Source organism: Mytilus galloprovincialis, chromosome 3, assembly GCF_965363235.1.
Source record: "Mytilus galloprovincialis chromosome 3, xbMytGall1.hap1.1, whole genome shotgun sequence".
Taxonomy (NCBI): Eukaryota; Metazoa; Mollusca; class Bivalvia; order Mytilida; family Mytilidae; genus Mytilus; species Mytilus galloprovincialis.
Genome location: NC_134840.1, coordinates 38,676,560 through 38,820,738, shown reverse-complemented (window position 1 = coordinate 38,820,738; position 144,179 = coordinate 38,676,560). Strand labels below are relative to the sequence as shown.

The window sequence follows — 144,179 nt, the reverse complement described above, 5'->3', positions numbered from 1 at the left end:
TAATGAGTCAGTTTTACCATGTAAACATATATGTGCCTTACAGCCTTGGATATATCGACTAAAGCTGATGATCAGTCAGATTTGTTGGAAGTTTCGTCAGTTATTGGCCAACCTATTTCTGTCAAAACTGAGAACTCCTCTACAGCTATTTCTGTATCCAGAAGAAATCTAAGAGAGAAATCACAGTGCAGTTGCTGTGTTTGAGGCTAATCAAATTGTGGAAAAACTTTTCTGCAATTTGGAGGCAACAGTCGACAATATGGAGCATATTCCTGTTCATAGAGGTGGAACAAACAAACTATTAACAAAGACAAGAAATCGCCAATTGCCTCTCCGACGGGAAAAGATGTAAAATGTGACTACGCGGAATATTGTGTACTGTTCTTTTGTATTTTAATCGATTTTTGTTCTAACAATATTTCGCCATTCTATCTTCCACTTGTACGTTTGATTATTCTATTTGGTTACGCCCACTTCTTTTTAAAATTATTTCAAAGATACATTCAAAGATACAATAAACCAACAGAAATATCTCAAATATTTAACACCTTTCTGGGGAAAGAAGCAAAAGATATTGATCAGATTACTTCATATAAAAGATTAAATGACGAGTATACCAGCCAATATAACCAATATATTCCGAAATTTCTGCACAACCTTCCAAGAAGTGTAGTTACCCATTGCGTTAGGAACATATAGACGAAATTTCTACAGGAGTACTGCTTTTTAAGAGTGAAAATGAAATAAATTTGTAACACACGGTTGACTTGGGTTCCAATGATAGACTACTATCTGGCTCATGCGATGACGTTAGTGAGGCATTTTTACCATGCAAATATATATTTGTAGTGTTGCGTCACACGGCTTTGGGAACATCCACTGAAGCTGATGATCAGTGAGATTTAGTGGAAGTTTTTACCGTTATTGGCCAACCTATTTCTGTTATTACTGAGAACTGTATCCAGGAGAAAGCTAAGAGAGAACATCAAAATTTGAATGATCTGATCTATCACAAAGATCAGATGCAATGTCTGGGGCTAATCAAATTGTGGAAAAACTTATTAGCAATTTGAAGGCTGCAGTCGACAAGGTTAAGAATATTCCTGTTCATAGAGATGAAACAGCCAAACTATTAACTATTAACAAAGTCAAGATTCCGCCAATTGCCTCTTCGACGGAAAAGAGGTAAAATGTGATTTTAGTCGGATTGAAATACTGTTAAAAGATATCGTGCCGGAGCAGTTTACTTCATATAATATCCCAGTCACACTAGGCCACGATCGCACAATGGTCTCTGAAAAAAAAAATGCAATCTTTGACGATCGTAGTGCGGTCACAGTAATGTTATAGTACGGTAGTGGTAATGTCTTCATGTCTGTGATGGGAGTGGCCAACTTTGAAAATGTGCAAAACAATCGTGTTGCGGTCGTGGCAAAATCAGGTCGTAGTAGATGCATAGTGACAGCGCAGTAAGGTCGTGGTAAGATCGATGTACCATCGTAGCGAAAGCGCGATTCTAGTCAGAGACTGGGCTACGGTCCCACAGCGACCTTACAAAGACCATGACATTCTCACTGCAACCCCACCATGCTTTTCGTACGACCTAACTAAGTTAATACTACGACTGTTCATAGTTACATAAATACATAAAAGCTCTCTAGGTTTTGTGTGAAACATCAATTTCTAATGAACCCTGGAAACACAAGACCATGTACATGTAGTAATGCTTCTACAATCATTAACACAGTGGGGTTCGTGTTGTTTATTCTTTAGTTTTCTATGTTGTGTCGTGTGTGCTGTTGTTTGTTTGTCTTTTTCGTTTTTAGCCATGGCGTTGTCAGTTTGTTTTAGATTTATGAGTTTGACTGTCCCTCTTTTAGAGGTGAGCAGGCCTCCGAAAGAGAAAAAGCCGATTATGAAAAACCGGTGTCAATTCCTATATACATAAAACGCGCTTGAAGAGTAAATTTGAGGAGTCGAAGGAGAAAAGTGTAGGCGAGAGGTCGAGCAGACCACGCCAGCTTCAGTCGAGTGCACCTACAGTAAAGTCCACTGAAACTGCCGATAAGTGGTTAAAACCAGGGAGAAGGAAAGGTGTCAGGGACTCCAAAAGTTTAAACAGGAAGGGTGAGATTAATTTAGAAAAATTAAGAAAGAAAAAAGTTTTGACTAAATTAGGTGTAATCCACCATTTTCTACATTTGAAAATGCCTGTACCAAGTCAGGAATATGACAGTTTTTGTCCATTCGTTTTTGATGCGTTTTGGTATTTGATATTGCCATGTGATTATAGACTTTCCGCATTGATTTTCCTCTAAGTTCAGTATTTTTGTGATTTTACTTTTTAGTAGAAAAACAATTGTCGGATATTTGAAAAAAGAATAACTTGATAGATTTAGTCGATTCAAATGAAGTTGCGCAAAGTAGTTCTGATAGTGAGCTTGATTTATCTTGAAGTTCGCATTTACGCAAATTTTGAGGATTATATACCCTTGTGTTGATTCAATGCTAAAAAAATGGACATTTTATGTAAAATAAAATCATCATAGATACCAGGAATAAAATTTAATATTTACGCTAGACGCGCGTTTCGTCTACAAAAGACTCATCAGTGACGCTCGAATCAAAAATGTAATAAAAGGCCAAATAAAGTACGAAGTTGAAGAGATCCACAGCCTTTCCTTGTACTCTCATATTTACCAATGCAGTACTTGATAGATAGAAGATTATTGAATCACTGGGGTAAAGCTGATGACCGTAACTGCATTCACGGTCATCCCAAGATGTCGGATGAAAAATTAGGTCAGTTTCTGTATTGTCTGTTTAAGTGTTTCTATATCATTTTCTTTACAAATCATACATTGAAACGATGTAAATTTATAAAAGAATCACTCGAAAATCACTAATAACTTCCGAGAAATGTGCATGAAACGGGAAATTCGATTTGAAAAAATCGTTAAGATGACCGTAAATCATAATCAAAATATTTTCAAGATGACCGTAACATAAAACCAGGATGACCGTGATTGGTAAAGAGATGACCGTAACTTGTAAAGGATGACCGTAATTTGTAAAGACTGACTGTAATTTATATAGGAAGACCGTAACTTTTATAGGATGACCATCAATTCTAAGAAATATCCGTATTGTATTCAAAGCTTTTTTGTTGAGTTTGTCGATCTCAATAGGGGCACGGTTAGCGGATATAAATGTTTCATAAATTTCTTTTTTTAAACTATAATATAATTGGCCATATTTAGGATTTATAACAATGATAGTAAATTGCATATTTCTCGTAAACAATGAAATATTTATTGATATCGACGTTAAAATTTTAACACAAATTGACAACGATACGACGAAAATTTGAAGAAACATGAATGTGTCCCTAGTACACGGATGCCTCATCTACACTATCATTTTCTATGTTTAGTGGACTATGAAAAAGGGATAAAACTGTAATTTGGCTTTAGAATTAAAAAGATCATACTATAGGGAAAATGTGTACTTAGTTTCAATTTTATTTAACTTGAAGCTGGACAAACAAACAGACGAACGGACGAACGTACGCACAGACCAGAAAAACATAATGCCAATAAATGGAGCATTAAAAACATTAATAATACATTTGGTAATCGAGCCCATGTGTATGGTCCCAGAGGAAGCAGATTAAAATCTTAATTTGTCTTGGTATATGCAGACGGAAACACTTTTGAAATAGAACAAAAGAATCGAAGCTCTGTGTGTATCGAGAAAGCGATAAATGTTAACTGTAATGTTTGATATAGTAACAAAATTCTAAAAAGTTAATAGAAACAAATAAAACGACAATTTTCTTATTTTAAAAACACCATTTGCATAAGTTTTCAATGTATCTATTACATAGTAATGCAAAACAATAAGATATCAAGTCGACGACATGGTTCTTATCGGGGCCTTTTATAGCTGACTATGCGGAATGGGCTTTGCTCATTGTTGAAGGCCTTATGGTTACCTATAATTGTTAATGTTTGTGTCATTTTGGTCTTTTCTGGATAGTTGTCTCATTGGCAATAATACCACATCTTCTTTTTTATATATAGTATCTATATTAGTTGGATGTAGAAAATGCATAACCTCCGATTTTTTTTTATCACGGACGGAGAACATATCAATCTTATAGTTCAGAAATTTTCGTGTCTGCCCTTCCATTATGTGAATCAAGAAAAATTCCCCAAAACAGGTAACGATTGTATCGAAAAGAGAAAAATCGAGTGCACCTTTTTATGTTAGGGCATGTTTGGGTGTATATTTTGTCTTTAAAACGTACAAAGCAAGAGTATTTTATATAGCATCTCGCTTCAGATTCTATCATAATTATATATCAAAGCTACAGGTTGACTTTATAACGTAAAAAAAAAATGACTGACGAAAAGATGAAATATATGGGTCAAGTGAGATACCTATCTAATGAATCACAAAAACAGAGTAGGTGTGTTCGAATAGCTATTTTTTCTAAAAGTACTTGACGACAGTCTTTTAATTTGGATGATGAAAATGGATATCTTCTATAAAATATGATTTTCTTGTGTGTGATAACTAGGGTTTATAATCTTCAACCACTAAAAGTGTTTAGTCTGCCCTTCCACGAAATATTTAATTAGAATTTTTTTAAATGCTTAAGAATTTTCAAAAATTCCATCTGACATCCGAACAGACAATATTTTTAAGTTGAATCAATGCAGACAAGATCATTAACTAATGCTCATTAGCTAGTAGATACATTTGTCTTTTAAAATATAACTGACATATAACGATCGATCGTAATGGTGCTATGTGGATAAATTTATCAGTTTTCAAGAGCAAAATTGGCAGAGCGTCACCCCTACAATGGCTTCCATTTCTACGATTGTGAGCATGAACTGGCGTAATGGGGAGATAATTTTGAAGAAGTAGAATCCTGACTGTATGAATAACATTTCTGTATACATTGTATATACAAATTGACAACGTTCCGCCTTGTGATACGCTTTTCGTACAATACTATTTTAAGGATCTACTTTGCTGGAGCTCACCTTCACTAGTTTATTCGAATGATATCTTCAAAATATTTCTGTTATTTTATTTGCACGACAAAATGAAAGACGATATAATATCAATGGGTGTACATGCATTTTTTTTTTGACATTTTTAAAAATGTGTATTTATTATATGTCATTAAAAGGAATCCCAGAAACAAAAAAAAATCTTATGTCGAGCAGTTGAACTGTGCACCGCATTTTTTTTCATTATGCTTGTAAGGTGTCATTTTATCGCGCTTTTGTAGCATGTTTTCCCTTCCTGTTCATTTGCATGTTTTTTGGCAAATTCATTTTTAAAATTAAACAGTCTACTGTAAAAAAGATACATATGGTAATCTTTGCATTCGAAGCAAGTCTTATTTGCTTCTACCTATAGGATAAAACTCTCATATTAATATGTGTATACCAACACGATTAATCATTTGATACAAAAAGATAGTTATATAAATACGGATATTTCTTAGAATTGAGGGTCATCCTTTAAAAGTTACGGTCATCATTTACAAATTACGGTCATCTTAAAAGCAGTTACGGTCAGCCTTGTTATGAATCTCTGATTCTGTTACGGTCATCTCGATTGTGATTTACGGTCATCTTGGCGATTTTTTCAAATCGAATTTCCCGTTTCATGCACATTTCTCAGAAGTAATTAGTGATTTCCAAGTGATTCTTTTATAAATTTACATCGTTTCAATGTATGATTTGTAAAGAAAATGATATAGAAACACTTTAACAGACAATACAGAAACTGACCTAATTTTTCATCCGACATCTTGGGATGACCGTGAATGCAGTTACGGTCATCAGCTTTACCCCAGTGTGAATGGATGTGCTAGCAATGACTGAATTAAAGCAAGTTTCTTAATTTAGATATCGGTTAAAACAGATGGACCAATTCAAGTACACCTTCTAGGGTGCACCCAACTTTAGTAGCAGCACGAGGTTCATGTGAAAATAAAGGTTGTTTAGGCAGCAACCATTTGATTTTCTGGGGGGGGGGGGGGGGGGGGCTATGGTTTTTTTTTTTCTGTACAAACTTTTTTTTTCGCCTGCGGTGATAAACAATCTATTTTTTTCGCGACAAGTCGAAAACAATTTTTTTCTTTCAATTTTAGCATTACATATAGTGGCAGCTGAGAGTGAAACAAACAATTTTTTTTTCTCAGAATCAAAAACAAATTATTTTTTTCTCCAAAAAGTTGGAAACAAACTTTTTTTTTAAAAATATTGATATAGAGAATTCTGTTACAACAAAGCAGATTACATCATCTAAAATTTGCGTTACGAAATTGGAAACAAAAGTAACGCCAGTGTTCTTACACCTGCTACAGAAATACTTATAGTTCTCGGCATTTTCTTCTGATTATTCCTATTGGTCGATGTTCTTTATTATTTGAAAGCGAAAGTTACGAATTTGCCGGTGACGATTATCTATAAATCAGTTAGCATTATGCACTTCCGAAGCGAAAAGTAACGTGAGAAACGACACAAAAATAAGGTCGTATAATCTTTGAAATTTGTTAATTTCAATTTTTTTTCTAGGGAAGAGTAGCATACACTTGTATGTTGATAAAAATAAAGGCATCTTTTCTTACAGAAATACACATTTTTATATTTTTTCCCATAGCCCCCCCCCCCCCCCCCCCCCCCCCAGAAAATCAAATGGTTACTGCCTTAGGACTTTTTGTAAACAAAAGCTAGCACATCATAGAAAAACAAAATTATCTAAGTTTAAATTTTGACAACAAAAATCTCTGTCTTAAAGTCTGTGGATTTTTTACAAAAATCTTGGTTTTCTTTTCAGATCTTTTCACCAAATTCCCTGTTTCTATTAAATGCAATGAAACAATAAGTAATAATGATTTGCACGAAGTTTCCCCTTGGTATATGCACAAATTGGTCCACCTCTATTATTTGAAGATCTTTGCTGTTTTGATGCTATTGCAGTTTGAAAATTTTCGTAATTCACAGGCCAGAGAAGGGGTCATAAACCTTAAAAAGAAGAGTTCAAAATTCAATTACAAGATTCAAATATCGACTCGGACGACAGTGTTTATGTACAAAAGGTTAAATCGGTTAAGGCTGAAGTTTAAAAAGTCTGGTAGCTTTAGGTTTACAAACGGAAGTCACGATAGTTCTGATAGTTGAAAGTATGATTATTGAGTTAATTAAATGACATTTTTGACCAATATATGACACGATATTTTTAGAAGTCAACACAAAAACAGGACTTGAGAATATATCTGTAAAATTCTAAGAAGTACCAGTACATAGGCTTGCTTGAATTTATTATTTTTTAAATTAGAAATATTCATAAAGAATATATTGCAGAACCACTATTTTCCGACGTTTCATAATAGCTGAGGCAGATAAGTAATTGCAATGAAAGAGAATGACATACTTCATTTTAAAGATGCTTTGAGGGCAACATTTTCATATATGGGCACGAGTATAGAAATACCGATATGTGAAACTGTTTTAGCAAAATTATAATTTGAAGTTTGATGGAACCATGTGCGTTAGAAAATTCAAACACAGATGTGAACTGGGAAAACATTTTCGAACTACACATAAGTTAAGATAATGAAAGACATTTTTGCAAAAAACACTGCATCAGTGTTTCCATATTACAATAACGGGATGTATAAGTACCGAGCCACGTCAAATAGCAACTACTAAAATAGACTTGAATAGTTAAAGTAACAACGTTACATAATTCAAAAGCAATGTGAGAGAGAAAAAAAGTAAAGTGTTGTTAATGTTATATTTAAAAATGAAATGTATTTAATAATCACTGGTCCAGTGTATGTGAAATACTAGTATTCGGAATTCGTGTTGCATCATTTGTCAAACCCTCAAATAAACAACCGTAATACTAAGTAATAAGTAATCTATGCAAAAGAAAGTAAAGTAGAAGGTGATATCTTCAGCAGCATCATCAAGATTTCCTAAAGCTAAATTACACTACTCGTGCAAAAAAATGACAAAGACACAGGTACGTATACGAATTCAGAGAACCATAGAAGACTATTAACCGATATTGTAAGCCTCGAGTCGATATCAAAACAGACTAATCGTGAAATAAAGCTGCAAAATACCGTGCTGTTCCAAAATATGAAAAGATCAGTCAAAGTGCCGATAGATCAAACTATTTACAATGCCAACTGTGATTGTAGAACAAGTCATGCAACTGAAAAAGAAACCAGGCAGGCCGGTGAATAATATATTTGACCTTTTTTTTTTGAGATTTTTCGAAAATTTTGAAATTTACTTGGAACATTTATGTCTGACTGTCCCTATGTAATCTTTCGTCCCTCTTTTTAGTCAAATGTTTTAAATGAGAAAACTAAATGCATATTTTGATTGTTGTGTAAATTATTTGAAAAGAAATTCAATAATATTATTTATTTAATATCTTAAAAATTCATTTTAGTTTCTTGTGTATAATTCAGAGTTTAGTAGGACGTCCAGTATCACTGCACTAGTATACATATTTGTTTAGGGGCAAGTTAAAGAACGCCTCCGGGTGCGGGAGTTTCTCGCTGCATTGAAGAACCATTGGAGGCCTTCAGCTGTTGACTGCTCTATGGTCGGGTTGTTGTCTCTTTGACGCATTCCCCATTTCCATTCTCAATTTTATATCCTTTGTGTCTACTCAAATGCTTAGTTTTGACACTTTATTAGAATTTGAGCAATTTTTCAATCATACTTCCATAGCTCAAGTACCAGGAAGAACTTGGAATATCTTATTATATCGAATAGATAGCATTTACTAATTGTCTGACTAGGTAGCCATCGCCAGACTTCACCCTAAAGTCGTCTGTAAAAACACGATTAGTTGCAGTAATTTGGAAATAATATATATACAGTTACTACAGGGCGGCTGTATCAAGGATAATTTACATGTACTTAAACATCCAGTAATTGTGCTACTGTAAATACATATTTTTCTGAAAAAAATCTTTGTTTATTCAATAGTATACTTGACACACATAGACATACATATTAATATTATAGGACATATGATGAGGTAACAGCAAATAAAGACTTGTGATAGAGAAGCAAAGAATGCATTGATTTTGATGCTTACATTTTATCTGAGAGAATCCATTTTCTTGTTTATAATTCTGAGGAACATACACAACTTAACTATACCGATATTTGAGGTATTGTATTCAAATATGAAATTTGTAATCTTTCCTTTGTATAAAGTAATATCATTGTATTTTTCAACATTCACATAGAGTTCCTATGTGTAACAATACATATACACATAGAAAAAAGTATTGCAACACCTTGATGTTTTAAATTTTGGAAAAACAGCCTCCTTTTTTGGATAGAATATGATTAAATACTTGTATAATGATATTGAAACATTGTTCATGATAACATTGGAAGTACATTAATCAATTAAATCAAAATCAATCATATGCACTTTGTTTAACCTATTTTTAATTTGCTCATTTAGGGCGCCGTGATTGGCAAATAAAATATTTGCGTGTTTGTTTAGGTATTAAAATGAATTAAAAAAATTATGAACAACATGTTCTAGTTAATCCCAATTTTGATTAAAAAATGAAGTAAGTGTTGTTAAAAAAAAAGGCATTTTACAACTTTTACTGTAATCTAAATTTACTTAACCGCAACCATTCCTAATGAAGGGCATTGTTTATTTCATAAAGTGTTGGAACTGGGGGTGTCTTTTCGCGCACTTTACGCCAAATAGTGTCCCATATATGCTCGTATGGTTCAAATCTGGGCTACGATCAGGCAAGGAATATAAACCGACTTTCATTTGACCAATAGATCTTCCTCCAAGATGCTATTTTCTAACGTTGGTGACCTCTGCACCATTGAATACTGGCCATTTATGTCAGTTCGTAAGCAAAGGTCCCCGAAATGGTCTTCTCGCACGATAACTAGTAGTTATGAGTCGATGTAGTATTTTAGGTGCTTCAGGACAGGATCCTGTTATGAGCCCCCCATAGTCCCTCCCCCTTATTATCATAAATCTCAGATTTTTAAATATATATCACTTATTTGTACCATACTTATACTAATATACCATATTTTTATTCTAAATATGCATGTTTACTATCAACGTGAATCTCGACTATAGATCGTAGCGAAAGGTTGCCAACTTCGTTTCATGAAATTGGGGCAACGGTCAGGAAAAATTGTTTTAAAATGTAATAAAATTTCACTTACCGGTTAAATCAACGAGTCCATGCTCTTCTCAAATGATTTTCCTTATTGAATTTCGATATCCCGATGTAATATGATACCGTTTTAACACTTTTATTTCATTTTTTCCGCAAGTGATGTTGCATTTTGTTCTCCATTCAACTTCGATCAACGGAAGTTACAATACAACGACATCTGTGTGGTCTTCAGCTCAAGAAGGATAACTCCACACGTAACCGCGGGAAATTAGATAAGTTCCGGGGTCGAAAAAGTAAGAGATTTTCGAAAATGTATACATTCGAAATTCTCGTATGTTTACTTTCCCTGCATATACCCCGGAACTCATCTAATTTCCCGTTGGCAACCTTTCGCTTCGCTCTATAGTCGAGATTCACGTTGATAAAATTGAGAAAGGAAATGGTGAATATGTCAAAGCGACAACCACCCGACCATAGAGCAAACAACAGCCGAAGGCAACCAATGGGTCTTCAATGTAGCGAGAATTCCCGCACCCGTAGGTGTCCTTCAGCTGGCCCCTAAAATATGCATAATAGTACAGTGATAATGGACGTCATACTAAACTCCGAATTATACACAAGAAACTAAAATTTAAAATCATACAAGACTAACAAAGGCCAGAGGCTCCTGACTTGGGACAGGCGCAAAATTGCGGCGGGGTTAAACATGTTTATGAGATCTCAACCCTCCCCCTATACCTCTAGCCAATGTAGAAAAGTAAAAGAATAACAATACGCACATTAAAATTCAGTTCAAGAGAAGTCCGAGTCTGATGTCAAAAGATGTAACAAAAGAAAATAAATAAAATGACAATAATACATAAAGACTACTAGCATGGTAAACATGCATATTTAGAATAATAATATGGTATATTAGTATATATATGGTACAAATAAGTGATATATATTTAAAATCTGAGATTTATGATAATAAGGGGGAGAGAATATGGGGGCTCATAACAGGATCCTGTCCTCAAGCACCTATGTTTGCAAAGGGTTTCCTTCTTACCAACCGTCATAAGACTTGGTTTTCCCTAGCTGATGTAATAGGGGGTCTTTCTGATCTCGATAGGTCTTCAACACCATTTGTTGCCTGATTTTTATTTACAAAACGACTAAAAGTGGAATGGTGATGACCAACATAACGTGCAATTTGTCGCAGGGACAAAGCTGCTTCTCTAATGCTGATAAAAGAGGGACGAACGATCCGAGACAACTGACATTAAATTAATGTAATGTAAATCATTTGAAAGTATTCTAAACTTTTTTAACCGTTAAATGTATGGAACTGGTCTGAAACCTCAATGTATGAAACTGGGCTGAACATAAATGTATATAACTGGTCTGAAACTTAAATGTATGAAACAGGGCTGAAACCTAAATGTATGAAACAGGGCTGAACATAAGTGTCTGAAACCTAAATGTATGAAACAGGGCAGAAACCTAAAATGTATGAAACTGGTCTGAAAACTAAATGTATGAAACTGTTTCAAACCTAAATGTACATGAAACCGGCTGAAACCTATTGGAAAGAATGTTTCACGGAAATCTATTTAAACTGGTGTTAATTTTCGTATGAATCTTTATTAAATAAACATGTCTATAACTGTCGGAACAACATGGTAACACATGGTAGCACTTAGGCATGGTATGTCAACAAACACTCACTGCAATAGTGAGAGATGCAAATCATTAGCACCAGCCCTGTATGGACCATCTGCACCGAACCAACAGTCTCCGCCTTTCTGTATTTTGTCCGCATTTTCCACTTCACTTTACTTAAACTAAACCTTATGCCTGCTTCAAACTACTTCTCTTCCAACCCTTCCGATGTTCACTGTCTGCTGTCTTCGGTACAAATGACGACTTTAACAAATGGAAGCTTTAACTGAAAAGCTACCAAGTATTTATACTTCGAACGCGGACCTCGAAGAGAGCATCCTAGCAACAACTATACCGGTAAAGCGTCTGATAGCAACCAAAGATAAAGGGATGGTTTTAGATACAGTTTCAACGATAAAATGATTAAATGGGAAACTCATAGAGATATCGGGAAAATATATAACTGCAGAAATATTATAATATTCTTTAACAGTCAATTCGTAACACTATTTTTAATTTTTTTTTTACACTTAGAGATATGGCTCGGGTTGTGAAAAATGTTTAGATTTTTGCATTGATTAGCAAATATGCTGAACATGAACAATGTTTAATTTTGGTAATCACCTTGAATCAGCACCACAATTAAAAGTTAACAGGTGTAATAGATGTGCCTAGGTTGATTGCCCTTTATTTTGACAAAATAATTATTTAGTATTTAAATGTTTATTTTAAGTTAAATTTGTTTTAAACATAGAAAGATAGCAGTAAGGATATTTAATTGCAGTTCGCCAGAATTAGTCACCCCCTTCTTGATGCAATTTTTACTACTTTAAGTACATAACGCGAAGCAAATTTACTTACTTTTAAGACTAAATCTGGGAACACTTTATTTTTCATTTTACATTTAAAGTAACTATTTTTGAACTTTTATACTCCGGTTATATCCGACTTTGTTTAAGGCATTTATTGTACATTTGTGATTAAAATATAGTTTTCATTTGATTTATTGTCTGTTGTTCAGCCATAATCTGATATCAGGTATCACGATGGTCGAACAGGGGCGAAGAACTGGCCACTACACGTCCTGGGAAAAAGTTGGATAAATGGGAAGACACCCATGAGAGCTTGTAAGTGCTCATTTGAGAACAGCCAGAATTGTTTTTTATCCTTAGGTAGTTCTTTAAAATTAGGATAAATAGTGTTTATTTTATCAAATAATAATTGCCTCTGTTCATTATATGTAATATAATATGGGTCTCATCTTCAATAGAATTTGATCAAAGTGATAAACAAGCAGTGATGACATAGACGCTGAGTTCTCTTTATGAATTTTTTAAATTTATCTATCTTTCTCAATTCTAAGATCATGAGCACTTATTCTCATTTTACATATAAGCTTATCTAGGGAGGCCTAAAGATAGTCACAGTTTCGGCAAATAGTATCGCGTCATCAGCGTAAAGTATAGTATTTAGAATTAGATAAATATATAACTTTTGTTTCAATGTCTTTACTTATAGTTTATAGACCAATCACATCTTCTTATCTTCTAAAAAGGTGAAGATATATAGGAGGATAGAATTTCTCCCTGTCGAACACCAGTTTCGCCTTGGGGAAAAAAATCATGATTTAATATTTTGATGCATATTAAAAATAATGTTGTACATTTTGCCATTTATATAACTTAAAATGTATTTCTGTATTCAGTCTTAATTTTTGCTAATGTGCTTTGTCATTATGCCTTTTAATATTTCTTTGATACATATATGACGTGGCTCTGTACTTATACATCCCGTTATTGTACTATGGTAATTTGTGTATTCTTGTCCAACAATTTTGGTTAATATGCTTGGTCTTCTCTCAATTTTGTGCTTATGTGTAACATATTTGTTTGTATGTATCTACAAATTGAGATTATAACACAATATTGTCTAACCCTATTTTTGGCAGCTTTACCTATTACGTCTTTGTTTTGTAAACGCACCTTTGACAATATAATGTCATACAAATGAGAGGTTTAGCTAGCTATAAAACCAAGTTCAATTCACCATTTACTACATAAGAAAATGCCTGTACTTAGTCAGGAATATGACAGTTGATATCCATTCATTTGATGTGTTTGAGCTTTTGATTTTGCCTTTGATTAGGTCTTTCTGTTTTAAATTTTCCTCGAAGTTCAGTATTTTTGTGACTTAACTTTTTTTTCAGATAAGAGAGATCAAAAAATTAAAAGTCTGATCCATGTTTTACGGGTGTTCCAAATTCTTTTTTTTTCAAAATCTATCACTGCAACTTTTTCATGGGCGATCAGTATTATAATATAACAACTAAGCAAACTGTCGTACAATCTTTAACTTTACCAATTATGAGTTTCAATATAGACAAACTACTGTTGCCTCTTATTCTCAAACGAACATATGATACCATGTATAAAAAGATAACGATTTGCATAACATTACAGAGATGAATGCATGTCTTTTCCTGAAAATCATTCCCCAAATCACATAAGAGGTTATGCACGCAGTTCTTATCCTATAAATACAACTGATACGAATTACTTGGAAATGCGTTATTTATCTTATTTTTACAATATAATGGAAAAATACAATCCATTTCCATAAAAGTTCAGTTTATAATACAATAATCTGAAGCTAAATAAACCCTATCAATGAGCAGAAAATGAATTTATGTTTCTAAGTATTCCGTATGAACTATGCGTGTCGAACATATGGTACACCAACGTTATAATATCAACTCTAGAAAGCACTATACTTTGAAGTGGTTTTCGTACAATATTTTTCAATTACATTTTCCAGATTTACAGGAACATTAATTTAAAGTTAATACTTGAACATCAGACTATGTTTATTAATCTGAATATACTTCAATCCTACGTTTTACAGAAAATAGCAATTGTTATCTTATAATTGTTTCTGTTTGTGTTACATTGTCGTTTGTTTTGTTTTTGCAATGTAGTGTTTCTGTTGTTTCGTTGTTTTCCCCTTATATATGATGTGATTCCCTCAGTTTAAGTTTGTAATCCGGATTTTTTTTCCTCCATCGATTTATGACTTTTGAACAGCAGTATACTGCTGTTGCCTTTTTTTACAATTAAGTTGTCTTTATCGTTTTTATCACCACATTTTGTATCTGTTTTACAAAAATAAAAGTGTTGTGAGCGAAAAAGTCGACATTTTTTCTACTTATTTTGTTTGAGCATATATAGCTTTGATATTACCGTTGCAACCCTTTAGATTATAACAATTAAGCAACCTCAATTTCTAGTGTGAATAATGAACTATAAATCATGAAATAGGCCTGTCATTCAGAAAAAAATAAAAATTAGGTCTATTTCAATTGAAGACTTCGAACGCGATATTAAGAATGATTCTATGATATTGTTGTCTATTAAATAGTCGATCCATATATAGGCAATACAATGCTTATTTAACTCAAAATATTCTATGTATTCCTCACCTTAGCCGAACAATGTAAATTCTGCATATATATAAAGCGCTAACTGTATTCATGGTATGCTCATATAATAAACGGTTGTGTCGAATTTCAAAACAAATAAATGCCAGAACAATCTGAACAAATTATAGGAAATTGTATAACGGAAATAACAGATTTGATTGCTAATTTGAAAATAATTTAATAAAAAGAGAGATGATCTTAAGCTATGATCATATATAATGTTGAAAATACTTCTTGTAACTAGAAACCAAAGAAAATCGCTAAAAATACCAAAAATCACTCGATTCTTTGTACTTTTAATCAGATTTGAATGAAAATGTCTACGTAGACCATTAACTTGTACGTTTTTATCAGGAAAACAAATATAACTTTAAAATCACAATTGTACTTTAATTATTTTTTCTATTCATATACTACTAAAACTAGAAACACTTGATTTAAAAATACGATGACACTGAAAGTGCAGTTAACTTGTTAAAACGAGGTTAGGTCACAAGAAAAGTACTGCGTATTTTCCTGCTTTGTACTTTTTATGTACTTGCTAGAAAGGACAATGAAAATATGCGAATCAAATTAGATTTATGTTTCATGCTGGTTTCCAAGAAATATTATATTGGTTCATACTTCTACAAACGTCTATTCAAGATAAATGAAGATGGAAATATAATAATGATGAATAACAAAAAATCACTTGCCAATCCTATTTGTCCTTATTTTTCCAGAAAACTTTTACATTTAATTAATAACTACCTTCAACGGCAAATTACTTATAAAATTTGATGTTTTTTCCCCTAAAGTTTGTTATGTCTTATATATTGTTCCACTGTAACTGCTTCTTCATGTTTCACTGTAACTGCTTCTTCATGTTTCACTGTAACTGCTTCTTCATGCTCCGTTATTACTGTTTTTTGAAATTCTTTAAATTTCTTTGTTATCAGAGAGCTAGGATGACAGTTGATAATAACATACATTTGGTAGTGTGGAAAGTCGAAACCACTTTAACAATTACTCCTGGTTCTAGCATCAAAATTACATTTACGTTCTAGTGAAAAATTGGTAACGTCTTTCCATGAGAACGACAAACAAGTCTTCATTTAATAAAAAAGATTATATAATCTTATAAAGAATGCAGAAGAAGTTGCGTCAAATATGCATTTGAAAAATGAAAGAAATATATTCAATAATAGCAAAACTACGTTTTTGATGTTTTTGATAAGTTTTTAAACAATTAAATTTGTAAATCAGATTTTTATATTGAGTGAGATATCACCTTGACTTTATTGTCGGGTTTGGAAATCTCATTCCATTATGCAAATTTCTTCTCCTTGGCCGGTTGTTCCTTTGTTCCTTTTTAATCCCCACCTACAATAGTACAGGGGCATTATGTTTTCTGGTCTGAGCGTCCATTCGTCTGTTCGTCCCGCTTTAGGTTAAAGTTTTTAGTCAAGGTGTTTTTTGATGAAGTTGAAGTTCAATTCGACTTAAAACTTAGTACACATGTTCCCTATGATATGATCCTTCTAATTTAAATGCCAAATTAGATTTTTGACCCAAATTGCATGGTCTACTGAACATAGAAAATGTTAATGCAAGTTTCAGGTTTAAGTTTTGGGCAAGGTAGTTTTTGAAGAAGGTGAAGTCCAATCAACTTGAAACTTAGTACACACGTTCCCCATGATATGATCCTTCTAATTTAAACAGTTAAATGCCAAATTAGATTTTTATCCTAAAGGTCTACTGAACATAGAAAATGATAGTGCGAGTGGGACATCCGTGTACTTTGGACACATTTTTTTTTTCGCCAATATATATGTTTTATTTTAAATTAATCAAAGTTTTGGACACATTCTTGTTATTTTATCACTTATCTTGATATATATACATCGCACCAATGAAGTAATGTCGATGTTTGTCCGGCTAAACATTCAACACGATTTTGTTTTGACACCTTGAAAATGACAATATATTTTCAAAAGGTCCAAATTTTCATTTTTTCATTTCTCCATTTGATATACTAAACTTTCCTGTTCAAAATGATTGCGTTGACTCTGCAATGGGCCAGTACTGGCAATCAGACTTAAATAGCATTTCTTCTATTTCACCACTACTTAAAGCCAAAACATCGTGATTCTCGTTGTTAAACCTCAATTCTGCGGCAAAACACATTTGTAAGATGAATGTATTGTTATGTTTCTGCTTTAAATTCTTAGTGGGGACAGAATACAGCTCTGATATTTTTCATCAGTTTTAACTCATCTTTATGAATATTTTTATCAAATACGGTGCTTGGAAGGAGAACGTGAACAGACTTGTGTGGCTTTGGTTAATTGTTTTAATTTGATGTATCTTCGGAACGTATACTTATACTTTAGTCTTGTTCCTATATTATCATGAGGCTGACTTTATACAAAAACTTCTTCGGAAGAAAGAAAAGAAGTACATGTAAGCAACATCCTTTAATTTCACGTTCCTCTATAAAGATGATGTTCTCTCTCTAAGTAATTCAAAATTTGTTGACTATGTTGAAAGCATATATCACATCGAACTAGAGATAAAGGATACAACAGATAGAGTTAAGTCTTCTACATAACTTGCCTTATATCTAGAAATTATTTAAAAGAGAAGATGTCACTTGTTTGCATAAGTCAAAGTTCTTTGTATCCACAATAGAGTATTTGATTTTTAGGTCAAGTAAAAACCAAGGATGATCTAGAAGAAAAGTAACAATATTTTTAAGGTAAAATTAAAAAAATTGTAAATCCATTGTAATATAACACAATATCAAAATCGTTTCCTTTAATAACAGTGAGTTCCATTTTGCAGATGTTGCATCCCATAATATCACATCTCCTTGAACGATGTTATAATGAGACTCAGTACTTGTGATTCAGAGGTTTGAAGAATACTCTGTTGATATTTGGTATTTCCCTATCAAAATGGATTTCTTCTACTTCACTCAAACTTTTGATTGCTTCGTCTGCAATATGAACGAGCGAGAGTAGTTTATAAAAATAATTTTATAGTGAAATGACATATTTGTTTCTCTTAATGTAGATCATTCTATATGCTTAAAAACTATTAATCAAAATTCATTTATATTGAAGGTCTAACAAATATTGAATTCCTAATGTTAAACAATGTTTTCCGAGAAGCAAAATTCTTGGTCGTTTTATATAATTATGTATGATCTCTATTATTTTTTATGACGGACTGTTTTGTCAACCTTTTAAGCTGTTTGCCTAGTTTTTGGCGCGGCAGTTGTATCGCCTATTTATTTTTGCAAAATATTCATTTTCGTTGAGTTCTATTTATGCAACCTTGTAGCTACGTATCGCACAAGACACCCAAATGTAGATGTTTTTCGGGATTTAACAGTGCTGCATTTACCGCAGTTGATAAGTTTGAAAATTAATTTGAAAACGTAAAATGACTTAATAATAATAAGACATTTCAGATAATGTTAAGACCAGAATTGACCGTTGAAAACTAACATTTATTGACATTGTTTAATAATTTGATATTGTACTAGGTCATGCTTCTTGGACTGTTCAAATATCTCCACTTCTGAAGCTACTTATAAACCAGTTTATATGGTCCACCAAAAGCTGTAAGTGGTTGATAATTAAGGTATCTAGCAAAGATTTTTTTTTTTTGGGGGGGGGGGGGGGGAGGTCAGTCAACACACATGGCTGCCATGACTTCAAAGTGAAATGCAATAATTGTGTGATATCTTAAAAACTAGTAGATTAAATTTGAAAGAGGATAAGGATCATTATGTCCAGATTTCATCTTTATCAGAGTTTCCAGAACACTATTTTTACACATAAATAGCTATGTTTTTAAATTTGAAAAAATGGAAGTATTGCTTTCTGGTGTTCTATTGCGAAAGGCAGGGCACATGGATAGATTATAAAAGCTAAAATCCACATACCAAACAGACATAAAAATATCAAACGCATTTATGGTTGATCAGAGTACATTCAAGAATAACTTAAGATCGAAAGTAAAGCCGTAAGATAAACAACATGCGTAAGGAAAATCTATTTCTTTTCTTCCTATGGTTTCACGGTTACTTTCATACGAATACGTTTCGTAATAAAACCTACTTTTTCTCGGTGTCAATATCTCAATATTAGTTAAAAGTACACAGATGGGATTGTGAAAGGATCTATATTAAAGCTAAATCATCAGGAAATTGTGTTTTTAAATCCCGCATTAAGCTAAAAAAAATCTTTTCGAAGAAATTGCTAACACAGCTAAACACATTTTAAGTTTTTCATCTTTTTATATACAAGTTTTAATATAATTATCATTGATTCCGGGAATGAAAATTTTCAAAACATAACCCGTTTTTAAAGCCAAAAAACAGACGTTGTTTTTATTTTGTAATGTAAAAAATAAAGGCAAAAAATACCAAAGGAATAATCAAACTCGTAATTGTATAACAAATTGACAATGGCATTGCAAAAACGACAACAAAGACAAACACCAGTATAAAAGAACACAGTCAACATAAACAAAAATATTGCGCAACACGGAACCCATCAACCCGTACTGATACCAGGTGATCTGGACTAGTAAGCAGATTATGCCAAAAATGTGGCATCCGTCGTGATAATAATCTTATAATATATATCGGCAATAAGTCTAATTTGATAATTTCACATTCAAGGAAAGAGTAAAGATTTGTGGCTACAACAATTGGACAGATTCGTTTGTTGTTAGATAGAAAAGGAAACTTACAGTTTGGAAACTGAAATCATCCCTTGTCGTAAAGTTTTATTCTCGTCCAACCATCCATCATTATCGATTTCTAGATGAAAGTCAAAACATTAAGCAGATTGAACTGTATCTGTTGTATCTATTATGTCAAGATTGAGGGATAGAGGCTTTCATCATTGCCACCAACTTTGGATTGATTACCTCTTCTATTTGCCAAAACTTTAAGAAATTGTTTGGTCCTCAATACGCTTTAACTTCGTACTCTATTCAATTTTTAGATATCAATCTTTACTTTTTGAAACTTTATATTTTGTAATACCAATAAGAACAATAAAAAACAAAATAACAAAACAAAATATTCCGCCCTTATTAAAAAAAGTCATCAAAACAAATTGTCAGTTGCTGGCATATTTGTAGCCGTATACAGCATCGTGTATTTTTTTCTTTTTCCGAATCAATTCAATATGTTTACTATTTGCAATATAATTACAATGTACTTTTTCTCAGTTTCTTCGTTCTGTCAGATATAGATTTAACAGAAAAATTAACATGTGAACCGGAACTGTACTGTCTTTGTAATTTGGTTTACCAAAACATTTTATCTATTGTTTTTAAATGTAATTGCAAAGCATTTGTTTAAATTTCTATTTTGGTATCATGAATGAAATATAATTGCAACTGTTATCCTAAGATGACACTAGGGTATGGCTCTTATTGTCTTTCTGTGCAAACACTCCCGGGATAACTTCCGTTCTAGTTTGATCCTTACAAGATGACACATTCTAGAAAATTGATATGTATTTGTACCTTAAGGATATTCAATTTACAGGAGTAGCTCGGGTAGCTTCCTTGAAAATGTCTTGCTTTAAACATTTGTATGTTTTTTTTTAATTCTTTGGGAGACAACTCTGGAGGTCAGTTTTTCTTTTCCGATTTTTGTGCAGTGAAAGGTTCATTTTAGCTAAACCGCTTGTCTCATAATACTAATCGTGAGTGCGTTGATACTGAAACCAAATTTGATACATAAAACATTCCAAATTTCGTAAAATAGTCATTCAAAAATTCGAGCAGGATGGTCGTAACTAAAACAACAATAATGTTGAGGATGGTCGAAACATAAAATTGTGATGGTCGTAACTCTTTGTTAAATAAGACCTAATAAGATAAGTCAATAGTTTTAAACGTGTCTTTTATTATATGAATATATTATATGATATGTTTATGAAGTTTTTTTTTTATTTTAACATACAACGTGTAATAAAAAAAAAATTCATGTTACACTTATGAATTTAAAATTTAAAAAAAATTCAAATATTAGTTGTTTTTTTTAATTTTGATTAAAGTTTTAAAATATAAAAACGTCCATTTTTTTATGTATTGGACCGAAGAAGGCTTGTCAATAGTTTTAAACGTGTCCTTTATCATGTGAAAATATTATATGTTATAAACTAAAAGACAAATTGAAAGAGTTGGTATTACTTTGCTTCATAAAAAAGAATGGCCAACGTAGATACAAGTATCTTGTCTTAGGGAGGGATAAATCATACTTTGTAAAGAATCACTCTGATTCAAACAAAAATTCTCTGAAACCGATATTATAAAGATGTTTGATTTCTAGATTGACAACATATTTGTAACGTTCGGAGGACGTGTTTTTCAACAGACTGTCGGCATCCCAATGGGAACAAACTGTGCCCCTCTACTTGCCGACTTGTTTCTTTATTATTATGAGGCTGACTTCATGCAGGAACTTCTTAGGAAGAAAAATAAGAAGTTAGCAATATCCTTTAACTGTACTTTCCGCTATATAGATGACGTTCTTTCACTAAACAATTCAAAATTTGGTGACTATGTGGAACGCATCTATCCCATCGAATTGGAGATAAAGGATACTACAGATACAGTTAAGTCGGCTTCATATCTTGACTTACATCTAGAAATTGACAATGAGGGTCGGTTGAAAACAAAACTTTACGACAAAAGAGATGATTTCAGCTTTCCAATTGTGAACTTTCCATTTCTAAGTAGCAACATTCCAGCAACACCTGCATACGGGGTATATATCTCCCAATTGATACGATATTCCCGTGCGTGCATTTCCTATCATGATTTTCTTGATAGAGGGTTACTGCTCACAAGAAAGCTATTAAACCAAGAGTTCCAAATGGTGAAGTTGAAATCATCCCTTCGTAATTTTTACAGACGCCATCACGAGTTGGTTGACCGTTATGGAATAACCGTTTCACAAATGATATCGGATATGTTCCTTACGTCGTAACTATAATCCCCTTCCCTTTCATGAATGTGACCTACCGAATTAGAATATTTACCGGATTTGTAATCACATAAGCAACACGACGAGTGCCACATGTGGAGCAGGATCTGCTTACCCTTCCGGAGCACCTGAGATCACCCCTAGTTCTTGGTGGGGTTCGTGTTGTTTATTCTTTAGTTTTCTATGTTGTGTCATGTGTACTATTGTTTTTCTGTTTGTCTTTTTCATTTTTAGCCATGGCGTTGTCAGTTTGTTTTAGATTTATGAGTTTGACTGTCCCTTCTGTATCTTTCGTCCCTCTTTTATATATGTGAAGTAAAGCAAAAAAAAAAATAAAATAAAAAAAAAATGAAAGGGGTGAATTTTTAAGATAGGGGTACATGTTAAGTGCGAAACGGAAGATAATTTCATAATCTTTTTTTATCAGATGGTATTTATCTCACCAGCTGGAGAAAAACTTTTATTGTTTTAATCCATAAGTCTGGAGACAAATAAGACATGTGCAATTAAAGAGGTATTTCTATTTTAAACTGTCTATTAAAATTATATAGCTCTATTTATATAAAAGACTAATTAATAAAGCATTAAATTCTCAAGTCATCAATTTGGATTTCGTTCAAATCATAGAACGTCTGATAGCATATTTATTTTAAAAACTCGTTGTCACCAAATACTTGGGGAAAAAATAAGACAATTACAGCTTGTTTTTTAGATTTGTGTGGTGCTTTTGACTCTGTTTGGAATAATGGTCTGTTGTATAAATTGATAAATGATGGTGTTAGTGTGAAGTTTCATACTATTTTGAATAATATGTATAACTTATCACATTCCGCACTGAAGATTAGTACTGAACACTCTTTTTTCCAATTATAGGAGATGTAAGACAAGGGAACAGTTTAAATTCTACTTTTTATTCCACCTGGCCCGAAGAACCAAGTGAGCTATTCTCATAACTTGGCGTCCGTCGTCCGTCGTGGTCGTTAACTTTTTACATTTTGAACTTCTTCTAGAGAACCACTGAATGGAATTGAACCAAATGTGGCATGCATGTTCCTTATGAGGAGCTGACCAAGTTTTGTTAGCTAATCCATCATTCAGGATTCGTTTTTTTATGTGTTACATATTTGTTTTTCATTCATTTGTTTTTAATAAATGGACCGTTAGTTTTCTCGTTTGAATTGTTTTACGTTGTCATTTCGGGGCCCGGAAGTTTTATAGCTTACTATGCGTTATGGGATTTGCTCATTGTTGAAGTCCGTATGGTGACTTACAGTCGTTAATTTCTGTGTCATTGTCATTGGCAATCATATCACAACTTCTTTTTTATAAATTAATATTTAAATACAAACAAGAGTAAAATTCTAGTTTTTCAGAATATTTATAAACAATCTCCACCCCTCGTGTTCAATGATAAATTTTTGACTGAAGTTAAGGAAATACCTATGGAATATTATTAACTATAGAGGAATTTTACAAAAAACTACTGAAGAGCTGTGTAAAAAAGGTATCAAAGATTTATTTTTATTGAGAAAACAAACGTTCAATTTAAATTTTGTTCCCACTAATTTGTCATGTAAATTATTGATACTCTTATAAGACCTATTTTGTCATACAACTCTTAAATTTGGTTTATGGATAAATTTCAGTCAGCTTATAGGGCATCTAATAGAGTTGCAGAAATACGTTTTGTAATACTCTTGCATTAGCAGAAACGTATCTCTTTAAGAAGGTTCATTCGAAATTCTGTAAAGCAGTATAAGGGTTGAAAAAGACAGCCATTAACATATAGGTGCTAGTGTAACGAGCAGGGAGTCCTGCAAGCCAGATGGTACTTTGTGTACCCGTAGATCCGTACCAGGGTTACTTCCCTGGATTTGTTGTGTATCGTTGGCTAACCCTTACAAATGGTAACGTGTTTTCTGAACTAATTCAACCTTAGATATAAAAGCCTAACAACAAGTAACAAAAGATTACTTTTGGTAAGTATACAAAATGGAACCCTTAACCTAACAATGGAGTACAACACAAAGGACACTCAATTGGAGCTGTGACTTAACCTTACTTTAAAATTAGATACATGACTGTTAACCTATTTGCCTTACAGTAATTTAGTTCTTTGACTCAAAGGTAATATGGAAATATGGTTTCCAGTGCGCCCCTGGTCCTTGTTCAGGGCAAATGTGTCACTGGTCCAAAGGGACAGTATCACGTTGTCACCTTAATTATATACCACAGGACAATATGTCACCACCTTATTCAGATAGTACAATTGGATTGGCTCTTGCTTATAAAAGTTTAACCAAAGGTCCTTGGTAAGCTACTTCTTATTCAGAAATAGTTATAATTATCTTTTCTTTAGTCTTCACTCTAAGAGCTCTGACGACCGAACTGATTAACGTTGCGAGAAACTCTCTTTATATACTAGAATAATCTCTAACCAAAATGCATATCTCTAGCCAGAAATGAAAATATTCCGTATTATTGTTACGTTTTAATATAATGCCTATAGTAATTTAATATCAAGCACTTACTTTTCAACTAGATAGGATCGGAACCAGAACCAAAATTTCGGAAATCGTTTTCCGTATTACAACCGTAATTAACGTACTTCATTAAGAAACGAAAGTGAAAAGATTTAAACATTTGCCGACTTCCTTACAGATAAACGTAAAACTTCTTAACATAATTAAGGTAACAACATAATTAAGGTAACTGAATAATTTTCGTCACATTACCCACGCCTCCAAAGAAATGCGCGCCGCATTTACAATACTCGAACTAAATCATCGACCTCTGGCCCTTTTTCAGACCCAAACTCTATCAACTATCTATTCGACAGTAACCACTGAGCATGTTCTGAAAATGCAAAGTACTCTCCATGGTACTAGACAAAATTAACCGAACAAAATAAATGTCCACCTTATCAGCTCGTAGACATAATATCTACCATATGCTCAGATTTCAACCAGCCCCTACCTATACTACTACCAATACTACCAATGGGTAATGAATTCCTATCAAAACTACTTAACTTAATACCCTACCCTTACTATATGAAATCTGAATACCAGAGGCATGATACTTCAATTTAAACTGTCACTTAAAACTTAATCTTCCGAAATAATCCTGGTTGCAAAATTTAGCCTATGTAGCGGCCCCTAGGTGCCTACTCTTAACGAACTCTACAAAGGGATCTTTAACGTGCGCAGGACGTGACATTTCCTGTACACGGGGCATCGGATTTAACGTCCCCAGTCCGACCGGACGGTCATACCGTAAAATTAAAACAAAAACACAAAAATAATATCGGGTATCTTTTACCATATTTCAAATTTAGATTTAGAATAATAAAACATATTTAAAATCAAAAATACATATTTACACTGTCTATTTACAACTCAAAACACACAATTAACCGTTCGTAGTCCTTCATCCACGATGGAGGTTTTCTAAACCTCCTTGGCCGATCATTGTCTAATCCTCATGATCATCTAGATCTAATAAGGGCAAAGAGTCAATGATAACTTCTTCGTCGTGAATCTCTGATTCTAGCTCTCCTGTTTTCTCAGGACTTTGTTCGTCAACAAGTTCTCCCCGTAGTATTTGTTGGGGACAAGGGCGCATCCTATCAACATGTATTACTTGACCCGGTCCCTTACGCCCACAATTGACGGTGTATGTGACACTTGAGTTTATCTTAATCACCTTATATGGACCATACCACTGGTTAGTGAACTTTGGTGACAAACCCGGGTTTCTAAGGGGAAAGTATACATAAACCATGTTGCCAGGTTCAAATTTAGCCCAACTGACATTTTTGTCATGGTTTTTCTTTTGCCTTAACATTTGACCAGAGACATGTCTCCGAACAATCAGATGTGCCTCTTCCGTGTGTTCTTGTAATTCCCATGCCCACTGATTCTGAGATATTGCCTTAACTTGGGATGGTAACTTATATATTAAGTCTAGAGGGGTAGACACTTCCCTTCCTAACATTAATCTATTGGGAGTGTAACCAGTGGTCTCATGTTGAGAGGACCTGTAAGCCATTATGACATAAGGTAGTAATACGTCCCAATTGGAGTGATATTCATTTACATACCCCGTGAGCATGGTAGCTAGAGTTTTATTGAATCTTTCAACCATCCCGTCAGATTTCGGGTAATAAGGAGTCGTCCGGGTATTTTTCTATCTGAAGCAAATTGCACATTTCCTTAAACAAGTTGCTCTCGAATTGACTACCTTGATCGGAATGCATAATAGTTGGTACCCCAAACCTAGAAATAACCTAAGTAATAATAATATTTGCAACTGTAGTTGCCTCCATGTTGGGCATGAGATAACTCTCTGTCCACTTAGTATAATAGTCACTTATAACTAAGATGTCTGTGTTGCCTTTTTCACTTACTGGGAGTTCCCCCAGGATATCCATGGCAATTCTCTCCATTGGATAACCTGACTCTTTAACTTGTATTGGGGCCTTTCTCTTAGGAATGGGTTTCTTTCTCTTATTACATATTGAACAACCAGCAATGTAACTCCAAGTATCACCTCTAACACCTGGCCAATAAATGTTTTCTTAATCCTAGCCAAAGTTTTCTTAATGCCAAATGAGCAGCTGTCCTATTATCATGAGCAAACTCGAAAATTTAACGTCTTTCCTTCATTGGTATGACAACTTGTTTCAAATTTGTTTCCGGGTCTTTCCTAAACAATATACCATCTTGAACCTTCATAACATTTCATTGGGACCAAAGGGACTTAACAACATAACTGCGTTTGCCGGTTTGTGAGTATGAAGGTTTTGAGCCAGTAGTCAACCATCCTATGACAGTCTGCAAGTCCTTGTCTGTTTCTTGCAATTGTTTTATATCTAGCTCAAGATCATCATCCTGGCACTCCTGAAATTGTACCATATCAACTAAGCCAACTGCTTCCCAGTTCTCAATAAAACCACACTGCTTACAAGGAATACGACTCAAAGCATCGGCATTGCGATGTTGGGTACCTGGTCTATGCTTAATAACCATATCGTATGAACTTATAACTTCCAGCCAACGGGCTAGTTGACCCTCTGGGTTTTTGAATCTAATGAGCCATTGTAATGAGCTGTGATCTGTCCTTATAATAAATCGCCTACCGTACAAGAAATGCCGAAAATGTTTAACAAAATGGACCACGGCTAGCAGTTCCTGCCTTGTAACACAATACCGGCGCTCTGTTTTAGAAAGGGTCCGACTCCCATATGCAATAACATGTTCCTCAACATCAATAACCTGTGATAAAACACCACCTATCGCTCTGTTACATGCATCCGTATCAAGAATAAATGTTTGGGAGAAGTCGGGATGACTGAGGACTGGGGTACTGACTAATTTGCCTTTCAGATTTTCAAAGGCCTCCTGACTATCATTTGTCAACAGAAATTCGCGACCCTTTTCGGTCATTTGGTGTAAGCTCTTATCCGTATCTGAGAAATTTATTATGTACCGGCGATAATAACCACACAAACCCAAGAAGGATCTGAGCTCTGTCACGTTCTGGGGTATTGGCCATTCCTTTATACACTTAATTTTATCGGGGTCGGTAGCAACACCCGATTCTGAAACAACATGTCCGAGAAAAGTAACCTTTTTAGCAAACAAAATGACACTTTTTGGGTTTGAGTTTAAGCCCTGCCCCTTGTAACTTTACAAAAACCTTTCGTAGATTATGTATCATTTCGTCAAAATTCTTAGCCATAACTATGATATCATATAAATATATGAGACAAATGTCCCATTGGAGCCCTGCCATAACATTCTCCATTAGACGCTCGAAGGTGGCAGGGGCGTTTACCAGACCAAATGGCATACAGCGAAACTGATAAAGACCCTTTCGTGTGGCAAAGGTTGTTTTAGGGCGATCTGATGGCTCTACTTCTACCTGCCAACATTCAGAACATAAATCCAAAGTTGAAAACCACTTGTTTCCTGACAACTGCTCCAGCGAATCAATTCGGGGCAAAGGATACGCGTCTTTGATAGTACATGCGTTTAACTGTCTATAGTCTACGCAAAACCTAGTGGTCCCATCTTTCTTTCTTACCAAAACTATTCCGGAGGACCATGGTCCTTCCGAGGGCTCAATAATGTTTCTTTCCAACATATCGTTAATATGTTGATCTACCTCATCCCTAAGACCTATTGGGGTGCGCCGTGGTGGCTGCTTGATTGGCCTTGCAGCACCAGTGTCAATCCTGTGTTTCACAATATTTGTTTGTCCAAGATCCGAATCTGAAACGGCAAAAAGATGCTTAAATTCCAATAACAACTCTGTGACCTTGTCTTTTTGTCCATATCCAAGATTCTCACTAGACCTATCTAATAATTTTTCCAATTCATTATTAAGAGCATAATCCTTGTGATTAACTACCTGACTAACCACTTCCGCTCCACTGAGATTTCCGACCACGGTACCGACATTTCATACTTGGACACTGTCACTTATATTTACCAGCCTGACAGGAACTGATTTATCAGACATTACAACAGACTTCCCTACAAGAGCCTTTCCTCTATCAAGAAATTCTTCACTGGGTTCAATAATGCCAGTCACCTGAACAGCTGAATCATAGTTCAGTACTTCACCCTGGATTACTACCTCGGACCTTGGGGCTATGCTAACTTTATCTTTGACTGCCACCCGATAAACGCCTAACTTTCTCTGTAGTAACAAAGTTATATGTTGATTATCCCTTTCCATTACTTTATTGCCTAAATCAACTTTACAACCGTTTGTTTGCAGAAAATCTAGTCCCAGAATACCTTCCACTGACAAACCTGCTATAACACCTTCAATAACAGTGTGAAAACTACCAAGCTTGAGAGAAAACAGTGCCTTACCAATGATTTTTAAAGACTCTCCATTAGCTGCTATTATTTCCTGGCTGACCTGTCGTACACTTAGCCTATCACGGGACTTCGATTTCTCAAAAAAGAGTATCTGACACCAAACTAACTGTAGCTCCTGTATCAATAAGAAACTTGGCAGGGATTCCATTTATAAATAACTCTACATAGAGCCCTGACTCATCGTTAAGAGTATTTGAGCCGAGGTACAAAGATTTCCGTTTCCTCTTACCACTACGGTTGTTCGTACGTCTAACCGAAGGTCCTGGTGATCCTTGGTTGTTCTGTCTCCTATTTCTAGGAGCATTACAATTCCTAGCCATGTGGCCGGATTTACCACAATTATAGCAAAGAAATTTTGACCTATCAACTGGCCCAGACATGTTTGCTTTATTCTTAAATTCATCTAACTCTTTACGCATATTTGCCAATTGGTCATCAAATGCTGCTATTACTCAATTTATTTCACTTGACTGGGCGGGGTTTAACCGTTTCGCTCATAATAAACCATTCCATCTATAGATAGGTGTTTTAGGATAAACTCATCAATGAAGTGTCCAGTTATTCTTTTGTAAATTCCTTTGATGGCAGTGATAGGTGATTAGAAATCAGTAATAATTATAACGGCAATCATCCTAATCACACACATCTTTAAATAGACTGTCCTTATGCAAATTAAAACGTAAGCTCCGCCCGATCAGTTGAAATGACATTGGTAATAACATGCCCTCTATTTTATCCGACAACCTATCATGAGACTCCGACTCTCTAACCACCTGTTCATTATTGTCTACAACTCTTAAATGGGCTTTCCCTACTTCAAATTGCTTTTCTGCCTTGTAAAACGTGTCTAACTCTACAGCTAAACATATAGCGGAATAAAGGTCAGGGGGCCGTGATTGTTTGATTTTTATACGCATTTTCGTATTAATGCATCCAAAAAGTGTTCTTTAGCCAATGTTTCTTTGACTTCTCCTGGGGCAGTGGGGTACGCCTAATACACCAGCCGGCGTATCGTTTGTCCTAACTCAGGAAGTGTCTCTGAAGCCTTCTGCTTCCTTTCTTTCAATTGTACCCGGTACAACTCTGACTTATTTGGGGGAGCAAACCTCTCTTCTAGAGATCGAACCAACTGGTCAAAATGAATTTTCTTGTCATCTGACAAATCCCCAAGAACACCTTGAGCTTGACCTCTTAGGGAAGTCGCTAAGTACAACCCTTTCTCTAGGTTATCCCAACCGTTAATAGAGGAACAAGCCTCAAGATGTGACCGGTAGTCATTCCAATCACCTGACCCATCGTACGTTGCAACCTTAATATCTCTACGCTTACTCATGCTTGTCCCTGGGGCTTTCCCTGGTGACTTCTTATCGGACAAGTTGACGGGGTTTTCCTTAACAATTTCAATATCATGAGGTTTTAACGGATTTGAGACTTCTATATCTTTGAAGACCTTTGGTCTTGCGCTAATGCCTATATGATGTGGACCAACTGGGGTACTATGAATCGGGACTGTTTTGTCAACAGACGTTTTGTCATTATGGTGTGTAGTAATAATCCCTGAGTCACTTGCAAACCCAGGAATTGGTGTAGAATGTGAATGACGACTTCTTGACAAGGTGTCCTGAAGATCTTTCTCAAGCCTAGACAATTGGGCATACAAATTTTCGGCTTTATCCATATTAATAAAACAAAATGATGTATGACTATACTGACTGATATAGCCAACTAACCAACTATACAGCGAACAAATCCCACCGCTGCCACCAAATTCTGTAACGTGCAGGGAGTCCTACACGCCAGATGGTACTTTGTGTACCCGTAGATCCGTACCAGGGTTACTTCCCTGGATTTGTTGTGTATCGTTGGCTAATCCTTACAAATGGTAACGTGTTTCCTGAACTAATTCAACCTTAGATATAAAAGCCTAACAACAAGTAACAAAAGATTACTTCTGGTAAGTATACAAAATGGGACCCTTAACCTAACAATGGAGTACAACACAAAGGACGCTTAATTGGAGCTGTGACTTAACTTTACTTTAAAATTAGATATATGACTGTTAATCTATTTGCCTTACAGTACTTTAGTTCTTTGATTCAAAGGTTATATGGAAATATGGTTTCCAGTGCGCCCCTGGTCCTTGTTCAGGGCTAAGATGTCACTGGTCCAAAGGGACAGTATCACGTTGTCACCTTAATTATATACCACAGGACAATATGTCACCACCTTATTCAGATAGTACAATTGACTCTTGCTTATAAAAGTTTAAACAAAGGTCCTTGGTAAGCTACTTCTTATTCAGAAATAGTTATAATTATCTTTTCTTTAGTCTTCACTCTAGGAGCTCTGACGACCGAACTGATTAACGTTGCGAGAAACTCTCCTTATATGCTAGAATAATCTCTAACCAAAATGCATATAATCTCTAAACAGAAATGAAAATATTCCGTATTATTGTTACCCTATAGTAATTTAATATCAAGCACTTACTTTTCAACTAGATAGGATCGGAACCAGAACCAAAACTTCCGATTAACAACCGTAATTAACGTACTTCATTAAGAAACGAAAGTGAAAGGATTTAAACATTTTCCGACTTCCTAACAGATAAACTTAAAACTTCTTAACATTATTAAGGAAACTGAATAATTTTCGTCACACTAGATCAGAATTAGGTAGATTAACTTTGAACTCTTATATAAAAAGTCAAACACTCATGTATTTTTATAGAATAAACTGTAATGATATGTTAATCATCTAGTTAAAGAATCTCTTCAAACAAACATAAATTTACATTCCACAGGAATTTGTTCTTGGTACTCATTTTCAGATACAATTTTTAAAGATATGAAAATAAACCCAGGAAATTACTCTAATCTTAATGTACCGTTTAAACAATTAAAAAACGTGTTAAAATGTAATATTGAAAAGTGTGTTTCAGAGGAATATGAACAAACTGCTTGAAATAATCTTTCAAAATTGGATTCCTCATCCAGACTTGTCTTTAAGGGAAATGTTGAAAATCTAATTGTCAGTCTGAGGAACATTTAAATTAATTTAATTTTATTCATAGGCAGTTACTTTAAAAATTTAGTCTTAGTGATCATTCCCTGGGCATTGAATTTGGAAGGTACTGAAACAAATTCCAAGAGCACAAAGATTATGTAAAACATGTCGAGTCCTAGATGACGAATTTCATTTATTTTTGCATTGTGACAATGACATATCATTGCGTTTCAATCATTTTGCTCATCCAAACGACTACTATATGTACCATTATTTCAACATCTTGATGCATTTAACTAACTAAAACTCATTCTAAACCCCATCCCTGAACTTGTTTGTCATATTGGAGTCTTTATTACTATAGAACTAAGGATTCAAAACCATGTCAGACAAGCTTATGATGGTGTTTTTTTACATAAATTTATAATTGAACTCTTAACATATATTCTATTATTTTATATTGTAACGTTCCGGGGTTTTCTTGTCAGGATATACACCCGTAGTTACTTTTGTGGGCCTCCGGTGAAGCAAGTAATAATAAAAATAATGGAAGTTCGTTAATTGTATTATTTCTATTTAAACAATACATCGAATACAGTGGTTCATGAAACAAAATACTAGTACGTTAATTATTATATACGATAAGGCAAGGTGCATTACTTGCACCAAGTTTAATAAAACAATTGCTCGGTGCAAGAAGATCTACTTGGTGCACGACATTCAAATACTCAACGTACTCGGTGCAGCAAATCTATTTGGTGCACTGCATTCAACTTTAATACTCAGCGTACTCGGTGCATGCAAATCTATTTGGTGCACTGCATCTAAAAACTCTCACCAAGCAACTTTACTTGGTGCTGCAAATCTACTTGGTGCACTGCATTATCACCAAGTGCTCTAACTTGGTGCAGCAAACTCTAGTTTGAAGAGAGACTGCTAACTGCATGGAGGTTTTTGGAGAGAAGCTCAACGTAGGAACATGCGTTCCGTATTTTATACTACGTGTGACGTGATACACAAGTTCTTCATAAACAAGAACACGTAACGTTACATTTGGCGCTTTATACTGAAACTAAGTATAAACAAATACAAAAAGAACAATTACACTTATAAATAAAGTAGATATATAGATTTAAAGAAGTCAGTATATAATATAAGATCAAAGTCAGCTATTTCTTCTGTAAAATACGAATCCGAACACAACAACGGACATCTGCGTGTATCGATCAAGTGTGGAACGGAGACAACAGCAAAAATATCAGCTTTCAAATCACTGGGGCGTTACAATATATTGTGTTGTATTATCAGTTACATAGTGTGCTTTTATATTGTATATTTTTTTGATTGTATTGCTCGACCCTTATGGGTGTAATTTACCAATACAGATTATATTTATATCATAACCGTGTTCTAAGCGACACATACAAAGTCATGCAGGTCATAAATTAGTTTGTTGAATGAAATAAAATAGGTAACTACTGGTGGACGCTGCTGTCCACTATACACATTGACCTTAAGAATGGAATCAAATACATGTATGAGTAGCGTGTAGCCAGGTTAATATTGAAAGATAGTACTTATACTTCAACTCATCGTGGTTCAGTGAGTTTATCAACATGTTTACGTGCACATTACTTTAAAATACTACGATAAAAGTTCGCCTAAATACTCGAGTAACAGGGCATACGATACAGTTTTGATTCCATATTGAAATTTTGAAGAAAAGTTGCATATAGGTTATTTTATACTTGATAAAGTTAAATATGTAATAAAAATATACGTTCATGTGCTTCTTTTTGAGTAAATTGAGGTCGAGATTTCGGATATTCCCTTAACTTTCTGATTTGTGGACTCGTTTTTCTTACGACAGATATCTATACTATTAAACGAGAAGACCTCATTTTTGGTGTCGCTTCTCTTCTTTCCAGAATAAATTAATCAACACGCCTCTGTGTCCTATAGGTACAGAGCATAGTCGCATTTGTCATTCATTCATATGATTATTCAGATTGAGTTATTTTAGGAGAAAAACAAGAAAAAAGGCATCCGGATATTGTCCCGTCATTGTACGAAATTTTAAGTCAGATTAGACTTCCGGTTTGCGTTTTTCTGTATACTTTGAACATACATATACTACGAATAAAGTGTATTTTCAGAATTTTATCTGCTATCATTTTCAATTTTACTATCCACGGCGGTCACAGAGTTTATTAAATAGAGAGGGTCTGTATACTATATCAATGATCACCATGGATCGATTAGTAGTAATGAATGTTCATAATATACAGATAAGCGCTAAAATTATTCATGTTAACTTTGGATACTTTTTCTGAAATTCTCCAGTCATTAAATCTTTTACAAAATTCATTGATTACATAAAAAAAAGGAAGATGTGGTATGATTGCCATGATAAGACAACTCTCCACAAGAGACCAAAATGACACAGATAATAACAACTATAGGTCACCGTACGGCCTTCAACAAAGAGCAAAGCCCTACCGCATACTCAGCTTCAAAAGGCCCGAAATGACAATGTAAAACAATGCAAACGAGAAAACTAGCAGCCTTATTTATGTACAAAAAATGAACGAAAAACAAATATGTAACACATAAACAAACGACAACCACTGAATTACAGGCTACTTACTTAAATAAATGTTCATAACATACTAAATGTATGTTCATATTGAAATTGATAGAAAACCAAAAATTGGGAACTTTGGAAATAAAGGTGCAGGGTAAAAAACCCTTTTTCCTGTCCCCAATAACCTATGACTTATAAATGATACTTTTGCTGAAATTCTCCAGTCATTCTGTATTTTACAAAATCACTATACATACTTTAAACTACGCTCTGAAACTACGCTCTGAATGCCCGCGATTTCGCGGGTGTGTTCTAGTATATATAACTTTTAATTTAAAGATAAACAAAAAAGTTACGGTCATCTTTCAAAGTTACGCCCGTCTTCTGTCGGTTACGACCTATAATTGAAGTTACGACCATCACACATTTGAAGTTACGGTCATCTTTCAAAGTTACGCCCGTCTTCTGTCGGTTACGACCTATAATTGAAGTTACGACCATCACACATTTAAAGTTACGACCATCATTCTTGAATTTTTGAATGACTATTTTACGAAAATTGGAATGATTTTATGTATCAAATTTGATTTCAATATCATCGCACTCACGATAAGTGTATAAGAGACAAGCGGTTTGGCTCAAATGAACCTTACTGTACGAAAATCGGAAAAGAAAAATTGATCCCTAGAGTTGTCTCCCATTTTTGGATGGTCGTAACTTAAGTTACAACCATTCGCTTACCACCAGTGTATATTTGATGCAATTTTCGTTTCATAATATACACTTTTGCTAATAATAATTTTAAAGATGATATGGTGTATTTGCCAATGAAACAATTATGCTGCAAAGGACGTATATTTATGCAACTTTGGGTTAAGGTAACAACCTTAAACTTTGAGAAAAAAATCTATAGAGTTATAAGCTTTAAAAGAGGTCAACGTGACAAAAAGTAAGCAAATTAAAACAAGAACATCAGAGGTTAGTATTTTATATATGCACTTAACAAATTACAAAAATAAATATGTAAGACATCAACATATTATGACAATCACTAAACTACAGGCTCCCGACATATGACAGGTACACGCAGAATGTAGTTGGTCGAACATGTCTGCGAGCTACAAACCCTCCCAAAATTGGTGCAGCATTGCAAATGATACTGCGAAAACGTATCGCTAGCGAGAAAGTATAACAAAAATACCGAACTGAAAGATAAATAAAAAATTAGGTTTAACCCACCATTTTCTTTGTAAATGCTTTTACCTATTCAGGAATGTAACAGTTGTTTTTCACTTGTTCCAAAAGTGAAGGACGCCTCCGGGTACGGGAATTTCTCGCTACATTGAAGACCTGTTGGTGACCTTCTGCTGTTGTTTTTTTCTATGGTCGGGTTGTTGTCTCTTTGGCACATTGCCCATTTCCATTCTCAAATTTATTATTTGGTTATATTTGGATCCAGCAGATAAAAACTATGAAAACATACATCATAATATGGAAGTATTATATTTTCAATATAATACTTCCATGATCACAAACATACAATTAGACAATATATGTATAGTGTCTTGAAACATGAAATGTATTTGTATGAGGCTTAGAAACGGGGGAAATGCGAGGTTCTACCGAGCATTTTCCCGTTTCGTGCCGAATACAAATAATTTTCATATTTCAAGACACTATACGTATATTGTTTTTATACTGAAATCGATAAAAAATTAAAAAAAATAAAATAATAAAAATATGAAACAAATATTATTAAAAAAAGTGTTTGGAATTTCCCTCTTGGGGTACCATTTTGGGGTATTTCCCTTTGAGCGTAGTCCAGGCGGTACAAAATTGACATTTTTAGGAATAAGACAGGGAAAATGAACCTAAATTAATAACATTTGATAAACATGGTATATAAATTACCAATTTGAAGACATAACAAGTTTAAATTGATAAAAGTTTGACCATTGTTACTACACGTTGTCATGGTTGTGACGTGACGTTGTAGGTAGGCGGGGCTTGTAAGTGAGTTGAAGTCATTGACGTATAAAGCTAACGTTTATACGTATAGCTTTATCTGTATAGTAAAATAGCTGATTGCAGTATAACACAACTTTCTCGAAATTTCAAACAAACAGACAAATAAATCTAACAAAGACGCCAATAAAAATATTGTTACAGTTGATAGTAAATTAAACAAATGCGCCGTTCAAAGGTGTTTGTATCTAATTTGAAAGTACATGCCATATTTAGATGTTACATTTAAGAAACTGAAACCATCACGTATATCATAGAGTTAAGTTTAAAGTCATTCGTATCAATAATGAGGAAAATACAAGATATGAATAAAATTGAGAATGGAAATGGGGAATGAGAAAAAGAGACAACAACCCGACCATAGAGCAGACAACAGCTGGAAGTCCACCAATTGGTCTTCAACGCAGACGTTCTAGGTTTGGTATTAATATCCTTATAATCTCAAGTTCATTTTGGATACATGCATATGGAATCACCAGAATATCTGAAACTGAAATTAAAAAACTTTTAAAAAACTGATTTTTTTCTAATATTTTCAACTACAATCAAACGTACTAATGTTTACATTTTTGCAAAAAATGATTTAAAAAAATACACAAAATATATTTGATTTAAAAACAATGTAAATTGGTAAGATACTCTTCAGCACTGCTACATGACTGAGAGCTGAACAATGAAAAACAACTATTTACCGAATTGCAAACAAACTAATTAATTGAGAGAAATGATACCGTATAGGATTTCTTTGCGAATGCGAAAATCTGAGCAAAATGTTTAAGATTTTGGATTCATTTGTATGTAGATCTTTTATTTTTCATTGTTTTTTTCTACTGTTATGGAAGACTTTACCCTCACAACAATTAAAACATGCCAAATGGATTTAGTGCAAGATGTAAAGAAATATGAACTAGTGCATGTCAAAATTTAAGTATCAGGATATAGGACCGTTCCGGCCAACAACTGCACCGGAACTCACATTTATTTTTGATTGTTTACATTATTTCTCTTAGAAAAGATGAATAACAGCAATAGTTGTGCACAACACTGTATGCTGCAGCTGTTGTTGCAAGGAACAATCTACATGTATTAATTTATTTGAAGTTTAGATTCAGTTAAAAGCACAAAAAAGGAACAAGCTTTTTAAGTCATTATCGAAGTATGGTTACAATACTGCTATGACAGAAATTGCATCAATCACAGTAATTTCTTAATTTTGTTACTCAAAAATTATGTAATCGGCAATCATGTGTATTTCATTGGATTAATTTCATTCAATATGAGTCTTTTGTAGACGAAACGCGCGTCTGGCGTTATAATAAACTTTAATCCTGGTACTAAACCGTACTATTAGTGCGGTGACTGAAGGCAGATTTTTTGGAATTTAATCTCCCCACCGAACACACACCTACATAATATATCATTGGAAAGAGGAAATCGTGTACTATAATAATATGTCTGTCGTCAGGACTTCATATGGTCACATTTTTTTAAAATTAAGTTCAAAGGTCATATGTAAAAATCTGTGAAAGTTTGGGAGGGTTTCAATTTTGACATTTTTTTCTATTTCTAAACTCTACCTATATACAAATGATACTGTTTTGGCTTTAGTAATGTTTGTATTTACACATTATAAACCTTAATCATTGAGATTTTTTTATCAAAACAAATCCTAAAACGACGTTTTATAAACAAAACTTCAAAAATCAAGTTTTCAACCTATAAAATGTTAAGAGCACCTTAACCTTATGAAAGATATCAATTTCAGGTAAAAATCAAGTGTCATGCAGGACAATACTTTAAAATTATGTTTTAAACTATCATAGTGGGTGAGTCATCAAACCAAAGCCATAGAACACTACAGTCAAATATGACCTCAAATTGAATTTGCGGATACTTCAGGTTTTTTTTATAGACTACTCGTTGCTTTTGGGTTTTTTTCACAATTATTACTGCTACCATAGTATTATCTTTTGTTGTGTATTTAACTCTGGTTAATATCTATTACATTATAGGTTTTGTAACTATATCCCCCTTCTATCCCTTGCAACGTACCCCAAACTTTAAAAGTATTCCATATAAAAAAAGATGTGATATGGTTGCAAATGAGACAACTCTCCAAATGAGACATAAAACAATAATAGGTCCTGTACGGGCTTCAACAATGAGTAAAGTTCATACTGCATAGTCTTCAATTCCCGAAATGAATAATGTAAAACAAACAAAAAATCTAACGACCTGATTAATGTACAAAATAAATGAGAAAGAAACAAACGACAAACACTGCATTACAGTCTCGTGACTTGAAACAGACAAATACAGATATTGGCGGGGTTTAACTTTTTTAAGGGCACGCCAACACTCCCCTAACCTCGTGACTGGAACCGTGTGTATCAGTGCAACAAGCTTTATACCAAATCAACCGTTATCTCCATCATCTTCATTTTCATCAACCGTCACAAGACATGTTTTAATATTTCTACACATTTCACTCATGGCCACAGGTCTGCACATGAAAGGTTCTGCTCAAAGCAAACACGTTATTTTGAGTTTTTCTTTACAAGTACAGACAAGATATTGTAGGAAGTCCGAAGACATTTGTTCCTAAAAAAAAATACCAGTTTCAAACCATCCCTATCAATTCATCCAAGATTTTAAAAGAGATCTAAAAGGGGGTTTAGGAAGGTGTGATGACATCCATATGCTTGTCTGCAAAGATGCTGGGGAAACATTATACGAGACGTACACACTATCTTGAATTCGCTCAATTTCATGGTTGGCAACACATTAGATAGCGTCGCACTTTACTTTAAGTAGCATAAAATCCATTGGCATTCAATGTTTCAACAAGGTGATTTGAACCAAACTCATGGTACATTTGTAAAGCCAATCCTAAATGAAAAGGAGTAAAACAAAAACGATTGTCTCAACAATTGATTAGCATTTCCACAATTTCTCTGATGCCATTTCCTGAGAATAGTCTTGGCTGTATGCATTTTCATTGAGTAAACATAGAATGAATTGCAATAAATACGAAGGCATTGGCTGAATTAAGAAGGAAGAGACAATTCATCCGAAGTTGGGTAGTCTTCTTTAGAGTTTCGATGTCTTTTCTAAGTAAACTTGCAGCGGAATGAAATATATGTCCGTTATTTGTGTCTATTACAGTTGACATTGAGATTTTGAGGTCAGTTTTCAATTGACTAGAAGCTTATATGACATCTTAAATAGTTATTTTGCTACTAAATATTATGTTATATTTGCCTTGAACTTGTTGAAGTTGTTTGACAACTGAATTTCTATAGAAACAAATTAGTTTAGACTGCATTTTACATGTAGAATATTTTAAATTAGAATCAGCCGGAAGAAATGATCTATATTTATCGAGTAACGGTGTCATGAGGAATGACCATTAAATCGTTGTCAATAGCCAAAATAAAATTACTAAAAGCAGTATCGTGTTTTGAGATATCTGCTTCCACGGTTTTGGATTTGTTTTTTTACGTTTTTAGCAAATAATTTGTAATGCAACCAAAATGACAGAGTGATTGAAGTTTAAAAGATGGACGGGAAACTATTTCAACTTTAATTTTATCTGACACGGATAAAACATTTTTAATACGCTTATCTGATTCAAACTTGAGTAATTTTTTATCTTTCTAAAATGTTTTTTTGCAACAAAATATACAAGCGCTCCAGTTTAACGACTGCATTCTAGAACGTTTACAAATACCCGAAACTGAGGGACAACAGTCAGATAATTGTATGTCGTCATTAAATATTAGACTAGAAGCTTCCTCGCTCTAAAAGAGGGAAGAAATATGTTTACTTGTGTTAGTTTTGTAGCATGAACGATGATAAACGGCCTGCACGGAGTTCTTCAAATTAACAGCTATTGCATGAAACAGCTTGATGTTCACCTCATCCAATCTTCTATGCAATGCAGATACAAAAATCGACTTCCCTAAACTGGTAAATTGACTCAAAATTGCAATCGAAGTTTTTTTTTTGCATATTATGCACTGCATAAAATGTAACGACTTTTGTCTTTTCTTTGAACTTAATGGAGCAAGTTGCAATGGACTTGACATATCACGGAATATTTACTGAAACTATCCGTCAATTATTTTGATTTTACAATAAGACTTTTCTGACAAAGTATATTTGATGTTTTATAACGAAAAAACATAGAATATAAACATATACAAACGAAGTATGTGGCATATATCAGTGCACTTTAATTGAAAATATGTGTATATAATAGCGAAAAGGGTAGTAATTTCATATATCATTTGAGAGCAAATTATTGACTAATACACAAAATGTGACGGAAGGCAAGTGATTGAGTTCCGTGTTGAAATTGAAGATATTTACTCCATTCTTTTTCCATTGATTTCTTAAGGTTTTTTTCATATTTTGGTTCCGAAATTTTTATCACTAATTAGTTTTATTAAATAATATATGCTTAAAATATTATGGGATAATTTTTATTACTACTGTGAAGAGAAAACTAAAGTTTGAGTCTGAATTTGCAATTAAAATTACCTCAATTTTAAATAGTCTAAACTTCGCAAATTTTATAGATTAGAAGAAAATAAAATACTGAATGAAATATTTTGACATATAAAAATAACTTCAGGAAAAACTATTTCAATTAAATGTAAGCAAACATACACATTTTTTCATTTTGAAAAAGGGGGGTTGAAACTCTCCAATATACTACCAGTCATTAAAACGACTTTTTAGAAAAAGGTGACCGTACGAAATTCTGACGACAGGGCAAAAACTAAAGAAGACATATTTGTCTTTAAGTTAAGACCATTTTTAGCCGTGTGTTATTTGGGGAGATTAAACTCGCGATCTAGACGACTTTTTACACTTCTGTCACCGCACTATATGTCTATTTACATTAAGTTATGTTCAGCATTCAGATATAACAAATTGTCACAATATATAGAAGTTTTGAAATTCGATAGAATAATTTACAGAATGCATTGTTACTTTAAGACAGAGCGGTTTATATTTTTTTGTAAATACTTTTTTTTTTAGATATTTCTTATTCTAATACGACGTGCTGCTTTCGCTGTGTTTGTTTACACATGCTCGAAATTTAATAAAATTTGTTTGCACATGCTTATATTGACTACTGCAGTAAATGAATTTTACCAAACTGGCATTCATTTAATATACGATTTCATTAAATTAAAGCACTTTCAAACTCTTAAATGATGCACATGCTGTTATTGTTACAAATACAATGACTACAATGTGTTACAATTCACAATTGACATACTTGACCTAAATGCAGCAACGTTTCATTTTGGCTGTTCAAAATTTGACCTGCAGAGTAGAAGACATTAAATTATAACTTTTATGTTATATTGTGACACGATTATTGTTATTGTTAATAAATTTGTTAATTTCTTTTTCAGTTTCGAATTTGAGATTTACAACTTCGCAAAAATAAACAGCGGTTCGAACTAACTATTAAGATAAAAACTGACAGGGAGGTTTATGGAAGATCCTTTACAAACACTCTACTCTTATACACATCGAACATGGAAATTACTGTAAATGTCCTAATCAGAATCGAAATAATTGATGCATCTATACTTCATTGTAGTTTTAACATGGGTAGGCATTATGTTCGTGGTATTTTAGCCCACACTATCGCTTGGGCAAAAATAAAAACGAATATAATGCCTACCCATGTTACAACTACAATAAAGTAGAGCTTGCATCAATTATTTCTTAAACAAAACATGTTACAGTTTTGACACCATTTGCAATTGTATATTAATGAAGAGCTTTCAACTAAACAATTTGTTTCTATATTTGTATGTGTCGAGGTTATTGTAAAGCCTTGCAGCAACAGATGAGAAAATCAGATATGAAACATACTTCCATCACGTTTAAAAATAAATTGATTATCTCCTCTTAAGTTATAACTAGATTTGACTGATGCCATTTATATACAAAATACCACCAAGATATGGACATCAAATCACTTACAGCTTCCTATTGTATATTATCCATACTTTGCTTTTAAAACATGAGCTCTTTTTAAAAATTGAATTCCAGTATTTTAAATTCTCTCTAGATTGTATGTAATATCTCAAACAATTGTGCGAATTAAAAATGACTAGACAATTCGTTTTTCACGGTTCTGACAATATCCATTAAAATATTAATTTTTTAGATGATTTTTTTATATAATAAACTTTTTCTCTGAACTGCAATAAATTGCATTATTAGTAGACATTTGTATATTTTCTTTTTCACAATTGTGTTTGATTTTAGGTTTTAAAACACAATTGAAATAAACACATTTTTTTGCAGACAACTAACAAATGTTTATTGCAAAACCAAATTGAACAAAACGATGTCATTTCCTTTTTTCCTTTTAATATGATGTAAATTTCTACTAAAAGCGTCTATCTTTGGATTTTTCCTCAATTTATCTTAAATATATAAAAAGCACTTTAAAGAAATTATACATTCATCATTACTTGGTTGGTAGTTTCTTTTTAGACTACCAAGACATTTGCCCACTTAACAGAGAGCCCAAAGATACCAAAGGGACATTCAAACTCAATGGCACTCACACCACATCTTCCTATATCTATCAAAAAGTCGAAAATAAATTGACAACGGATAAACTGTTATAGACAAACAACACAACATATAAAATTAAAGACATGGCAACACGAACCCTACCAAAAACTTAGGGTGATCTCATGTGCTCCGGGTGGGTAACGATCCTGCTCCACGTATGGCCTCCACGTATGGCACCCGTCGTGTTGCCAATGGTACATTCCTGTGAAAATGTGCCAGTATATGTTTATCTACTTACACCCCAATTGGATTTAGTCAATTTTGAGAGACTTAGGTCATTTTTGCTATATTTTACATTCTGTTTCATAGGAAAGATACAAACGAGGTAAAACAAATTATAATGATCATTTTCACTTTAGAACAATAGATTTACTATTTCAATATTTTGATTTAGACGTTACCCGACATATGACTAAATTCTGTTGTCGGTATACTGTCTTACCTACACTTGTACGCTATAAGTACACTATAATCTTGACGGAAGACTAAAAACTGTTAAACATTTATTAAATATTCCTTAGACAAAGACTCATGTCTTCATTAAATACACTCTTGTTCATTAAACAAACAACCATCCTTCAATGTTAATATTGGGTTATTAAATGCACCATGAATCCTTATTGGTGTGGGTCACAAATAATTCAACACAGAAGTTAACGACGTTTTTATATGTCTAGAACAATTTATAAGGTGTAATAATTTTATTTAATGTTCAGTAACATCTATAGGATAGATACTTGAACCCTTGTCCAGAACACTTGAGTATCTTTAAACTGTAATATAGTATTATATCGTGGAAAACAAATCGCTGGTTGAGTAATTAAAAGTTGTAGCCTCAAATAAATAATATGTTAATTTAATCATCAAATAAAAGTTATATAGAACAAAGGATTACATTCGCTTCTCGTTGTATTACATATAGCTTATAACGAAGGCATTCAATTAAACTGAAGGTAGGTGCATGATTTCAGTATTCATAACTTCATTTTAAAATGTTATTGAAAATATTGCAATGATTTTCTAATTGTCTCAATTGTACATTTTATTTTATAATTTTAAACGTTGCTACATTAAACTTCTCAGTCTTTAGTTTTCTTCTTTTCCATGTTGTGTTTAAAAATTGTATACTGTTGTTTGTCTTTTAAATTTAATTTTTTTTTCTTTTGGTGTTGTAAGTATATTTGAACTTACAATGTAAGAGTTTATATGTCTCTTTGTTATCTTTAGCTTCTCTTTAATCCCCTAAATTTTGTAAACTGAGTTTGATTTTACATATCGGTGTTTCATATCGTTCAAATAGCAATGATCATATTGGAAATGATTTCTACAAGGAAATCCAAGATCAAGGCTCTCATTATTCAGTATTGAGAGATTAACTGTTAACTTATGCTGAAATGGTCAAAAGCTTTTACTGATAACATAAGGCAATTCGTAAATCTTGTTTATTGACATAAATGATGTGGACATTCACGTTCATATGATGTAGTTAAACTGTATTGAAAGCAAACATTAGAGTATCTACAGTATTACTGAAAATCATTAGCAAATTAATTTGACGGGTTTATCCAATCCTTCATAGGGGAAGAACGTTTTCAACAACCAAGTATAGCAATTTTGACACATTTGTTTGTTTGTTATTATTGATTATTTACTTGTAATTGATACACTAGCTAACTGACGATATGTTTAAAACTATACTATAATACATCAGAAGAAAACGTAATCTTTCAGGAGATACATTTTGATAAAAAGAAATTCAGTTAAAACTATGGTTCTCAGCCAACATTTGTAATTGGATCCATGTTTCTTTTTTCTTTCATATTTTTAATTTAATGCCCATACAGATTTACATTATATATATTTGTCTCCAAAACGTTTGGTCTCGGACACACGTGTCGTGTATGATTAAGATATTGTACACGAACAATCAAGTTTGCAAATTGAGGTAAATATGAGCAATTATATAGCCAATCATACGGACTTCAACAATTAAGTACATTAATAAGTTTAAAATTTTATCATGTGAGGTGATTTTTATCATCGATATGCGCATTTGGTGTATAAAAATAGGTACCGTTTATGTTACTGACACCAAGACACGAACATCATAAGCAATTTAACGGTATTGGTAGATTTTAAACAATGATAAATAGTGCATTTACAGTGAAATCGCCTACAGTGTAGCTTTACAAGAAACCATTCTTTCATAAAACTTATGTTTTTACTATAATAACACTAAAACAATTCCATCAGGATAATGCCATAGACTCGTCCTTAAATGTTTCATGTTTCACGTCTTAAAAGCTAGACATAATATGATTGTGTTGGTAAAACAAATGGACATATTGACACTAGTACTGTTTGACCACAATCACTTGAAAGCAGTAACAAGATTTTACCAATGTTATAGTTTGCAATAAAACGGATGAACGTCGTCATACGGAATAAAGTTCGAAATTGATTGAACTAGTTTCCAGAGTTAATGTATATCGTAAATTGAAAAGCAAATAATCCTATATTTTACAATTTCATTTACACCCAAATGATAATTTACTCTTTCATTTACACTCAAATGATCACAGATGTCATATGTGTTAACCTTGGTATGTATCAACGTCTGATATCTTATATTTTTTCTCTCATTTATTGGCTTTTATTTTGAACTTTATAGACACTTTGTTAATTAGATTTCCGGGTTTATGCATAAAGTAGAATGATTATATAAAAGGATAAATAGTGAAATCCTATAAATCTGAACGTAAATATCGATAAAATCCTTATAAATCTAACACTGATACCAGAAAATGTAGGATCGAAATAAATAAAAAGCATGAACCAATGCTAAAACTAGGTTGTAGAACTACTGAGGAGAGGAAGCGTGAACCTTAACATAGCATTGGAATTAATTCTCACAATTTTTTTGGTAACAAAATACAATGTGTAAACCATATGTATATGTTTATAGTACAGTGCTTCGGTACTGTGTGAAAATACGGATATTTTTTTTTTATAAATTTGTGATGATCAATCCTTTGAAATTGTTTGCAATTAAGGAAACTATATAAATATCTCCCTGATGCATGCATACTTTTATCCCCATTTTAGGTCTTGCCATATATAGGGTTCTTTTTGGTTTTATCAGCTTTTCAACGTTTGTAAATACAAATCTTTTTTGCATAGATATGTTTAAAAAAGAGGCTGCGTCTGTATGAATCCTTATTGGAACTAACACATCCAGTAGCAGTGATTACATGGGGCACTATACTATTTGGGTTTATACATTTTCATTTAAGCCATTTATTGCCAACGTTTATTTAAGTTTGTTATCCAGAATCTTTCCTCAAGTGATTTTTTATCCAGAATCTTTCCTCAAGTGATTTTTTATCCAGAATCTTTCCTCAAGTGATTTTTTATCCAGAATCTTTCCTCAAGTGATTGTCTCCTCTCTAGACTAAACACTAGTCAGTTGATATATGAAGTGAAATTATTGATACTTTGAAAAAGAAAAGGGTTGATAAAGGATATAATATATGAAAGAACGTATTCCTTGAATGAATGAATGAATGATCTTTATTCTCATAAAACCAAATACATAGTTATAGAGAAGATATTACAATAATATATATTACATATATAAGATATAGCATGTGTGAAATACAAATTAATATGATATTTACACAAATAACAAATAAACACATAGTTGTATTAACCAGGAGGATAGACTTTCACAGAAATAGATTTAATAAATCTACAAAGTTTCTCAAGTTCAACAATATTTTGGGTTGAACATACTTGTTTGAATTTGATAACATTTATATTTTTATTACAATAATGAGGTAAGTATTTGCATCTTTCATCTTTGAAATAATTACATGACATGATATAATGGTATTCATCACCAATGTCAGCTGAGGCGCAAAGGTGACACAATCTTTCAGATCTTGGGATGTTGCGCCACCTTCCCGTCTCAATGGGCAAACGGTTATTCCCACATCTAAATTTACATAAGGTTATTAATAAATTAAATGGTAGTACTGATAAATAGTGTTCAAATTTAAAAACATTTTTGTACAATCTATAACACAGCCCCTTGGGCGAATTGTTTATTTCTGTTGACCATTCTTGAATGAACTGATCTCTTAATCTTTGCTGAACACTCAATACAACCCAACGTTTCTCAAATAAGTTGTGACTTTGCCATATATTTGACATTCCACAGTCATCAAAAATTTTCTTTATATATAATATCCATTTACTATCATAACCATAGTTATTGAGATTTACATATAACAGCTTATATAATAAACATGATAATTTGCTCTCTTTTCCTTCTTGTAAACGACACCAGAAATTAATCATACGTGACTTGACGGTAACTGAAATCGGGTATCTTCCCAGTTCCCCATAGACCATAAAATTGGGGGTTGAATTTTTTAACCTCAATATATGTTTGCAAAAACGCAAATGAACTCTCTCAAGAATATCTAAATTTTCAAATCCCCATATCTCACACCCATAAGTTAGTATAGGAACAATAGCCTTATCAAACATATCGAGTTGGCACTCGATCGACAAGTTATTTAATCTGGATTTTTTAATTACAGCATACATTGCTTTAATCGCCTGGTCACGTAGATATTTTCTGGTAGAAAGAAATGAGCCACTTCTAGAAAAAATAATACCAAGATATTTATAGTTACTGACTATCTCAATTTCATTTCCATCTATATTAAATAACAAATTTCTAGGTATTCTACCTTTTGAAAATATCATAATTTTCGTTTTATTTATATTTATTTTCAATTTCCATTGTTTACAATATTCTGAAAATTTGTCCAACATACATTGCAAATCATGACTAGATTCAGCAAGTAGTATTGTATCATCAGCATACAATAACAGAAAAAATTTAAAATATACAAAAAGTTCATTTTCAATGTCTTTTGTTACAGACTGAATTCCTTCAATATTAGAATTTTCTAAAAATTCTTGTAAATCATTTAGATACAAGGAAAAAAGTAAAGGGGAAAGGTTTTCCCCTTGTCTAACTCCTGTTTCACAGGCAAAGACATCAGAAACTTCTGAATTATGAACAATTCTAGATTTGACATCATCATACATATTTTTAATAATTCTTAGAAATTTTCCATTCACATGGTTTAGTATCAGTTTGAAAAATAATGAGTTTCGATGAATAAAATCAAAAGCTTTTTCGAAGTCGACAAATACACAAAATAATTTCTTCTTTTTCACCCGTAATAATTCAAATAAAGTATATAATGAAAAAACATGATCCGTTGTAGAATAACCTTGCCGGAAACCTGCCTGGTTTTCATTTAAGATGTTATAATTTTCAACAAAATCCCCAAGTCTGTCGTTAAGAATTGACGTGAAAACTTTCCCTAGACATGACAAAAGTGTAATCGGCCTATAATTTTTGGCGTCTAATTTACTCCCCTTGTTTTTGAAAATAGGTATTACATTTCCAATAAGCCAAGCCTCAGGCAGGATTCCCGTATCAAATACAATATTAAATAAATGTACATAAATATCAACCATACAATCAAGAGAAGAAGCAATATATTCATTTATAACTTGGTCTTCACCCGGAGATTTATTATTTTTAGTTTTTTTTACAGCTTTCAAAATTTCATCCCGGGTTATTTGACAATTCAAATTGTCATTTACTGTATCAGAATTTACATCGTTTTCTATCAAAAACTCATTTTCGAACTTATTTTTGTTTAAGTCCTTGAAAAAATCAAATAAGTTTTGCAGTGAAATATTGCTTTTCTCTCTTTTTCTACCTCTATTAAACAATTTCCAAAATTCTTTTGGATTTTTTGTTTTTATTTCCTTCATCTTTTTACTCATTTCTGTATTATGATTCTTAATATTAACATCCATAACTTTTTTATAATATAATTCACTTTGTCTAAGTCGTTCTTTAAAAATATTCGACCCATAATGTTTGTATAATCTCTTAGATTTTCTAAATTCTCGTTGCGCTTTTTTACAATCTTTATTGTACCAGTCTTTACTAAACTGGTTCTTTGAGCACTTAAACATAGTTTTATTAAATGTCGAAGTTCCGAATGTTGCCTTGGCAGATTCGGTTAAAGTATCACAAATATCAGTAACAATGTTATTCATATCATATTTAGTAACATTATTTACATCATTTACATATGCAGACAATCTATTACATATATCATCAACTTTATTTCTATCTATATTGTTCTTATACTCATTACATTTTTCATTTTTCCATTTATTTACTCTTTCGTCACCACAACAAAATGTTTCTGTTAACAATTTGTCTTTTATTTCATTATTTGTATACAATTGAAGAGACAAAGGAGAGTGTACATCTGAAAATAGTTTACAAAAATTTAACACTTCAAGTTTACAAATGTTGTATAGAAAATGAGTAGAACTCAACGCATAGTCAATAACGCTAGAATTTCTACTAGTTGGACTACCTGTTTTGTTTTCTTCCAGTCTACCGTTAAGAATAAACATTCTGTTATTTTTACAAAAATCAATAAATTTTCTTCCATACCCATTTACTACAGTATCTATACTATTTCTCAGCCTTGGTATACCAAGTTCATCTAAAACATCAACATCACTTAATTCATCATAATCTGTGAAATTATTTTCAAAAGAACTATCTTTATCAGTGTTATAAAAATCAGACAAATTTCCCGTGCGACTATTAAAATCGCCAAGCATAGTAATATAGTTTGTTTTACTGCAAAAATTTTGTAATTCAAATTCAATTTCAGTAAATGCATCTTCTGATGTATATGAAGTATTTATCGGTGGGATATATATAATTCCAAAAATAGCATCATTTGGTAAATCTAAAACTTTTTTGTCTATACTAAACCAAAGTACAAATTGGCAGTCTGACTGAATATATTTAATATACTTGTCTAAATATTTTTTAAAACCCAAAGCAATACCACCAGATTTGTGATTTGCTAGCTTCTTTCTGTTTTTATAATGAAAAATAAAATTATCACAATCTATTTCGTCTACATCATCTAGTTTCGTTTCTGTTAAACAAACAATGTCATGGTTATCTAATAATGACTTAAATTCCGGATACAAAAGTTTCGTTTTAATACCACATACATTTAATGAAAGGATTTCAATAGTTTTATTTTGAACATCAATATCTTTATTTACAGGTAATGAACAAGAGTGAAGGTCGCTAGTTTGTTTACACTGGTCATTTATAACGGTACTGTTTAATCCTCCACGGTATTCCTAGTTCTGTCCTTTTCGGGGTCCTCTACGGGGTTGTGGATTTTTCGGCTGGGTGAATTCTTTGGGTCGAGCACCTTGGTCTTTTGGTGGATGGCGTGAACGCGTCTGTCTTTCGTCTGTATCCATAACGTGTGTGTTGTTTTTCGGTAAAAACTCATTCCCGTCAATGAATAGCCGGTCTCTCTTAATGCCCGCGTCACACTGTCCCGATTTTTATATACGATGGACATCCGAATGCGAAAATTGTAAGTTCGTACGAAGTTGGTCCCGATCTCGTTAAAAAACCAAAAAGTGACCGAAGCAAGTACGATGAATAACGAAGTCTATACGATGGTGCCGAAATTATATACGATAGCAAAAGATGGACATACGAAGGTTAACCGAAGACAGATATTTAAGCTTCATATCTCAGCCGTAGCCTACACGATGTATCATGAAGGCTACACGATGGATTACGAAGGCTACACGATGGATTACGATGATCGCGCGATGGCCATTCAATGTCTAATAGATACGAACAGAATTTCGACAACATATCGTTTCTGTACAAGTCTGCCATGCATGGCGGGAAATCGATCTTTTTGTCTAATTCTTATAAAACTTAGTTTATTATCTCCTCGCCTACTACATGTAAGTTGCGTGTAGATAAAATTGTTATGGACACTCTAGAACCAAAATGCTCAAAACTTGGTATGGTGTTACTCGTTAAGAATATCTTAAGCGCTATTGACTTTAAAGTTCAAAGGTCAAGGTCACAGTGGCAGTTGTAATAATAGGCAATATCTCCCTTGTGGACACTCTAAAACCAATATGCTTCAAAAGATTTTAACCACATTTGGTATATTGTTCCTCCTTGTAATGATCTGACATTTTTACGTTCAAGGCCAAAGGTCAAGGTCATGCAGATGGACTTGTTTTTTCTCTTTGAAATAGCATAATACACAGGAAATTGGTTGCTCATTTTTTTACCTGCTGGTTCTAAAGACAATATTAAAGGTATTCCCAGTCACTGAATGTTTTGTTTGATTTCTACAAAAATAGTTTATGTATCAAATATGCATATTCAATTTACCATTTTCTGCATGTGTCATTATACAAATATAGTGTCCATATTTGTCCCCAATATGTTACATACGAGGAGATGCCACGCTCGGCATTGCCTTGTTTGAACTGTAAAATGTGTGCACTAGTCTGAATAATCACCCATAATTATGCCCATGTTAACTGATCAATCTTAAAGGTAAGGTAATGGGTTCGTTGATCCCTTTTATTCAAAAAGAGCTCTTTCCAGGAGAATATCATAATAATATAGACAAAAGGAAGGATGTGGGGAAAGCAACAATTGCGGCAAAATATGACATATAGAAAACAAAATGGTTATGGAGTAAACATTCGTGTGAAAACAACTCAGACGATACATAAAAAATCAGAATAATGAACAAAAAGTTGGTTTCCCTATATACGTGTACATGCAGTGTTGGTGTACGAGGCGCGTTTATGATTTTCATTATGTTACTTGATATGAAAAATTGACAAAAAAAATTATTTTACTTGTAAAAGTAAATTCTGAGCCTGTAATAGCTGCTCTTCTTGTTCCATTTGAATTAATAGAAACAACGCTGTCGCCTTTCTTGTTCTCATAGAATCATATGATATGGGCTCCATGTTTTGTGAACGTTTTTCTTAACTGTTGTATTAGACTGACCAATGCATATCGCGCATGGCACTTTAAATGTATTTTAGCGCGTACATTAACTTACATTTAGCTGGATTTATTGCCGTCGTAGTTCCATCTTGTCGCCTTCGTACTTTTATTCGATGGCAACACGACGGGATTACGAGGTATTCACGAAGTCGTGTTGCCATCGTAAGACCTTTGGGTATCTTCGTGATTCATTCGTGTAGACATCGTTATGTCAAAACTGCCCGATGGAAACGATGGAAACACGAATGCAATACGATGTGCAAAGATGCATTCCCGGTGACATTACGATGGTGAGGATGGTGATACGAACTCAATACGAACCCTCAACATCGGACGCACCTTCGGGGATTTTTTAACATGTTAAAAAATTTAGAACCCTTCCCGAAGTTGTCCCCGAAGGCTAGAAAAAGTGGCCGATGGTTCTAAGATGGTTAAAGATGGCACTACGAATAGCCCGATCTGGATACGATCAGTCCCGATTTTGAAAATTTCCATTTTCGTGTTGCCATCGGCGTAAAAATCGGGACAGTGTGACGCGGGCATAAAGAAAGCCTTTTTCTTTTGTCGGCGTGCTTCTTGAAAGTGGGGCCACAGAGCCTTCCTGCGCTCGTTTATCTCCTTTGGGAACTGTTCGTTTATGCCGTATTTCGTATCTTTAAGTTCACGAGCGGCTTTTCGTACTAGTTCTCTGTGTTTGTAATTCACAAATCTACACACTATAGGTTTAGTAATAAACTTAATTGATCCGTCAGGATGTTTTTCGGTGTACTCCTTTCCAAAACGATGAGCCCTATGAAACTCTGGTAAGATTGCCATTTTCAATTCAGTTGTCATAAAATTTTGAATGATTTTTTCAGTGTCATCTGACAGTTCATTTTTGTCGTGCATTGGGATACCTGTAAAGACCAAATTTTCCCGCATCGCCCTAGTTTGTAGATCTAGTTGTTTTTCGTTGAGGTCGTCGAAATCTTTTTGTAGTTTAGCAATAGTTTCGATTGCTTCTTCGTTTTCAGAGCGTATCGCAGTCAGGTTTTTTTTTACTTCTCGAACATCCTTTTTGTTATTTTCAAATTCTGTATTAATAAAGTTCAAACCCTTTTCAACCTCGTCGACTCGTTTATTTATACTCTCGACACTTTTGACCATACTGTTTACCGTTTTATCAAATTTATTTAGTTTTTCGGTCAGTTTGTCAATATTTGATATTTTTTCACATATCATGTCTACTTTTTGGGTTAGCATATCAAGTTTCCCTCCGTTATCTACAAAAGTTGGATTCATAGTCGAGTGCATCATTGGCTGCATGTAAGTATTGTGAGGGGTACCAGGAAAAAAGCCTAGGGTTGATGATGTTGGTGAGGCTTGTAAGAAGTTTGGATTCTGTATGTTAGTGAATTGCTGATATTGTCTATTTTGTTCAACCATTGGAGATTCACAAACAGGAGTACTTGGTATTGACATGTTTGAGACAGGATTAATTTGATTGTCAGTAGATTTAAGACTCTTACTTTTGTTTTTGTTTACACTTTTGGTTACACTATTACTATCAGTGTGAGTACTGTTCGATTTCCGTTTATTTGGTTTCTCACCACTTGTGTTCTGTCCATTTGATTTCTGCCTTTTCCTTTTTGGTTTATCACTTTTCTTTGGATTCATAAAGACTGTCTATTAAATTCCCAACAGAATAAACTTAAAAGTTTTTGTCAAAACCACACATAAACACATCATAATCCATTTTGAAATTCAAATTTTGAAGAGCGAAAAAATAGTCGACATTTTATTTCACACATGCGCACCCTTCTCATATACGTTATGAACAGTGTTACAATATATTTCTATCGGATATTGTCATTTTAAAACCTGATAGCGAATTTAAGAATGTAAAAACAAGTCTATTTGTTTTTCTTAAAACATTAGTCTTATTGAAGATCTTGTTTTCCTCCAGCAATGCTGCGTTGTTTTTTTTTAATAACATATGGGAAAAAAGAAATCTTACTTTTATTTTCATCTCTTGGCACATCCATTTAAAACCTACGAATTCTATATATAATTTGTTAGATATTGGATAGATAAGTGTTAAGACTTGGAAATGGAAAAAAAGGTTGTTTAAACTACCATTTATTATTGCCTGGAAATACTAGAATCTGAACATAATTATTTGATTTGATTTTGTTTTTTCATTTGATAATCAACATTCATTTAAGGATACGTCTGTCAGCTTTCTTTTAAACCAAAACTTACCAAAAATAGAATCAAGTTGAAAGGAATAAAAGGATTGCAAAAAGAGGTTAATTGATATCTTTCTATAAGAGATCAAACATCTGCAGGTGTCTTTACACGTTCATTGTTTGTTCATACTTAATGACAAAAAGAATAACACAAGATTTTACTTTCAAACATATAAACACGCTCTGTTGTCTGGTCCTCAATTTTGCTATCAACAATTTAAAAAAAAGAGTATGATATAACGTCCTTGTGTACAAGCTTGTTTTTTGTTGTTGATTAAATTTAATAAACTGCGCTACTAATAAAGGTATCGCATTATCACTTAAAACCGAATGTTTAAAAGGGTATACGGAAAAAAAAATGTCTTAAACCAACAACCATAGCCGTGTGATTCCAAGGTCAACTATACATGAAGTAGTTGAAACCTTAGTTAATAAATAACACATTTTTCACGAAGTAGACATTTGCTTACACCGAGGCACCAACTAATTGGATGAGACCTAACGCATGGAACTGATTTTACCCTTTTATTAAATAAATCATCTTTAAAATGCATGGCATTCAATGAATTATTTAAAATGGAAATTGAGTTTTTTCACTACCAATCTATGTCATGCTGAAAAAAACTGAACTCGATGCATGCTAGATAGAGATCATTGATACTCTTTATTGAATTTATTTAATGCAACGTGTTTAAACAAACATAAAATATTAATGTGCTAGAATGCTACAACTATTTTGAAAGCATCTATGTTCACTGCATCGTAAGATTTTACTCACTAAATACAATAAAACTACACGTAGCACAATGTTAAGCACTGAGTAGGACAGTGACCCCCTACAAACTTACCATCAAGTAAAAAATATTTTCTCTACCTGGAAGTTCAACGAACTAACATAAAACGTCAATTTCAAGACAAAAAAGACACTGCATATCATATCAGAATCTTGCATATGATCTGTACGTAAATATTCCATAAAATAAGTAAAGAACTAAACTTTATGAAAAACAAAAATACAATACAACAGATTTTTGTCAAAAAAATTATAAAAACATAACACATCTTTTCATTATAAAACGTGGTATGCACTGCTGTTATCACTATCCAATACTCGATGACAACAATTGTTTAAAGTCCCCTTAATAAAATTCCTACACACCGCACATAATATAAAAACAAGGAAAGTGTGGTTTGATTGCATATCCTTATTTTATTATTTAAAAAAAAAACTTAACGGTAATGGTTAAAAAACCTTAATAACTAATTCTTGTTTTATATTTCAGTATCACTATCAGAATATGTATCCCAAAACAGGTCTTTAATTCTAAAAGGTTAAAATTTTGAGATGTTCCAATAATGCGTAGACATAAAAGGTTGATCTAGTAGAGTGGATCTATTATGAAAGAGGCGAACGTTTTGTTTTTTTAAGTATATGTATATTTTACACATTTCAGATTTTTTATCAAATAAAAAAAAAGAAGATGTGGTAGGATTGCCAATGAGACAACTCTCCAAATGACACAGGTCACCGTACGGCCTTCAACAATGAACAAAGCATATTACGCGAAGTCGGCCATAAAAGACCCCGAAATGAAAAATGCAAAAGAATTCAAATAAGAAAATTACGGCCCTAATTTATATACAAAACAATGAACGAAAAAACAAATATGTAACACATCAACAAACGACAACCACTAAATCACAGGCTCTTGTCTTGGTACAGGCATATATATACATAATGTGTCGGCGTTAAACATGTTAGCGGGGTTACAACCCTCCCCGTAACCTTTCACAGTGGTTCAACATAAGAACGAACTATAAAAATAAGATGAAAAGGGCGTAACTTATCAGATGAATTTAAATATTAATACTACACAGAGTGGACGTGGCCGGGTACTTGTATATCCCAAAAACAAAAAGACACTAAGTACAGATCTGAGAGTACTCGCAGTTCCTGACAGCTAGTTCAAAGCCACTAACAACTAATAAAAAATAATCATGCATCTAAGATTAAATTATTAATCAGTACACATCCAACATACAATAGATTTATTGTAAAGATGTCATAAATAGTCAGAGAAAAACATGAAATGTCATTTTAAGATCAAATACTAGTACCATGAAACTCTGGATGTCCCTGCTTCTTTATGAAAACTAAATTTATCGATTCAGAAATCGAAATTAAAATGTGATCACACAAACAGCTATGGCTTATAAATAATCATGATTATAAATATGTATTGGTTTATAGCAAACTAAATAAGACCTCCACCCGCCTTTATATCTATTTCCACTCTGTTACCTTTAAAAGGTCAGTTTATTTAAACTTTAAGGTTTCATAATTGCAAAGATACGTAAATCTTGACACTATGAAGGCTATGAAGTCATCGTTTTATCATCGACCACGCACCGCATATCAATTTACGATGTTGTATAGTAAACTTTATTAATTAATATCTATTTTAGTGTCAAATAATGCGTATAGAAATCTTTAAAAAAAATCGTACAGAACTAGAAGCATTGAAGGAGGTTAGTAAGGATACAACTTTTTCTTCAACATCATAAAATCTTTTTTTTTTAACCTGACATTACAAAACGTAAAAATTGAATGTCAAAGTAGATACCACCATAACTGTTGTCCTGATTATATACATCTCCAGCAGATACTCACAAGCACCTGTTCAGTGAAACATATGACCTAACTTTGGGGGTTATTTACTACACATCTTAAACGCTCAAAATGTCTGCTAAAAAATAGGAATTGAATAATGTTAAGACAAGAGCTATAAATTTGTAATAATGATATCGAAATGAGGATTGTTGTTGAGAGTTAGTTTGTATTCTGTCTCTAAAATAAACAATATTATTATAAACAATAGGTGTATTCTTTGCCCATTATATCATTATTTAGTTAAACAATGTCTGTGTGGGATTTAACTACTATGTAAAAGCAAAGCTGCTAATGTAATTTCATTGAGAGGAACGTCACATGTGCATCAGGAATTTAAAAGACCTTCAGTTATGTATTATCAACCTAACGACTACTATCATATCTTCAATAATTTTGATGTGTCTCTAGTGACGATTATTGTATATTTCCCTTAACTCATATATCTAGACTTTAAAAATCTAAAGTTCTACATGGACTTCATCGAAATTTATTATAATTAGATAAGCAGTAGGTCGAAAAACAAAAGCGTTTGGAAGTCAAGTAGCGATGAATTCCAATAGCGGGTTTTTCTAAATAATAAGAATAACAAAATTGAGTCTTTTGTAGTATGTATACTACATGTCAACATCTTTACAATTTCATGGAATAAAATAGAGCATATACAACGAGTATGCAAAATATAAAAACATATATACATATTTGGAACGCCATTGATTCATTTCAATCTATTCACAATTTAACGCAATTTTTTTTTTGGTTAAAGAACACCAGGGACATTGTTTGTCATCGAACACCAAGTACATTGTTTGTCATTCCTAACCGAAAATTGAACATAGATATACAACAAAATGACCATAAAGAAACAGACGATCATACAGATATTCACAAAACAATGTCCAGGAATATTAGCGTAACAAAAAAACCTAAACAGTTAATATTTTAAACATGTTTTACCCCGCCGCAATTTTGTGCATGTCCCAAGTCAGGACACATTGTAAGTCTTGTATGTTTTTTACTTTTACTTCATAGGAATTCTCAGGTCTAATTTTTTTTTTAATAAAACGACCCCTGTACAATAATTTTGAACAGAAAGATCTGTTCAATCTGATGTAAGAATTTGTGTTTATTGTGCATTCAGGTCGATAATTTTTTGAAAATTTCGCAAAGTCAGGAAAAGAAAACCGTAAAAGATATATGGGATTCTAAGTCGAACTTTTTTTTGATAATTACAAAAAAAATGTATTCAGTAAAAAAACAAAGATGCAACAAGAAACAAATCGTCGAACCTTTAACTTCACAGGTAACTAATTTCTAATGAACAACAGCAACCATGTATAGTATCAACTATCTCGATAATTATTACACCAGTGCTGCCTTTTGTTGAATGAATAGTACTTGGTTGTACACGCGCGTAATCATTTATGCCTCTTTCAAATTTGACACCCGTTGGTTTAATATTGTTATATGGTTTAAAAACATTAATTATAGGAAAATGTCTTTCAGAACCATTTTTGTCTTGATTTGAATGACGCCATGACGAGATTAAAAATGGCTGCACAAATTAGGTAGAGACTTATACAAAGGTAAACAATTAATGAATAGTGTCAAAGAAATGAATACTCAAATATTTCCGCAGCTATAACTTGGTCTGATCATTGAAATGTTCAAATATTCGTTAAAAACATGTAGCTGATTTCACAAACAAAGACACAATAAAGAATTGATAACCAACGATTTGTGGTCCTTTTATGAATATTTTGTTATATCTGAAAGTTTTTATGGAAATTTTCTGACTGCCATCATTATAAATGCATTTTCTTTAAGGTTGTTGAAGAACTATTTAAACGGAAAAAGTTAAAGAAAGAAATATGTGAAATTCATATGCAAATTAGTCGCATTAAATGGTTTCCAACATACGGTGCAATAAAATAAGATTATTACGGAGAATTAAAACGAAGTCATACTACGCATCATAGTTTTGTCATTTCGAATATAATACTTGATTGAGCAAGCTAATATTTGCTGGAACGTCAAACTTGAAAATAAATAATTGGTATTCTGTATGTTTCTTCCGACTATTTTAAATTCCAATGCTAGTTTTTATACTACTATTAGAGCTCGACCATTCGCAGATGCAACTAAATAATTATTGAAAATTCACTCTTTTTTTAACATTTTGAATTACGTAACAACGTCACTTAACATGACATGTAGAAAGCAACCCATGTCATTTAGTAATTTGTTTTATATTGAGATCCCGGCTGGAAACAAAACTGCTTCGTAAAAAAGATTTGGTTACAAATAACCGTTTATATACAAAACTGAATCGAGACTTCATTCGAAGTGTGTCCAAATAAATTTTTTAATGATTACTATTTTTTTTGTAATCTACCGAGAATTTTTGTCACTTTTCATTGTTATTATAAAGAACAGATATATAAGGAATTATGATTATGTTTTGTTGCTGTATTGCAAGTCGAAGATTGTAAGTATGCGCTATCCGATAATTGTACTAAGAACCGTTATATTTGATTTTCTCATTCTAATATGTATTCCAAAATTAATAATAAACTCTTCCTTGCCCTGTATAATTAGTATTTCTTCCTTGAAGGGCGATTTGCTGACTGTACCGAATGTACCTAAGTCAGTTGTTCGATATATGCAATTTGAAGTGTAACTTAAAGTTTATTTTGTTTGTTTTTTCTGTATGGGTTGTTCTTGGCACTGTACAAGGTCGTGTTCTTTACTTTATGGTATATGAAATTTCTCTGAAGAACGGGAACCGATATGAGAGTGTGTGAAAACAATATGTCTTGTTAGCAGGTTAAATATTTCACATGTTGTTACAATGTACAAGTATATAAGTATTGGAACTTGCTTGTTATAAATACAAAACTATTAAATGCATACAAAACAAAATAGTCTTGTGTGTTGTTTTAATTTATTTGTTGGTATATTATTACACCCTTTTCCTGTACTAACTTTTTGTGTATGTTCTTTTATGCCACGTTGCTAGTTTATAGTTAAAAAAGAACAGAAATGAACGAAAGCTCAGAAATTAATTAAATCACACCCAGTCACATATTTATTTCCGATGTCAAGAACATCGTAAATGGTTGTCCAATGTCATATCTTACTTGTCTGACAGGATCTGCTAACCTTTCCGGAGCACCTCAAATCAGTCCCATTTTTGTATTGATGAGGTTCGTGTTGCACAGTCTTTAGTTTTCTATGTTGTGTTTTGTGTAGTGCTGTTTGTCTGTTGGACTTATTTTTAGCCATGGTGTGTCAGTTTATTTTCGACTTATGAGTTTGAAAGTCCTTTTGATATCTTTAGCCTCTTTAGCTCTTTTAATGATTCTTTTTTTCTTTTGAGAAATATAAACTTTCGTTTTGTTTTTTGATTTTGCCATGTGATTATGGACTTTCCGAATTGATTTTCCTCTAAGTTCAGTATTTTTGTGATTTTACTTTCTGCTACTTGCAGATAGTTTATTGCGTTTGTTTAGTTCATTCACCGTTTTTATAAATTTTGAATCTTAAACAATTGTATAGACACCTGTTCATTGCTGAAGATTGTAATTGTTATGGTTATATTCTCATGTTGTTGTTGTTTCATTGCCGTATCAAACATATCTTTTATTCATATGCATTAAAAGTTTCTTACTTTTATGTTGCAGAGTTTTGTAGGACATTTTCTCATAGAATTTAAACAATTCAGGTCAGGGAAATTTCCTATATAGTCATCAATTCGTATTGAAGCGCGTTAATAAAAAAATACTCAATATCACCCTGAATAGTTATTAGTATTTGGAGAAACTATGAATAAGGACGGAATCAATTTAGATGCATCGGCACTGTCAAAACTTTAGAATACATAATTGTAACAATATATAACACAGTTGTGATTATATTAATTTAAAGCGTCCTTTTATTTTCATATAAACCGTCTAAGACGAAACGCTGAAAACAGCAACAATAAAATAAAATGCCTTTTATGCATCTGGAATTTAACAGATGATGGAAATTAAAATACGAGATAACTGCGAGAAAGGAAATATTGGCAAATGCCAAAGCACTTTTCAAAGTACCATGATACCGACGAATCAATGACACAACACTCATTTCAAATTAGTATTTAGCTTAGTTTCAATTTATAAAGAGGTAAAGCATAGCAACCTTTATGTATTCGAAATAACTTTGTCGTAAAACAATTATCTAAAACTCTCCTGCTCTTCAGTTTGAATTGAAATAATGTATTAAATGGGGGAATTTGAAGTCAACAACAGGCAAGCAAAATACATCAGTGGGAGAAAGACGAACAACAACTATTCCTTTGTCATTAGAAAAGAGAATACTACAACACCAGTTAACAAAACACTACAGAGCAACTGAAAATTTAGTACTGCATACATAATTATTATCTCGAATTTGTTAATTTCTGTTTTGAAACTTCCCAAAAATACCGTTATACCGATTTGTTTTTCCAAATTATCATTGTTGGTAAGTCCTTCATAATTCATTAACAAGATGCAAGTTGGTGATGTTTTATGTCTAAACACTGTAAAATTTGACGTCTCCTAGCTAAGTTGAATTCGATATTGCTTGGTATAAAGTTGAATTACTTAATTTCAATGATGATAAAAATTGCATTTTCGATTTTGATATTTTGATTTTTATTATCTGTAAGCTACATTTCCTGAAATCGCAATACTTATTATCGCATTTTTGTTCATAGATAAAAAATAAATAAACATTAAATTTCTTAATTTACAGTAACTTGTATAACTATTCAAATAACAGATACCATTAAAATGTCTTCAATGCTAGACACTTATTAAGTTGTCGGACAAGATCGTCTTATTGACACGAAACTGAAAGAAGTTAAAAATCATGAATTAATTGTCCCTGTACTTACTCTTTAAAAAATCCATACGAGACAAGAAATATACAACAATAAGAAATTCGTTCACATTTTGCCTATTTTAAGAGTGGAAACTAGTCCTTCGTGTCTAATAATCGACCTACTAATATTGCTTTGCTTAGTTAGATCTTTGAAAATGAATATAACATCCGTATAGAAAATAAACTTCGATACAATTCCAAACTGGATATACATATGTATTTGTATAATAGGACATTTGACCATAAACCAGCTTATAGAGATTTCTAGCGTAATTACATTCACGCTTAACGTAATAACGCCTCTTTCCTTTGTGTGTCTTATATGATTTTTTATTTTATAAAATTGAGAATGGATGGTTCATTTATATGATTTGGAGTTTAGTATGACGTCTATTTTCACTGAACTGGTACACATTTTTTACAGGGGTCAGCTTAAACCCGCCTTCGTGAGCGGGATTTTCGCAGTGTTTTGAAGATCTTTCGGTGACCGTCGGCTGTTTTCTGCTCTTTGGTCGGGTTTTTGTCTATTTTGTTACTTGTCAGCGAGATGAGTTCACACATTGATACCATGATCATTGCTAAATTCGGAGAGAGAAAACCGCAAGAGGCATACGATGGCACACATTTAAGTTCATAATATGGGTCCTTGATGGCCCAGTGGTCTAAGTATCTTCGCACATGATAGGTGTAATGACGTCAATATAGTTAATTTCCTGCCGAAGGTATGATCTCCAGGTTTCCTTTACCAAAAATAAAATGCCCGCCACGAAATAGCCAATAGTGATGAACACCAACAAAAATAATTTAGATGAAATAATAAAAAGGGTGCAAAATATCAACTGAGTAAGATTCTGTGAAAATGTTGCCCACAATTCTATTAGGGGCTTAGAGGCAGTAACGGATACGAAAATAGACAGAAGCATGAAGGATGTATGTTCTTTTATGTCATTATGATAGTCTATTGATTAAGATTTTTTTTAAATGGATTTAATTTGTGAAATCTAATTACCAACCTTTAGGACTAGTTGATACTTGTTTCTGTTTAATTCATTCCATGTTGTGTGGATTTTGGACAGTTTAAATCTTTTACAATTGTATAGATACCTTTTCATTCCTAAACATTGTAAGTGTTTGGTTCTATTGTCGTTTGGTTGCGTTGATGTCAGATTGACGTAAAACACATCTCTTAAAATCATATTTATCAATCGTTCCTGATTCATGTTGCATAGTCTTGTAGGACATTTTCTCATTGAATTTAAACAATTCAGGTCAGGGAAGTATCAACTATATATATATTCAACTTTTATTGAAGCGCGTTAATTAAAACAAAACACAATATCACTTTCCATAGTTATATTTTGAGAAACTTTGGATAAAGACGAAACTAATTATAATAGATGCATCGTCACTGTCAAAACTTTAGAATACATAATTGTCATACATAATATACTAGTTGTGATTAAATATTCAAAAAGCGTCCTTTTATTTTCATATAAACCGTTTAAGACAAAACGCTGAAAACAGCAACAGTAAAATGAAATGCCTTTTATATCTCTCGCATTTAACAGATGGTGGAAATTAAAACACGAGATAACTGGGAGAAAGGAAATAATGGCAAATGTCAAAGCACTTTTTACAAATGTACCGTGATACTAGAAAATCAATTAAACTGCACTCATTTTAAATTAGTATTTAGCTTAGTTTCAATTTTATAAATAGGTAAAGGATAGCAATATTTATGTATTCGGAGTAAATTTGTCGTAAAACAATTACCAAAACACTCTTGGTCTTCGGTTTGGATTTAAATAGTGTATTAAAAGGGTGAAAAGTCAAAAAGGGGCAAACAAAAAACATAAGTGGGAGAAAGACGAACAATAAGTATTCCTTTGTACTTTATTGTAAATAGAAAAGAGAATACACAAACAGCAGTTAAGAAAACACTACAGATCAGCTTAAAATTTAGTAATGCATACATAATTATTACCCCGAATTTGTTAATTAATTTTTTTGAAACATCAGAAAAATATCGTTATAGGATCCAATTTGTATTTCCAGATTATCATTATTGGTAAGCCGTAAGGCTTCATAATTAAAAAAACAAGTTGCAAGTTGGTGGTATGTGATGTCTAAACACTATAACATTTTAGATTTCAAACGAAGTTGAATTCGATGTCGCTAAATATCAAGTCGAATTACTTAATTTCAATGATGATACAAATTGCATTTTCAATTCTGATGCTATTATCTGTAAGCTGCATTTCCTGAAATCGCAATGATTAATATCGCATTTTTGATCATAGATCAACAATCGCAAAAATAAATGAACGTTAAAATTTTTGAAATGTACAGAAACTTATATAACTATTCAAATAACAGATACCATTAAAATGACTTCAATGCTAGACACTAATTAAGCTTTTGGACAAGATCGTCTTATTAACACAAATCTGAAAGAATTTAAAAATCATTAATTAAGTGTCCCTGTACTTACTCTTAAGAAAAATCCATACGAGACAAGACTTATACAAAAATTGGAAATTAGCTCCTATTTTGCCTATTTTAAGAGTATAGACTAGTCCTTTCGTGTCTAATAATCGACCTATTGCTTTGTCCAGTTCAATTAGTAAAATCGTCGAAAAATGTAAAAAAAAAACATCGTTATCAAAACTAAAATTTCGTTACGAATTCCAAACTGGATATATGAGAGGATATGTGACCTTAACCAGCTTATAGAAAATTCTAAAGCCTCGGTCACACCTTACCGGATAGCACGAACGGATGAAAATAAAAGATGTCCGTTGAAAAAATTGTTATCCGTTGGGAGTCCGTTGATGTACTGACCGAATAAAACGGAAGTGTAACGAATGCACAACGGACACACACCGGATATGAAACGTACCGGACAGAACGGATGTCGAACGTACATCCAACGGACGAGTACCGCATAAAACGGACACCTAACGCAGGTGTACCGGATAAAACGGATGAACAAGATTTACGGAAAAATTAAAGGCGACAATAATAATAGATGTAAATCGCATAAATATTCAAAATGTTTCTGTGTAACTGGTTTTGGTTTGTTTTTTCAAAATGCCGCCAAAGGACAGTGGCTGGCCTGAATAAGAGCTGCTTGATTGTGAAGACGTGCCTTTACTCTAAGATAGATTATGAATGATAAGAATTCATGAACCTTAAGAAATCTGACAAACCAATAATTGGCATTTCTGACGCGAAATTTTCAATTAGCATTTATCCATTTCAGATCCGTTCATCATCCGTTTTATCCGTTATACGTCCGGTAGAAGTCCGTTTCTCATTCGTTCAACATCCGTTTTATCCGTTAAACGTCCGTTAGAAGTCCGTTGGTGAATTTATCTTCAAGAACTTCAACGGATGTATAAAGCCTCGGTCACACCTTACCGGATAGCTCGAACGGACTCCTAACGGATACTTTTTTTTCAATCCGTGCATGTCCGTTAGGCGTCCGTCCATATCCGTTGCATGTCCGTTAAGCGTACGTTTTATCCGTCGACGTCCGTTCTGTCCAGTGGAAAATTTTGAGCATGTTCAAAACTTTGAACGGACGTCCAACGGATAAAATGTCCGTTGAACGTCCGTTAGCCGTCCGTGTTGTACGATACTTGTCCGTTTCGTTTCCGTTTTGTATCAGTTACGTGTCTGTTAACCCTGGGTCACACCTTACCGGATAGCACGAACGGCTGTTATTTTGCTCATTGGTAGGGTTTGACACATTCCCCATTTTCGTTCTCAATTTAAGTAGTTAAAAAGGCGATCAAGTGCAGTCTCGCAGATTATTGTTAATGTGAAAACGAAAGAGACAGATACGTTAAAACGCTCAACTTAGCTTTTAATAAGTTGACGCTTAACACAGGTTACAGAACTCAACTCACACAAACATTAAAACGATAAATAAAGCTCTTAAGACAGGCAATTGTAATATACCGCTGTTTGATAGTCATAAGTCGATTTAACTGAAACAAATACGGGTCAAATTTAAAACTGAGGGCATAAGAGGAAAACAAGCGAACAACAGAAACATTGAACTGCAACAAAAACAAACGCCAACATACATTGAAACGGACTATTTGATAACAACTGTCATATTCTCGAATTGTTACAGGATATTTTAAATGGGTTGAACAAGGTTTTATGGCTAGCTCAACCTCCCGCTTATATGACAACATTATGTGACAGGAATATAGTATACATAAATACAAGAACATTTAAGACAGAGTACACAAATAAACAACATAATAGCCAGTTGTTTTCCATTCGTTAGATGTGCTTGAGCTTTTGATTTTGCCTTTTTATAAAGCCTTAGGACTTTCCGTTCACATTTCCAATGAAGTTCGATATTTTTGTTATTTTACTTTTTCCTTAAGGCAGTACAAAATAAACACTATTTCAAACAAGAAACTTTTTAATCACAAGTGGTTGCTTTATGTAGTGGGATTTTGTCTTCAAATTTCATATATATATATAACATTGTGTCAAATTACGCATTAAAACCTAAAGCCTGTAGGTTGACCCTTAAAAAACAGCAAAGCTATGCGTGTATTCTCATTTCATTTACTAGAATATGTCACCTACAACATAAATATATTTTCAATGATACAGAAATAATTAAGACTATTTCAATTCAATACGATTATTGAGAGAAAAAGACATCGATCACTGCTCGATTCGCTATAGGTTTACTCAAGACGGGGAATGATAATTAAATGTGGTTCTTGGTCAGACATATTACGATCAGTTTAAATATATCATCTTTTATGGTTCACTAATTATTTGTGGTACTATCAAGTGTACTATACAATTAGAACTTTTTGACAACGTTTGTATTCGATTGACTCTGAATATGCCGTGGTATCGATAATTATTTTTTTCATTTTGGGTCATTCTTTCTGCCTTCACAACAGTGTTTATGACTTTTTGGTCATAAAAAATAAAGTATTACATAATCCTTCAGGTTATTTTTGTATTTTTGAAACAAGTTAGTTTTGTATTTCCGAAACAAAGGAAAGTTCACTGATAATTTGTTTATCTCTTGTTTTAATACTACAAAGCAGCATGTTTAGCATTTTTCTGCACAAACATTGACAAATTATTTCAGTTAGATAGTTTTTGTCACGCTGGGTTTATGATTTATAGCTTTGAAAGATGTTAGTTTGTTTACGAGCGCTAGCTTAACTGACAAAACTGACCATAATATTAAAGTCGGTGAAGTAATATGGATTTATTTGACAAATCTCATAGTGAATATAAGGCTTGCATCTTCCAATAATTGGTCTGATGATCATGGTGCTTGTTCACCTTTGGTTCTCGTGAATGTGTAGGACTTTAATTCTAATCATAAAAAGAAAAATTTATTATCCATAGGCATGTTCAAGTTCGAGCTTATCGTCACTTTCAATATGGGATATCGTAAATGAGACGACAACACAAGAACACAATAAAACAGAAAAAAAAACATCTAGCGAACAACAAACAGTCTTCCACCATAGACAGGTGTCTAAATAATATGTCAAGCTCAAAATAATATTGCATTTAAGATATAAATTAAGCAAACATTACCAATATATATGGTTCTTACAGAATAAACATTATGATATAGTACAGGACAACCACTAAGGAGGCTCACGACTTTGGACACGCGCATGAATTTGTTGCAGGGTTAAATTATTTTTGTTTTTAGATATTTGTTATCCTACTTTTAATATAGACCAATACATAAAAGAACATAGTATTTTTAACGTTAAAAATAAATTGTAAGGTAAGCTAACGTTTAAATTGATTACAAAACCAAAGGTAAAGATATAGTATTAAACCGTGTTGAAGAATGCAAGCAGCTACTGAAACAAAACTTGACATGTACTTTTACAACTCAACAAGGTCTTAAACATGTACACTATAATACAAGGTTGTAAATAGCTAAATACACTATTTTGCAATGCCTAGAACAATTTAAAGGATATGAATGCTGAAAACAAAACTTTTTAGTATTGCTTAATCTACAATTAAGCCGTTTTTGTGAACTTATTTTTTGTAGGATACATGTATATGGTATGTACAAGTTATCATTTTTGTAACTGTATTGTACAAATTACAGTTTGTATTTTGACTTTGTACAAATTTCTATTTCACTAAAAGTGCTTGTACAAATTACAATTTGTACAAAATGCGCCATAATTTCACTCACAACTTGTACAATAATTTATCATATGGATATTGTGATAAAAAAGTGTTGATACACACCATCAACACTTTTCTATTTTTAAAGTCATATTGATTCATTTATATTACCTTGAGGTTATAAATTGAGTTCACTGGCCTGGTGTTTCACATGGTCATTATAATGATTTTAACAAAAGTAAAAGTTAAGGTGTTCAAAACAATAGCTAGTGTTGTTGATCAACAGGATAAATTATATCAAGAAGTTCAGCAATTTTCTGAGATAACACATCTAAGAACAACCATCTTAAGCTTTATGCTAAGAACAAATTGAATGAGTTATTTTCTAAAGTTAAAAATGCTTTGTTTCGTTTTATATGACACATATATAAGAGGGTCTGAAATAGAATGTAAACAAACAAAAATCCCACATCCTGGAATTTTGATTTATTGATTGATTGATTGTTGGTTGTTTAACGTCCAGTGGCAAATATTTCATGCATGTTCATGACATTGTATCAAATTGATCATACTATGCATTATATAATATTTGAACAAGCATACCGCTGTTAGGGCTCATAGCATAATTATCTTTACAACAAAATACCAGTTTAGCTTTGTACCATACTCAAAATGGTTTAATTCTTATTTTCGGATGACACCATACTTTACTTCTCATCCATTGAGAATATGTATCATATTATAAAAACAGCATATGTTGGGGTCGGTCATGGAAGTCTTCATAAAACTAACAAAGAACTCAAAAAACATTTTGCTACCATTAGCCAGGATGCAATACTCATATTTACAACCAACTGTGAACAATGTATCTTGAAACGAAAACGTACTGAATATCAAAACTTGTTGTTAAACCTATAATGTCTGATGACTTCAACTGTAGAGGGCAGGTTGGCCTTGTAGACCTTCAATTTGTCCCCGACCATGAATTTACATTGATAATACACCATCAACATCATCTTACCAAATGTAGCGTGCTTAAAGCTCTGAAATCTAAGAGAGCTGCGGAAGTTGCTTATCAATTACTTGACATTTGTCTTCTCTTTGGTGCACCCCTTATACTCCAAATCGTAAATGGAAGAAAGTTCAATACACATTTACTCGCTGAACTGAAATCGTTAGAATAAGTAATAGTGCATGGGCGATCAAGACATCCCCAAAGTCAAGGATCTGTAAAAAGAGCAAATGCAGACATTAAAGAAATGCTCATATCATGGATGAATGACAATGACACACAACAGTGGTATGAAAGTTTGTGCTTCGTGCAGTTTCAGAAAAATATATCATATCACAGGGTAATTGATCAATCACCTTATTATGCTCTGTTTATTTCTGACTTAAACATAGGTTTATCTTCATCTTCTTGGCCCAAGGGACTTTTGACAAATTTTGAAACTGGGGAAGATTTAGAGAAAGTGTTAAAAGAGGTTTTAAAGGAGAACAGTGAAATTGAGGTTGATGGCACGGATGACAACACAGACGCTGAATCGGTAGAATCAGAAAGAAAACATAACGATTCTGTGACTGACAGTGAAACTGGATCAACAAGTACAACTATTGAAGTTGTATCAAAGGAAACCGAAACCTCAATTATTCGTGCAACAAAACGCGACATTTTCTGGTAAACAAATCCAAGCAGATGTCCTTACAAGAATTACAAAACATAAACAAAACTGAGTGAGTTATCTGTTAGAGACAATGCTATTATCCAAATACCACAGATTGACCGGGTACCAACGGATCCGATGAATATATAATGTGTTGTTATGGAAGTAGGAAATTTTGGCTATCGTGTAGAGAAAATCGTTGGTAGTTTATCAGCAGTCTTACGCAGAAACCAACTAGAACCAATTAGTGACTCTTCTTTGTCCGTTACACAAATGCCAGATTTACAACTTTCCCTAAGGGAAGATGTAAAAATATTTCAAAAACTGGTAGACAGGGTTATCTCTCTTGCAAATGTAAAGGCGGTTGTAACAATATTAAGTGTAAATGCAAAAAGAAGAATGTATTGTGTAATTCAAGGTGGCATGGTTCGCTCAACTGCTCCAACAAATAAGAGCATTGTATATTATTGTAAAGTATTGTAAATAGATTTATCAGTGTGTTTCTAATTCGTTCATAATTAAAATTGTAATTATGTTTTATCATTTGATTTGAAACATATTCTATGTAAAATATTGCACAAGTTATAAGTGAAATTAGAACTTATTTTGTACAAACTATAATGTGTACAGGCACTTTTTTTTACAAATTACAATTTGTACAAAGTCAAAATACAAATTATAATTTGTACAATTGTTTTGTACAAAATGATAACTTGTCACAATATATACAATAAAAATGATTGCACAACAACAGGATGAGTGTAATATATCTCAATCATGTTTATATTCAAAGAGAAAGTAATACTATAATATGTAACGGGTTTATATGCAGTTGTGCTTTTGTCGTAAATGGTATGAACATTAGTAAGGGAATATATTTACGACTGTATTTGTAGCATTAATCGTCTATTATGTTCTTCTACATATCGAGTAAGAGTTAATCCACCATTTCTACATGAACAAATTTCCTTAACAAGTCAGGAGTATGACAGTTGTTATCCATTCGTTTGATGTGTTTGAGAATTTGTTTTTGGCATTTGATAATGAACTTTGATGATTTTTTTTGTTATTTTACTTTTTACACTCAGCTATGTTAAATTTTGAATCTTGTTTTTCATTTTTGCTTAATATGTACATTGTATATCTGCCATTTTGTGTTTCTTTGTTGAAACAGTTACTTTTTATTTTTATAGTGACTAAGATTAGATTACAATGTTGACTGCTGTACTCCAATTTTTGACGTTATTACCTATCATGTCTGTTTGTTTTGCTAACATATTTTTGTCAATATAGTGAAATTCAATTCGACTCCCATATAAGTGAGAGGTTTAGCTAGCTAGAAAACTATGTTTAATCCACATTTCTACTTTAGCAAATGCCTGTAATAAGTCGGGTAATGACTGTCAAAGTTCCATTCGTAATATGTGTTTGAGCTTTTGATGTTGCCATTTCATAAAGGACTTTCAATATCAAATTTTCTTTCGAGTTCGGTATTTTTGTTATTTTACTTTTTAAAATTCTGTTGAATCTAACTTCCGCAAAACTTGTTAATAGACTAAAACGCCAGTAATGTCTTTCTTACATGATTGCTACCCACTCCCGGAACTGTTTTGTGGATTGCACTTCTTGGTCTTCCCTGTTGAAGACAACAACAACTTAGATAAAACTCGTAAATATCTATTCTGGTAAATCTATTTGCTAAAGTAATTCACACAATAACCACAACACAACATGACCGGAGACTCATTATATCCATTGACAAAACAAGGATGCAGTTCCTTATGATTCTTACATCTACTCCTTCTTCGTATAACTCACGTAGTAATACACCGAGATTTTAACTAAAGAAGACCAGTTTTTGAACAACACAATTTAACCACTGGATAGCAATCCTCTGGATAAACATTTATCCAGGTGACAAGCTTATCCAGTCTTTTGAACAACCGGGCCCAGGTAGATATAATGTCCCTGTTTGGAAAGGATAAAATCCAAACCTTGACAATACATTCAATTAAGAACAGTCAGTTCGTATATAAACATATTTCTAAAAATACTATCGGATGCTGAAAATCACTGTGGAAACAACAGGTTTCAACGCTGGGATACGGTAGAAAATGATAATAGGCTTATTCGTGGAGGATGTGCTGACAAATGATTTTCGTTTTTATGTATATAACGTTACATGAAATGTTCAGTTTAGCTATATGTCTGCAAGGCAAGTTCACAAATTGATTCCACGAGCTTTGGTTTTCTGATAAAAAAATGAAGTTTACAGTATTGTTTTGATATGACAAAGTCCAAATTTGGGGTCTCAATGCCTAACTACTGTATAACTGAAAAAAATATAAAATACTCTTTACTTTGGATGTTAACAGCCATGTTGATAATACTTCTGGCGAATGTTCCAGTGATTTGTTGTTAGGTTTGTTATTGTGGGAAAGGGGGGGCGGGGCGGAGAGATTTTTCCACAGATAAATTTTTTGGAATAACTTTTCATTCATTTTGTTAAAAAAAATGATTTTATTTCCTCAAGGCAAGTTGATCTTTGTGAAGTTTTAATTCTTTCAGACCATTCTTTTTTAAATTTTTACTACAGTAATATTTTCACTCACTTTAGGTACTGATTTCTGAAGAAGGTTAATAAATAGATACCCATTTGATAGATGAAAAATGTTACACTTAGTCAATATCACTGTTTTGAGCTGTGATTCATCAGGGTTGCATCCGACAAGTATAGGTAATGTTGTGAAAGTTATTATTAATTCATAGTGAAAAATTGTGTTAATTTAACAGAAAAAAGGAAGGTTACAACTTTAACAGACAATGTTTTCCTGAAATATTTATGCATTTACCTGAATAAAATACAAATGCAACAATGATAACAAATTCTTGAAATTTTTTACATTGATTCAGTAAGTTATTCAAAATGGATTACGGGTACAAATGTTGGTAGGAACAATAAAGAGGACAACACAAGAAATAAACAAGGACATAAGTGATATCATTACGTGCTGTTAAGGCGGCTGAAAAAGTGGGCTTGTGATCGCTGACTTCATCATATATTTCATTGAATAACAATATCAACATTTAGTTCAGGAAACCTATGTTACACGAGTAATCACAGAACTATTACGGTTTATAATTATAATTTGATTTTTAGGGATATTGTTTGTTGTTTTTATAAATAATTACCTTGTCTGTTTATTTTACTTTTTACATTTTTATGGAAATGCTCAGTACCAAACTCGAAGTAGAATAAATGTACGAAGAATTGCATTGTTGTTGGTGGTCTTCATTCTTTAATTCTTAAGTCATGTTTGCCCATTATTCTCTATTCTTTTTTTCTTCGCCGATTTTTCTTTGTTATGTTAACCCCATCGATATCTCTTGTATTTCCAAAAGATAAATCAAAAACCCAGCCCAGAGTATCTAAATTGTACAATGCTTGTTAGTTTACGAATAAATACGAATTGTCAGTTTCTCCCGGATTTATCTCATGAAAGGTTCATTTCAAGGGTTTTTTGTCAATGTTGAGTCAATTTCTGTCCCAATCCACATTCTCCCTCGTTTTCCTCTACATTATAAATCTCCGACCCCCATCAAGATTAGATAACTTTGTTACACCTTGTGATATGGTGCATTACCTTGTTTAAGTCATAAAGCCATATTGAAAACTAAACAAAAAACAATCAAGCAAATGTAAAAATTAGTTGCACAATTTAAATTCCCTGGATTGTGTTGTATTGCATGATTATTCTTTTAGTCGGGTTATGATTTTCTTTTTACCTATGACAAATACTATGTATGTGAAGAAATAGAAAAAAATTAAAAAAGTCTAGTTAAAACACACAACATCGTAATGGAAAAAAACAGAAAAACACGAAAAGATAAACAAATTTCACAGCCACTACACACAAAATGAAGTTAAACTGCCTGACCCCCATCAAATCAGTTGGTGATCCCCTATGCTCCCTAAGGGTAAGTACATTGTAGTTTGGACAACCTGCTCAACTTATTTAACTTCTCGTTGTACATTATTCTCAAAATACAGTGAACAGATCTGTGTTCAAAATCTATGAGGGATTACATAAGTTTAAATATGTATAATTGGTACTTTATGGAAACTAACTCTATGTTCTTTTTTTATTTCTTTTTTCTCTATTTTTTTTTTACTACAAGCAACGCAATCAATTGTATATTTATCCACTGTGATATTAAGATAACTAAATCTTCATGTCTATTCATACATTTGTACAGTTCTAAATCATTTCCGGACATTTTATATCTACATACGATTCAAATTATTTCTAAAAACTGCAACAATAATTCATTTTCAGTTGTATTGCAAATTATATAAGAAATTTGCATATTTTTTATTAGTATTGAAAATAAAGACGTCAAACAAATTGAAGGTACATCAATAAGAAACTTGTCTCATTCTAAATGATGATAGATCACAAATTGCCGTTTGTGGAAATGGTATTTCGGATGTAAACTTGGTAGAGAAAAATGACATACAATCAAGTTTAGATTAAACGGATTTTATTTTTATTAAGGAACTATTTTCTGGTTATCCGGTTGCATTAGTTAATGATTGTTCGGCACGATTTGTGTATTTGTCAATTACATAGGAAAGCGACAGTCTGATTTGCTGATAGTTTTCTATGGGCAGCAGCGAGGTTTGACGGTAACTATTTCAATCAATATTAACATTTCTTAGAAAAGCATCATGATTGTCCAATTATCACAGTTTTCTTTGTTTTATTAACTGCAACGTGTTAATAAGTTCTCATTTATTTCAGGTACTTCATCCATGAAACCTTTTCTTTGAGAGAAACGGTGTTCTCGTGTTAAATATTCCTATCAAAATGATTCCACCAACGATGTTTCACAGAAGGAATTCTACTTCTGTTTGCTTTAACATACAATACAATTCATAACTTTTTATAAATTTGTGTGATCAAAACCAATGGAAATAATATCTGGACAACACCATAAAGCCATCAGTGTAAACGGGACAGTTAATATGTTGGAAAATCATAGTCACTTCAAAAATAATTCGATGGAATTTAATGGAACTTCAGATGATTATGATGAATATGGTTGTCCCCTTATGGGGTATCCGCATGCCGATTTTACACAGATAACCTCCGTTTACAGTGTTCTTATCATAGTGTATGTATTAATCATGATGATGGCAATCTTTGGTAATATTCTAGTAATATGGACAGTTTGGAGAAATGCTCATATGCACACTGTAACAAATTATTACATTGTTAATTTAGCGATTTCTGACTTTTTGGTGGCGTCGATCGATATGCCACTCAAATTGTTAGAATATACCTCTCCATGCCAGTGGCACATCTTTAATAGTGACAACCTGTGTGCTTTTTTGTCTTATACATTGCCAATTTTCGTGTTTGCAAGTGTGCTAACATTGGTTGCTATATCTCTAGAGAGGTGAGTTTACTTTTTTCATACTGTGAGTAACATTTCAAATGAATTTGTAATCACTAATGACTGTATCAGAGTTTCGACAAGCAATTTTTATACGACCGCAAAAATTGAAAATTTTTTGATAGTATATTTGTATGACGTTGGCGTCGTCGTCTCGGCCTCCGTCGTTGTCGTCGTCATCCGAAGACATTTGGTTTTCGCACTCTAACTTTAGTAAAAGTAAATAGAAATCTATGAAATTTAAACACAAGGTTTATGACCATACAAGGAAGGTTGGTATTGTTTTGGGGTGTTTTGGTCCCAACAGTTTATGAATTAGGGGCCAAAAAGGGCCCAAATAAGCATTTTTCTTGGTTTTCGCACAATAACTTTAGTATAAGTTAATAGAAATCTATTGACATTTTAACACAAGGTTTATGACCACAAAAGGAAGGTTTGGATTGATTTTGGGAGTTTTGGTCTCAGCGAATTAGGGGCCAAAAGGGTCCAAAATTAAACTTTGTTTGATTTCATCAAAAATTGAACTATTGGGGTTCTTTGATATACCGAATCTAACCGTGTATTTAGATTCTTAATTTTTGGTCCCGTTTTCAAATTGGTCTACATTAAGGTCCAAAGGATTTTAACAAAAAATGAATTCTTGGGATTCTTTGATATGCTGAAAATAAACATGTACTTAGTTTTTTTCCTTATAGGCCCAGATTTCAAGTTGGTCTAAATCGGGGTCCAAAATTAAACTTTGTTTGATTTCAACAAAAATTCAATATGCTGAATCTAACCATGTATTTAGATTTTTAATATTTAGGACCGGTTATCAAATTGGTCCACATTGAGGTCTAAAGGGTCCAAAATTGAACTTTATTTGATTTCATCAAAAATTGAATTCTTGGGTTTCTTTGATATGATGAATCTAACCATGTATTTAGATTTTGGATATATGGGGTCACCAAAGGTTCTCAACACCTAAATAAAGTAATTCGAAAAATTAATCAGAAATAACACGATGTTTTGATTTATATCAATTATATAAATCAAAACATAAAGGTTATTCCTGATTAATTTTTCGAATTATTTTATAATTAAAGGCGTTAAGAAACCTTTGGTGACCTCACAGTTTAAATGTCTATCGTAGGTATGTCGTGAACAGTGGTCGTTACAGACAAACGTTCACGTAAATTGTCTCAGTCAATGGATGAATTTTATGTGTCAATCAATGGCCAAAGCCACACTGTTTTGAATTTCATTCTAATTTAAAAGCAGTGTAAGATTGGTAATTGAAACTCATTTTAATATCTCACCTAAACTGCTCTTAAATTATGTATATTGGAAATTTGCCAAAAACTTGCCAATATAAAAAGATGCATTGGAGTTATCTGTCTTTGTCCAGAATAGTAGTTAAATCAACTTAAATCATGACTGTATGACATTTTATATTTTATAATGTATTTAAATGAGTAGTAATTGTTGAAAACTCCATTAGAAATTTGAATTGAGATCATTTTTGGAATAAGGGAAAAAGGGGGGGGGGGTGAAAAAAAAATTGTTGGGGTTCAATTTTTCTTATTTCAGATTTCAGAAATAAAGAAGAAAATTTCTTCAAATATCAAAGGATTAATATTCAACAGCTCAAAAGCAAAAAAAAAATATTTTAAGTTCATTAGACCACATTCATTCTGTGTCAGAAACCTATGCTGTGTCAACTATTTAATCACAATCCAAATTCAGAGCTGTATCCAGTTTGAATGTTGTGTCCATACTAGCCCCAACCGTTCAGGGTACGACCTCTGCGGTCGTATAAAGCTGCGCCCTGCGGAGCATCTGGTTTCCATTTAAGCTTGTTTTAATATGAATTTTGATTACTAGAATAGTGTATTGAGAAAAAAAAACAGGGGACGGTTATCATAAGAAAAAAGAAAAGATTTAAAGAAAACTAAATTTAAAAAAAAAAAAAAAAAAAAAAAAAAAAAAAAAAAAAAAACCATTGGCTGAAATGAAAGAAAAAGAGTCCAGAGTGGACTGTGGATGGGAAGTTTCTCTAATGTGACAACCAAATATTACTTTCCTCGAAAGTGCATTGAAAAAGGCATGTTTTTTTTTTTGTTTTTTTTTGGGGGGGGGGGGGGTGGACATCAACGTAAGCTTCCGTAAAGAAACACTATAGTGTGTATACTAAATCTACTATATAACCATTGTTTCGTTCTGTAATCAATTCTAATAGATTTGATGATGCATTTTTGATGCACAATTGAGTAGTATTTTGATAAAATAGCCAAAACAAAGTATACGGACGAGAATGCCCCTACTGTCCCTAAAAACAAAGTTTTAAAACTGAACGTCTGTACTCAGATACAATGAAAATATCTGTCAACAGTTGCCAATCATGGTATATTTATTCATAATATATTTAAAGAAGATTCTCCTAGTAAACATTTAGATTTGAAATGAATTTTACTTTACAGTCGGCTTATAATAATAGTTACGCTTGAAATCCTCTTGCATGTTAATGCTGTATATGCTGTATTGCCGTCTCATCGATGTTTACATGGCATCACTGCTCATGTATTCATGGGTGGGATATAGTTCTTTATTTTATTGTATGCATTCGTAGCGAAAATACTTTTCAGTCTGTAACAGTTTTGTATAAGTTTATTTTTCTGTTTGACGGTTCCTTAAATATTTTTTTTACCGCTACGCCTGGAATTTATTTTTCGTCGGATATGTCTCAGCTTTATATAATGGAATGATATGATATTTCGTCTAGCATTTTATATTGATGATTTGTATATCGTGCTTGCGATGTTGAGATTATGATATCTTCCAGAAAGTCATTTCCTGTTAGTTGAATATCTGAGTTTTATTAAGCCCACTGAACAAGGATTTTTTTGGTCAATTTTATATAACGAGTGGGAAATTCTTCCCATGACATCGAAGCAACTTCCTGCTAAATGCCTTATCGTAGGCAGGTGAAATCATTTCCGGTCTGTTAATCCGTTTTTTTTCGGGTTAAAGTTTTTTAAGTTCAAGTTAAGTTTAAGTTTACTATGTACTTGTGGTCATATGATCAAATCACATTCTTATTGAGACGTGACCTTAAAATATATGCCAAACTTGGTTTTTTTACACTGATTTCGCGGTTACCGTTATAGTGTAAAGTAATTCATCGTGAATTTATGTTCCTTAGGCCTCGGTCACACCTTACCGGATAGCTCGAACGGACGCCTAACGGATAACTTTATTTCAATCCGTTCATGTCCGTTAGACGTCCGTCCATATCCGTTGCATGTCCGTTAAGCGTACGTTTTATCCGTCGACGTCCGTTCTGTCCGGTGGAAAATTTTGAGCATGAATTCTTATTATTCATAATCGATCTTAGAGTATAGGCACGTCTTCACAATCAAGCAGTTCACATTCAGGGCAGACACTGCCGTTTGGCGGAATTTCGAAGAACAAACCAAAACCAGTAACACAGAAACGTTTTGAATATTTATGGGTGCTATAAACAGTTTCGTATAAAAAAAAATATGGAGGGAAACCCCTGTTTATTTACTTAATTGGTGAAAAAGTATCATGTTTTTTGTATTTGATTGTAAAAAATAGTTAATTAGCTTTCAATTAAAACAGGTTGAATGATTGAAATAATTTTAAAAATTATATTAAATATACATGTTTTAAGGAGAGACAACACTGTAAACATCTTGTATTTTAGGCAGTGAAAAATAAAAACTTATTTGCAACCACTGTAGCTCTTTTCGGAGCCAGAAACCGTACCCTGAAACAAGATTTTTTTGAAAGGCCTGGTAAAAACCTATAAATTTCATACAGTTTTGATTATGAAAAATGTGCACGTATCATGTCTTTATGGGTATGAACATGACCAGATCTCAGGTTTTTTATGTTCAAATTAGGCATTTTTTTCTCCATGTTCTTTGGATGGAATTTTTTTAATATGATAAAAGTACACTTTATATTTATTTCATGATAAACTAGAGAACATTCTGATTCCAGTGAAATCTAGTTTTATACAAGTATCTTTATTAATCAGTCCACCAGTAAGAGTCACTTATGCATGGTCCCTCAAAATATGACGTCATAGAAAAAACTGTTGATTGCACCCTATGCGATTTACATGTTTTATTATTGTCGCCTTTGATTTTTCCGTATATCTTGTTCATCCATTTTATCCGGTACGCTTTCGTTAGCTGTCCGTTTTATGCGGTACTGTCCGTTGGATGTACGTTCGACATCCGTTCTGTCCGGTACGTGTCCGTTTCTCGTACGTTGCATATCCGGTGTGTGTTCGTTATGCATCCGTTACACGTCCGTTGTCAGTACATCAAAGGACTCCCAACGGATAACAATTTTGTCAACGGACAACTTTTATTTTCATCCGTTAGGCGTCCGTTCGTGCTATCCGGTAAGGTGTGACAGAGGCTTTACACAGAAATTGAGAGGTCAAAATTGTGTTACTGTATATATAACATAGGAAAAAAATGTAAAAATCTGTTGATTGTCTAATCAAAGCAAATATCAATTAACAGATGAACAAAAGACAGTTATTGAAAGCTAGATCAAAGCCAATAACAACTAATAAATAAATCATGTTATCCAAACTTAAGTATCAAGCAGTACACCAACAACAGTTACTTATTAAGTGAAAAAAACGTAATAAAAATTTTGAGAAGAATACGACATTGTTTGTTTCAGTTTTTTTTTTGTGAAAGTCCGCTTTTCATTATAAGGCATTTCTAGAATGTTATAAAGCTACTTACAGATCAAAAAGGTGTTTCAAGGGCTTCAATCAAGCAAAGAAACTATTCAATATCTATTTACTGAACTTTGATAATGATAGTATATGAAATAAAACATTTTAATGAAGAAAATTTGTTGTTTGGGTTTAACAATTTAGAATGAAGTATTTTTTCGAAACAGACTTTAAAGCATTTTCTTATAATACAAATCCTACGGTAAAATACCAAAGACTAGCACTAAATTTGACAACTCCTCACTTGCTTATTTATAAATTAAGACATTAGAAATGAATTATTTTCTTCACCCTGGATGTTCCTGTTTTCATTGAACACCATGAGAGAAAAAAACAAATAAAGAGTATTAATATTCAATTCTGTGCCTAGGTTTCTGTTGAATTATAGAAACAAAAACACTTAATTGTAGCCGCTTTCTTAATGTTTTCTTCCCATATAAAAAAACACGTTTAATTGTAACTCGGAAACACGATTATAAGATTACAGAGAATTGGAAGAAACCAGATGCTCCGCAGGGCGCAGCTTTATACGACCTCAGAGGTTGAACCCTGAACGGTTGGGGCAAGTATGGACAAAACATTCAAGCTGGATTCAGCTCTAAATTTGGATTGTGATTGAATAGTTGACACCGCAAAGGATTCTGACACAGAATGAATGTTGTCTAATAAACTTAAAATTTGTTTTTTGTCTTTGAGCAATTCACTATGCTGCTGAATATTAATCCTCTCAAAAAAATGTTTGAAGAAATTTTCTTTTTGTTTATGAAATCTGAAATGAGAAAAATTGAACCCCCCCCCCCCCCCCCCGCCATTTTTTTAAATCCCCCTTTCCCTTATTCCATAACTGATCTCAATTCAAATTACTAATGGAGTTTGTATACAAATTACTACTCATTTAAATACATCATAAAATATTAAAATGTAAAAAAAGTGCTTGTTATCACTGAATGGTAAAGATTGTTTTAATTTATCAGTTGGGAGTAAACGTGAATATAATTCCTAAACAATTAGAACAAAAACTCCCAAAATCAATCCCAACCTTCCTTTTGTGGTCATAAACCTTGTGTCAAAATTTCATAGATTTCTATTTACTTAAACTAAAGTTATAGTGCGAAAACCAAGAAAATGCTTATTTGGGCCCTTTTTGGCCCCTTATTCCTAAACTGTTGGGACCAAAACTTCCAAAATCAATCCCGACCTTCCTTTTGTGGTCATAAACCTTGTGTTTAAATTTCATAGATTTCTATTTACTTAAACTAAAGTTATAGTGCGAAAACCAAAAGTATTCGGACGACGACGACGACGACGACGCTGACGCCAATGTGATACCAATATACGACCAAAATTTTTTTAATATTTGCGGTCGTATAAAAAAACATGATAAAAGTTAAAACAAAACTGTCTCTTCAAGAAATATATTAACTTGGCATAAAAATAAGATGTGTTAAAATTTCTAAAGAGAACATTCTACCATGATAGATCAAATGACGTAGAAATAAGCAACTCTATGTCTTCGTTACTCCATAACTTTATTCTATGACTGACGATGGCTATCAATGTTGTACGTTCTTGGTCTTTATTCTATGACTAGCGATGGTATTTCACCCTCTGGATGTAAACTCAAAATGATTTAGAGTTTGGTGTATGCTATCGGCTTTATAACTTACGACGGTATTTTATCTCTCGATATTTTCGTTTTGTGATTGTGTTTTAATATATATAGATATAAAAAGATGTAGTTTGAGTCCCAATGAGACAACTCTCCATCCAAGTCACAATTTGTAAAAGTAAACCATTATAGGTCAAAGTACGGTCTTCCGCACGGAGCCTTCAAGTTGGCCCACACCGAACAGCAAGCTATAAAGTGCCACAAAAATGACCAGTGTAAAACTATTTATGGGGGAAAACCAACGGTCTAATCTTTATAAAAAAAAACGAGAAACCGAAAACACTGATGAACCACACCAACAAACAACATCTACTGAACACCAGATTCCTGATTCATGATTCCAAACAGGTGCAATTAAATGCAGCGGGTTTATATGTTTTCATAGGTATCAACCTTCACCCTTATCTGAAACAATAATGTACCATCACAACATAAAAAGACACACTATAAAATATCAATTGAAATGGTTTAAGTCAATCAAAATACATATTAACACCAGTGAACATACACTGAACGAATACATTTGATCTATGATACAATTTAAATACAAAATCAATCAAATAAGGAATGAATACATAAGGACAACAGTAACATACCGTTGTGAGATGTTAAACAATTAAAAATAGATAAAAACCTTGAACAAAAAGTCGCCATTTACAATAGCATACACAGTAAAATAAAATTGGGAAAGGAAATGGGGAATGTGTCAAAGCGACAACAACCCGACCATAGAGCAGACAACAGCCGAAGGCCACCAATGGGTCTTCAATGTAGCGAGAAACTCCTGCACCCGGAGGAGTCCTTCAGCTGGCCCTTAAAAATATGTATACTAGTTCAGTGATAATGGACGTCATACTAAACTCCGAATTATATACAAGCAACTAAAATTAAAAATCATACAAGACTAGCAAAGGCCAGAGACTCCTGACTTGGGATAGGCGCAAAATTGCGAAGGGGTTAAACATGTCTATGAGATCTCAACCCCCCCCCCCTATACCTCTAGCCAATGTAGAAAAGTAAACGCATAACAATACGCACATTAAAATTCAGTTCAAGAGAAGTCCGAGTCCAATGTCAGAAGATGTAACAAAAGAAAATAAACAAAATGACAATAATTATACATAAATAAAATAAAAGAATGGAAATACTGTTTACAAAATAAATTATTTTGTTATTCATAGTAAGAAGAAATGAAAAATTATAATACCAAACATTTATCAAAGCTTAAATATAGACGAGATATAACCCTGAATAGATAAACATTAAATAACAAAAAAGCATTACAAATAGTATCAACAGGTCAAATTAACAAAAAAGTACGATTTGAAAGTACTCGCTGTTACTGATTTAGTTTCTTACGTCATGGACAGTTAAAGAAGACATGACTTATGTAATGCCAAAAATAAATGTACCAACAGGCAGTAAGTACGGAAGCGTATTAGCGCCACACATTTTTTTTTATTTTTCTTCCTATGTTTGCGTTATAACGCAAACCTTTGCGTTATAACGCAAACATTTGTTTTATCTTATTTCTTATTTAAGATTCAAAGGAAACAGTAGTTATTTATGGAGGAGGCTGGATATAATAAAATTTATCACCTTTGTAGTAATTGCAAAGTAAACTGCTTGAATAATTAGATCATATCAATGACTAATAATGAGCAGAATAATATAAGAAGATGTGGTATGAGTGCCAATAAGAAAACTCTCCATCTATCAATTATATAAATCAAAACATAAAGGTTATTCCTGATTAATTTTTCGAATTATTTTATAATTAAAGGCGTTAAGAAACCTTTGGTGACCTCACAGTTTAAATGTCTATCGTAGGTATGTCGTGAACAGTGGTCGTTACAGACAAACGTTCACGTAAATTGTCTCAGTCAATGGATGAATTTTATGTGTCAATCAATGGCCAAAGCCACACTGTTTTGAATTTCATTCTAATTTAAAAGCAGTGTAAGATTGGTAATTGAAACTCATTTTAATATCTCACCTAAACTGCTCTTAAATTATGTATATTGGAAATTTGCCAAAAACTTGCCAATATAAAAAGATGCATTGGAGTTATCTGTCTTTGTCCAGAATAGTAGTTAAATCAACTTAAATCATGACTGTATGACATTTTATATTTTATAATGTATTTAAATGAGTAGTAATTGTTGAAAACTCCATTAGAAATTTGAATTGAGATCATTTTTGGAATAAGGGAAAAAGGGGGGGGGGTGAAAAAAAAATTGTTGGGGTTCAATTTTTCTTATTTCAGATTTCAGAAATAAAGAAGAAAATTTCTTCAAATATCAAAGGATTAATATTCAACAGCTCAAAAGCAAAAAAAAAATATTTTAAGTTCATTAGACCACATTCATTCTGTGTCAGAAACCTATGCTGTGTCAACTATTTAATCACAATCCAAATTCAGAGCTGTATCCAGTTTGAATGTTGTGTCCATACTAGCCCCAACCGTTCAGGGTACGACCTCTGCGGTCGTATAAAGCTGCGCCCTGCGGAGCATCTGGTTTCCATTTAAGCTTGTTTTAATATGAATTTTGATTACTAGAATAGTGTATTGAGAAAAAAAAACAGGGGACGGTTATCATAAGAAAAAAGAAAAGATTTAAAGAAAACTAAATTTAAAAAAAAAAAAAAAAAAAAAAAAAAAAAAAAAAAAAAACCATTGGCTGAAATGAAAGAAAAAGAGTCCAGAGTGGACTGTGGATGGGAAGTTTCTCTAATGTGACAACCAAATATTACTTTCCTCGAAAGTGCATTGAAAAAGGCATGTTTTTTTTTTTGTTTTTTTTGGGGGGGGGGGGGGGGGTGGACATCAACGTAAGCTTCCGTAAAGAAACACTATAGTGTGTATACTAAATCTACTATATAACCATTGTTTCGTTCTGTAATCAATTCTAATAGATTTGATGATGCATTTTTGATGCACAATTGAGTAGTATTTTGATAAAATAGCCAAAACAAAGTATACGGACGAGAATGCCCCTACTGTCCCTAAAAACAAAGTTTTAAAACTGAACGTCTGTACTCAGATACAATGAAAATATCTGTCAACAGTTGCCAATCATGGTATATTTATTCATAATATATTTAAAGAAGATTCTCCTAGTAAACATTTAGATTTGAAATGAATTTTACTTTACAGTCGGCTTATAATAATAGTTACGCTTGAAATCCTCTTGCATGTTAATGCTGTATATGCTGTATTGCCGTCTCATCGATGTTTACATGGCATCACTGCTCATGTATTCATGGGTGGGATATAGTTCTTTATTTTATTGTATGCATTCGTAGCGAAAATACTTTTCAGTCTGTAACAGTTTTGTATAAGTTTATTTTTCTGTTTGACGGTTCCTTAAATATTTTTTTTACCGCTACGCCTGGAATTTATTTTTCGTCGGATATGTCTCAGCTTTATATAATGGAATGATATGATATTTCGTCTAGCATTTTATATTGATGATTTGTATATCGTGCTTGCGATGTTGAGATTATGATATCTTCCAGAAAGTCATTTCCTGTTAGTTGAATATCTGAGTTTTATTAAGCCCACTGAACAAGGATTTTTTTGGTCAATTTTATATAACGAGTGGGAAATTCTTCCCATGACATCGAAGCAACTTCCTGCTAAATGCCTTATCGTAGGCAGGTGAAATCATTTCCGGTCTGTTAATCCGTTTTTTTTCGGGTTAAAGTTTTTTAAGTTCAAGTTAAGTTTAAGTTTACTATGTACTTGTGGTCATATGATCAAATCACATTCTTATTGAGACGTGACCTTAAAATATATGCCAAACTTGGTTTTTTTACACTGATTTCGCGGTTACCGTTATAGTGTAAAGTAATTCATCGTGAATTTATGTTCCTTAGGCCTCGGTCACACCTTACCGGATAGCTCGAACGGACGCCTAACGGATAACTTTATTTCAATCCGTTCATGTCCGTTAGACGTCCGTCCATATCCGTTGCATGTCCGTTAAGCGTACGTTTTATCCGTCGACGTCCGTTCTGTCCGGTGGAAAATTTTGAGCATGAATTCTTATTATTCATAATCGATCTTAGAGTATAGGCACGTCTTCACAATCAAGCAGTTCACATTCAGGGCAGACACTGCCGTTTGGCGGAATTTCGAAGAACAAACCAAAACCAGTAACACAGAAACGTTTTGAATATTTATGGGTGCTATAAACAGTTTCGTATAAAAAAAAATATGGAGGGAAACCCCTGTTTATTTACTTAATTGGTGAAAAAGTATCATGTTTTTTGTATTTGATTGTAAAAAATAGTTAATTAGCTTTCAATTAAAACAGGTTGAATGATTGAAATAATTTTAAAAATTATATTAAATATACATGTTTTAAGGAGAGACAACACTGTAAACATCTTGTATTTTAGGCAGTGAAAAATAAAAACTTATTTGCAACCACTGTAGCTCTTTTCGGAGCCAGAAACCGTACCCTGAAACAAGATTTTTTTGAAAGGCCTGGTAAAAACCTATAAATTTCATACAGTTTTGATTATGAAAAATGTGCACGTATCATGTCTTTATGGGTATGAACATGACCAGATCTCAGGTTTTTTATGTTCAAATTAGGCATTTTTTTCTCCATGTTCTTTGGATGGAATTTTTTTAATATGATAAAAGTACACTTTATATTTATTTCATTATAAACTAGAGAACATTCTGATTCCAGTGAAATCTAGTTTTATACAAGTATCTTTATTAATCAGTCCACCAGTAAGAGTCACTTATGCATGGTCCCTCAAAATATGACGTCATAGAAAAAACTGTTGATTGCACCCTATGCGATTTACATGTTTTATTATTGTCGCCTTTGATTTTTCCGTATATCTTGTTCATCCATTTTATCCGGTACGCTTCCGTTAGCTGTCCGTTTTATGCGGTACTGTCCGTTGGATGTACGTTCGACATCCGTTCTGTCCGGTACGTGTCCGTTTCTCGTACGTTGCATATCCGGTGTGTGTTCGTTATGCATCCGTTACACGTCCGTTGTCAGTACATCAAAGGACTCCCAACGGATAACAATTTTGTCAACGGACAACTTTTATTTTCATCCGTTAGGCGTCCGTTCGTGCTATCCGGTAAGGTGTGACAGAGGCTTTACACAGAAATTGAGAGGTCAAAATTGTGTTACTGTATATATAACATAGGAAAAAAATGTAAAAATCTGTTGATTGTCTAATCAAAGCAAATATCAATTAACAGATGAACAAAAGACAGTTATTGAAAGCTAGATCAAAGCCAATAACAACTAATAAATAAATCATGTTATCCAAACTTAAGTATCAAGCAGTACACCAACAACAGTTACTTATTAAGTGAAAAAAACGTAATAAAAATTTTGAGAAGAATACGACATTGTTTGTTTCAGTTTTTTTTTTGTGAAAGTCCGCTTTTCATTATAAGGCATTTCTAGAATGTTATAAAGCTACTTACAGATCAAAAAGGTGTTTCAAGGGCTTCAATCAAGCAAAGAAACTATTCAATATCTATTTACTGAACTTTGATAATGATAGTATATGAAATAAAACATTTTAATGAAGAAAATTTGTTGTTTGGGTTTAACAATTTAGAATGAAGTATTTTTTCGAAACAGACTTTAAAGCATTTTCTTATAATACAAATCCTACGGTAAAATACCAAAGACTAGCACTAAATTTGACAACTCCTCACTTGCTTATTTATAAATTAAGACATTAGAAATGAATTATTTTCTTCACCCTGGATGTTCCTGTTTTCATTGAACACCATGAGAGAAAAAAACAAATAAAGAGTATTAATATTCAATTCTGTGCCTAGGTTTCTGTTGAATTATAGAAACAAAAACACTTAATTGTAGCCGCTTTCTTAATGTTTTCTTCCCATATAAAAAAACACGTTTAATTGTAACTCGGAAACACGATTATAAGATTACAGAGAATTGGAAGAAACCAGATGCTCCGCAGGGCGCAGCTTTATACGACCTCAGAGGTTGAACCCTGAACGGTTGGGGCAAGTATGGACAAAACATTCAAGCTGGATTCAGCTCTAAATTTGGATTGTGATTGAATAGTTGACACCGCAAAGGATTCTGACACAGAATGAATGTTGTCTAATAAACTTAAAATTTGTTTTTTGTCTTTGAGCAATTCACTATGCTGCTGAATATTAATCCTCTCAAAAAAATGTTTGAAGAAATTTTCTTTTTGTTTATGAAATCTGAAATGAGAAAAATTGAACCCCCCCCCCCGCCATTTTTTTAAATCCCCCTTTCCCTTATTCCATAACTGATCTCAATTCAAATTACTAATGGAGTTTGTATACAAATTACTACTCATTTAAATACATCATAAAATATTAAAATGTAAAAAAAGTGCTTGTTATCACTGAATGGTAAAGATTGTTTTAATTTATCAGTTGGGAGTAAACGTGAATATAATTCCTAAACAATTAGAACAAAAACTCCCAAAATCAATCCCAACCTTCCTTTTGTGGTCATAAACCTTGTGTCAAAATTTCATAGATTTCTATTTACTTAAACTAAAGTTATAGTGCGAAAACCAAGAAAATGCTTATTTGGGCCCTTTTTGGCCCCTTATTCCTAAACTGTTGGGACCAAAACTTCCAAAATCAATCCCGACCTTCCTTTTGTGGTCATAAACCTTGTGTTTAAATTTCATAGATTTCTATTTACTTAAACTAAAGTTATAGTGCGAAAACCAAAAGTATTCGGACGACGACGACGACGACGACGCTGACGCCAATGTGATACCAATATACGACCAAAATTTTTTTAATATTTGCGGTCGTATAAAAAAACATGATAAAAGTTAAAACAAAACTGTCTCTTCAAGAAATATATTAACTTGGCATAAAAATAAGATGTGTTAAAATTTCTAAAGAGAACATTCTACCATGATAGATCAAATGACGTAGAAATAAGCAACTCTATGTCTTCGTTACTCCATAACTTTATTCTATGACTGACGATGGCTATCAATGTTGTACGTTCTTGGTCTTTATTCTATGACTAGCGATGGTATTTCACCCTCTGGATGTAAACTCAAAATGATTTAGAGTTTGGTGTATGCTATCGGCTTTATAACTTACGACGGTATTTTATCTCTCGATATTTTCGTTTTGTGATTGTGTTTTAATATATATAGATATAAAAAGATGTAGTTTGAGTCCCAATGAGACAACTCTCCATCCAAGTCACAATTTGTAAAAGTAAACCATTATAGGTCAAAGTACGGTCTTCCGCACGGAGCCTTCAAGTTGGCCCACACCGAACAGCAAGCTATAAAGTGCCACAAAAATGACCAGTGTAAAACTATTTATGGGGGAAAACCAACGGTCTAATCTTTATAAAAAAAAACGAGAAACCGAAAACACTGATGAACCACACCAACAAACAACATCTACTGAACACCAGATTCCTGATTCATGATTCCAAACAGGTGCAATTAAATGCAGCGGGTTTATATGTTTTCATAGGTATCAACCTTCACCCTTATCTGAAACAATAATGTACCATCACAACATAAAAAGACACACTATAAAATATCAATTGAAATGGTTTAAGTCAATCAAAATACATATTAACACCAGTGAACATACACTGAACGAATACATTTGATCTATGATACAATTTAAATACAAAATCAATCAAATAAGGAATGAATACATAAGGACAACAGTAACATACCGTTGTGAGATGTTAAACAATTAAAAATAGATAAAAATCTTGAACAAAAAGTCGCCATTTACAATAGCATACACAGTAAAATAAAATTGGGAAAGGAAATGGGGAATGTGTCAAAGCGACAACAACCCGACCATAGAGCAGACAACAGCCGAAGGCCACCAATGGGTCTTCAATGTAGCGAGAAACTCCTGCACCCGGAGGAGTCCTTCAGCTGGCCCTTAAAAATATGTATACTAGTTCAGTGATAATGGACGTCATACTAAACTCCGAATTATATACAAGCAACTAAAATTAAAAATCATACAAGACTAGCAAAGGCCAGAGACTCCTGACTTGGGATAGGCGCAAAATTGCGAAGGGGTTAAACATGTCTATGAGATCTCAACCCCCCCCCCCCTATACCTCTAGCCAATGTAGAAAAGTAAACGCATAACAATACGCACATTAAAATTCAGTTCAAGAGAAGTCCGAGTCCAATGTCAGAAGATGTAACAAAAGAAAATAAACAAAATGACAATAATTATACATAAATAAAATAAAAGAATGGAAATACTGTTTACAAAATAAATTATTTTGTTATTCATAGTAAGAAGAAATGAAAAATTATAATACCAAACATTTATCAAAGCTTAAATATAGACGAGATATAACCCTGAATAGATAAACATTAAATAACAAAAAAGCATTACAAATAGTATCAACAGGTCAAATTAACAAAAAAGTACGATTTGAAAGTACTCGCTGTTACTGATTTAGTTTCTTACGTCATGGACAGTTAAAGAAGACATGACTTATGTAATGCCAAAAATAAATGTACCAACAGGCAGTAAGTACGGAAGCGTATTAGCGCCACACATTTTTTTTTATTTTTCTTCCTATGTTTGCGTTATAACGCAAACCTTTGCGTTATAACGCAAACATTTGTTTTATCTTATTTCTTATTTAAGATTCAAAGGAAACAGTAGTTATTTATGGAGGAGGCTGGATATAATAAAATTTATCACCTTTGTAGTAATTGCAAAGTAAACTGCTTGAATAATTAGATCATATCAATGACTAATAATGAGCAGAATAATATAAGAAGATGTGGTATGAGTGCCAATAAGAAAACTCTCCATCTAAGTCACTATTCGTAAAAGTAAACCATCATAGGCCGAATTACGGTCTTCAACACGGAGCATTGGCTCACACTAAACAACAAACTATAAAGGTCCCCAAAAACGATATCCAAGTTACTACTAGTATATATATTACAAAGAAAATTGAGTAAATTGAGGTTATACCTAAGAAAAAAATCAACCCTGCTAATATAGCTATAACCGAATATAAATATACTTCCAAAGTAAGCTCTCGTTTGAGAACTGTGTAAAGTAGGTTACATTCAAACAAGCTACCCTTTGGCAATAAATGTATAGAATGAAGATGTTTTATTAATAAAATTATGTTCTCTCTATTCAAATTGCTACCCAAGCATCTTAAAAATACTTCATTATATTGAAATGAAAATTCAATGACTTTCTATCAAAGAATCTTGATCATATTCTGAGATTTAAAAACAATGTTTCCTTATTAATAATTCATTTTAAAGCAGAAAGATCATTTTGTCTATTTGACTTGGAGGTTGCACAATTGTATGACATTATTTTTGATCATTCAATTTTAATATGACTATATACTATATCTATTTTCTTGTTAAATTATATACTTTTCTGATGCACAAATCAGTCTTAATTTATGTATAATTGCACTTCAATTATTCCATTATTCCTATGCATATCTATTATAATGATTTGGCCTTGTATGTATGTTTCTTTTTTTATCTACTAGTAAATCACATCCGAGATGAATGACAGACGGACATTTATACAAAACTTAATGAATAATTGAAATAAAGATGTTTGCGTTATAACGCAAAGGTTTGCGTTGTAACGCAAAGGTTTGCGTTATAACGCAAAGGTTTGCGTTATAACGCAAAGGTTTGCGTTATAACGCAAAGGTTTGCGTTACAACGAAAAGGTTTACGTTATAACGCAAAGGTTTGCGTTATATCGCAAATGTTTGCGTTATAACGCAAAGGTTTGCGTTATATCGCAAAGGTTTGCGTTAAACGCAAAGGTTTGCGTTGTAACGCAAAGGTTTGCGTTATAACGCAAAAGGTTTGCGTTATAACGCAAACATAGGAAGAAAAATAAAAAAAAAAAAAAAATGTGTGGCGCTAATACGCTTCCGTAAGTAAGAAAGTTAGGTGTGAACTTTTTTAAAGAAAAAAAAAAGGAATATGGATGTATCTCTTTACATCCCGCTTGAAAAGAATAAAAATTTAGTAATGTTTTATGATATACTAGTAAATGTAAAGTTCGAAAGATATTTTTGACATGACTGTAAGTTTGATTTTATATTGATACATATAGTACTTACTGTCAGTCACTGCCAGAACTCTCAGATCTGTACTTAGTGTCTATTTGTTGTTTGAATGCACAGTACAAGTACTCGGCCACATCCACTCTTTTGTAAGATGTATTTCTATTTGTATTCATCTGATAAGTTTAGCCTTTTCCGACTGGTTATTTTAGTTTGCTTTTATGTTCTACTGTTCAACCACTGTCCCATGTTAGGGGGGATAACAAGTAAAAAATAAAAAAGATACTCAACTCGGAGGAAAATTCAAAACGGAAAGTCAATAATCAAATGGCAAAATCAAAAGCTCAAACACATCAAACGAATGGATAACAACTGTCATATTCCTGACTTGGTACAGGCATTTCTTATGTAGAAAATGAAGAATCAAACCTGGTTTTATAGCAAGCTAAACCTCTCACTTGTATGACAGTCGCATTAAATTCCATTATATTGACAATGGTGCGTTAACAAAACAAACAGACATAATAGGTAAAAATGTCAAAAATACAGCAGTCAACATTGTGTTACAATCACAATCACTAAACAACCCAAATATGTAACAAAGAAGCACATAATGGCCTATAGATCAAGCACATCAGCAAAATATAAAGTCAAGAATACACAAATTTACCATAATTAATATGATGCCGCTAATATGTTTAACCCTGTATCTTTTAATATGTGTCTCTCCGAAGTCATGAGCCTGTAATTGTGTGGTTGTTGTGTGTTGCTGTTTATCATATGCGTTGTTAGTTTATTGTGCAGCTCTTGTATTGTTCTGTTGCACCACTGTCCCAGGATTAGGGAGGGTTGGGAGCCCTTAAACATGTTTAACCCCTCCATATTTTGTATGTATGTGCCTGTCCCAAGTCAGGAGTCTGTAATTCAGTGGTTGTTGTTAGTTGACGTTTATCATATGCGTTGTTTATTGTTTTGTACAGTTTGTAATGTTCTATAGCACTATGATCAAAGAAAGTTGTATTATTGCATTGTTAGTTTTCTCATTTGAATTGCTTTACAACTACTGGTGTTTAACGACCTTGGCTTTACATATGTTATTTCGGGGCTTTTATTAGACGACTTTGCGGTTTGGGCTTTGACCAATGTTGAAAGCAGTACGGTGATTCTTTTAGTTAATTTCTGTCTCATTTGGTCTCTTCAGAAGAGTTGTCTCATTGGTAATCATATCAATTTTTTTTATATATACAATTAGTTTTAAAAAAATCGTTTTAATTATATTAATAAGAATTTTTGTCCGATCTATAAAAGCAATCATATAGCTTTTTTGAATAACGCAACGTTGAAAGTTAATCCATCACCAATCAAAGCCTCTTTATTTTTGAAAGAAGGATCTTCACTCTTACCTCCAATGACTAAAGGAAGTCATCGGCAAACATGCAGAAGTACATGTCCACCGAACAAGTATATTGACAATCAAAACATCAATTCGCTTGATGATGTTAGATTCAGAAAAAACTTTCCGCTTATAGTTAGAGAGGAAATTTTACCAAGCGCGATTCTTTACAGTTTGCGGTAAGGCAAATTATGAACTAATCATACGTACATTTAATGGCAATCTGTGTATTCCGATAGACATGATATCGGCGTTAATGCATTGGTTTAAAAAAAATGTTCCTCTAACAATGATAATGTTTAGTTTATTAGGATTTTCTGCTTCCCTTGCTTGACTCCAACATTAAAGATATATTTGTTAGTCTATGAAGTGCTAAAAGATATGGCCTTTAACTAAAGTTTAAAGTGGACTTTTATCAATTCCTAAATTGATTGAAAAGGAGAAAAGAGGACTATAACATTTAGTTGGATGATCGTATTGAGCAAAAGGGTACTATGACATTTAATAAATGGAATTAATGGGGAGGAGGGGGGCTATAACATTTACTAGATGGAATTAAAGCGAGAAAAGGAAACTATAACATGTACTAGATGGAAGGAAATGGAAAAACGGGACTTCAACATTTACATGTACTAGATTGAATTGAAGGGGAAACGTGGACTAAACACTTAAATGTTACTAGATGAAATTAAAGGCGACTATAATAAGATTTACTTAGTTGAATAAAAGGGGACTGTAACATTTACCAAATAGAATTAATAGTTATCAAAAGTACCAGGATTATAATTAAGTACGCCAGACGCGCGTTTCGTCTACATAAGACTCATCAGTGACGTTCATATCAAAATATTCATAAATTCAAACAAGTACAAAGTTGAAGAGCATTGAGGATCCAAAATTCCAAAAAAGTTGTGCCAAATACGGCTTAGTTAAAGAGGGTAGTGGACTATAACACTTACTGGATAATTAAATGGAGACCAGCAGATTTATTTAGAGAAATTAAAGAGGACCCTGACATATTCTAGATGAAATGAAATGGAGTCTAGTACTATAATAGTTCTTTAAATACGATGTGGATAAGGAATTAGAGCTATAATGAAAAGCCACTCAAAAAATTGATAAGCGAATTGCTTCGGTAATTGTTTGATAAAATAATTTTTATTCAAAAAGAGATACAATTATTTGTTCTCTATTGTATTATAAAGAAAATCAAATATGAATTAGACATAGAGAATAAGTTTTTATCGTAAACATGTTGTTTTTGATCGACTTTCACAGAGTAACGAACTTCGTGTTATTCAAACTCCACTGCTGTATCGACATGCGTTCTTGTTTAAAACTCAACATCCAATCACTTCATTGTCGTAATGTCAATAAAGACATGTGATGCTTAGATGCACAATGGGTTTTTAAAAATCTTCTTTGTACATTTAGCAATGGTACTTTCTTAAACTCATACGGTTCGATCACCACAGATGAATGCAAGATTTGATATAGTTATAACTTTGATTTGATTGGATTAACTCGTATAAAACAAGAATGAAAAAAGAAAGAAAACAAGTAAAATCAGGATGACAGGAATTATCGACATTATTTGATAGTACAACATCTCATACCAGACACGAAATCCCTGCTATGTTTGTCATCCAAATATGCAAATGTCAATGTTTGATTATTCAATTGACACTAAAGTCTAAATTTGGGAAAGACTAAAACAAAAAAAAAACGTAGTATTCAATCATCAGAACAAGCAACGGGCATACACAAGAATACTAAACCTATGTTACAAAATTACGGTCGGTCTTATATCTTTGCATTATGACCAAAGACAATACGTCATGGTCATTGGTTGCAGTCTCTCCAGTAATTAGTATACAAAAAAAATCACAATTTGTTCATTTAAACATTAATATATATTTTTGAAAATGATAAACCCCCCCCCCCCCCCCCAAAAAAAAAAATAATCAAAAGGTGAGAAAAAACTTTTATTTCTAATTTTCAATGAAATCATTAAAGTAGTGCATTACGTAAAATTGCTAGATAATTGTTTATTCCGCATGTATTGTCTGTGAAAGCAGAAACAATAAACCTACCGAGGAACCTATCTGGTGCTTTCAACCTTTATTTTTATCTGAATCAAGTGCGTTATGTTGTTTCGAAAGTTACATATGGCTCTCCTTGAAAAAATCTTATCCAGTATTATACAGACTGCTGGTGGACGTTTCGTCCCGAATGGTATCACCAGCCCAGTAGTCAACACTTAAGCGATTAAGTGTTGACATGAATATCAATAATTTGGTCATTTATAATTTCCTGTTTACAAAACTTTGAATTTTTCGAAAAAAAACTAAGGATTCTCTTATCCCAGGCATAGATTACCTTAACCGTATTTTGCACAACTTTTGGGAATTTTGGATCATCAATGCTCAACTTTGTACTTGTTTGGCTTTATAAATTTTTTGATATGAGCGTCACTGATGAGTCTTATGTTGACGAAACGCGCGTCTGGCGTACTAAATTATAATCCTGGTACCTTTGGTAACTATATATGGGCGTTTTTCAATAAAAGCATGATTTTCAGACCTGAAAAAAATTGGAAAATCAACTTGTCTTAAATTTTATTTCAAGAGTTATTTTGATAACCTCTATAATATAGACCTGTTTGGAAACAAAAAGTGCAATCTTAAATACTCTTTAAAATGATATTTTTTCATAATTTGAAACTGATTCTTAACACACATATAATGGCAATTTTAAATGTTTCCTATAGACATTCCAGTTTGTTTACTTTGTATAATAGAAAAATCTCATTTTTTTCTGAAATGGAGAACTATTTTTTATCGATAAAGATTAGACAGTACTTCACATATGAAGGTTCAACTCATGTTACGTAGTGGACATTTTGATGCGTTCGTAGTTGACAAAACCGTTTCGTAGTGGATAAAAAGTTTCGTAGTGGACATCAACCCTATTCTATGTTAATAAAAACATAATAAAAATTACATAAAACTAACCCTTGTTATTTGTTTTGCACGAATATAATTGAAAAAAGAGTAAAAAAAGACTGCATGGTAGTGGTAGTGTCCACTACGAAACGTTTTTCTCCCATACTTGTTGTTTCGTAGGTGACCGTTTCGTAGTGGACATACATATATTCACATGTCTTATTTTTTTCCCCACAATCCCTGTATTACAATAGTAACAAGACTGATTGTATTCATCAAATAGATATAGGAAGATGTGGTGTGAGTGCCAATGAGACAACTCTCCATTTAAATAACAATTTAAAAAAAGTAAATCATTATAGGTCAATGTACGGCCTTCAACACTTGCCTTGGCTCACACCGAACAACAAGCTATAAAGGGCCCCAAAATTACTAGTATAAAACCATTCAAACGGGAAAACCAACGGTCTAATCTATATAAAATAAAAAAAAAAAAACGAGAAACGAGAAACACGTATAAATTACATAAACAAACGACAACTACTGTACAATAGATTCCTGACTTAGGACAGGTGCAAACATTTGCAGCGGGATTAAACGTTTTAATGGATCCAAACCTTCTCCCTTTTTCTGAAACAATAGCATAACATTACAACATAGAAACACACACATTAAAATTTCAATTGGCAGGATTAACTCAATCAAAAAACGTACATTAATACACTATAAACGAATAAATTCGATCTGTGATATCTGAATGCAAATGCAGAGTTAATAAAATATTAGGGACAAACATTCAAGGTCAAAAAGCAAACAAACAAGTCCAAACAAAGCAATGGCAAGTCACCACTGCGAAATATTTAACCTTTCGAAAATATTCCTTTTAGAAAAAAAAACGGTTTTAAAAAATACAGGTAAATCTTGAAGTTTATATAAATGTAGTAAGAAGAAGTGAAACTTAGAATATATTCCTAATAATCAAAGCTGGTATATAGACAAGATCCATATAAATATAAAATAACAAAAAAGCATTATAAACAGTATCAACAGGTCGAATTAACAAGAAAATACGATTTGAGAGTATTCGTAGTTACTGACAGCTAGTTAAAAGCCAAAAACAATTAATAATAAAAAAAATCATGCATCAGAGACATTAAGCTATACACTGATATTTTTTTCATGATTTTAAAACCAGATACTGAAGGAGATTTGACCGGTTTCGTAGTGGACATTAACAAAAATACGGTATCACTCTAGTCCATTTGATGTGCTCAATTTTTCTTACCAACAATTTAATTGCTGTTATAAAAGCATGACTTCTTTTGTAAATATAAAAAAGAAGATGTGGTATGATTGCCAATGAGACAACTATCCACAAAAGACCAAAATGACACAGACATTAACAACTATGGGTCAGCGTACGGCATTCTACAATGAGCAAAGCCCATACCGCATAGTGAGCTATAAAAGGCCCCGATAAGACAATGTAAAACAATTCAAACGAGAAATCTAACTGCCTTATTTATGTAAAAAACGAAATGAACGAAAAACAAATATGTAACACATAAACAAACGACAACCACTGAATTACAGGCTCCTGACTTGGGACAGGCACATACATAAATAATGTGGCGGGGTTAAACATGTTAGCGAGATCCCAACCCTCCCCCTAACTTGGCACAGTGGTATAACAGTACAACATAAGAACGAACTATAAAAATCAATTGAAAAAGGCTTAACTCATCAGATGGACAAAAATACAAGTGGACGTCATCATGCAATTCCAATCTTGATGCATTATGCACAAAAGCTTCAGAACTTTTAATTGACGGAACTTTCAGTTATTGTCCAAAATATTTTGAACAACTTTACACGTTTCATTGATTAAAATTGGGACATTATGCACCACTAGTATTTGCTCTCTTACCATCCAAATCAGAGGAAATTTACACTGTTTTGCTCAACATGATATGTTCGTTGTGTATTGTTTAAACCAAGAATCGTACATATTGACTTTGAAATCGCAATGCACATTGCATTTAGATCTGTATTTCCAGAATAGAACGCTGCCGTTTTCATTTAGGCCAAAGTTGGTTGCACAAAATTCAGAAACTATAGGGCTAAGTGTTGAGTATAAAAAACAAAGAATGCGAAGTTGGATAAATAAATAAGTAATATTACCTGTATTTAACCTGAGTTTACCTGTCAAAAAAATGCGCGCAAATGTAATAAAAAGCTGCGCCTAAATGTAATGGTAATGCGCGCAAACGTAATGCACCGTTTAAATTTTGTAATAATGTTATTTTACATGTCGATTTAAACAAGATGGCGATATCTAAAAAATTAAGTGTTACGATACATTTCTTACAATAAATACCAGTTATTTATATTAAGCGTTTTATACAGCCATATGTGTTTACAACTGGGAGATAAATACTTCATATGCAGGCGCTGCTGGAATGTTGCTACATAGTAATGAAAATAATTAGGAAGCTGAAATAAACTCCTTTGTCGTAAAGTTTTGTTCCCAATCGTTTCTCCAAACTATAACTTATTTAGTGAGATAACGTATCTATATAAGTTACATAAACAAAAGAATAGTGCTTGCAAATATCGAAAAATAAATGTGTGGCTGAATTCCACATTTACCCATGAATGCGTGTAGCGCAGGTGTAAATTATTATAGTTGTTTTTCGGTCTCGAATTGTATGCTTTCCTGCATTTGCAAGCGTGGATTAGTTATACTTTTTATTACAAAGGTAAAATTGTTACAAGTATGAACTTACTATAGATTTATTTAACATTTGGAGTTATCGGATATTATTTAATTTGAAATGATAGTATTTTATTACATCAAAAGCAATAATAAAAGATATTGCCTAACAAAACATTGGTAGGATATACATAGGATAAAATATGCGATAGTCGATGTTTAGAATACATCCATACCTCTTTGTGCTGAAAGAATTGAATAATGTTTTTCAGATAACACTACTAAACATATAATAAACCAGGAAATCGTCAGTTAAGATGTTTGATTTATTTTGAAGACTAGTGTTGAAAGATCTGTCCTCTTTTTTACAACTGATAAATGAATGGATAATTGAAAAAGCGCATTTGTTTTCACCATTCATTTGCGATTTGTTCGTGCAAATAGGCGAGACGATAATTAATTCAGCAGATAGGAAAACATATAAGTGTATATCAAACAACAGAAACGAAGAGACAATAATAATTCATTATATTAATGCTATATGCACAAAACAATAATCTTGCTTTTATACGAAGCTTTATGAGTGGTTAAACTGTTTAAACGTTTGAAAAATCACTATCTGCACATGAGTAAAACACAAGAATTTGCTAATTGTTTGAGTTTGATTATGATGTTTTCAAAGCAGAGCAATAAGTAATGTTTATTTTAATTTAAAGTACAACACGAATATTTCAAAGATAAAACAAGATATGCTCCGGGGACATGCATCCTCTTCTTATAATGTGTTGTGTCAAGGACGTTTATGTTTATCGAGAAAAATAATATTTAAGAATTGAATGCTTCTTTTTGTAACTATATTGGGGTGTAAAAGCGTTGACCGAAGTACATTTTGTATGAAGCGCGGAAGCGCTTCATTCTAAAAATGTACGCACGGTCAACGCTTTTACAACCCTATGAAGTTACAAAAAGAAGCATTCAATACTTATAATTACATTTTTTAGCTAGGATCATGAAAACACGATTTACATCAAGTTTTTATTTAATTTACCTGTGCACTTTATTATGGGACCTCGTGCCATCATGAATGATAAGTTTTATTGTGTGATACAACTGTTTAAGGAATAACACGTGATGTGCAGTTAGTCAATCAGAATAACGTATTATAATGAAACATACATCTAATGTAATTATTCGGCAATACAGTTACAAGCAAACAATATATACTGTAAAATGTAAAGGCATGGACTTATGTTCGTATGTTTGTCAGAATATTCTATATCAATATTTTTTAAAACCCTTTTTTTATATACTTTTGAAATATCACAAAGTATACATATAAAGCATCAGAACTAACACCGGATGTATACAATTACTTCTTCGAGACCCAGTTTTGCCTAATATGATAGCAATTTCTGTGTTCGAAGTTGTTATCTAGACAACACAGCAACAACGTTTAAATTTTGAATTGTACTATAAGTATTGAATATTATAGGGTTTTCAACTAAGGGCCGATTTCACCTATAGACTGTAGAAAAAAACTAATCCAATTTGCAACACTGATTGCTTCAAAGTGCTTTAAGGAGATATTTAAAAGAATCGAATCGAAAGTGCAGCGAGACTGCTTTCACGCTAAAACTGCTTTATTCTTGACTTGTATTCCTTAAATTAAAACTATGTGACCTATAGATATCCGTGTACCAAGACGACTTAATTACTGATAGGCTTATATTTAATAAAAACTCAGAACAATTCCAGGCTTTTATAATGACTTAGTGGTTTCTAAATATATCAATGCGCTACAACGTTTTAAAAATATACTTTTTTTTTATTAAACTCATAGTGTTATCGAGTGTTCTACGACGTGCGGTTTAATCTGACAAGGGTGGTATAGATTCAGTGTCCTGAAGATAAAATAAATCACAGTAACTGTTTCGTTGTTTTTGCCAGTATTGTCTGTAATTTATTATATAACATGAAATATTGACACGTCATATTGTTATCTTTAATACACGTGGATATTGTTTTTCGGGACACTGATTACATTTTATTAATAAGTTTTTTTCAAACTATTTACGATTCTAATATTTAGACATGCAAGTCAAGATTGTACTTCTCCAATAACTATAGGAGGCCAGTGACCGAATGATCTAAGTAGTTCATCTACTGCATCACTAACCCGCCCCCTTTTTTGTGGGAAAATTTCGTTGATTAAATAGGGAATCACTGAAGCATGACTGTAGCGGGGCCCCATTTATGAAAGTTTCTGGATCCACCACTTGATATGACAGCTATCAATGTATCAATGAAATAGAAAATGGAAACGGGGAATGTGTCAAAGAGACGTATCAACAACCCGACTAAAGAGGAGATAACAGCCAAAGGTCACCAATGGGTCTTCAACACAGCGAAACATCTCACACCCGGATGCGGACCTCGGCTATCAGCTAAAACTAATGTGTGCTAATATTACAGTCACCATTACAATGTGTGAATAAAATCACACTTTGGAAAAAATAAACCGAATTCAATTATTAATGATTTGCTTAATTTAGGATCTGACGAAATCGTTACTTTCATGGAGGGGAAATGTTTTATTGTTTGGAGAGTCATGGCTTGTTTTTTTCTGTGTCATGAATAAGAAAACATACATAACCGTTTCCTAATAATTCATGTCGCGACAGGTTCAGTACAACTTAAAAAACAAGAAGATTTCCCATGAACCCAGTCAATGCATATTATTCATCTAATCCTGACAATTCTTTGAAACAGACAAGTATCAATCATTGTAAACAGTACTTAATATCTTTTATCGTATGATCGTGTGTAAATCTAGATTATAGACTCTATTAATAAATAAATATTTAACGAGAAAAAAAAATAATTCAAAATATAGCGATATCTAAACAATAATAACTGTGCTTGAATAAAGGAGTTCATGCGTTCAAAGGAATGTTTTAATGATGGCTTTAACACATTTAAATATATTACAAGTAAAAGATTCGAATTCCAATTCCAATAGCTTAAAGAACAATTTGAAGGTATCAACGGTAAAGAAAGGGTCAACATTTAAACCTTCCCAGACCTTGAAAGGGTTCTCATTGCTTTTAGATATCAAATGATCGAGATGTACTTACAGTTGGCGTCTTGTGTTGGTAAAAGTCAAAAGAGAACGTCAAATTGGATTTTAATTTGCTGATCATGAACCACTGTCACGGGTAAATTTTGGTGTTTAAGGCCCCAGCATCAGAAACGGGAAAATCAAGGAGATAATTAGAAAATGGATGATATAAATGAGAAATTGGTGACTTGAAAAAACAAAAAATAATGTTGACTAACTCAAAAATAAATGAAGAGTTGGGTAGGGTGTAAAAATTGAGCACAAGCAACTATTCCAAATTAGACTACCATCTATACGAATTACTCTAGCGGATTTTTTCCTTAATGAGTGTACCCTTCTGCTTTGTTACACTACATATTTATGCATGAACACTTAACTAGTAATACAAGTATTAAATCAAAGTCAAATGACTATTGCTAAGTATTTCGTAATGACCTACAAGGTATTTGGCCGACCATTATATGGTTGGTTTACAATAAGACTTACATTGTGAGTCTTTCATAGAAGACACGAGTCGCCTGCCGTTTCTTTTTCAATATAAATAGATGTGGTATGAGTACCAATTTATAAAAGTAAACCATTATAGGTCAAGGTACTGATTGTCTTCAACACGAGCCTTGGCTCGCACCGAACAGCAAGCTTTAATTGGCCCTAAAAAAGTCTGAAAACTAAATTTTTCTAAAAAAATAAAAACTCTAGGTATCGGACGGTAGGTTTGGTGGTTGGTTTCTGTCAATCAATTATAGATTGTTTGTTGTTCAAGAACCGGGTTTACGATTGTTTTTTTTTTAATGATGTTGAAAATTGTTATAGGGAAAGAAAAATAAATTGTAGACCCACGGCTTTACTTCGTTTTTACAGTTTTCAAAATAGTCTAAGTCTGTCAACAGAAGTTGTTTATTACAGAGTGTGAAGGGTCAAATGAACATATCGTTTTATAACAGAAAAACATAGCATATGGGAACAAAAAGACATACGTAATTTTCTTATTGGAAACTACAGACTCATTCTTTGATTTTCAAAACCAGAAATGTAATTTAAGATTTTCTTCAAATGTTCAAGTATTTAAACTCCCAAAATTAAGTACCGCAGGATTATACCGAATTACATTTGATTTAATAAAAACTGGCGACTTAACATGGAAAATACTGTGAATACGAAAAAATAAAAAATTTTGGAATTTTGTGCATAAACTAAAGTATATTAAAAAACAAAGTTTTATTGCAATACGAAGAAGAATTGGTTGTTGACTCTACCTAACAAGTCTTTGCATATGATAGATTAAATTATACGTCATTACGTGGGCGTGAAATTAGTAATTGATTTCTGAAAACTAAACTGAAGTATTTTAAAAGCATCTGTGATCGAATATGGGAAGTCTCTATCACCTAGTCACTGCTAGTGCATGTTAAATGAATTTGTATTAAAATCTTAATATGTAGTAACCAAGTAACAATTGGAAAAAGTTTCGTAGCTGTCAAGATTCCTTTCACGTATTTCATAATGCTATTCATCTCTTACATAAAGAGTATTAGCTGATCTTGTTTTTGATGGGTTTTCAAGCGTTTTGTGTTTTTCCATAGCACTCTTCCAACAGGAAGTATAGATTGAAATTAAGTACAGGACACGATTTTCAAGAAATGAAATGACAATAATCTCGAAACACGCAATTTTATAAGAAATATTGTCGTCCGATGAGAAAATTACAATCACGAAAATAATAATCCCAGAAAACTGTGAAGAGTGAATTAAAAGGTTTCATTCTGAAATATACAACATCACTTTGCATGTATACGCAAAAAAAATGTTTTAGATTGCTTTATTACAACCTTTCGTAAATATTCTTAAAAAAAAACCTCAAAAGCAGTCACGTTTCTCAAGTTTGTTTTCTTTGTTATATACATTAAAAAAATGTTGTATAGAAATAAACATGAACCAAAGGAAATGTCATGTAAAGTTACTTGACTCAAACTTATCAAATCATCATCCGATTTGCTTGTGAAACAAAGAAAACACTTATTTCTATCATGCAAAACACATAAATACAATCCGATAAACCGATTATCAGATTTTATATTCATATTGAAAAAAATCAGCTGCTCGACAGAATATGAAGCCTTTATGAACTCGTTTGCTACGCTCACTATATAAAAAACTTCTAATTGTGGCTCTTAGCTGATACAATATCGATATGTAGATTACCTGATAATCGATACTTATCATTACCAAAAACGCACACCTAATTAAATAAAGATGAACATCAAAGAACGGTACAGGAAACGAATGCTAAAGATGGATATTTTAGAGAAAGAAAATATAACAATTACAATGATATAAGGATATAAGAATATGAAAAATTTTACGGAGGAAAATACGTGTTGAATAATTATAACAGTTGTTATATAAACGAAGTTGCATATTTACTTCACATTGATGGCTTAACTTACATACAACCTGAACGATACATTTTTTACATTGGATGTGATCTTGAGAGGTCATACCAGTGTAATGTTGCCGCATTAATTTCTGCACACGTCCCTTGCGCTTTTTACTGTTAAGGATTAGAATGAAATTCAAAACAGTGTGGCTGTGGCCATTGATTGACACATTAAATTAATCCATTGACTGGGACAATTTAGGTGAACGTTTGTATGTAACGACCACTGCTCACTATGTACTTTTTAAAGACACTTAAACTATGGGGTCACCAAAGGTTCTCAACACCTTAATAAAGTATTTCGAAAAATTAATCAGAAATAGCACGATGTTTTGATTTATATCAATTATATAAATCAAAGATAAAGGTTATTCCTGATTCATTTTTCGAATTATTTTATAATTAATGGCGTTAAGAAACCTTTGGTGACCCCACAGTTTAAATGTCTATCGTAGGTACGTCGTGAACAGTGGTCGTTACAGACAAACGTTCACGTAAATTTCCCCAGTCAATGGATGAATTTAAGGTGTCAATCAATGGCCACAGCCACACTGTTTTGAATTTCATTCTATGTACCCTTGTGTTGATTCAATGCTAAACATATGGAAATTTTATAGAAAATCCGCACCATTTATCCTTGTTTTCTCATATTTGGCAATTTGATAAATGATAGATATAGGATTATTGCATGCAGTGCTAGCATTGATTTCCTTAAAACAAGTTTATTAATGTAGCTATTGGTTAAAACAAATAAAAATATGGACTTAATCAAGTACACCTTTTAGGGTGTGCTCGACTTTGGTGACTCAGCACGAGGTATTTTGGAATTTACAGGTTAGGTAGAACTTTTTGTAAAAAATAAACACTAGCACATCATAGAAAAGCAAGTGAGTAATCTATGTTTCAAAATTTTATAACATAAATCTCTGTATTAAAGTCTGTGGATTTTCTATAAAAATCTTGGTTTATTTGCCACAAAGTACTCTTTTTCTATTAAATGCAATGAAACAGTAAATAATAATGCTTTACATCAGGTTTCCCCTTGGTACATGTACAGCGAGGTCTATCTCTATTATTCATTATATCTGTAGTTTAGATACAATTGTTGTCTGAAACACAAAAATGGCTACAGAAGGGGTCATAAACCTTAACCGAACGTGTTTCATACGAATACGCGGATATTACCGAGTGCAAATAACATTCCTTATTGCTTGTTATAAATTTATTTCTTCCATGAATACCCATAAAAATATTTTATAAGAACATAAATAAATAACATGAACATGTTTTGTCGTGATAAATATATATAAGTATAAAAAAAACCATTAATATCTATGCACGCGTACCGAAAAATTATGTTGCGTACGAAAATCTCGAAAACACAACCCAACAATAGCGGGGGTGTACAGATCTTTATTTCTTATGCAGCAAAAATACTGCAATCTGATTGGTTGACTACCCCGGTGTAAATAGCACCCCACCCTTGTTCACCCGGGGATAAATAAAATTTTGCCAAAATTTTTTAAAAAATTAAATTTTGCCAAAAAAAAAATAAAAAATTAAATTTTCAAAAAATATAGAAAAAAATTAAAAATTTAGAAAAAAAATAATAAGAAAATGCTAAAAAAAAAAATTTTTTTTAAAAATATTTTTTTTTTTTTTTTTGTAAACTCAAAAGAACACAAAAATTTTCAGAATTTTTCCAAAAATAAAGTAAAAAGTATTTGACAATGTGCAGCAACATGGACATTGAAATAATATATTACGCTGGAAGTTTTTCATTACCATTTTTACAATTTTACGTCCTGGTTTCAAAATGAGTATAGGAATTGTTCATAAGAAATAAATTCGTTATCTTGGTGTAATCAGGGGTGTACGAAATTTTACACCGTTGTTGAAAATTCATACACCCATTCGGCTGCGCCTCAGGGTGTATGAATTTTCAACAACGGTGTAAAATTCTGTACACCCCTGATTACACCAAGATAACTAATAGTCTGGCAGGTATATTGCCACCTGTTATTTATTCATTATCCAACATAGCTAGCTGTCACCTGATGTTCAGTACTTCAGTACTTTGAATGTGTATAAAATATTGACAAACATAAGAATTATTTTCAATATTAAATTGTATATTTTCCTCTTAAGCTTACTGTTGTTCGTCGCTTCAGAACGTACAACTTCCGACATGTAAAGTTTAGCGGTTAAACCCCGTGAGTATGATAGAATTTTGTAAAAGTTGCGTTCAAAATAACACATTATCTTATATTAGTTCAATCATTATTTAATAAACAACAATGTTTTTCATTTTAATTGATTCCAATCTTTTAGAGAAAAATCGTTTCGAATATAAAAAAACTCGATTTGTATGAAAATATCACTCTAAGCTGTTTTGAAGATGCGAGGTATTAATTAAAAACAAATGATAAAAGCACAATAATAATTATGTCCTTACTTTGAAAATTGAGAATATAACTAAAATTAGAGTGGGATCGATGAGAAAAGTTAGAAATGTCAGAGAGTGTCAGTTTCGTACTGACTTGTTAACCAAGGGCAATTGTCATTTAACAAAAACATCCCAATCCTTCATAACATTTACGTTATCTTAAGACAACAAAAAGTTCAATTTTGCGTCGAAGTTTGATCGCTGAATTTTCATTTACAACAGTCACGCCAATTGATTTATAACAATATTCACTGTTGTTCTCACACTGATCAAACTCTGACTCTGCTTTTTCAAAAAAAATCTTTGTTTGAACTAAAAAAATCCCATAAACTCTTGTAATAATTGGTCGTAGTGCATTTGAGCTATCAGCATGACATCTTCAAAAAATAATGTTAATATGTCAAAATAGAACTGTTGCACGCATTATTTTCTATGCTTAATTTTTATTTGTTTTCTATAGTCAATTCATTATCAAAGATTTTAAGTTAAACGTGAAAAGATAGGGTTTACACAAATCTCATGATACATTTCTAGATATTATATATTTTGTTTTGTATCTGCGTTGTATTTTACTTGTTATTGCATAGACCGAATGATTATATTACCAAGATACTTTGTTTTCTTGGATACTTGTGATTTCAACAATTTTGTATTAGGAATGAACGACTTAATTTCAATATTGATACCTGCATTATGGCATTGATACTTTTCATAATATATAAAACATAATGTGAGGAACAAATCAAATCTTCGGCTAAAAATCAATTTCGTAATTACCATTTATAACAACCTTTTGAGATAAATATGGAAAATTAAACTGAAACAAATACTATCTCAAATACAATTTTGTTAAAGCTTAAATAGTAAGCCGTCTTGCCAGACTTTTGTCAAATACTTTTTTGACATACAATGCAAACACCATCGCTACCATCAATTGATTTAGTGTCTACCAATAAATTAAGGTGAAATCGGCTTGTTTGAAACGATAGATTAAAGATAAACAAGAAACTTCCTATGGAGTTTACATATAGTCTTTTCAAAGCCAATATGCTAAAGCCATTTCCGGAATGAAGATAAAAGTGCAATGGAACTAAATTCAATGCTATCTTGCTTGTTAATTACCAACATCAATCCCGATACAAACATCTTATGTTTTTTACAAACATAAACGGAAAGACATTAATAGGACTGAAAGAAAGTTTCTACAATTTAGTGACACATTTGTACATTGAAAGAACATCTATTTTATATTGTATTATTTAAACCACTTAAAGTCGAGTATTTTTGGTTAATTAACCATTAGTAGGAACCCCAGGATCTCAATTCTTCGTCATGTTTCATATCACATGTAGGATGAACATTAAATATTTCACAGATCTAACTATTATATTCTTTGAAAAACATACATAGTCTTTAAAATATTCAACCTTTATGCGGACGCGTCCGACATATTTTTGTATTATCAAATATCGGTTATGATAGAATCCTAGAATTCGTTTACATAATAGCCCGAATTCCTTAAAAGTAGGTTTAAACGTCTTACTTCTGACATTCTCTGTAACGTTTCATAGCATTTGTTTTAAGTTTAATAGCTTCACGTTGTGCAATTTGGTATTTAAGTTTATTTTCATTAGAGTAAAATTTGGTTTATCGCTTAAATTCACGGCTTCTGTGTCTGAAAATCTTGCTTCGACCGACATCCATGGCTTATGCCATTTAAGCAACAACGTCTGATTAAACAAGAATTTACTCAAATTATCTCATAGTCTTTCAAAAATAATAACAGTAATTCTAATCATATGAAGTTCAAATCCATTAAAATAAAACTACATGGGATTAAACTTTTCATTATGACTACTTAAGAAATTAAGCACAATATCTTAGAAATAACTTGAGAGAAAGTATGAATGAAAATAATTACTCGACTGGAGATGCGTGTGTGCAGTAAAATATCATATTATATATTTATATAAAATAAATAGAAGGAGATCTGGTGCATACGTCGATGAGACAACAACACAACGTCAAAATAAGTTAGGGGACAACAAACAAATTCGACAATAGACGACAGGTATTATACAATATTTCAAATCATCATAGATCATCAAAGTTAAAACTATTGCAGATGAAATAAAAGCAACACACAATGATTGTCCAAATAACTAAAGAAACTCAGATAATGACATACGACAACTGACGATCTTCCTCACTTGGTTTGGCGCTATGAAATAAAGAAGGGTTAATATATATTTGAAATATTTTAACCTTAATAATCTTGATCAGGAGATAGATTGGCAAAACGTAAATAAAAAAACACACCATAAAACAAGTTATTTGACCAGGTCCGTTTCATTTTATGAGTATTAAGGATGTGATCAGGTCAGTTTTATGAATATTAAGGATGTGATCAGGTCAGTTTTATGAATATTAAGGATGTGATCAGGTCAGTTTTATGAATATTAAGGATGTGATCATGTCAGTTTTATGAATATTAAGGATGTGATCAGGTCAGTTTTATAAATTTTTGTCAGATGTTCAGACTTCTTTGGGGTTTTTCTACGATTCATAAATAAATACTTTGCCCCATACCAATCACATGTTTTCCTTTTCATATAAAACTTCGATAGCTTATAAAAAGGTCATTACCAACATTTTGGCAGATTCTATTTTTTTCTTATGATTTGAGACCCAAATGATTTTAATGTTGAACATGTATAAAGTTAAAGTCCGAGTCAGCTGTTACCCGTCGTTAAAAAATCAAATAACGCAAAAAGAGTTCCGTACAACCTATTTTTTTTTCTTTTTTTTTTTTTACTTATTTTGATTCTTTAAAAATGCTCCTGTGACTTGCATAGCAACTTTTAATTCTAGATTATAACATTTTACCTAACTACATTTTTAAGGAAAACTCTTTGTTGTGTGTTTTATTTCACGCTGAAGTGCGATGGTGACATTGTGACGCTCTCTCGATGATAAGCTTTGCCGAAGTGCGATGGTGGTTATGCTGAAGTGTTAACCTTAAATGAAAAAAAGAAGCTTTAAGACCCTATACTTAACGTGTAACTGACCACATCCCAACATGTATTAGTTTGAGTATTATATACAAACACAATTTATTGGTGTGTGTTGTGCTCCGCAGCGGCTGTGACGTAAAGCAAATACCAATCCATCAATTGTGTATTCATTGATTATGGTCAGTATGCAAAGTTACCACTAAGATATTACCAGTTTGCTGTGACCGAATTTTATCAACCAACAAACACGAAAATTTTCAGAAATAAACTTGCAAATTCGATTGCAGTGAAGACCTTTTTGACTAATTATACACGTACGACGTCCTTCCTTCTTGTTGTTATGATAATATTACGCAATTTTATTTAAACTGTAGACAGAAAGCTATTTGTGGATAGAAAACTGTATGTTTTAATTCCCTTAGAAGAAATAGACAATGCGAAACCCACGCAAACTCATTTACTTCATGCAGTTTTTAATAATTTAAAACCGATTATTGTCAAAATAATTTAAATAAATTCGAAGATTCGAAAGAAAACCAAGCACTATATTATTAGTGTCATTCTATCAATCAGACATTCTGCTGTGAATGTCTTGGACTGCAGATGCTTGAAGATTGATTGATGCTTCAAACATATCGGGCACATTAATTAGGTCCATACTGTATATATCCTTCTGCTTCTGAAAAAAGGCTCCTAATGCATTAGGTCCAAAAATAGCTATAGCTATATAAGGGGACGACCATTTGATATTCTGGGGTGGGGGCAGGAGGATTTTGAAAATAAATAACTCATCCTTGATAATCACAAAAATAAATGGTTTGTTCTGTGGCAGTTTGAAAATAAATTACCTGACTTGCAATGTATTGAAAATAAATATCTCAGTAGGTCTAATCGAAAGTATGAGATGGTACCAGATTCTTCATAAATGCCTTTTTTTCCCAAAAAAAATCGGGAAACACTTCCCATTTTTTTTAAATAATAAAAGTATAAATATTATTTAAATATACTTGAAATGTCTGAAAATTGTTTTCATTTAACTTGAGGTATATTGTCTCTCTCAGGAAACCTTACCTCACTTTTATTATAACAGGGCCGTAACTACATTGAGGCAAGTGCCTCATGTAGGAATTTTCAAAACCAAACGCTTGTCTCCATATCAAATTGTGTTCACGGCGAGTGCCTTACAATAAGCAAGTTCTGTTTTCCCTCAGACGTAGCCCTGATTTTTCGGGATCAATGTTTCTTAATATTTATTTGTCTTTTGTTCATTGATTGCCCTTCTGTATTCTGTTAGTGTTGCATTCCTTTTGTAATCTAGTAATTTTGTTATGAACTTGATTATGAGTTTTAAAAAAAAAACAGCAGCCACACACTTAACTATTTGAATTCCATTTTTGCTTTATCATGCACATTGGTCTTTTGATGTTGTCCCTAGAAACTTAAGTCTTACACTAAATTTATACATATTTCTTTAAGACCAAAATATTGTCAAAAAATTATTAAAACAAAACTTGCTCTTTCTGATTAAGTAAGGTTCTTCGGAACACCCAGAAAGCATGATTTTGCATCATTTGTTCTATAGTTTCTTGGGTCTTCAGTGGCTCCAAAACCCTTCAAAAAAATATGTTTGCCAATACTTTTAAAAGAGGCTAGTTACAACCAAACTTTAATAGTATGTATGTATGCAATGCATGTATATGCAGTTGGGAATATAAAAGATTCATTTTAGCAGAGGATGATGATCAATTCTGATTAAATGGCACATACTGACTTGACTATACATGTATAATTTATAATAAACAAATCATTGAAAATTATATGTTTTCGAATATCATAAATATAGTTGTGAAAATAAATAATCAGTCCCTTGCTTTAATGAAAATGAAAAATCTTGCTTCAATAGTGCAGAAAATGAATAACCTGTCCTCTTAATTTACAAAAATAAATAACCCATCAAAAACAAATCCCCCCCCCCCCCCCCCCGAATATCAAATGGTCGTCCCCTAACTAATAATATTTTGTTATCAAATGAAAGCTGAAAGAGTAATCATTTTATTTTAATTATGAAAAAAGGCACGAAATTTTAAAAGGAGAGTGTCACCGTTTCTCAGATCTGAAGTACCTGTTTTGGGTATTTACTAAGTTGGGTGTAAAATACGCTCTGGCAAACTCATTTACTTCATGCAGTTTTTAATAATTTAAAACCGATTATTGTCAAAATAATTTAAATAAATTATGAAAGTATGAGATGGTACCAGATTCTTCATAAATGCATTTTTTTCCCCCAAAAAAATCGGGAAACACTTCCCAATTTTTTTAAATAATAAAAGTATAAATACTATTTAAATATACTTGAAATGTCTGAAAATTGTTTTTATTTAACTTGAGGTATATTGTCTGTCCTCTTAGTTTACAAAAATAAATAACCCATCAAAAACAAATCCTCCTGGACCCCCCCCCCCCCCGAATATAAAATTGGCGTCCCCTAACGAACGATATTATAAGGTCTCAGAGATTTGACGAATATATTTGATGCGTTTACGAAATCAATTAGCCCCTTTGACTTGAAAGTAGTACAATACAAAATAGTTCCTACACATTGGGGAAACTAACAACATATGCAGTAATACTATATTTTGTTATCAAATGAAAGCTGAAAGAGTAATCATTTTATTTTAATTATGAAAAAAGGCACGAAATTTTAAAAGGAGAGTGTCACCGTTTCTCAGATCTGAAGTACCTGTTTTGGGTATTTACTAAGTTGGGTGTAAAGTACGCTCTTGTATGCAATTAAAGGTATATTGGTTTTTTTTCAGCACAATACAAACTAAGGTAGTGCTTGAATTGAAATGATTGTTATTTTATTTGAACTTAAGTGGGTACAGAACACCTAAGGGAGTAAACTCTTAAAAACCAGCTGAGTGTTTTAATCACATACTGTTAGTTTAGAGAAATCACGCTTTTCAACGACCAAAATTAGTGTTTGTCAAACTGCTATATAGCCAACTAATTTATTCACTATTTATTTAAGATATTTTTGATATATAGCTCATCAACGGTTTCGGTACTTATACATCTTTGGATTTCAAATGTTTGGCTTAGAGCGTTCCTGATGAAGGTAAATCCAGAAAAGCGCTTCGGACGCAATAAATTATTAAACGTGTTGTTTTCAATTTTTATTCCTGTAAATTGAGCGGTTCAAATTTCTAGAAATTTTCATGTTTTAGTTAATCAAGTCAATGTTCATCTTTTGTCAAAACTTTATGAAAATTAAACGAGTCAAATCTATTTAAGTCAAAGCATTTGGTATCTCCTTAAGACAAAAGAGCAATGAATGCTTGAAATTAAGAATTTAACATAGAAAACAATAAGGCCATTTCTCTGATGGAAACCATGTATATACTTCTAAATAATTATTGTCTTTGGTTTACGGTTGGATTCTTTCTAAATTCTGTCGACGTTTACTCATTTACTCTTTAGAATGAAATTCAAAACAGTGTGGCTGTGGCCATTGATTGACACATTAAATTCATCCATTGACTGGGATAATTTACGTGAACGTTTGTCTGTAACGACCACTGTTCACGACGTACCTACGATAGACATTTAAACTGTGGGGTCACCAAAGGTTTCTTAATTATAAAATAATTCGAAAAATTAATCAGGAATAACCTTTATGTTTTGACTTATATAATTGATATAAATCAAAACATCGTGTTATTTCTGATTAATTTATCGAATTACTTTATTAAGGTGTTGAGAACCTTTGGTGACCCCATAGTTTAAATGTCTTTAAAAAGTACATAGTGAGCAGTGGTCGTTACATACAAACGTTCACCTAAATTGTCCCAGTCAATGGATGAATTTAATGTGTCAATCAATGGCCACAGCCACACTGTTTTGAATTTCATTCTATATTATATATAAACAAGAGTGAGTGAAGTAAAACACGACTCATAGAACACAACGTAAAGTAAAAGTTTCAATCAAATAGAATCAGCGGTTGCTTTTTTTCAACTGACAATGTAATTAAGTTGTAAATTTCTCATTAATTAAACTATTTCTCCCAGATACTATCAAATTGAAATATCAGAACTGTCAGTACGTAGGATGTAAATATTAAAATCAGTTTTTTTTTTGTATCTCCCGATACATTAATTACATCGTGAAAAGCCTAAAGGTATTTGTTGTTTACCATTATCTTGCAGAATGATCTGTCAGGAAGTGACGCGATGGGATTTATCTCTGCTGCTTATTTAGCAGCAGTGACAAGTAAAACGCACATGTACAATGATATAAATATTTTAAAATTGAGATAAATATAATTGCAACCCGCCAGCGACGAATACGTACGTCTTACTCTTAAATACTACATCAATAAATGTTTTGCATCTCAAAATGTCCTATAGCATAGCATATGACATTGGTCAACAGTTTAATCGGAAAAGAACGTATTATAATTGATTGAAAGGTTTTATGACGAAAATGTGCATTTACCAGTTATGAAAAAATCTATTTTATTTGAAATATATTCCAATGCTTTGATTTTTCTGATACTAAATGGTATTTTACAGTCATTTATAAAGGGATGAATTTTTGTTTACTGTCTTTACTTTCGCGGTTATATTGGCATTTGAATGCTGTCACTGACGCATAAATTTGGGAACTAAGGACATTTTATATCGTAAAATCTAAAAATTTACAAAAACGTATTCCATGCTACTTCTTATATAAATTAGCCACAAGATTTTGAATAAGACTAACTGATTTGACCACTTTCGATTTCACTGCGGTAGACGGATGATAATAATAACGAAACTGTTTGATGTCGTACGTGTTTTGCTTCCATTATATTCTATTCTCGTCCGAGATATGAACTAAATAAACACACACACATACAAAAACACAAACATATACAATTGTGTATATTACCTTAAATCTTATTAGAAAAAAAATAATTTGACAAAGATGTATCGGTATAATGAAAACAAAATAGACAATACAAATTGATAAAGACAACGTTTAGATATTGAGATTATGCTAGCCTTTTCTGGAAGGAATTGTATACACGCACGTATAGTTGTGTTAAGATATAACGCACCAATTATTCGAGCGTATTCAAGATGAGAATAAGTTAACAAATACTCATTGATCGAGTCTAAAACCAATAAATTTTGAGAAGCGAGCGTTAACACAGAAATGAAATGAACGAGTAAAAGGTCAAGGTTCTGCTTTACGACGTACTTATCTGAAGTGTTGGTAGACTGCGACTTTATCTGTCTTTCGGAGTCTTCGCCATTTTTTTTTATTGTATTCTTGTATCTACTTTTGATGCAAGTCAATAGTTAGACATTATACACACTAATATAATTAAATCTCACCTGAATCATTTTAAAAAATAATAAAAGTAACTTCATAGTAACCGTGAGTTCCCCAACTTTCTTTATATAAATGAAGCTATAATGAAATATCGAAGAATCCAAGATAATTCATAACGTTTGTAAAAGGTAACACTTCGTTACAACTGTGATGTTTTGATTTCAAGATTAACACATGTTCCGGTATAAAAATATGAACAAGGCTTTTTTTTTAAATGCTAGAAGATCTCTGTTATGATTTTATAGCATTATAACATATTCCAGGATTTAGTTTTTAGTTGAAATGATACAATTTTCGAGATGTAAAAAAAAAGTTAATTATGTTATGTAAATATTCAAACCATGACCTATAAGCAAGCAAGCAAATTATCTCTAGTCGCCTGCAACAAAACATCAGCGGAAATTGTAATTGTCGTTTAAGGTGGTACCTAACACTACAGGGAGATAACTCTGTAAAGTCAGCTAAACGTTTTAATTACGTTGTGTTGTAAAGGGAATATTTAAGCTTCTCAATGATCAAAATTGGTGTTTGTCAAATTGCTATATAACCAGTGTAATTTTTCTGACAAAACGGTTGGTTCAAATTTTTAAAAAATTTTAAATTTTGTTAAAGTGTCAAAGTAAATACTTTGACAAAATTTGATGAAAATTAAACGAGCCAAATTAATTTTAGTGAAAGTGTTGGGTACCACCTTAAGCGATATCATATCCATCTTGAGACGTTGTAACTAAATTAATGTACTCGTCGTTTCAGTGATTTCTATCTTGAGATCTTCGTAACTAATTTATATACTAGTCGTTTCCGCTCTATGTTAATATGTTATGCATAGTCGCTTTTGCTTAGTCCACCTTCAATAGTTATCAAAGGTACCAGGATTATAATTTAGTACGCCAGTGTATAATAGAAAAGTATGAGAAGACCACAAGACAAATGTTTACGGATAATTATAGAGGTTAAGACCTTGTGCCATTTAAAGATATACACGAGCTGTAAATCGGCTAATATCATCCGTGCAAAAACCAATTAAATCTCAGATTGTGTTGTAAATGTCTTCTCGATCACTACAAACTTCTTCTTTTCTCTGTTAGATCAAAACTTTATCATATGATTTTATTTTGAATCAATGTTCATAAAGCAGGATTCGTTTAGTCATTTTAAAACTGATTGTGTCATAAAAATATTATCTCTAATCAGATTAAGTTTTCTTTACAAATATACGGCAATACAAATAAATCTAACAAACTATATAGAAATGGTGTGTATACAATTACTGAAGCCATAAGGATTTATTCAAGAAAGATCAAAGGAATTTGATGTATTTAGCGTGATTCTTTGAGTACTTGTTGATTACTAATTGGGATTGACCTTTTATCAATAAAATACGAGAACTTGTCAATGAAAAATTACAGTTACTTATATTTCTTCATTGTGTAAGTTTTAGATATAGCCGTCTCATGGGGATGTTTACCGTTCTTTACACCTACTGAACATAAAACTTGAGGCAACCAAGAGCTTGTAATCGCTGACTGAGTCAATATCTTGATATCTGCTTTTTCAGGGTTGTTGTCTAATTCATTCTAACATTCTGTGTACTGGTTGGTTCCGTCTATCTACGTTTATAAATCAGTCGCATACATATGAATATTTCCAAAGACTTTAGTTTATCTTTATGTCAGTAGCACCATCATTCACCTTTTTTGTATTATAAACTATTAGAACTCATACATCTGGTTGGAAACAGAACAGAATTATTCATAGAGGTAATTTACAAACTTTGAAAAATAATAATGCCCCTATATTGAAGATGCATATACCATATATTGTTTTTAGATTGGGGAATACTTGTTTAGTACATGAAATTGAGAGTTATCACCCTCATTTTGGAATTGATTTCGACGGTTGCCGTGAAATGCAGTTTTACCCGCGACAGCATAAGTTATTCAATATAACAGTGTTACTTGACTTGTCTGTTTTTAAATTGTTGTCTATAGTGCATCCGTTAATGCAAGATCGTCAATAACAAAGTATGTAAATCAATTTAAACAACCTTATTTTTCAATAAAAGTCATTTATTCTGCAATCAGCCAACTAATGTACTAATAACACATATACAAATGGTTTTATTTGTACTCGTTACGCCGCTATCACGTTGACAAAGCGGTAAATATTTATTAAGAATCACTGATGTTTTGACGTTTTACACTACATGCATGAATAATAATAATAACTTCAAGACTCAAAGCTGATGAACTTGATTACCGTCCAACTTCATAGTCTTTTACAGCCAAAGACATCCTTGTAGACGAACATATATATGCAAAATGTACCAGCCTTCAATAAACATTAAACATACAGTGACTACAACCATGTATCATATTTAAACAAAATTATCAAGCGAACGGGCAGAGTATAACAAGAAATTATCATATATTTTTTTATGGATACTAAAGAACGTTGAAAGTCCTTTATTAATATTAACATTCAAACATTCTATAATACACAGTTGGCCCATTTACTTTCAAGAAACAACAAAGGAACGAACAAGATTTAGTGGTTTAAAGCCTACACATATGTTTTTTTTCCTAATATGCGTTTTGTGTAAGTAATGTTATTCCGCAGGGATAGTTTGTCAATTATATTTTCTGTAAATCATTCGTTTTGTAGCTTCAATCTTTATCGATAACAATTTTAATAAGCGTTTGCCGCTAACTGTAAATAGGCTGATTTAATTCCGTAGCCAGAATAATTTCAAATTGTAAATTGCCTCCCTCTTCACACGACATTTCACATTATGTCACTTTTCTAGACAAGAAAAAGAGAAAAACAAACTAATGGACTTTTTACAGTGAATTGATAATTAAATGCTTGCTGGTGATGTTGACCGTTTGGATTTAAGATGAAATCACCATGCTTAAAATGGAATATTTATTTTAACATGTTAACTGAAAACAAATAGATCTAAACCAACACGTTTCTACAACTTTTTGACAACCTGTACATCACATCTACCAAGAAAGTTAGTTCGACCATAATGGAGTATTCAATACGTTTTACTTCGGTGAAATTTTAAAAAATCAAGAATTTAAATTGATACATTTAGTCGGAAGAGCATTTATTTTAGTTAAACAATATAAACAAAAAATATTGATAGGTCATGGAGCTTCTTTTCGAGATATTTGATTTATAGAATAATGCTGGTAAAGTCTGACTCGGACTTCTACCTTATACTTGCATTGGTATTATTTTGGTCTTAGATGAAATGAAAAAAATCAAGAATCTGATTAAATTTTGGCAAATGACCTTTAAATGATCTATTTAGTTTTATATACAAAGATAAATGGGTGTAATGGGGCAAAATATCTTACCATGTATCGTATGGTAAAAAAACCCAAGGATTCCGAACATCTAACACAAATTCCAAAACCTTACCTAGTAAGTTTATCCTTAAGTTAATCGTATCTTTGCTGGGTAAACCCAAAAGCATAGTGGTATACCTCAATCCTTTTAACGCCTCCAGCAAATTTAACCTTAATTAGATTGGCTATTGTTTTAAGATCCTTTTTGTTCATATAGGTCCTAGCATTGCAGCGTTAATGGTTACGCATCCCTGGCTTTCAAATGCTTTTAATGTTTAAGAGTTTAAGATGAAGGCAAATCTAGAAAAATTGTGTAATTCATTTTCAAATTCTTTTAGTTCTATTTAATATCGAAATAATGATGAAAAGATTCCAAAGTAAAAGACATTTTGTCAGTTGTTATGGTTATGAATTAAATGCAAGCAGTATGTAGACATCAGGCAAACATATACTATTCAATACTATTGAAAAATAGACACTACTGATATATGACAAACCATAAGGTTTTGTAGCCACCCGAATTATGTCATTTGAAAGTTTTTATTAACTTTTGGAATTACATTTTGATTTGAAAACTTTGTTATAGTAACTAATTTGAATACAAATTGTATATAATTGTGACAGTTTAGTAAGCGCCTGATATATTATACATCGGACACTGTTTATTATTGAAGACTGAATGTTGCCTTTTATATGTTATTTATTCAGGTTTCATGTTTTTGTGTATCTGTACTATCGAATTGCACGTGTTTACCCCTCATTTCCCTATTTCATGCATTTTATAAGATGATTTCCAAAGCTATTTTTCCAGAGTTTAAATTATCATGTGTTGTATACTTCAACGATAGAATAACGAAAATGACTTATTTGTGATCACACGTACATTGTATACTATTGTTGGCAATGTTGTAAGAAACTAAAACGGGAGAAAATAGATCATTACACGGTTGTTTTATTTCGATAATTCAGTAACAACAAATAGTGTTTATTATAAAATATCAAATGAAAGTACGAATAAATATTTAGGTAAAATTAAGTAAAATAACATGACTCTAGAAGGATTGTGTTATCTATATAATATCTTCTCTTGAGATCAGATACGTCATCGAGTAAATAGAAGAGGACACTTATGATTGGCATACGAATTACAAATTTCGTGACCAGACTGTAAAACTAGACAAATGTAAATCTGCAAACTTCTGTCAACATAAGGTTTTATACATATTATAACGTTCGTTTGTTATATCTCGTGTTTAAAATGTCCTTGCATAATGTAGCAAAATTCCACGTGTACTTATTAATCGCATTTTTTAGATTTTTTTCCGGCTACTTTTAGAGAGCACGTAAACATAGTCTGACAAAAAAAGTCGTTTTTAACTATCTATATTATTACTGAAACCTAAATATGTGAGTCAAGATTCGAAGTTTCATATTAGATATTTAAAGCATGCATTTCAATATTCCAAATTTGTCAATAAAATAACAAATTTCAACTCTCAGATAATGGATTTTTCTTTACTAGATTTGATTAACATGTATATCCCATAGATGTGTTTTATACTACGCAAACATTAAGTTCAATAACATTTGTTATTTTCGTAACCAAACAGACCATTTATCATTTATATGTCTTAATTCACTTGACTGAGCTGAGACATTAATTACAATATTCCATAGTTTGGATTTTTTTTCTTGAGAGAACACATTCAACCCAATTAAATGATATTTATTTTGTGAAACATACGTTAATGAAGAAAATCAACATGAAATTAATTATATCTCAAAAAGTTATATAACCACTAAGCTGAACTGAATACAATCGTGTGCGTAAATCCCGGCGAGATTGTAGCAGCATAGTTCATTTAATTAGGATTCATTCGGATAAACTTGAATCGCAATTATCTGTCCACTGATATAGGCATCCTTGACAAATTAAGTTAATGTGTTTAGTATGAACGTGATTTTACTTTCTATGTGTAGAGCAAACATCGCGTTTACTTGAATTAACGCTGCTTTTACATTTTGCGTCCATTTAGAAAATGTTGCTTGGTATGCATTCGTCTAAGTTGTAGTAGTCTTTATCATGCAATATGACAAACAAGAAATTTAGTGATGCATGTAAGTGTTTAAAGGATCTAGCACTCTAGTACTTCATTTTATTTGAATAATAGCTTATTTTAAATTTTGCGTCTATTAAAATATATTATTATAGCTTAGTTTGAATTCGACATTTTTCTGTGGTAGTTTTCATCATGCAATATGGCATAAATGAAACTAATTGCAGCATGTCTCAAACAGTCTAGTTCATGTTCTGATTGACAGGCACAAAGCACCGAAATAATAACACTTGCAGATTCTGAAATCTAGTTCAAAGCCAATAAAAACTAATGAATAAATGATGTTCTCTAAGAATAAAGCATGTTAATATGTTTCCCATTTGGCCTTTCTGTTTGACTTTCATTTTCGTTTTTTTTTTATATTTCTTGTGGTGGATGGTGACACTCGAATTCTCCGAACCCCATTTAGAAACACTTTCCAACAACAGCACAAACCTGTTATTCAAACGTCTTTTGAAATGCATTGGAGACAATGATGAATTCAAATTCATTAATAAGTTAATGCATTTTGTATCAGTTTCCGTATTTTATTTAAAGAAGTAAAGAGAAGGCTATAGATATATTAAATTACATATAATAAAATTACACTAAATCAGACTTTCGTTGTCGAAACTATACCCCGTGAAACGGTTAATATCGGATAACATGCATAGGTTTTCATGTTGTTTTATAATTATTGCATTGAAATTCTATTATTCTGAACAACAAACCAAACAAATGCAGAAAACTAATATTAACGAAATGGAAATTAAATGGCATGAAAGTTACATTTCAGTTATAAAAATAATCCTAAACCGTTGTACTCTAAATTCTGTCAAGTTGGCAGTACTGGTGATTGATAGCAGTTATAAACTGATTTAATCTATAATTGAATTTAGGTAATATTTCTATATAAATTTGATTAATCCTAGTGTAACGTTCATATTCAAACGTGCATCATGTGAATATATATAATCGAATTCAATTTCATAAACAGACTGAAACAAGCATCTATAACAATTCGAATGGTAGTTTCTACAAAATAAATATGTATCCTATATATAAATGAAGTTCATGTTTAGGAATAAGATATGTTTGTTTTCGTCCTGAATGTGCATGCATAATTTGCCACTGAACACTAAAGTTGAAACGTCTGTCTTTTTTTCAAAACACTATCCTATTAAATGCAAATCTAAATTTTCGACCTTTATCCAAGTAAATTTGCTGCAGAACCTTCCTCCTAGTATTTTATATTTCTATTAAATGTTCAGTGGCAAACAAAATGCATACTAAGGGCGAGAAAATATTAATGCAATATGAATATGAAGCCTGCTATGTAGTAGTCTGTTACGCTAAGTCGGACTTTATTGTGCTAGTTCAGACGAAAACAGTTCGCAGGAAAACTTATCACCTTATTTCGACTCATTTTTCTGACTATGAGCAGATCAGTCTTTAGTCATACTCCTAAATGCCTCGTGCTCAATGGAAACGACTTTGGCCTGGTTGGGGATTATCTACACGACTTTCCGCACGTGAGGCAAGCGCGCTACTTCTAGACCATACTTAGAAATATTTATATTGGAACAATCAACCGATCGAACAAACGTTTAAATTAAATCAACTATATTAAACTGACAGCATACCATATCATAAAACTAATTTATTGTCAAGCATTCCATATTTGTCTTGTAATCATTCAAATATAGGATTTTTTTGTTGTTGTGAAGAGATGATCGATTCTTTAATTGAGATATCCGTGTTTCACAGATAGTCTCAGACATAAGCGTAGTTCTCATTCCTTAGTATGCCAGAGATCATTTCGAATGTGAAGTATATTTTTACATAAAGCCATAATAAAGGTCGGTTCAGCCTAAAATTGATCATTTATTTTCGCAGGTCGTCAGCCTCTGTTTTCATCGATAAAAATCATTTTAGGCGCTTTGTTCCCTTGGAATCTTAATATTTCTGTACACGCATTTTTCGGTTTAAACCTAGAAAAACTATAGTAATACAATTTTGCAGAATTTTTTGATATTTGACTTAACTAATTTTCACACATTCAGTACAGTTATAATTGTAAAAAAAATGTTGGTTGAAAGTCAACATGGCGGCTAACCAACATTATACGGATAAATTCATTTAAATTCATTCAACAACGGCATTACATACTACTAACTCTAAAGGAGAGGTTAAAACATACAATAGGAACATTCAAACTCATTAGTCGAAAATAAACTGACTACGCCATAAACAATAAAGAACCAACAGGCAGACAATTATTATTGCACACAAAACACAATATAGAAAACTAAAGACGGAGCAACACGAATCCCACCAAAAACTGGGCATAATATCAGATGCTCTGGAAGGGTAAGAAATCCTGCTCCACATGTATCACCCATCGTGTTGTTTATGTAAATACAAAACCTTGAATGAATAATTCGGCAGATAATGACGAAACATCAGCTGTGGATGAGACGGTCTGAAATCCACGTAAAGTACGACTTGAAATGTCGGATGAAATGAAAATTTGTTCATTTATTGTTGAGAAACTGATTTCGTTTTCATAAAGATAATGATTAAACTTCAACGTTCATCATATTTTGATTGCTTACACCAAATTTTGTACATTCCATTACGTGTTGAAATACTTCAAGTAACATTTATTACAAAAGGGTATTATATCATGTGGGAACAGACGAAAAATAATTGTTCTGACAGACTTGATTTCCAATAGACGATAGGATCAAATATCTTCAGACAAATATCAACAGTAATGATACTAATCTATAGGAAGAGAAATCATACAAATATTACCATGTAATAGAAAAAAAACAATGGCATACAGTAACAAATTCATCTATCCCAAAGCAAATTTAACACAAATGTCAAACACGCATCGACGTTATTATTCGTTTAAATTCATCGTTTATAGTCTTTATTTATTATCAATTATCCATCATGGATATTTCATAAACATGCATAGGAATCTAATGTTTAGTGGTTGTTGTCTGTTTATTATACCCCCGCTTTAAAAAAGGGGGGGTATACTGTTTTACCTCTGTCTGTCCGTCAGTCCGTCCGTCCGTCAGTCCGTCAGTCCGTCCGTCAGTCAGTCCGTCCCATGAAACTTTCGTCACATTTTTCTCAGGAACTACACATCCACCCTTTCTGTAATTTGGTATCAACATTTATATATGTTAGCCATACCGTGTGATGCGTTTTCAGATTCATCACTTGACAACTTCCTGTTTACCGAACACTTGTATGATTTTACACATAATAGCCAAGTTGAAAATTTTCGTCACATTTTTCTCCGGAACTACACATCCACCCTTTCTGTAATTTGGTATCAACATTTATATATGATAGCCATACCGTGTGATGCGTTTTCAGATTCATCACTTGACAACTTCCTGTTTACCGAACACTTGTATGATTTTACACATGATAGCCAAGTTGAAAATTTTCGTCACATTTTTCTCAGCAACTACAATACAAGGATTTCTGAAATTTGGTTTCAGGATTTATATAAGTCAGCTATACCGTGTGATGCGTTTTCAGATTCATCACTCGACAACTTCCTGTTTACCGAACACTTGTATGATTTTACACATGATAGCCAAGTTAAAAATTTTCGTCACATTTTTCTCAGGAACTACAATACAAGGATTTCTGAAATTTGGTTTCAGGATTTATATAAGTCAGCTATACCGTGTGATGCGTTTTCAGATTCATCACTTGACAACTTCCTGTTTACCGAACACTTGCATATTTTTACACTATTAATATTATCCACTTGCGGCGGGGGTATCATCAGTGAGCAGTAGCTCGCAGTTTCACTTGTGTTGTTCATAAGTGTTTCTCGTTTTTATATAAATTAGACCGTTGGTTTTCCCGTTCGATTGGTTTTACACTATAATTTTTTTGGGGCCTTTTATAGCTTGCTGTTCGGTGTGAGCCAATGCTCCGTGTTGAAGGCCATACTTTAACCTTTAATGGTTTACTTTTATAAATTGTTACTTGGATGGAGAGTTGTCGCGTTGGCACTCACACCACATCTTCCTATGTCTATAGATTTATATAATTTTCATTCCCTTGTTATGTGTCAAGATTTGGTTATCATGGTAACACGTATTACTGGTACATTAATTTAAATTTCATTGAAGTTTATAACTTCACTTAGTCCAGTTTGATATTTACTAAAATACTCCCTAAAACACGATTTTTCAGCGGATTTAAAAATATTGTATTTTTTTTATATTATAATGATTAAGCCAAAAGTTGAGATTGGAATACTTATAAACAACTTGTCTCTCCCAGCATTCATTCGTGTAGGTGCCTAAAACCGGCATCTTAGTTTCGAATATTTACGATCACCGTAAAATTTGTTCACCATTTGTCTAGACCCATTACCACAGAATTTATCCACTTCTTGTCTAAACCCAGCACAGCATAATCTATTCAACATGTTTTGTTGAGTTTAATGATTAACTTGTCTAGACCATAAGCGCTGAATTTATACACCATTTGTCAAAACCTATCACCACCAAGTCGCTAGTCTTATTTTTTGTTATAACAACTACATGTATGGTATAGTGATATACTTGTAACAGCATATATTAAAATCAGTTGGAATAAGTATGGTTATTTGAAAATTCATCTGGCAAATATTTTCGTTTATGTAAATTTTATGAAGTTATGAAGTAGATTAAATAAAAAAATTTTAGAAAATGATTTTTATTTTCCAGATATTATGCTATTGTACACCCATTATCCGCCATGAAGGTTAACAGCAAGTCAAGAACAAAGAAAATTATTGCAGTTACATGGGTCATTCCAATATGTGTGGCATCACCTTATCTTTATTGTAAAAATTATGTATTTACAATTTCCAGTGATTATGGTATGATTTCCCGCCAGATATGCTCAGATAGGTTTGACGAATTAGACGGCAACACGGGAACATTTAGGAGAGTTTTCTTTATTCTTTTATTCGTCATTATGTATTTCTTACCCATGATGATAATAATTGGAACTTGTACAAAAATAGCCATGTGCTTGCTTCGACCTATTGTGATTGAGAATACCCATCTTCGAAGACGTGATTCTAAACGGAGAAACGAAGTAAATAAACGCAAGGTGAGATATTATTAAAAACATGTACTGTTTATAATGAGTTCAAATTGTACAATCATGACGTTATAAACGACAAAACAATATGTGGAATTAAATATTTTAAGAACTAAAAGTTGCTTCCTCGTTTGAACAATTTATTCCTTGATATATAATGTAAACATGTTTAACTGCATCCTTAAAGCGTATAGTTAGAGTTGTCAGATTATAAAAACTCGTCCACTCAGACCTTTGAGACTGCTATAAGATGGTCATTAAGTGAATTATTTTATTGCTTAAGTCTGCAATTCACCTCCTTCACTGTTCTTTAATAAGTTCAATGTTTTTTGTTAGAAGGTTTACAGCACTTTTACATATAAACCCAAAGAATACATCAACAAATTAATATAGGCAGATCATAACATGCGAGACAAATCTAGAATACAAATAAGGAACACGTTTAACTAAACCAGATTAGCAATATGAACTCTCATCCACACCGGAAATGATTTGAGCAGTTCTGAAAGGGTAAAACATCCTTGCGCCTTTAATAAACCAGAATCCCCTTTCGTCCCTCTTTTATAACAATGCTTTATTTGTATGTTTTAGAGATGTGGCAATATGTGTATTGTCTAATAACGAGATCACACTTCAGGTTCATTAGGTTAAACAAAGTCAATCTACGAAGTAACAAACAATGCTTCCTTAGCATTACGAAACAAATAATATTATTCAGTGCTATTTGAAAAAAATGAAACATTTCAAATATATTTTTGATTGAAAAAGAGATCACCCATAGGTGAGAAATAATTAAAATTGTTAAACAAAATTATCTTTGTAAAATAATGCCGCAAACAGGAGATCAGTGTTTATGTTTATTATTACAATGTTATGTATTTTTAAACTGTTTTGAAGCACCAAAGATAATATATACTCTTTACTGTTACTCTTTAAATTTTTGGGAAACAAAAAAATAAATCTAGGTCTTTATAATTTTTTTTATAGGATATACTAGTATTTATCGCTTCCTAAAATCGTACAGGACTATCCGTGCTTACTGTTACAATTGCACATAAACAGAAATCAACGTTTTTGGAAAGCAAGTGTAGGTGTGTCATTTTTGAAAGCTTAAGAATTATTTATGAAAGAAAGCAATATATTCCAATATAAGCATTCCGTGAAGTACGTACAAATTAATTGTCTCAGCGACAATAATAAGAAACAATTGTATTTTATTCGGCTCGTGAGTAAACATTGGTTTGATTGAATTGTCATTCTTCGCTGTCAACGCTATTCACTTTTCCATATATCTACAAGTTATGTATTTACGATAACAATTTTCTCGATCGTATGAGTCAAGTACTATTGAGGTGGACGTTTAAGTAGGGATATTTGTCGCTGAGTGTTTAACTATGCTACATAAATGGTAGGCATAGAAGCCTGATCAATGTAAACTATTCAATGTATTTCTGATTTTGGACGTTTTAACCATGGCTTTACACATAGAAGTAGTCTGTTAAACTATTAAAAACAATTTTCAGAAAGCTAGTTATTTGGTGAGATAGTTATGCCTTATTGGCCTATATCTGTCGATGTATTACTACTACATTTCCTTTAATATCTGCCATTATGATAGCCAATAGTAGAGTGTGTATTGTGTAGCATCTTATAGTGAAATTTATAAACAAAACAAAAAAAGAAAGAAAAAAAAAAGGACCTTTCTACCACTGTTATAATCGTAGAAGGGTACTTTTTATAATCTTCTTTTGTTTTCGAAAATTTGATTAAACTTATTATAAGTGTTTTTTTTTTTTTTTTATTATTTATTTATTCAAAATATGATTTTTACTTTTTCAGAATATTATTTTTATTTATTCGAAGTATGATTTTCATTTATTCACAGTTGGGTTTTGATTACAGGTAGCAAGAATGGTTATTGTAGTGGCAGTAGCCTTTATCGTAGCTTGGTCGCCACAATATTTTGTTAGCATCATAAGTCAGCTTCAAGAATCAAGTTTCTTACGAGAGGAGCAGTTTCTTTTTACAATGCTGATGACACATCTGTTCGGATTCATCAACAGTTGCGTAAATCCATTCATTTACACGGCTATGAGTGAAAAGTTTAGAAAAAGTTTCCGGCGAACTCTTGGAAAAGTATTCTGCAACTACTATTGCAGACAGCGACTGTTTTATAGAGGAAGTATGTCACAAAGACGTTCAACAGCTATCACTACTCATGCGTCATCATTTACGGATCCCGAAGCAGAACCGTTGCGATCCGATTCCAAATTTCCTCGTTACAAACTTCAAGTTAAAGCTACACCTTCACGGAGTAGTAGTAGTGATGGAAATTCAAGTTGTCGATCGAACAGTCGATTGACTAAAAACGGAACAGGAAACTCAAAAGAAACATGCCTGTCATTACAATGTAACGGTGATGACAATATTGTAGCAAATCCTAAACAATGTCATGTCAGGTTCAAACCTAACCATATCGACATTCCAGATTCTGATTCTTTGTCCGGCATTAACACATTCTCGACAGATGACAATCCTACCATGTTACAAAAAGGCTCTAGGAAATCACCAATTACCACAAATGGATGTTCGTATCATGGTAAAGACTCTGTTGATTCATTTTCATGATTAAATCCATTTCATAACGTGTAATTGGTCCCTGGAATTAATCTGTGATAGGATATTCTGGACTGAAGACAGATTATTTAGAGTTAAAACATATCAAATTAATAATTTAACAGGAACATCCTTATTATTTATTTTGTGTAAAGATTGTTGTATTCAATCATAAAGTATTATTTATTAAAGCAGGGATGAGACATAGTTATATCCGCCTTTTAATATAATACCTTGTTGGTCTGACTTGTACAATATTAATATTCAGAATAAAAAAAAACATGTGAAAACTTTAAACAGTATTACCAAATACGGTACTGATTAGTTCAAGTCGCAGGGATGAAATAATAATAAATAAAAACCGTCTCTATTTAGCTATACCTTAATTCTTACTGCGCGTGCAAACTAATGTGTTATCTTAAGGTAGCACTACAGTCAGAATTTTCTGACTCCAACCAACAGTCTTTAATGATTAATTTCTCAAAAACTACTCAATGGATTTTTAAAATCTTTAGCTCATTATAGAGATGAAATATTAATTCTTCTTAATCTGTAAATAAATTAATTTTTGGTATGATAAATCTCAAATTATAGCTTCTTAATTGCCAAAAAAGTGGTCTTCCAACTCGGATGAAAATGACACAATCAGGTCAAATGGTAGTGAAAATTTGTTTTCATCGCTTTAATCAACCATATATATACACTATAAACACAAGAGTGCACACGCTGAAATGTCTCGCCTTCTATACTAACCATTGATATTATGTTGATAGTCCTAAGTATAAAGCTAAGCTTTAATACAACTGCCACATAAACTTAACATTAACCAAGATAACTAAACAAAGACCAATGAACCTTGAAAATGAGGTCAAGGTCAGATGAACCATGCCAGGCAGACATGTACAGCTAACAATGCTTCTATACAACATATATAGTTGACCTATAACTTATAGTTTAAGAAAAATAGACCAAAACACAAAAACTTAACACTGTGCAATGAACCGTGAAAATGAGGTCACAGTCAAATAAAACCTGCGCGACTGACATAAAGATCATAAAATATTTCCATACACCAAATATAGATGACCTATGGCATATAGAATTAGATAAAAAGACCTAAACTCAAAAACTTAACCTTGACCACTGAACCATGAAAATGAGGTCAAGGTCACATGACATCTGCCCGCTAGATAGGTGCACCTTACAATCATTCCATACAAGAAATATAGTAGACCTATTGCATATAGTATGAGAAAAACAGACCAAAACACAAAAAATTAACTATAACCACTGAACCATGAAAATGAAGTCAAGGTCAGATGACACCTGCCAGTTGGACATGTACACCTTACAGTCTTTCCATACACCGAATATACTAGCCCTATTGCTTGTAGTATCTGAGATATGGACTTGACCACCAAAACTTAACCTTGTTCACTGATCCATGAAATGAGGTCGAGGTCAAGTGAAAACTGTCTGACAGACATGAGGACCTTGCAAGGTACGCACATATCAAATATAGTTATCCTATTACTTATAATAAGAAAGAATTCAACATTACAAAAAATCTGAACTTTTTTTTCAAGTGGTCACTGAACCATGAAAATGAGGTCAAGGACATTGGACATGTGACTGACGGAAACTTCGTAACATGAGGCATCTATATACAAAGTATGAAGCATCCAGGTCTTCCACCTTCTAAAATATAAAGCTTTTAAGAAGTTAGCTAACACCGCCGCCGCCGCCGTAGCCGCCGCCGCCGGATCACTATCCCTATGTCGAGCTTTCTGCAACAAAAGTTGCAGGCTCGACAAAAACCGTGTCTTAGATTTTTTATATATGCCTCCAGTAAGAAGATATATTGATTTAACTGCTGGGTACCAAACCTCATTTCGCCTTTCATCTTTGGACAACTATAAATTCATTTAGAAACAAATTATCCAAAAACTGGGACACGGTATTGTATATATATTGTATATATTAATATAGACAAAACTCCGCCTCTCTCCAGACAGTCTAAGATAAGAGAATAATAGGAACGACCAGCTGCATATAAACAATTTTTAACATTATTATATTCACTATAAAGAATGATTTCATTTGTATTTTAAAAAGAAATATATTAAAAATTATTAAAATTGTGCGATAAAAGACATGTTCCAAAAAGATCAAGATCATGATCCCTTGCTGGAAATAGACTACCTCACATGATTCTTCAGTTTTATGGAATTTAAAAATTTCACATAAACTTAAAATTGGTTTAAGTGCCTGAAACTCCTAACAAAAGACAGATTCAGAGACATAGACTTCTTGTTTGTAGTAAGAACCTTAAATGTTTAAAGTTTGTCAGAGGCTTTCAAAGATACTTTCACACTCTTATCCTTATATATATAGTTTTGTTCATTTTAGTAAGATTTTTTTCCCTTTAGATTTTCTCCTTTTTAATAACTTTCCCTTTTCACTGTTTACTTCAAAATTATATAAATTACTTTTGTTGCAATACACATGATACAATGAGATACGACCACACTATTTTTCTTCTGGTCAGTGATTAACAGCTGGACACTGGCATCAACAGATGATTGACATATTAGCCCCTCCTAAATGCCTATATTTTTAGATTAATTACCATGTGCCTTTATTTACATAATTTCATTATCAATTTACTCCCTGTTGTGATATGATAATGATTTTTGGATTTTTACAAACTGTGCAGAATAATACTTATTTTAAAATTATGTGATAAAAAAAAATCTTAAAAAAAATCACTGTTAGACTGTAGTGCTACCTTAAAGAGATACAAGAACAGTCTTGTAATACATGATAAAAATGATGACATTTTGGTCTGTTCAGGATTCACACTCATGTACTAACAACATCAAAATTCAGTTCACCTTTTTAGCTTCACTTTTAAAACCAAGATGCAAATTCATTTTGAGAAATAAAACACACGCTTAAATATATCGGCTGCTTTTCTTATCATGATTGAACTCGTGTTGAAAGTATGTAAATGATGATTTAACATACAGTTAACAGTATCGATGCTCCATGTAAATAAGGGCAAGGTAAGAGAAACTACGGAACACAGACATGTATACCTTTTAAACGCAACATACGCCAAATATAATATGCGTAGTTGCTTAAAACATCTGAAAAACAGAAAAAAGTAAAATCACAAAAATACTAAACTCCGAGGAAAATCCATAACGAAAAGTCTCTTATCAAATGACAAATCAAAAGCACATCAAACGATTGGATACTTGTTATATTCCTAACCTGGTGCAGGCAATTTCTTGTGTAGAAAATGGTGGCTTGAACCTTGTTTTATAGCTAGTTAAACATCTCTCCTGTATGGCATCAAATTCCATTATATTGTCAGCGATGCGTTAACAAAACAAACAGACATAAAAGGTGAAAATGTCAAAAATAGGGGTAAAGCAGTCAACATTGTGTTCTAATCTTAACCACTAAAACAAAACAAATATGTATCAAAGAATCACAAAAAGGCATATAGATCAAGCGTATTAGCAAAAATTAAAGACATAACTACAAAAATTTACCATAGTACAACAACCGGATGTATAAGTACAGAGGCACGTCATATACACATCAAATAAACATAAAAAGTCATGCAGACAAATCACATAGCAAAAATGAAAGACAAGCATACAAACATGTTTGAGAGTAGCATAATACCGGGATGTATAGGTATAAGTATAGAAGTAACTCAAAAAAGGCATATAGACAAAGCACATTAGCAAAAACGAAAGACAAAACATACGAGAATATCGTTAACAATAACTTAATGACAGTATGTACAAGTACAAGTATCTTAATCACAATAAAAACAAACATAGTATATTTACAGAGAAGCTCAGAAAGGCATATGATAATTGAAACGTCACACAAGTAGAGTTAAAATAATAATTCTGCTGTTAAAAGTATGAAAAGAATACAGTCATTGCTCTTTTAGGCATATCCTCTGCAGGATGTAAATTATAAGTTTAAATTTACTTCTTGCCGCTTACTTAAATTTAAATTCATCATAGATACCAGGATTTAAATTTTGTATTTGCACCAGACGCGCTTTTCGTCTACAACTATGCTTAATGCGTATTTCTTCTAAGATAAGGAACGTCATATTGTTTAAAAGCAAAAGGGCATGTAGGCAAAGCATTAGCAATTATGAATGACCCCAATTCAAAACTTATAATAGAACAATAACAGAATAGCGGAATAATTAAGTACAGAGCCACGTCATATGTATCAAGGAAACAATAAATGTCACAAACACAAAGCAAAAATAAAAGATAATACAAACAACACAATGACGGGATGCATAAGTACAGAGCCACTAAAAATGGATATCAACCAAAACAGACCAAACAGTAACAGTAATATTAATGAAGACAAATAAACGAACACTATAATACGTATTAAGATGATAAACAACGTCAGTACACAGAATCAATACTTCAAAACCATTGTGAAATTTATTACTAAAAATCACTATTGACCAAACAACCATAAACCTGAGGTCAAAGTCAGACATGTACACATTACAACCAAAATATAGTTGACGTATTGCACAAGGTAATTTCTCTGACTTTTTATGACGACTTTAAACTAAATCTATTGGATGTTAGATGTGTACTGATTGATAATCTAGTCTTAGATGCATGAGTTTTTTTTATTACTTGTAAGTGGCTTTGAACTACCTGTCAGTAACTGCAAGTACTCTCAGATCTGCAACATGTCTAATTAATGTCTTTTTGAATTTAGGATATACAAGTACCCGACCACGTCCACTCTGTGTAATGTTTGTATTTAATCCATCTGATGAGTTTAGCCTTTTTCAACTGATGTTTATGTTCTTATGTTGTACTATTACACCACTGTCTCAGGTTGGGAGGAGGGTTAGGTTCCCGCTAGCATGTTTAACCCCACCACATTCTGTATGCATGTGCCTGTCCCAAGTCAGGAGCTTGTAATTTAGTGGTTTTCGTTTGATTATGTGTTACATATCTGTTTTTCGTTCATATTTTATATATAAATTAGACCGTTAGTTTTCTCGTTTGTTGCCTGTTCAAAATAATGAACGAAAAAAAAAATATGGTAATCAACAGCAGACACTGACATGTGCCAGACACATACAGAATGTTTGCCGAGACTTCAACAACTCTTTAACCTTGGACAACACAACTGAAACACAACATATACCTTGTGGAAGATGTTTCTTTTAGGCAAAGTTGAATAAATGTTTCTTTTATGATCTTTCTTTGACTTTACGCAAAAGTTTGTTTGTACTGTTTGTTACTATTTTTATTTTCATCATATTTCCGTTTTGAATTTTCACTTGGAGTTCGTTTTTTTTTTTTGTATTTCACTTTATTCTCACATATTCGTAATGACGCATATGAAGATAATATAACTACATTCACGTAATGTGGACTGTGATCGATAGTTGTTTCGTTAACAAACATAGTTTAAACCATTTGTTTTTATATCGAACGCAAACCATATATTCATAAAACAATTTCTTTTAAAATCCAACATTTGGTAATAAAAAATTATAAAAGTGAATAAAAGAAACCGTACAAGTACGTTGCGAAATCATATTACAATACAATGCAACAATATATCTTAAATGGTCACACGTTGTTTTTAAACTTAATTGTGCATAGGACGCATGCATATACATGGACCATCAAGTCAATGTATTTCGTCTTGTGCTTCATTATTAATGTTTACGGTGTTTTTGTTTGTTTTGTATAAACAATCTTTAATGAAATCTTTTATGTAATAGATGCTTGCTTTTCTTTATTTAAATTGAACGAAAGCAATTCTTTTTTCACTGTATGTTGATAATGCATGCAAATAGCATAAGTAATCTATGAATGTAAATGAAGGCAATAATAGTATATTAGTATATCGCTGTTCAAAGTCATAAATAGTGGTACCTTGTTCCTCTGATTATTTTGCATTTGTATTGAGTTTGAATGGTCAAGTTCCTCACTGAACCTTTCTATCGATGACATACTGTAGAAAGCTACATATTCATGCCTGATCTGAAAGGTTTTCTATATAGCATTTGGCTTCTCAAATCCTTGACACCCAGTGTTAACGGTGAAGATTTTTGCTAAAAACGTGTCGTCAATTTACCAGCCTTAATTAATTACCTCAGATTGATATGAGGAAGATAATATAAATGGACCAATTTTATGACAAATGACGGATTATACCCGATATATATATATATATGAAAATTGCAAAAGGATTAGTGATAAACCAGAGTCATTTCAGTCACATTATAATTAAGATTTACATTTTTATGGAAGCTACATGTATAAGGAAATTCATGAAACTGCACATACATCAAAATCAAATATCTTGAAATTGCCGCAGAAGTGAATTAGTTGCAAGCGAGGAAAATTATTGAGTGACATCTGCTGCGAATGTTGTCTCCCTTAACCATTAAAATATCAAGTTTTAGTCTCTGTCGTTCCACCAAATCTCTTTAAGTACCTTTTAAATACATGTAACCCGACATGTCAATGCAAATGAAAACGAAAAACGGCGACAAGAAAAACAGTCTTAACTAAATTAACAACACGAACTCAGTCAAGACCGAGGGTAAGCCTAGAGAATGCGAATAAGGAAACACGAATTTTGTTCTAAATATGACACCCGTTGTTTTGCTCACAATAAGAACAAATTTGGTGCTGTCATATTGTCATATAATCAATTTCGATTTTATGTATAAACGTCCACGGTTGATCTGGTGTCGTTTTGAGCAAACGCGTCATAGGACATTGTGACCGCTAAATATTCATGGAAAAGCATCAACTTGAAGTTCATATATACATTATTAAAATAAAATGGGATGAAAATTTCACCACTGTAAAAGTTATTGGAGGTAGACTTTTTCAACAAATTTTAGGCATTCCTATGGAAACAAACTGCGCCTCTCCTTGCCGATCTCTTTTTTTTCCATATGAGTCGCAGTTCCTTCAGACACTTGTCAAAACAAGAATATTAAAGAAGCCAGGAGTCGGTTTCACTAAAAAAAACTTTCGACTAAGATTGATTGTTAGTATACTGAATAGTTAATGACTAACAATCAATCTTAGTCGTAAGTTTTTTTGTGAAACCGATTCCAGATCTTTTAATTTCTCATTCAGATATAATGATTAACATATGTTCTTTCCATCAACAATCCAAATTTTTCTGATTTGGTTTCATTAATATATCTTCCAGAACTAGAAGTTTTTAAAAATATTGACAGACACGGCTTCATCTGCCTCATTTAAAACTTATAACCAGAATATATGACAAAGGAGACGATTTTAATTTTGTAATTACCAATTTCCACCACCTTAGTATCAATATACAAAATTCACTGCATTTGGGATATACATTTCCTAACTTATCACGTTTTCAAGAGCTTGCAACTGCTACTCAGAATTTTTAAACCTCACCAGTGTCAGAACAGAAAGTTGATGAACCAGGGTTATGTCTACACAAGTCCTTCAAAAGATACCAAGACCTTGTTGGTAAATATTTCGCATCAAGTTGTTAATCATTGTAATTACTTTCTTGTCAATGCAGATTATCACTTTTACAGTTTAGTTTATTTTGGTAATATCCATTTGACGTAGCTTGGTACACATACATCCCGTCATTTTGTAATGGTACTTTTTTGTATTCTTTTCCTTTGTTTATGCTAATGTGCTTTGTCTTTAATGCCTTTTCGTTTTTTATGTTGACATGTTTATTTGTTTTCATAGAGATTACGATTAGAACTCGATGCTGACTGCTGTATCCATATTTTTGTTTTGACATTTTTACTTATTACCGGTACGTCTGTTGTCATTATATTGTAATTTTAAGCGCCTGTCATACAAGAGAGAGGTTTAGCTAGCTAGAAAACGAGGTTGTATCCGCCATTTTCTGCATTATAAAATGACTGTATCAAGTCAATAATATGACGGTTGTTATCCATCTGTATAATGTGTGTGCGCTGTTTATTTTGCTCCTTTTTCAATTTTCTCGAAGTTTGGTATTTTTGTTCTTAAATTTAATTTACCGAAATCTTGAAATTACATTTTTTTATTTTAGTGCTAAAACATTGTCCATAAATTCAAAATATAAAGCAACATATATATGTCCCTTTACATAATTTAACGTATCATTCATTGATAAATTAATTTTGGATGTAACGCGTCTTCTGATTGGCTGACGTTGTTTTGTTTATCTGCTCATAGTCATAATTTTGTCATGTGACCGTGACGTCATTAACGTTTTTTCATGTTTTCTCCTGTTTAAAATGGAAATTAAATTATAAGAAATTACTAATACGCGGGTTATTTAGTGTGCACCACATTTTTGATGTTATTCCATCATAGACAGAAAAAATATTACAGTCATTCCTTAATTAGTTAACGTCACCATGACAAAATATTAACGCCATAGGTCTACGAATGTCATTGCAGGTCACATATAAGTGACCTATAATTGCTTATATTGGTGTCATTTCGTTCTGTTTAGTAAAAGTCTAATTGGGAAAACATCCCCAAATTCTTATTTTATCTAAATTCATTATCGTAAAGGTATAACATCATAACATACACGATTTTTACATGGTTTCATTGTAAACCATCAGGTTGTATAACATGCACATGCAAAGTATGGAAAAATAATTAAATGTTTTATTCATGTTCTCTCTTTGTTGTTGCTAATAATCCTTGCATCATAATTACAGGAAATGTCTTTGGATCAGGATGTTAAAATTGTTAAAATTCAAACCGGTAGTTGCTGTAAGCTAAGAGAACGGGTTGTTAGAATGTATCTCAAGTTATTTAACAGATATTTAGCCGCTTGGTATCAAATAATTGGAATAAAACTGTTATGTGATTATAATTGCTTCCTACAGTCTCTTCGTACTTATAAACGAGGCTATCTAAATAAATATGTATGTCAAAATAATTATAATTAAAAGAAAAAAAAAAAAAGAAAAAAAACTCCGACCTTTTATTAAAAAGTTTGTGAAAAAGTGTATAATTAGTTATAACAAACTATTTACCAGAGGCAAACAGGACAAGTGTAAATTCTTTACTTGGCAATTAATGCTGTGAAAAAGGCCACTAGTTTTACATTCATGTTAAATATAACTTCCAAATAATGATCTTTTAAATGCATTAAAATTTCTCTAATTCCTACCCGATTTATCCTTTTGCTGACCTGCTGATTATTTTTGTTTAATCAACGTGTTGTTCGTTTACATTCATGTTAAATATAACTTCCAAATAATGATCTTTTAAATGCATTAAAATTTCTCTAATTCCTACCCGATTTATCCTTTTGCTGACCTGCTGATTATTTTTGTTTAAACAGCGTGTTGTTCGTTTGATATTCAGTGATCAAAATACGATCATTAAGTTTTAGACGTCATATAGGAAGTACACTTCTTTTTGCACATCATTTGAAAAAAAGGATTAAAATTGTCTGTATATTGTCTATAAATCATCAGAGAAAAATATATCTTATATACATATGTACGTAGTATTTACTTATGCCTAACTAGATGTGTAAATTATAGGTAACATTCGTACAAACATAATACAATTTCTTCGTACTGTATACCTTACAACAAATTATTTTATTTACCTGTGTACATTATTCTATTTGGCGGCAATTGGTTTAAGGTAATGGTTGTCTTTTATGAAATTTTTAAACATCTCACCCCTTATTATAATGATATTTTATTTACATTGTGTGTTCACTTGTTTTATATGTCTTTTATTTACATTGTCTCTCTATGTTGGTATGTTACACTATTGTTTCAGGAAGGGGTGCAGGTTGGTACTTATTAAAACGTTTAAACCCGCTGCATTCAACACATGTCCTTAGTCATGATCAGTGGTTGTTGTTTGTAAATGTGGTTCCTAAGTGTATTTCGTTTTTTATATAGATTAGACCGTTGGTATTCCAATTTGAATGATTTGACACTAGTCAGTTTTGGGTCCTTTATAGCTTTCTGTCCAATGTGAGCCGAAGCTCCATATTGAAGACCGTAATTTGACATATAATGGTTTGCTTTTTAAAATCGTGACTGAGATGGAGAGCTGTTTCATTGGCAATCATACCACATTTTCTCATATCTATCAATTGCAAAAATACACTTATTTAGATGATTTAGATTTTAGCTTCCTTCAAGGCACCAATACTGGGTTGGATTTTTGTCGGTTTGCGCACTGTACGCAGATCATCCAATGTTAAAATTAATATAATTATAATTATAAATCTCCAGGATTATGAATTTACCAATCTGACTCCTCTAGAGCTTTGTCAAAAACATGTACTCTTTTCTAATGTCTATTCAAATCCTGCCCATAGTGACACCCAGCCTTGGAGCACAGAAACTTTTCCTTCTCTCCCTTCTACTTTGCACATTTGAGTGTATATGCATCCCATACAGCCTCCGTTTTGCAATCTGTATCGCAAAAAAGACATCGTCAGTCCTGTTTATTTCTTGAAGTTACTTCTGTCTTCATCATTTCTGCGAAATAAAGTAAGAATAACACTATGACTTTTGTCGTCATTTGCTGTAGAAATTAACTTTATATACATATGATGATGATAAAGAATATATACACCAATGCGATTCACATTATCTAACATAATCAAGCAGCCGGCTGCTATTACCCTCCACGCACGCCTTTTGTAGTCTGACCCATCCCTTGAATCACTCCGCACTATCAGACCTATCATTGGAAATTTCGGGCACCACATCTACCAGGACAAAAGTATCATCTGATTCTTGAGACCTTTTCTTTGAGCACCGACTTCACAACTGGCTATATAGGCTACTACTAGTACGTCCTGTCGTTAAATGGGCAAATATAACCTTTGATTCTAGATAGTATTTATCCTGATGCCAAGATGGCCTGGCGTCTTGTTATCATGACACTGATTAATAATATTTATTTTTTCTTTAATTCTTGCAAGGTTTCGTTTAAAAAATCTACTTTCTTAAATCTGTATCTCGAAAACGGCTATCATTGTCGCATATGTGGCAATTTATTGATCATTACAATCTTTATGTACAATCCGTGACTGAAGAGAGGTAACTGTATTTATTTCATTGACCAGAAAAGTTTTTGTAACAATTACGTTTTACCTTATGTTTGCCTAAAAGGAAATTGAATTAATTTGCAGTTTTTATTATAACGGTATGTTTGCATGAGAACTATTAATCGCCTGTTGAAATGGTACGATTGATATATTTTAGGGGCTCTTAACGTCATTCAAGACAAAATAACCAGTACATTGATGATCCAATCTAGTTAAAATATAGTTCTCAAATTTTAGTATACTCATATGAGTTCGAGCACGCGAGTTGACATACTATATCTGGTCTACATTTTTATCAGTTAAATAATATACGTCGTTCATAATCAAAAGCTGCTTTATATTGATTACTATATTTTTGGGGAATAAAAATCAACTTTATGCAGTAGTTGTAGATGGCGTAGGCAGACTGCATGTTATGGGTCGAGTGAAAATATACCTTTGAGTCACACAATATTATAACTGACATACATTTTACTGCTGTACCGTGCAGGGGAATGCGTCCAAAACTAGTATAAACAAATTATACAAGTTACAAAAGAGTGTAACAAGAATCATTTTAAATGCAGGTCTTGGTATTTCTTCTGCAGTTATTTTTTAAAAGTTGCTAACCATTAAAATAGAATGCAATATGTCATGTCAGTTATGATTAATAAATGCATCAATAATATAGCACCTGCATGTTTATCTTAATTATTTCCAATTTATTATTAGCTACGCACTAAGATAATCTTCCCAAATTAATATACTTGCTCAACGACTTGAAACTAATTAAGGTAAAAGAAATTCTGTATATGTATTCTGGAACCTTGCTGTGGAATTCTTTGTCTTTGATTTCCAAAGAAAGAAAGGTAAGATGATTTTAAAACAAAATATTATCACTGGGTCGATGCCACTGCTGGTGGAGTTTTAATTCACCGAAGGTATCACCAGCCCAGCAGTCACCTTTGCTGACATGAATTATCAATGATATGGTCATATTTATAATTTAACTGTTTACAAAACTTTTGAATTTTTGAAATACTAAGGCTTTTCTACCTAAGGAATAGATTACCTTAGCTGTATTTGGCAAAACATTTTGGAATTTTGATCCTCAATGCTCTTCTACTTCGTATACTTTATTTGGCCTTTTTAACTTTTTTCATTCGAGCGTCACTGATGAGTCTTTTGTAGACGACCTGGTATCTATGATCATACAGTAAATGTGATAATGTACTAAATCAAACAAAAAAACACTCTAACATGTAATTAAGATGATATACAACGTCAGTACCTAGAATATTTGCTTCAAGAACATTCTGTATTATTTGTGAAGTTGATGTGGAATAATTTATGAAAAAAAGTCTTATTCCGTACCCAACCAACTCGTGATGGATGGCGTCCGTAAACTTTACTAAGGGATTATTTCAACTTCACATTTGGACCTCTATATTTAAATTCTTCCTTGTAAGCAGTAATTCTCTATCAAGGAAATCATAATAGGAAATACAAGCCAGGGAATATCGTATCAATTTGAAGATATATACTCGTGGATAGGTGCTGCTGGAGTGTAGCTACATAGAAATGAAATGTTTACTATTGGGAGGCTAAAATCATCTCTTTTGTCGTAAAGTTTTGTCTTCAACCGACCCTCATTGTCAATTAATAGATGCAAGTCAAGATATGAGGAAGGCTTATATGTAACTGTATCTGTTGTATTCTTTATCTCAAGTTCGATGGGGTAGAAGCGTTCAACAAAACTTTGAATTATTTAGTGAGAGAACATAATCTAGATAGCGGAAAGTAAAGTTAAAGGATATGCTAACTAAGTCAGCCTTATAAGAATAAAGTAACAAGTCGGCAAGCAGTTAGTGCCTATGGGAATGCCAATTGTTTGTTGAAAAACAAGTCCTTCAAATGTAACAAATATGTTGTCAATCAAGAAATCAAGCATCTTGATAATGTCAGTTGCAGAGAACTTGTTGAATCAGAGTGATTTTGAACATAGTAGGATATATCCCTCCCTAGTAAAAGATACCTGTATCTACGTTAGCTATTCATTTTTATGAAACAAGCAATTCCAACTCTTCGAATTTATCTTTTAGTCTGAAATGAGAAATACTTGTGTAATCTGTATAAATGCAAATTATTAGTATAAAAATATCCCAATCGGTGATCGAAGGACCCTCAAGGTTAATATATTATTTTACCTGATCATAGAAAATTTTGAGTTTTTGTAAATACCTTATTTTACACGTTACTCTTTGCATAACAAATAGATTGAACTAATTATCTTGGGTAACTACCAATGGGTTATTTGCACGAGAACTGTACTGGTCGCTTTGTTATAAAATGACACGATTTAAATATTTCAGACTTTTAACGGCATTTAAGACAAAATTATCATTACATATAGTTGTTGACAACTGTGTCATTTGGTTACTAGTACTTATAAAGAATTGTATCATTGGCAAAATACTACATCTTCTTATTTTCATAATAACATACATACTTATTCTATCCGATTATAAGCATGAAATAGTAAAGGTCCGTCTTACTATTCATAATACCACTTATAAAAGAAGACATGATGCGTTTGGATAAATAATGTTTGTACCTGTCCAAATTCAAGACCCTCTGGTCCCAAATTGTTAGTCGTGTTGTTTTGGTTGTTTTTTTTTTTGCAATTTTGAATTTTTGGGAATGCCAATTGCTTGTTGAAAAACAAGTCCTTCAAATGTAACAAATATGTTGTCAATCAAGAAATCAAGCATCTTGATAATGTCAGTTGCAGAGAACTTGTTGAATCAGAGTGATTTTGAACATAGTAGGATATATCCCTTCCTAGTAAAAGATACCTGTATCTACGTTAGCTATTCATTTTTATGAAACAAGCAATACCAACTCTTCGAATTTATCTTTTAGTCTGAAATGAGAAATACTTGTGTAATCTGTATAAATGCAAATTATTAGTATAAAAATATCTCAATCGGTGATCGAAGGATCCTCAAGGTTAATATATTATTTTACCTGATCATAGAAAATTTTGAGTTTTTGTAAATACCTTATTTTACACGTTACTCTTTGCATAACAAATAGATTGAACTAATTTTCTTGGGTAACTACCAACGGGTTATTTGCACGAGAACTGTACTGGTCGCTTTGTTATAAAATGACACGATTTAAATATTTCAGACTTTTTACGGCATTTAAGACAAAATTATCATTACATATAAATAAAGGCAACAGTAGTATACCGCTGTTCAAAACTCATAAATCCATGGACAAAAAACAAAATCGGGGTAACAAACTAAAACCGAGGGAAACGCATTTAATATAAGAGGAGAACAACGACACAACACCGAAAAGCAACACACAAAACACCACGAGAATAACAAATATAACATCAAAACCAAATACAAGAATTTGGGATAGATAAGTACCGTGCCACGTCTTATCTAAAAAATAAGAGAATACACAAACGACACAACGTTAAAATGCAACACACACAGAAACGAACAATATTATAACAATGGCCATCTTCCTGACTTGGTACAGGACACTTTTAAAGGGGAATAAAAGTGGTGGGTTGAACCTGGTTTTATGGCATGCCAAACCTCGCACTTAAATGGCAAAGTTAAATATAACATTGAAATGACAACATAATATTACAGGACTACAATACAAATAAAAAGGTGACCATATTAGACAAAGAAAAGCATGATTAATAGATAACAAAAAGCATCAGGTTTAAAATTCAATACGCCAAAAACGCGTCTTGTCCACACAAGACTCAATAGTGACGCACAGATATAAAAGATCGAAAGTGAAAAAAGTAATAAGTTGTACAGCACTGAAGATCAAAAGTTGAAAAGGTTTTGCCAAATACGGCATTGTTTGTATGCCCGGGATAAGAACATTCTTATTATATAGAACAATTCATGCTATTGCAAACAGTAAATTTTATCAAATGAATATGAAAGAGATATACATAATCATGATAACGAAACTGAAGTATTAACTAATTACAGAAAACTAAACCCGAATACATAACGCCCAGATATAAAAGATCGAAAGGGAAAAAGGTACAAAGTTGTACAGCACTGAAGATCAAAAGTTGAAAAGGTTTTGCCAAATACGGCATTGTTTTTATGCCCGGGATAAGAACACTTTTATATAGAACGATTCATGCTATTGCAAACAGTAAATTTTAACAAATGAATGTGAAAGATATATTCATAATGAAACTGAAGTATTAACTTATTACAGAAAACTAAACCCGAATACATGATGCCAAGTTCAATACAGCATAGACACACCCGAATCAATCCAGGCGTCAACGCAATTAAAAAAAATGACGTCACATACGATGGTGAAAAGGCAAACGTTATGCCACATTTG

At 32.4% G+C, this 144,179-nt stretch overlaps 1 protein-coding gene across 2 annotated transcripts; it reads left to right on the top strand.

Moving 5' to 3' along the window:
• The first annotated feature begins 44,336 nt into the window (after positions 1 to 44,336).
• LOC143066408 (QRFP-like peptide receptor) lies at positions 44,337 to 128,867 on the top strand. Of its 2 annotated transcripts, XM_076239344.1 has the most exons (4): positions 44,337 to 44,408; positions 74,859 to 75,516; positions 125,672 to 126,062; positions 127,956 to 128,867. In XM_076239344.1, exons 2-4 carry the CDS (start codon positions 75,026 to 75,028, stop codon positions 128,679 to 128,681), a joined length of 1,608 nt encoding a protein of 535 aa, XP_076095459.1. In that variant the 5' UTR covers positions 44,337 to 44,408; positions 74,859 to 75,025; the 3' UTR covers positions 128,682 to 128,867. The 2 variants fall into 2 exon arrangements, with proteins under 2 accessions (XP_076095459.1, XP_076095460.1); XM_076239345.1 differs by lacking the exon at positions 44,337 to 44,408 and having other exon boundaries at positions 74,849 to 75,516.
• The last annotated feature ends 15,312 nt before the right edge of the window (positions 128,868 to 144,179 follow it).

Coding starts and splice junctions, on each gene's coding strand:
- LOC143066408 (XM_076239344.1), top strand. CDS start 75,026: ATGGAAATAATATCTGGACAACACCATAAAGCCATCAGTGTAAACGGG. Junction 75,517..125,671: donor GTTGCTATATCTCTAGAGAG/GTGAGTTTACTT, acceptor TTTATTTTCCAG/ATATTATGCTATTGTACACC. Junction 126,063..127,955: donor ACGAAGTAAATAAACGCAAG/GTGAGATATTAT, acceptor TTTTGATTACAG/GTAGCAAGAATGGTTATTGT.